This window comes from Girardinichthys multiradiatus, chromosome 14, assembly GCF_021462225.1.
Source record: "Girardinichthys multiradiatus isolate DD_20200921_A chromosome 14, DD_fGirMul_XY1, whole genome shotgun sequence".
Classification (NCBI taxonomy): domain Eukaryota; kingdom Metazoa; phylum Chordata; class Actinopteri; order Cyprinodontiformes; family Goodeidae; genus Girardinichthys; species Girardinichthys multiradiatus.
Window position 1 is genome coordinate 27,203,003 of NC_061807.1, and position 114,253 is coordinate 27,317,255.

General features: G+C 40.8%; 2 protein-coding genes and 1 non-coding gene across 6 annotated transcripts; 2 read left to right on the forward strand and 1 right to left on the reverse strand.

Moving 5' to 3' along the window:
• The first annotated feature begins 1,727 nt into the window (after window positions 1-1,727).
• agfg2 (ArfGAP with FG repeats 2) lies at window positions 1,728-25,978 on the forward strand. Of its 4 annotated transcripts, XM_047385418.1 has the most exons (15): window positions 3,436-3,548; window positions 3,810-3,870; window positions 6,324-6,417; window positions 10,631-10,746; window positions 12,058-12,202; window positions 12,551-12,671; window positions 12,747-12,851; window positions 14,770-14,802; window positions 18,565-18,819; window positions 22,355-22,427; window positions 22,536-22,579; window positions 22,811-22,903; window positions 23,380-23,499; window positions 24,786-24,856; window positions 24,972-25,978. In XM_047385418.1, exons 2-15 carry the CDS (start codon window positions 3,854-3,856, stop codon window positions 25,017-25,019), a joined length of 1,335 nt encoding a protein of 444 aa, XP_047241374.1. In that variant the 5' UTR covers window positions 3,436-3,548; window positions 3,810-3,853; the 3' UTR covers window positions 25,020-25,978. The 4 variants fall into 4 exon arrangements, with proteins under 4 accessions (XP_047241375.1, XP_047241372.1, XP_047241373.1 ...); XM_047385419.1 differs by lacking the exons at window positions 3,436-3,548; window positions 3,810-3,870 and adding an exon at window positions 1,728-1,753; XM_047385416.1 differs by lacking the exon at window positions 3,810-3,870 and having other exon boundaries at window positions 3,153-3,548.
• Window positions 25,979-29,442: 3,464 nt separating this feature from the next.
• Window positions 29,443-113,800, forward strand: si:ch73-335l21.1 (insulin receptor substrate 1-B). Its single transcript, XM_047385985.1, has 4 exons — window positions 29,443-30,225; window positions 70,950-71,251; window positions 74,039-77,204; window positions 108,567-113,800. The coding sequence occupies exons 1-4, from the start codon at window positions 29,877-29,879 to the stop codon at window positions 108,572-108,574; spliced, it is 3,825 nt and encodes a 1,274-aa protein (XP_047241941.1). The 5' UTR covers window positions 29,443-29,876; the 3' UTR covers window positions 108,575-113,800.
• Window positions 106,804-106,890, reverse strand: trnar-ucu. Its single transcript is given in 2 exon segments — window positions 106,804-106,839; window positions 106,854-106,890. It is a non-coding gene; the product is annotated as a tRNA-Arg (tRNA).
• Window positions 113,801-114,253: the final 453 nt, after the last annotated feature.

Sequence of the window (114,253 nt, forward strand, 5' to 3'; positions counted from 1 at the left end):
CTGTTGCCTATTGTCATGTCCAGTAAATGGAAAGTAGGCTGTGCTGTGAACAGTGAAACTCTGTAAGAAAATATGGTGGTGCATCTTAGGTGGCCAATGATGCTGGTATCTGCTTCAAGATTCCAATTTTTTTTAGGAAATCTGCCCTGCATTTCATTTCCAGCTCAAAATACAGATACTCCTGATCAGACCCTGAAATGGCTTATTCTAGAAATTCTCTGAAACCCAGTATGCAAATTATAAAACCATTGCTTAGTAAAAACACGAAAGTGCTTTTTTAAGCTTTTGCACAACCTCAGATTGAAAAAAGTGTGAAAACTATAACAGTTTAATATATAGAGGAATGTATTAATCATAAAATGTTCATTTGTGAAAACAAAAAGCTGGTATTCCTAATTTTCTCACAATTACAATTGAGATTCTTTTAGAATCTCCTTTCACTTTAGTATACATTATATATTCCTATATATAGCAAGGTACGGGGGCGCTTCAGCCTCATATGCTTCGCTAAAAAGGACTCTTGCTATCATTGGTATTTTCCAATGAGAGCCATAATACCCAGTGTGGCATTAGAAAGCTTTAAGAAAAATCTAATTTTCTCTTGCATTTAGGCGTGTTTAGTCAATGTGGAGCCAAGTCTTAAAGAGGGGTTCCCTGCTTGCTGCTGGAAATAGGAAGACTAGTTTTCAAGTTTTGTGCTGAACTGCATTGTATTTTATCCTTGCCCAGAACCTATGCTGATTTGCCGATCAAAATGGGGTGGGAGTAGAGGGGCAGAAGGAGACACACACGAAGGTGTCAGATCCAGCACTTGCTAGATCATCAAAGTAGACCACAGTGGAAATGTATCTCTGTTCTCTGACCTGCATTTATGCTTGAGAGCTACCAAGCTTGGTATCATTTAGCAGTGAACAAAGTCTCTGAAGCTAAAACATCTGGGATTTCCAAGGTACTGAGACTTAGGGCTGCAGGAGAGGGTGGGGGGATTTGGGGGACGTTATTGCTTCAAGATGAACGACAGGCTTACACCGGCCTGCAGAAGAAGTCTGAGGGATGTGGAAGGACACTCCCCAGGGCACTGGTCCTGCAGCCCACTCTTTGGACTATTGACACTGTGGAGGTCATCCACAAGCATAAATGCATGAAATCAAAGCCTTAAACCTGCTGTTGAGGCACAACAATCCCAACCAGGTTTATCTGGTCATTTACAGGTTGGCTTACAGATACTCACCGGATTACGTCCCTTAAAAATACACATATAATGTCCAAAATTAATAGATCATTCATTTTTTTCCTTCCACTGTACAGTTATGCACAATGTTGTGTTGGTGTATCACATAAAAAAAGTTTGTGATGTGACAAAATGTGGAGCAGTTCAAAGGACTGTCCCTACAGCATCTATCTCTTTTTGGTGTAGCTCCCCCTGCTGACCAGGGCCATATTTGCAGGACTCCACTCATTTGAAAAGAATGTAACTGGATGTTTTTCCTGCTTCAGGTCTTTTCTTGTTTCAGATTTGGTTGTGAGCTCGAAGTTTGTCCGTCGCAGATTAAAGTTTAGTGACGCCTTCACGGACCGCCTGAGTAATTAAACAGTTTCTATCACTTTCTGAGGAAAAAGATAAACAAGCTTTTGAAATCAGACGTCACGGAAAGGGGGTAGTGAGTTCTGCTGTTGCTAAGATATTTGTATAAACAAACAATTGAATACATAATTACATCACTTCATGGCCAATCTTTAATATGTGGAAAGTGTGAGTATATTATTCTATATTATATATTCATCATAACATTTCTTATTTCTTTTGTTTTTAACCAACAATGTTTGTTGGTCTTATGACCACCTAAATAATTTAATAATTTCAGTTCCTCAGATAAAACATCTGAACGAGCCAGCAGACTTTTGAAAGCGCGCAGCCGCGTCAACTGTAACGCTGCGAAAAATAATGTTTGGATGTGTGCGTGCGTAAATGACGCACTCAGAGCGCAAACACAAACAGCGCAATCAGCTGGGCCAAACGGTCTCTTTGCCCCCACAGATAAAGGGGTTGTTTTTCTATTCTTCAGTAAAACTTGGCTTCTCGACAGGTTCTTGTTTGCCTTTGACAGGAGATCCCCAAAGCGCCTGTCCAAGAACCAGGCTGGACAAAATGTGGTACTTCACATCCGGTAGGATTTTCAAATTAATAATAATACGTGTACCTGTACAGCGCTTTCAATCAAAGTGCTTTACAAAGAATGAAAACAATGGCAAAAGTACAAATAATTCAAAAGCAAAGACACTCAAATTGACGATAAATCCAACTAAAATAACAATAAAATAACAAAAAATAAAATCAAAGATTAGAGTAAAGATAAAAACATCAATCCATGTTACTTGCTTCTTTGTACAGGGAGCTGGTGAGTATCTCCACAGGTGTGAGACACCCTGGCCAGATCGCCAGTCCATCACAGGGCAACACAGACACTCAGGACAAACAACCATGCACACACCCGTTCAGACCTAAGAACAATTTAAAGAGAACAACCTAACATTCATGTTTTCAGACTATGGGAGGAAGTAGGACCTTATAATCTGCTTTAGCCTATTGGAAGCCAGAGTTTGCTGGTACCAGTCAAAGCCCTTGCGTACGGTGGCCGTGGGGTGCAAAACACTTTTACAAGTACCGAAACAAATTTCCACAGCCACTTGAAGGCCTCAAAGACTCTCCCTCGGTAGACCTGATAAAACAGCATTACGATAATCTAATCTTTAAGAGACAGAGACATGAATAAGCATCTCTGCATTCTTAGGTGAAAGGATTGATCTGACCTTTGTGGTACTCCTCAGATGGAAAAAGGCAGATTTAATGACTTCGTTTATGAGCAGGCCTAATGACAGACAGATATCAGCCCCTGCTGCGACCCAGCAAAGATAAGCAGGTTTACGCAATGGATGGATGGGAGAGATACCAAATTAATAAATAGAAATAGTAAAAAAAAGAAATAAGATTTAGTTGAACATTAAATGAAAATGGACAATATAATTACTGAGATCAAAAATGACTTGGAAAATATTTTGATCTACAATAAAAGACAGCGTTTATATTGGAACATAACTTCAAAGAGCAAAAATGACACTAAAAGCGCCACTTGTTGTGGGATTTTATTCTGAAGTACATCTGCAGTATTTCCTGCGTGTTTTCCTGCCCCTGCTGTCCAACTTGCCGCTTCTCTCCTGTGTGAGTAGCCTTGCTCCAGGGCGAAACGGCAGAAAAGCCTCTCCTATAATGCGGGGCGTGAGGCGCTCCGAGCAGTGATCCGAGGGGCTCCAGGGTGAGGAGGAGGAGGTGTTTTCATACCGCTCCCAGCCTGTCTCTGCTGGCACCGGCCAGATAGAACCATGTCGAACCGAAAGCACCGGGATAACCAGGAGATCTGCTCCCGCAAGGTTCGGGAGCTGGCCCAGTCTGGGGTAAACAAACACTGCTTCGAGTGCAACCAGCCCGGAGTGACATACACCGACATCACGGTGGGCACCTTCGTCTGCACGTCGTGCTCCGGAATGCTGTGAGTAACCGAGTCGTTTCTGCACATTCAGGACTAACAGATGCGGACAGAGCCGTGGAGTAAAACTAACCAGGCCTGAGATTGCACCGTGCACCGCCCAGACTCTTACGTGCAGAGTAGGGTATTATTTTATACCCCTCCACCCCAACATTAACAGGCGGGTGTTGGTGCAGCAGCCCTGGGTGATGATGATGATTGTGCGCGCACATTAATTTACGCAGTGTCTGCCTCTGTCTCTCTCTCTGCCTGTCCTCCCAGCAGCTTCATAAAACGACAGACCGCTAGTTGGTCATTTTCCAGCTTTTATGCCGTCATGGTGCAGGTTTGACACCCTCTTCTGTTTCTCCAGGACCCTCTTCAAATGTTGGCGTGAATGTGTGTGTTTACAGTTTGTTCTGCATGATCAGTCTCACCACTCCACAGGAAGACGGGGTTGTTAGATGTTGCGCAATCTTGCACAGCAGTGTCCCACTTTGTGTCCCCCAGCATGAAGAAAGTAGGAGGCTCTGGTTACCGTAAACATATGGTCCTCTCTCTCTCTTACACAGAGACACCTTTTGCCTAAATAAATCTGTTCCCACAGTCACGTGTCAAATAAATCCCCTCCCACCTGCTCCTCATCCACTTAGCACCGTAAGTCTTGGTAAATTAGAATATCTTTGACCAGTTCATTTGTTTCAGTGACTGAATAAAAAAAAAAAAAAAGCTCATATGTTATCTAGATAAATTAATTCCAAGCACATTAACGGAAAGTTTAGTGGAAGGAAAAAGTGGGGTAGAAGAAAGTTGCACAACCTTGAGGATTGTGAATTAAATCCCCTTTAAGGGTTTGAGGGAGAATCATGAGGTGTGCACTGTGGCTGGCAGTGCTTCCAGACCCGAAAAGGGCCAAATATGAAAAAGGACTGGACTGGTCCTGAGCACTCTTTCCATATTCATGTCATCCCTGTTGCTTGTGCCCTTTTCTCTACCACACTTTTCCCTTCCTTACTCAATTTCCTTTCATTTTCTTATCAAACATTTTATCATCATGAACACAGCACTCTGTAAATATATATATATATATATATATATATATATATATATATATATATATATATATATATATATATGTGTGTGTGTGTGTGTGTGTGTGTGTATATATACAGGGGTTGGACAATGAAACTGAAACACCTGGTTTTAGACCACAATAATTTATTAGTATGGTGTAGGACCTCCTTTTGCGGCCAATACAGCGTCACTTCGTCTTGGGAATGACATATACAAGTCAAGCACAGTGGTCAGAGGGATTTTAAGCCATTCTTCTTGAAGGATAGTAGCCAGGTCACTACGTGATACTGGTGGAGGAAAACGTTTCCTGACTCGCTCCTCCAAAACACCCCAAAGTGGCTCAATAATATTTAGATCTGGTGACTGTACAGGCCATGGGAGATGTTCAACTTCACTTTCATGTTCATCAAACCAATCTTTCACCAGTCTTGCTGTGTGTATTGGTGCATTGTCATCCTGATACACGGCACCGCCTTCAGGATACAATGTTTGAACCATTGGATGCACATGGTCCTCAAGAATGGTTCGGTAGTCCTTGGCAGTGACGCGCCCATCTAGCACAAGTATTGGGCCAAGGGAATGCCATGATATGGCAGCCCAAACCATCACTGATCCACCCCCATGCTTCACTCTGGGCATGCAACAGTCTGGGTGGTACGCTTCTTTGGGGCTTCTCCACACCGTAACTCTCTCGGATGTGGGGAAAACAGTAAAGGTGGACTCATCAGAGAACAATACATGTTTCACATTGTCCACAGCCCAAGATTTTCGCTCCTTGCACCATTGAAACCAATGTTTGGCATTGGCATGAGTGACCAAAGGTTTGGCTATAGCAGCCCGGCCGTGTATATTGACCCTGTGGAGCTCCCGACGGACAGTTCTGGTGGAAACAGGAGAGTTGAGGTGCACATTTAATTCTGCTGTGATTTGGGCAGCCGTGGTTTTATGTTTTTTGGATACAATCCGGGTTAGCACCAGAACATCCCTTTCAGACAGCTTCCTCTTGCGTCCACAGTTAATCCTGTTGGATGTGGTTCGTCCTTCTTGGTGGTATGCTGACATTACCCTGGATACCGTGGCTCTTGATACATCACAAAGACTTACTGTCTTGGTCACAGATGCGCCAGCAAGACATGCACCAACAATTTGTCCTCTTTTGAACTCTGGTATGTCACCCATAATGTTATATGCATTTCAATATTTTGAGCAAAACTGTGCTCTTACCCTGCTAATTGAACCTTCACACTCTGCTCTTACTGGTGCAATGTGCAATCAATGAAGACTGGCTACCAGGCTGGTCCAATTTAGCCTTGAAACCTCCCACACTAAAATGACAGGTGTTTCAGTTTCATTGTCCAACCCCTGTATATATATATATATATATATATATATATATATGTAATATTCAGATATTATGACAAATTAAATTATGTTTTTTTTTAATAGCTGTAAGCCATAATCATCAAAGTTAACAGAAAAAAACACTTCAATAATGTCTAGTGTCTAATAATTGATAAAAAAAAAAAAGGATTTTTACTTTTTGGATTGGATTGCTGAAAAAAATCTACTTTTTGACAGTCTACTAATTTATTAAGATGCACTTGTAAACTGTCCCAGACATGTATACTCACTTATACTCACCGTTTGCCTGGTTGATATATATATATATTTATATATATATATATATTGTTTTGTTACTTTTTCTATTTTTCCTCTGCATCCCAGGAGAGGCCTCAACCCTCCCCACAGAGTCAAATCCATCTCCATGACAACGTTCTCCCAACAGGAAGTGGAATTTCTGCAGAATCATGGCAATGAGGTAGGTGACGCTCCATCTTATCACCTCTTAATTGAGTTTCTTCCTGTTTTATTGCCAGATGGAGCCAGTAGGTTGGTCTTTTATTTTATTTCTTAGGATACCTCCTGGGTGCCTGTGTGTCCAGAAGGGAGCACACCCAGAACTCGCTGGAGAACCTATATATTACTTCTGTCCTTGGAATGCCTCCAGAATGAGCTGGAGAGTTTTTCTGGGGAAAGGGGTGTATGGGTTTCACTCCTGGACCTGTTGACCCTGTGTCCAGATCTTGGAATAGGGAAAGACAGTGGATGGCTGTTTTGTAAAACACTCTGAGCTCATGTTGCTTAAAGAGACAAAAGGACCAGTTTTTATATCCCACAGGACTCATGTAATTTAAGCACGTCTGATTTCACCCCTTTGGAAACTACGTCTTTTGTTTTAATTACAATGTAATGTTACATATTTTACATAATGAGGAATGTTGAAACAAAAACCAGTCAAACAGTTGTTTATGACAGCAATGTGAGGGAAAAACATGTTATTTTTACTGGCAATGCACTGACTGCTCACCAGCTGACTGGATTTTACTCCGTTTTAAAGCACGAAGGGCTTGAAGACTAGTAACCTACATTTAAAAGTCAAATGTCCACATTTACAGTAATCCTAAATCCGATCTAAATCCAACAATTCAAACAGCAAATCAAAGTCTTCTTTCTTCCTATTATTTTAAACACTTGCACAATTTATTATAAACTTCTGTGTTGTAGGAAAGAAATTGTGGACTTAAGGAACAAACTTTTATGAACACACTGATTTTCTTTGCAAGTAACTGAAACTGACCATTTTTTTAAACTAGACACACTAGGCAAAGACTGGTGACTCACAAATAAAACCTGACATATACATTTACAGCAACATTAATAAATAAATTCCAACAAATTGAACAATAAATCATAGTTTTCTTTCTCGCTGCTTTTCTTTAAACGGAGGTGTTAAAACTATTTTTAAAGCCTGATAGGTAACAGACACTGAAAAATTGACGTGTGCAATTACAATCAAGTTAGTAAATCATTTTACTTAGATCCTCAGCAAGTAACTGGAATCGGCAGATTGTTTTACTGGATGGGATTTTTTTTTTTTTTGTCTGGTCTTTGGATACTCCTTGCCAAAGCAGCTAAATCATGCTAATAGCAGACTTTCCTTGGTGTCATATTATTTAATAACTAAAGAATGCTTAGTTAGCTGCTGGTAAAATCTGTGTTGTGTCAGATTTTAGCCATCTAGCTGTTGGTTTAAGGTTTGTGGAGTTAGCCAAAGTCTGTATTTTTTGTCTTTGTCTAATGAGAAAATACTATTTGCAGGAAAGCAAACCCTCAGCATGATGCAACCACCACCACGCTTGACAGTTGCTTCACTGTTCTTAGCTTCAAATACATTTCTCGTCTTTCTGGGCAAATAGGTCAATCTGACCAATAAACCTTTCTCCAAAAGGCCTTTGGCTTCTCTGAGTGGGTACCTGCAAATTTCTATTGAGCTTAAAGGTATCTTTTTTGGATCAGGGGTGTTTAAAAGCCAACAAGGGTGCAACTTGATAAGAGACATTTATCTGAATAATTTGGTGTATACAGTTGAGGAATTTCAAACTTGTGTACCTAATCCTGTTTGGTGGTGTTGATTTTTCAATCACTGAAGTTTATCTTATGGTCATTCCATCTTAGGAAAAATAAATACTCAAACAAGTCATTGAAAGACAAGAAAGTTAAAGAGCTATAATTGTCCAATAAACAAAATACACCCTAAATACCTTTGTCCAAAAGCCTGAAGGATGTTATTTATAAAGACAAAAAGTTCTATAACCTGATACTGTTTTTTAGAAACTATAAATTTGTTTTTCATGTGAATGTTATACGATTAACATATGCAATTTTAATTGATTTGTGACTAGGACATAAGTAAGTTTATACTCTTTTAATTATTGTTAATTATAAAAAGTTAAATAAAATTGACCTCAATAGAAATCTGCGACTGAGAGCTTCAAAAACATTGTAAATCAGAGTTTGCCTCCAAGGCTGAAATTGGTGCTTTTTTTTTAAAAGTATAATCCATATTTTAGAGAGAGATTAATCTGTGTGGGTTTGTGTTTTCTCTACTGCCAGTACCAGTAAAATCAGAGCCATAATCCCTGGAACTCTGGTTATATTTTATTTGGCTATATCTTATTTATGTGTTATATATATTTTTTTAACGATCAAACATCTATGCACTATTGGGGGGGAAATAAGCTGGCTGAAGCAGTAGCCTCTGGATCTTCCTATAAGAACCTGGTGTTGGTGACATTTCAGGTGACTCATGGCAGTGTGTTTACAGATCTGCTCTGCTACGCATACAGTGTGACCCCAGAGGACTGGTATTGCACCACTGAACATCCGTTGAGATCTGTCAGTTTCTGCTTGATTGACAGGAAGCTTTAGAGTTACACAATCTTACTCTGTGGACAGCCACAACAACACTGTTTGCTCGCTGGTGGCCCAACATGGATAATAGTGAAGTCAGAGAAAACACCCCCACCACAAAAATCTGCCTAATGTTTTTGCCTGTCGATGTGTTCATCTTTTAATTTCAGAACGCTTTTCATTTAATTGGGCCAAAAAATGTATGGAAAATGTTTACACTCAAGGAAAACTTAATGACTTAATGATTTCTAAGTAATTCAGCCATTTATTTCAGAGATGACAATCAGCCAACTGGCCAGAGATCTGTATCGGCCAGGAAAAGCCTGATCGGTGTATCTGGAATTTATTTATTCTGTGTTTTCTGTTAATCAGCTATTGGAGTTATTGGCACAGTATTATAAAAGTGACTTAATATATTTATCAGCTCTAAAATTCAGTCTGTTGAGCTGCAGTTACATTGCTATGACAACTGGTACCCCTCAGCTGTCATAGTTTGTGTTACTGCTCTGACCCACAGGCAGAATAACACTCAGGACATAGATAGTAAGTTTAAAAGATTCATTTTCACGGGAAAGAATTGATTTTGAGATCCTGGACTGGTAAATCTCCAACTGCACAGAAGATGGGGAGAGGGTAAGACCAGAGGAAATAAACAGTTATTGTAAAGTCAGTTTGTCTCTATGCTTACTGGGGGGAAGAAGATGGACCGCCAGAAGGATGAGAGATGCGGGGTCTGAGAGCACAACACCGGAGCAGTTCTGTGAAGGTAGATCCTTAGGAGCTCTGATCCAGGACTGTGTAATGAGAGTGGATTGATGGTGTGGAGCACAGGTTGGAGGAACTTGCGTGAGAGTTGGTTGGAGGGTGGACAGGGTTCGCTTATGATTTGATTCGGATGGTCGAAGAGCCAGGAAGCTGCCAGCTTGAACTTGATCCAGAGGAAATAATTGGAGACTTGAATCCTTATCCAGAAGTCAGAAAACACTCTTTAAAAATAGTCTGGAAACCAGCTTGAACTCAACCACGTCTGGAAACAATCACTGGTGGCTAATACTCAGGCATCGAAGTGCTGGCAGCTTCCAGTCTAAATACATCTAATTAGTCAATGCGAAGCACCTGTCTCTTCTGCACCTGTGAACTCCAACACCCTCTAGTGACCAAGTGGAGTAAATTGCAGGCAAACACAAATACACAGTTAACTCACAGACCCCGACATTAGCTGATCTGCAGCTTATTTAACGAGTATATTAATAGGTCAGTTTACATAATCATTGTTTATCATTTTGTACATATGTTAAGTGGAATGTGATTAAATTATCATGTAAAAATGGAGGGAGAGTTTCTCACAGCATCAACTTTGGGAGCTACAAAGATAGGTTACATCACACAGATGATGAATGAAGTATGTCAGGCTTTCAGCATGACTGCGTACTGATCCGTTTGATGGTAACCCAGATCTGAGTGTGTTTCCGAGCCCAGCTTTATGTGCATTGAAGCAGAGGTGTGTAGGGTCAAGACTGCTTTTGACATCAGAGTGAACTAACCAGTCGTGACTCATGGGCAGTTCGGGCAATGTTGTTTGCCATGCTCTGACTCTTGCACCAGGTGAATCGCTGATGAGATAATCCCTTTTTTGTTTTTGTAAAAGATCTGTTTCATTCAGTATCTAAAATGAATAGGGGTTATGGTCTAATTTTAAAACAAAATCAACCATAACTCTTCAGTCAAGTCAACACTGCCCCTTTTGGTTTTGTTTACTTTTAAAATGTGTGTGTGTTCAGGTTGGTCGAAGAACCTGGCTGTGTGTATTTGACCCAAAGGCCGACGGCTGCCCCGACCTGAAGGATCCTCAGAAGTTTAAAGAGTTTCTTCAGGATAAATATGAGAAGAAAAAATGGTGAGAATCTTGCCCTACTATTGAAAATACAAGGTCGTTCAGAGGCACAGAGCTAGATAAAGCTGCTAACATTTGATTATTTTGATGACTTTGTGGTTAATCTAATTGTAAGTAATTATCCGACTGGAAAAAGTTTGACAGTTCTTCAAAATAGGTGGTTTTGTTAATGTTTTTATATAAAATGCAAAAAATGTTCACTTTTAAAGCAGGAAACACAGCTTCCCTTTCTGCTGATCAAATACAAACATGGCAGCAGCAGTCAAACGTTCTCGTCGTTATTTTGCTTAAACACAGAAAACAAACAGTGCTTCTAGAGCTAATTATCTGTAAAAGAGCATTTTCTTGTGTGATATGCTCACAAACAAAAGCTGTGGTAGTTTCAATGGTCTGGCTGTTGACTCCCTTCTTGAGCTATCTGTATTATCCGTGGGATAAAATGTGTTGTGTCCTCATCCCTCAGGTTTAGGTTGTTGCTTTGCTAAAATCCAAGATATCAGTTGATTCATATTCCCTAAAAAATGTCTCCAGCCGAGAGACTGTTTAAATACTATAGATGAGGAGACATCCTTGCTCCCTGCCTGTGTTTACTTTCACAGAGCTCACCCACATTTCCTGCATAGAAGGTAGCATATGTAGCATAGTTGCTTATTATTTCCTTTCTGTGTGTTGGCAATAGGTTGCCAACACCTCACAATCTTGTGCTGCGTCATTATCACTGTCCCATGCCCAACCAGATACTACATGGCCCAGCCACCTCCACCGCCAGAACACAAACGGCAAAAAGATGGAAATAATATCGGACCAATACAATATGTTAAAAAATTACTAACTTACCAATGTTAATGACGATATATCGTGCATCCCTAGTTTCATACATTCAAGATTTTCAGGTTTTCTGGCTCTTAAATATGACCATATTTGCTCTTTAGGGAATACTTCCAGCTTATCGTGAAGGTAAATTTGTTGAAAATATGGTTACCTGTAATAAACTGTGAACTTTAGGCTGATGCTGAATGAGCAGTTTTGAGAGCTGAGTTTTACATTCAATTTTGTGCTTCATAGTAAAATCAATAGCTGCTTTTGTTTTGTACTTTAATCACTATTTTTTCTAAATTTTAATATCAGGTTGTAACTAAGCTTTCTTCAAGACTAATAATACTAATAATAATACTTCATTTGTATAGCACCTTTTTAAACAACAGTTAAAAAGTGCTTTACATTCAAAAAATCAATTAAAGCATCATAAATGATATAACAATAAACACTCAAGCTAATACTGACAAACAAACTGTTTGTCCTGTCTTTTTACAGGCATTTTTCTAAAAGCAAGAACCGTAGGGACATGGAGGGTCCCTGGAGTCCCGGCATTCAAGCTGTGCCCTCTTCCCATGGTCCGTTATTGAGCCAGGGCCCCTCTCATAATTTGCCACCTAATGCCAGATCTACAAGGCCACTGGTAAGAAGCTAGAAATGCATTAAGTGGATGGAGATTGTTTTGGAGAATCAATAAAAGAAGGGAAAGAAAGGGAGAGCAGAAGTGAAAAATACATCAGAAAAGAGGAAATGAAAGGAGGCAAGTTATTCGGAGAGTACAAGAAAAGTGAAGAGAACAGCAGATGAAAAGATGACCTGAAATTATCTGTATCTGAGAGGCTGATAGATTGGGCAGCCGGAGGACCTGGTAGCCTTGACTTCAAAGGCTCCGCTTATGAATTATTGAGAAATGATGAAACAGACTCAGCCTGTCTGCCTTTTTCACTTCTCACTCTCTTTCTCTTTACCTCTTTTATCTCTTTTCCTCCAGTCTCAGTCCCAGCTGCCATCATGGGATCGAGCTCCTACCATCTCGCCCGCTGACATCCGGATAGACGCGTTCACAGCCAGACCTTCGCGCTCTCAGAGCTTTCGAGACCCCCCTCTAAAAGGTTAGTCCTTCATAGTCGGATTTAGTGTTTGTTGGATAAAGTTTTTTCACATGTTTTTGTTTTCCTGTGATCCAGATCCCACACTGTGCGGCATAGAAAGACAGCGACCAGGCTCCCTGTCGTCAGCAATGGGAGGTCAGAGCCACTGCCCCTCATTCCCCGCCCTCCCACGTCCATCAGGTGGGCTTTGGTTTCCCTCTTCTTTAGAAAAATGTAGATCTATGTAAGGCAGTTTAATTAAGTTTTGAAAGAGAAGGAGAACAACCCACGCTTTTATAAAAACTTATTCCCTCCCTGTGTTTTTTCATAGTAACTGGGTGGGGTGAACTGTGTGGAAAATATACATAAACTGTGCTTGAAGTGCTCACTCATTTACTATACAGTCCCTTACAAAAGTATTCCTACCTTTTTTAACTTTTGCACATTTAATGACACTAAACACACACAAAATCATAAAATCCTGTGAACTTTGATAGATTTTATGCGACAGACCAACATAGACTAGTGCAAAAATGTAAAGTGGATGGAAACTGACACACGATTTTCAATTGTATATTTTTATTTTACAAATTAAATGAGAAAAGTGTGGTGTGCATTTGTTTTCAGCCCCCCTTAAGCCAAAAACCTTTTAGAACCATCTTTCAGTGCAGTCGTCGCTGCAGGTGTTTGGGGTATATCTCTACCAACTTTGCACATCTGAAAATGTTTCCTATCTATTCTTTGGAAAATAGTTCAGGTCTTGCCACAGATTCTGAATTGGTTTAAGAGAGCTCAGTGCTTTAACTGAACAATTCTAACACAAAAATTAGCTTTAATCTAAACCATTGCATTGCAAGGTTAGGGTTAAGTATATTCTCTTTAGATAATATACTTCTACAGGTAATATACTTATTTCAGTTTCTGAAATTTGGTAACTCAAGCGTCATGCCCATGATTTATTGTTAGTGTTAATGTTGAGTTTTGCTAGTTGAGTGCCTTGTCTCTACATACTATAGATCCATAATAAAAATAGGTTTATATCTCTACATAGTATGTGTTTGAAAATCTAAACAAATATATTGTCTCTAAATAATATGCTTCTTTAAATTACCAAAACTTGGTCAACATTAGCCTGTCAGCTAATGCTAAAGTTACGCTAATGTTGCCAAAGTTTGAAACCTGAAATAAGTATTGACAAGCCTCGCATTAGCATGTAAGCTAATGGTAATATTAATGTTAAAGTTGCCATGTTGCAAACAATGAAATAAGTATATCTCTAGACAATAAACGTGTTTATATTTGGAAAAATTGGCAACATTAACATTAGCATGTCAGCTAACACTGCTGTTAGCATACTAATGCAAACACAACTCTAGGCTAAATACAGATTTTGTTTTTGAACTTTCTGAAAATATCCAAGCACACTAGTTCCCTCGACATGTTAAGCTGCTCATCAGAGTCAGAGGAGATTGTTTTCATAATAAGTACGTGCTGGAGCCAAATCTGTGACCTGAAGTCTCAAATTTAAACAGGTCAAAAATAGGTTGTAAATTATAACATAAAAACCAAGTTGCATTTCAACCAAACTCTTGCTTCTCTAAGAACTGTTCTGAAAAAACTAAAATTTTTAAGCTTCTTATGGCTAATTTTGAGATTTTTAAAAGTTGATAACTTCTATATTTGTGGTCTAATGGAAAAGTGTAAAGCGGAAAATTGTATTGTGATGACATTTCTGGTTAGTTACAAGGTGTTTTCAGCTAAAGTACTGAGTACTGTTTAAAATGTAAAACCAGCTGTCTAACCCATGCATTTCTCAGTCTCTAAAAATTGAACACAACATAGTAAACGAGTGAACATTTTGAACACAGCTATAGTGTCTGGGTCACACTCTGCATGTTCCTCAGAATGATCATTGTATATTCTCTTAGGCTTTTGTTGTGTCATCCTGTTGCCACACAAGGTTTGCTTTTCATGAATCTTAAAACACCAACAGGCTGCTCAGCTGTTAGCAGGAAGCAGCAGGAAACACAGTATGATCTGACATGAGTGACGTTTTTCTTTCTCTTTTCTCTCTCTGTGTCTATCTGATGTTTCCCTGCTTTTTCCTTCAATCTTATAGCCAGTAGCTCGTTCAAAAACCACTTCACTTTAGGTAAGACTCATTGCTCTTTGGGTTTGTGCTAAATGGCTGGAATCAATAAGTACTTCCTCTCTGTTTCATTTATAATAGATGGCCTATCTGTGAATGTGTCAGTGCTGGCTGAGCCTTACATGCATGTAAATTTACAGAGAACTGCAAAGTATTCAAACCTCTTGAGCCTTTTCACATTTTGTCACATTACAACTGCAAACTTTAATGTATTTTATTTCAAAGTAGTGGTTAATTGCAAAGCAAAAGTAAAATGACACATAGTTTTACCTGAGTCAATACTAAATCACCTTTTGCCGCAATTATAGCTGCAAATTGGATACAAGTGATTTTATTTAGGCATATCAGACTATAGGAGGCAGAATACAAACACAGCACACTATTCAGATTTTTATTAGTAATAAAGATTTCAAAATCATGTATCATTTTACTCCCAGTTCACAGTTGTTCACTACTTTGTGTTGGTTTATCAGATAAAATCCCAGTAGATTGCATCAAAGTTTGTGGTTGTACCGAAAAACTTTAGAAAAGTTCCAGTGCTATGGATGCTTTTATAAGACACTATATGTTACAGCAGATGAGCAAGATGTCTTCACTCCTTTTAGCTATCTAAGTCACTGCAGATGAGCGTCACCTACTGAAATTGGGGTCAGTAATTTTCTTCATCAGTCAGGTTTGCCACTTCAATTCTTAGGTCTGAGGGCTGGGAGGGTCAAGGAGACACGTTCAATCACAGTTCCCCCAGAGGGAACAGAGCAAGTTTAAAGTGGGGCTATTTTTGGGCCGCGCCTCCTGCTGCTGCAACCTTTGTCAGCACCAGGCGCTGATATTTTCGCACCACATTGACGTTGAAGCGCTTAAAAACTATATGGGGCGCAGCTGTAATCCCATTCCAAACAAGTATTCTTAGAAGTTCAGGTATGCTTGCAGAGATAGGGCCTAGCTGAAGCTTCACAAACACACTTTAAAGATGACATCGAAGCCCAGAAACATGCAGCATGAGTGTTGCATGCCTTATATCAGTGGATTATCTGAATCAGGTCAAGTCTGGTCTCTGTCTCTGGCTCGTCAGCTGACAGGGGAAGATGGATTCTCATTTTTGTCCGCAAGCAAGCAGCAGCTAATACAAGCATGCTTTGTGGCTAACTGCTGCTCGCTACATGGAGGCTATTCTTAGACTCTTAACAGTTGTTTTAAATATCATGTTGGCTTTCTGCTGCACTTTTTTTTAGTAAACTGAATGTATTCTGTATTTATCACACTCTAAGCTCTAAGCTAATACTTATCTTCACCGCATAAAAAATGTCAACTTAGTGTGAGATTATTTTCTTTTGCTTGAAGTTTATGTGCAATGAGCTGAGAGCAGAGCAGGGTAAAGAAAGATTTCAAAAATGAAGCCACAGGGTTTCATAAAATGACATTAAACTGCAATGAAAAAAGAGCCAAACTGATTTTTAGAAATCAACATTTTGCAATATATACTGTCCTAATTTTAAAAAAGTGTAGCAGTTTTTATAATCCATGCTTGCTTCGCTTGCCGAACCACCTTTAATAACTTGAAGTAGTAATTTTGATTCATATTGCTTTAGTTCATTGAGGTCCGAAGACATTAATTCATGTATGGAGGTAAATTTGTCTCAATATTATTCGAACAAAAAACTAATCTCAATAAAAAAAAACTAATCTCAATCAAAAAATATTAAGTTGTGATCAAAACTTTCAGAGTTGTAAAATATATTTTTTAATGGAATATTTTATTTTGTGGAGAAAAAAAAATAGTTTGAAAAAACTTTTTTTGATCAAAATGACTCATTTTTTCTCACGAAGAGAAAAAAGTTATTTGCAAAACATAAACTTTTATTTGCGCATGTCAAAAATCTTTGGTTACGACTCGCTCTTTTTCTGTTTTTGGTTGAACTCAAAGAATTTTGAGTTCTGGAAACATGAACATCCTGGGCGGGGTCTAAAGACGAACGCTGTAAGACGTTTCCCTATTGGTTAGCTGACTAAAGTGGCAGACTCTGATCCCCCACACCTCTGAACTTCTGCTCGAACTGCAGGGCTTGCAGCGTCGCTTCAGTGAGGAGACATCAACTGTACAGAAGAAAACTGCGGTTAAGTGAGCCGACAGTCAGAAATACGCGGTCACGTCAGACGACACTAGCTCTCTCTTAAAGATTAGCGTCGGGCACACAAGGTGCTTTACGGTAATGGAGCAGAAAGGACGCCGATCCTGGCAACGGTTGAGAAAATAAGAGGAAAACAGAAAAGTAACCTACAGAACATTTATATTACTTAAATTTTTACAACTTTTACATTCATGTTTGAAGTAAAATAATAAATATTTAATATTTTACTGTACAGTTTTGGAGAAATACACAACTCAATGTACCTCAAAATGCTTAACCAGCATTTGCTTTTGCCTAACTTTGAGGAATTTATTTCTCCAAAACCATGAGAGATGACAACACAATCTCTTCAGATTATATTAGAGGGTTATCTATATTATAACCAGAATTAATATTTCAGAATTTTACTGTAAAGGTTTGGAGAAATACACAACTACCCCAAGTGTAGTATAAAACGAGCCCATGTCGGGCAGACGGCATCCCATAATCCTGTGTGTTGTCCTCACAACCCGTGATACTTCCTCTCCTGTGCAGTTCCCTCACCACACTGTCATGCTGAGACAGAGTGCTTTCCACCGTGGCCCTGCAGACATCTGTAAGCAGCTGAGGAGATGAAAAAGAGCTGGATGCTCTTGCACTTTAAGCTGTCCAGACCACTTCCCACAGGATCTCATCGACCTCACCAAAAAGAAGCGTTTGTCGTACTTTGTTGGGGTAGTTGTGTATTTCTCCAGAAATCTACAGTGAAATTATGAAATACTAATTCTGGTTATAATATAGATGACCCTCTAATATAATATGAAGAGATTGTGTTGTCACCTCTCTTGGTTTTGGAGAAATAAATTCCTGAAAGTGGGACAAATGCATATAATGGTTGAGCATTTTGAGGTACTTTGACAAGATATTTCTTCAAAACTGTACAGTTAAATATTTATTATTTTACTTCAAACATGAATGTTAAAGTTGTAAAAATGTAATTAATATAAATGTTCTGTAGGTTACTTTTCTGTTTTCCTCTTATTTTCTCAACCGTTCTGCTCCATTACCGTAATGCACCTTGTATGCGCGACGCTAATCTTTAAGAGAGAGCTGGTGTCGGCTGACGTGACCGCCTATTTCTGACTGTCGGCTCACTTGACCGCAGTTTTCTTCTGTACAACAAGCCCTGCAGTTCGAGCGGCAGTGTTCTCAAATTTTACTCTAGAATACAGAGGACTTAATGGTTCACTCAATGACCGCAAGCTGCTCGGATCCTGTGGCTGCAAAACATTCACCCTTCCACCACCATGCTTGATGTGTGTGCTCCAAACATGGCTTTGTTCATTACAGCCAAATATCTCTACTTTGGTCTCACCGGTCCAAAGAACTTTCAACCAGATGTTTGCTTATCATCAATTAGCTGAGTGCTTTCCGTCTTATAAAAGCTGCAAGGGTGAACCTAGTTTTTCCAATGACAGTACTGACAATCATTATTTTTCCCATGACTGTGTATATATTGCTAACGTATAACTTTCTATACAAGTTATTTGTATATTTGTATATTTCACCAAAAAGTCAGAGTGTTGTTTGCGCAGCAGGTTTGAAAGCTCCAAACGTTATGGTTCACCATCTTTAGCGTTTGTTTCCTCATTCTCAGGTCGTACAGTTTCAGTCTCAGGGGTCACAGGACCCTTCAGAGCCTTCCCAAAGTCTCTAAGCGTGGATTTTGGAGGTCTAAACCATCCCCAACAACAATCCCTTCCCCAGTCTCTGTCCCAGCCACAGCAGCAGCAGCAGCAGCCAGTCAGTGTCAGCCAGACAACGCCACCAATCAGCATTTCCAGCAACCAGGACAAGTATGCTGCCGTGTTGCAGCTGGACAATGTCTTTTCAGAAACGACTTCAGCTGCAGGTTTGTCTCTCAATGCTTTGTAATCTTACAAAAAAGGAACAATTTATATTTGAACTTTGATTAAGAAGCCAAAGTCTAAAAAAAATGTTGTGTGACCCTCTAAAAAGTCTGGGGAGCTTTTGATCGAGACCACTTTAACAGACTATAAATATAAAGACCCCATGCTTATCTGACTCCAAGAAAAAGACAAATTTGTTTAACAAATAAAGTACTTTTTACAACTGGACTTGCTAATGTATTTGAGATGAATCTCCTAAATAATAATAAGTGCAGTTGAGCTTGAGGTCAGAAACTGATGGCAGCACATTCTCCTTCAGGATGTTTTGCTAGAGAGCAAAACTCTTTGTTCCATAAATTACATCAAGTCCTCCTGGTCCTGAAGCAGCAAAGCAACACCAGATCATCACACTACCACCACAATTGATTGTCAGTATGATGTTCTTATTGTGAAAAGCAGAAGTAGTTTCAGACAGATATAACAGGATGCACGTCTTCCAAAAACGTACACTTTTGTCTCATCAGTCCTCAGAATATTCACTCAAGTTTTAGAGATCATCGGGGTGCTTTTTGACAAATGTGAGACAAGCCTTTATGTTCGTTTTGGTCAGCAGTGGTTGAACTCTTCAGGATGCCTTTTTGTCCCAGTGTCTTTCTTATTGCTGAATTGTGAGCACTAACCTTAGCTGAGGCAAGTGAGACCTGCAGTGCTTTAGACGTTGTGCTGGGTTCTTTTGTGACCTTCTGGTTCAGTCGCTTATGTGTTCTTGAAGTAATTATGGTCGGCTGGCCTCTCCTGGGAAGATTCACCACTGTTCCATATTTTCTCAATTTGTGGATAATGACTGTCGTTCACTGGAGTCCTAAAGCCTTAGAAATTATTTAGTGAAACTTTACAGACTCCCCCCCTTGAACCGCCACCTTAACGTGGTGGAGGGGTTTGAGTGCTCGAATGATCCTAGAGGCTATGTTGTCTGGGGCTTAAATGCCCTTGGTGCCATGGAAGCAGTTCAAGACACCCTCATGAGGACCACACAATCGAGGGACGTGACGTCGCCCTGGACCCAGGCCTGGAGTTGGGACTCGTCGGAGAGCGCCTGGTGGCCGGGTGCTCCTTGTGTGACCCGGCCGGGCAGATCTCCGGATGCTTCGGCTGGCTCTAGGGACGTGGAATGTTACCTTGCGGGGGGGCTTGTGTGGGAAGTTGAGAGATATTGACTAGAAATAGTCCGGTTCACCTCCACGCACAGCGTGGGCTCTGGTACCCATCTCCTTGAGAAGGGCTGGACTCTCTTCTAATCTGGAAGAGAGTAGAAGGCCTACGGGCCGAGCTGTAGTGTGGAGTACCTGGCCTTCTTGGTGTCCCTGTCGGGGGTGACTTCAACGCCCACTTGGGAAATGACGATGACACCTGGAGAAATGGCCTCCCTGATCTGAATCCGAGCGGTGTTTCGTTATTGGACTTCTGTGCTAGTCACGGATGGTCCATAATGAACATCATGTTCAAGCATAAGGGTGTTCATCAGTGCACTTGGCACCAGAACACCTTAGGCAGGAGGTTGAGGATCGACTTTGTTGTAGTGTCTTCAGACCTTCGGCCACATGTTTTGGACACTCGGGTGAGGGGGGGTTGAGCTGTCGACTGATCACCACCTGGTGGTGAGTTGGATCTGCTGGAAGAGTAATAAGCCAGACAGACTTGGCAGGCCCAAGCCCATAGTGAGGGTCTGGTGGAGCCCTTGGTTAGGGATGTATTTAACTCCTATCACAGGGAGAGCTTTGACCAGATTCCGGGGGAGGTTGGAGACATAGAGTCTGAGTGGACCATGTTCTCCGCATCTATTGTCAATGCTGCTGCCCATAGCTGTGGCCATAAGGTCTGTGGTGCCTGTCGATGCCGCAATCCCTGAACCCGGTGGTGGACATTGGCAGTAAGGAATGCTATCAAGCTTAAGAAGGAGTCCTATTGGCTGTGGTTGGCTTGGCACTGGGGCTGTTTGTAGCCGAGTGTGAAGTGGCCGGGATGAAGATCAGCTTCTCCAAGTCCGAGGCCATGGTTCTCAACCGGAAAAGGGTGGCTTGTCCTCTTCAGGTTGGAGGGGAGTTCCTGCCTCAAGTGGAGGAGTTTAAGTACCTCGGGGTCTTGTTCACGAGTGAGGGAAGAATGGAGCGGGAGATCGACAGATGGAACGGTGCGGGCTGCCGCAGTAATGGGGATGCTGTGCCGGTCCATTGTGGTGAAGAGAGACCTGGGCCGAAAAGCAAAGCTCTCCATTTACCGGTCGGTCTATGTTCATACCCTCACCGATGGGCATGAACTTTGGGTCATGACTGAAAGAACGAGATCCCGGATACAAGCGGCTGAAATGAGCTTCCTCCATAGGGTTGCCGGGCACTCCCTTAGAGATAGGGTGAGGAGCTCTGCCATCAGGGAGGGGCTCGGAGTAGAGCTGCTACTCCTCCACATTGAGAGGAGCCAGTTGAGGTGGCTCGGGCATCTATACCAGATGCCTCCTGGACGCCTCCCAAGGGCGGTGTTTCAGACACGTCCCACCGGGAGGAGACCTAAGGGACAGCCCAGGACCCGCTGGAGGGACTATGTCTCTCGGCTGGCCTGGGAACGCCTTGGGCTCCCCCTGGAGGAGCTGGACGAGGTATCTGGAGAGAAAGACATCTGGGTGTCTCTACTGAGTCTGCTGCCCCCTCGACCCAGTCCTGGATGAAACGGAAGACGACGAGAATGAAGATGAGGACGTGAACTTTACAGAAAGATAGATTCAGTTCTTTAATTTTATTTAGATCAGACATGATGTGTTGCTTTTTGGGAACCTTCAGCCTACTTCATGATGTCAGAGAGGTTCTGTTTAGGTAATTTCTTGATTTATTTGTTCTCATAGTAAATCAGGCAGGGTGTGGCTGGTGAAACTACATCCTGTGGTAATGTCTTGGGTTTTGATCAGGACCTGAGAGTTTACGCTGACTCTAAAACAGAGGCAGTTTAAGAGTGTGTGTGATCCAGATTTTGATGGCCAAGTCAGTTCACTTGCATAACGCTGTTTCAGATGCCAAGACTTGTAGCAGCTCATTGTGTTTACTCCAGAACTTGCACTGGATTCAAAGGACCCTGTTGACTCATTTTAAAGTGATTGGCTGTGTTTATCTAAATACCAAGCTGGCTGCTTTAATGGATTCAATGCATGTGAGGAGCCCTGGAGCTTTCCACAAGAAGCCTTGTTGTTGTTTTCCAGCTTCATCACAGCCTCCTCTGTCAGGCAGGGAGAGGTTGTTATTGATTTTCTGCTCCAGCTGACTTTGATCCATATCAGGCCGAACGCAGAAATAATTTTTTTATTCAAGATTTAGATAACTCTTATTTTTCTTGATGACTCACACACTGCAAGACAACAGTTTGAGCCCTTTGTCAGAGCTTTACTCACATTTTAAGGTAATAATAACACTTGATCTTTTAAATTAGGGTCAATTACAGGCCTGAGGTCATGTTGTGATGTGTTTTTCTGTGTGAAATGCTTGCTTGCAGCTCCACCTAGTGGCCCTCCGCAGTACAGCTCTATCTTTGGCAGCAGGCTCTCGTCCAGCTCCACTCCAGCCAGGTATGAAAGAAAAACAGCTTTATGTTAACGTGATGTAACATTTGGTGCCCTTTAAAGGTCAGACTCTGATCAATTCATGTTTTTCTTTTCTGCAACCCCCTCCCCCAGCTCCCCTGGAGTCGATGCCGTTTCCAACTCCCAAACTTTTGGAAGTGAGTAAAGAGCACAAACTGCATCAATTCCTACCCGCCAGGCTGTGCTGCATTTACATTCAGCCCTTTAATCGTAAAGGGGATGTCCAACACCACTCATTGTGCTGAGACTTAGAGTGTAGTTAATCTGAATTGGCAGGAACTTGCCCTGTTAACCCAGCTCATGGTGAATTATCTCCCTATCTTCTTCTCCTCCCCCTTTCCTCCTCCTGTTCTTCTTGTGTGTCTCAGATTTCCCCAACCCATTCAGCTCCTGCTCCGGGTCGGCTTCCCAGCAGCCTGTTGCCCTCTCCCCCAGTAACCCCTTCAGTACCGCCTCAGGAGGTAAGCCTCATGTCAGTGCCTTGCAGAAGCATTAAACTATTTCACATTCCATCAGTAAAAAACAGTCAAAGTTGAAAACGGGTCTGGCCGCTTGGAAACAAATGGTAAAGAAACTAGTGCTGCTTTAAAACGTTTCAACTGTACTGTATGTTAGGTAGTCTACTCTACCTATAAAGCAGTTAAGATCCAGCTAATTCTAGGTTTATGGTATGAAACTTTAATTATGTTTTTAACTATTTTTGTTACAATTTAGTAGTAAAACAGAGAGGATAACCATGCACTTAGAAAAATGGTCAGCACCTAGTATGTATCTGAATAAAACCATAAAGCGAAATATTAGCGTCTCCACAGTGCTGTTACTTCTCTGTTCAACATAGGAATGAAAAGTGAGAGGAGCTCTCCGTCGTCTCCTCCTCACCTGATACCAGCTAATAACAATAGCTTGTGCATCTGATTTGGGTCGTTCTTCTCTCCAGGTGACTCCAGTGCGTTCGTCACTTCGCCCACATCCGTTTTCCCTCCATCCGCTTCCTTCCCGGCTCCCTCCACCCAGAATGCATTTCACCACGAGTCAGCCACCAATCAAGAAACCAACGGTGAGATTTGTTTTATTTGACCTAGTGCCACATCTTATGTGCTGTGGGGAGCATAAAATAAACTGTATTAATGCTGTTTTTATTATTCTTCTCAATAAGAAATGAAAACATCTTTCTTGGCATTACGGACCCTTCTTACATTTGCTGAGCAGTTTTTTTCATGTTTCTCCTGGGATTTTGAATATCTATCTTTGATGAAGAGCTTCAACTCTTTGAGGTTGGAAGGCCTCCTTGGCATTCCCTTAATTTTTAGCACCCTCCACAAATTCTCTTTCAGATTAATGTCAGGACTGTGGCTGGATTTTCTTTATTCACTTCTTCCATACTGGGTCACCGGGGAGCTGGTGCATTGGGCCGCTTTGAAACATCAATATTACTCCCAGTCAGATTCTTAAAACAACATACTTAATGGTTTTAATAATTGACAGGACTCTCTGAGTCAATACTTTGTTCTTTGAAAAACCGCTCTTTGCTTGACTTTACTTTAAGGGTATGTCTTCACCAGCTTTGCACATCTAGAGAATAAAGGTTTTGCCCATTCTTCTTTGCAAAACTTGCTAAAGCTCCATTTTCATCTCTTGCCACTGGTTCTCAGTTGTATTTAGGTCTGGACTTTGACTGGGCCATTCTCTTTTATCTTAACCATTGCATTGTAGCTCTGGCTGCATGTTTATGGTTGTTGCCCTGCTAGAAAACCTCTGCCTGAGTCTCAGGTCTTTGCAACATCTAACACAGGGGTCCTCAACCACTGGGCCTTGGACCAGTTTTGGACCATGATTGTATTGTTACTGGGCCATTGATTGGTCAAGAAATGTGTTTATTAATTTCGATGTAATTAGTGAGCGTAGCGTCTGAGAGCTTTTATTTTGAAAGGCTGGAAGCATCTGTGCTTTTGCCAGTGCGCTTGAGAAGGGAGCATGAAGACCAGCGTGGAGGATGGAGTGTCTGCTTCTGCCCAGGAGTATGTGGCAGCTGTTGTGGTTGTACTGGCATTAAATGAATGACAACTATGTCCTGCTTTGTGTTGGTCTGTTCCATAAAATCCTAATAAAATACATTCATGCTTGTGGTTATAACCTGAGTTCAAGGGAAGCACTGTAGACCAGACCCGAAAGCGTTTATCCTTGATCTGCTAAGTCTTTTGTCATTCACCAACCAGTAACCACTGGCCAGCAGTGCAGGAGCACCCACTGACACAACCAGTATCAAAATGCAGCTTCTGTAGGGGGTCTTGTTTCAGCACGCCGTAATTGCACCACCCAACATGTTTCCGTCTTCTGTTTCAGGTTTTGCCTCATTCCCCGAGCCTGACTCTCTGCCCAAAGTCCATCGGCCCATGTCTGTGAACCCTTTCACGGTGAGTTCGCTGCCCGGAGAGCGAGTGGGAAATACGGATCTCTGGTGCACATTGTGTGAGAACTTTAGGAGGTGGTGTTGCTGCCGTTTGTCATCCCATCTCTCTTGTTGTGCAGGGGAATGTGTACCCCAGTCGCGGGACGTCGAAAAATCCTTTCATCTGACCCCCCCGTCTCTTCTCCACCTCCTCCTTTGACGCATCTCCTCACTTCTCTGGGAACCAAGGGAGGAGTGAACTTGAGGAGCTGCTGCCACTTCAAAGCCTCTGGAGTATTTTCACCTTGTTAGGGAAGATTGGACCATCCTCTATCCCTCCCTCCCTGCCTCTTTTTCACCTCTGTGTCAGTGTTTACGTGTTTGTGGGGGAAAGAAAAATAACAGAAAAACGTCTGAATGTAGTAATGAAACTGTACGTGTGTGTGCAAATGTGTGTTTCATAGAGTGTTTTTCTGTCACAGTAGACGCCACCTCAGGGCTCTGTGGGAGTCACGAGTGAACAATGCCTCTATAATTTTGCCCACGAACTATATCAGACACACACATGTTGCTGCTGCTGCTGCTATTGTGCTTTCATCTCCTGCTTATAGGTGCAACAAAAAAATAAATAAATAAGGAAAGAAACACACACCATGCAAAAACAGCCCACCGGTAAGGACATCCTCTGCTTTAAAACCTCTTATGCTCAGCTGGTGAGACAGAGACTTGTCATCGCAAGTCCCTGAAAATAATTTTTAACAGCCTCCTGATGCATGTGAATTAGCGACTCAAGATAAGACGAGAGTGTGTGTGCGTGTGTGTGGAACATGTTTGCATTTATCACTGTTTTTTTTATTTTTGGTCAGATTATCGATCAGTGATGATCAGTGTTCTTCACTCTCAGGCTGCATGCGCTTATAGGGCTAAAAGGAGATGCTACTGAATGTAAAAGCAAATTTCAGAGACAAAAAAAGATATACAATATGTCTAAAAACTTCACAGCTTCATGTACTGGACCAAAATGCTTTTCTTTCTTTTTAATTGAGGCAAAGGTTATTTCTTTAATTTTGCCAAAAAGAAGAGTTTCATGTATTAACCTCTTTGTAATGACAAGTATTCATGTTCATAAAATCAACTTCTTAATATAGTGAGGCTCTTGCTGTGTGTCTCTGGTTATTTTTATTCACACATAATAGAAACATGTTTAGATGACTATTTCAAGCTGACTTAAAAGGGTTCACATGGAGAATACTGGAATTTTATCCGTTTATCCATCCGTCCATTTTTACTTCCATCAGTCCATCCACCATTAATTTTCCCACCAATTCATGCTGACACAAAAAATATGATGGTACCCAATAAAGAGTAGTTTCTCCCCCATGGTAGTAAATTAGCTAACCAGCAGGGGGCGCAAAACCGTAATTTTATGTTTGCCCTCCTTCACAAGGTTACTTTTGGATGCATATTGCATAACAGTATGCATACTGCATGAGCATGCAGCACGAAGATGGTACCCGTTTGGGGTATTTTAAAATATTTATTTCAATCTAGAAGAGTTTAATTCGGTTTTCCAGCTTTATTTTTCTGATATTTAATAGAAGAAAGGAGGACTAGAGGTTTCGCTGAGTAGCATGGCTGTAGAGGCGATTATCAACCGAGAAAACAGTTTTACGTCTGATTTTTCTATTTATAACAGCGTAAGAGAACTCCAAAAGATTTACAGAGTTCACCCTTGATGTCGTCATTGTCAGGAGAATTTCTGCTGTTTTAATCAATGTTCTTTGGAAAGAGTTGCTGAATCTGCAGAGTCTGTGTGTCAATATGTCCACGTTTCAACAGAGGACAGATAAGGATTTTTCTTTAACAATAAATAGATCAGGAAGGACCTCCTGGAAGCGCCAAGGCTCATATCTTACGCCACAATGGAGAGTGGAAGGGCTGCTGCCTTCACGTGCTGTGGGAATTTCCAGTTGTTCGCATAGAGTAGTCGATAAAGATGAAAGTTAACACAGCACAGCCTCGCACAGACGCAAACAAATTGGGATTGAGACTAGATAAGCAAAATGGGAAGGTGTTTGCTTTAATATTATTTATAAATATGTAATAAGAGTTTTGTTCGTGTTTCTGTCTAAAGTGAATATTATCACTAATTTAGAGTCCGGGGTTACTTTTTATTCCGTTTACTGTGAGGCTATAGGTCCAATTGACCAAAAAAACAAACAAAAAAAGAAACCTATGGAAACATGGCATTTTATCCGACACAGCAAAGCTGCCCTAAAATCACCACCTCGCCACACTGATAACTGAACCACATAGAAACCCAGTTTTGTGTTTATTTAAGCAGAATTCCTTACAAATTTGCTACAATTTTTATTTCTGAATTTTATCAAAATTATTAACTCAGTAAATAACCAACCATTGTATTCTAAAAATACATAAATGTAAGTTAAAAACACATAAAAGAGTCTGATCTGTTTTGCTCTGGTTTGTGTAAAACAACAAATAACCTAAAAAGGTTTTTCTTTCAACACTAGATTTTATTTTAATATACTGTCATCTTGTTTCAAATTATCTGTACCTGCACATACCTGTAACTGTTATATGTACCATTTACAAAGATAATTGGATAGAATACCTGCTACTACTAATAATAAGAAGAAAAAGAGGATGCAGAGGAAAATTACTGAACTGACCTTATATTAGCAGGAAAAGACAATAGAATGAAATGTGCGTTTATATTTTATCAACGTGGAAATTAGTATTGTTGCAGCAGCACTAGAGTCAACTGCATGCTAAAGAAAATTATGTATAAAATAGAATAAAATTAGCTAAAAGACTGATTACGGATCACCCTTCCATCCATCCATCCATCCATCCATCCATCTATCCATCCATCCATCCATCCATCCATCCATCCATCCATCCATACCCATTAGGCGAGATGCGGAGAACACCCTGGATATATCGTCAGTCCATCAATTGGACAATATTAGAAACTTCCATTTGTTTCTATCTTTCCTGAATTGTTTTTAGTAGTAGTTTGTATTTTCATTATTAGTTTTTTCCTTCCCAGCTTAGACTCTATAAGGATTAACATGTGGTGTAATTGGTAGTTAAGTTGTAAGAACTGTGATGAAGCCCCTGAACGCACCGTGTTCTAGAGTACTACGAGGTGAGGGTAGTGAAGGGAATTCCAGCTCTTTTTCGGGATCGGGACGATTTGGATCCAGTCTTCCAGCTCTCGAACGGTTCTTTACCTTACATCACCTCTAACTTTCATGTCAGGTCTTCATATTTATTTGGTATGTGTGCGCACCTGCATATGTAGAATACAAATAATGCTTTAAGCATTAATAATGTAATACACATTTTAAAATACCCATAATAAAGCAATGGTTAATAATACAAATTAAGGCCAATCAACCCCACTTGCTAGTGTTACCTCATTGGCAATTCATTCAAACTCATAAGAAGGCAATGTCAATATCAAATTTATTTATATTGCACATCCAAGAGAAAGGGTGTGGTAGTTCTTAAAATATTCCTGTGAAGCCCTTAAAAAGGCAAATGCATTACCTACTGTCACCAGTTCCTTGCCAACTAGCAAGATATCAATGTTCCTATATACATTATGTACATGCGTATCCAATTTACAACAGGCATCAACCTAGTTTTCCCCAAACTATTGTGTTTTGACACAATGCATCCCAACCCCTGCTTTGATTTATGACTTTCGCCAGTGTGAGCAGGTTCCAAGTGCCGTTTGAAAATAAAATAAGCATCTCTATACAGCTTGTCAGCAGAGGGAAGGATGAACTGCTCTAAGATGTCCTGGTAGACAGCGGCGCCGACAATGGACCAGCAGCAGCAGATGACACGGTTTCTCAAATCACCTGACTGTGGAACCTTAAAACTGAACCTCAAGCAACTTGGATTCTGCGCCTTTCGTCTCTTGCTTCAGACACTGGAATCTAGAGTTCTAAATGATTCCTTGAATCTGCAAAGAGGATTTGAGATTTTCTATCACAGTTTTTCCTTCCACTAAGCTTTGCGTTAACATGCTTAGATAGAGCCTTCTTTGAACAACCATCTTCTTTAGCAATGGCCTTTTTTGGTTTACCCGCTTTGCAGAGGGTGTCAATAATTGGACTGGACCGTCACGTCACCAGTCCATAAAGTGATTATGTAGATGACCATAGCATAACACTTCTGGGTTAAATTGGTCTTATTGTTGGCCTTTTGTACTATTATAACAGATTGAAAGGCTAAATTTTGGGTTTTCATTGGTTGTAAGCCATAACGAACAGAAATAAACGCTTGAACTATATCACTCTGTGTTAATTCATGTTAGTTTCAGCTTTTGAACCGAATTATTGAAATAAATCGACTTTTTGATGATATCCTAATTTATTAAGATGCACGTGGATGAACTCGGGTTGTAATGGGGTCTTTGAAGTTTCACGTCATTAGGAACGAGGTAGGACGTTCAGGTAAATGAGCCGGCATATTGAGGCGGCTCGGCCACGGACACCTCGCAAAGAGAGCGACTGTGCCGCTCCACGGTAGCAGTTCCGCTCCGCGCTTACAGCCTCCAGAGAGCCGAGCCGAGCCGAGTCGAGCTGAGCTGAGCAGGGCAGGGGTGGGGGGACAGACGCAGGGCTCCGTACTCTGTGATGTGCAGTAAATGGGATTAACCCGCTCAGACAGCTCTGGGAAACGCTAATAGTAGTAGTAGTAGAGGAAAGGGAAGAAGGGAGGGGGGGGTGGAAGCCCCGCGTAAAAGCTGCGCCGCATGTGCAAAACTTGCGCTCCGTAGGAGAGAAAACAAGCCCCCCCTTCCAAAATCAGACGCTAACAAACAGACCCGGGTCCAGACTTGCAACAGCCGTCCGGACCAAACTCTAGCTCTCCTCTCACACATGCCTGGGTTGATGTGGAGAAGAGGGAGGCAGCGGACCTGGGAGCATGCTTGAATCATCTCACTGAAAGTTGCAGGAAAAGAAAGACCCAATTGATCATCTTGCTTTTTGGTGGGAACCAAACCAATGGAGGGACAAGCGGGCGAGCTGCACGGCAGCGAGGACGTGCGCAAGAGCGGCTACCTCCGCAAGCAGAAGTCCATGCACCGGCGCTACTTCGTGCTGCGCGCCGCCTCGGAGCGCGGTCCGGCCCGCTTGGAGTACTACGAGAGTGAGAAGAAGTTCCGCGGTAAGGCCCCCATCCCGAAGAAGGCGGTGGCACTGGAGACGTGCTTCAACATCAATAAGCGGGCCGACTCCAAGAACAGGCACATGATCGTGCTCTACACCCGGGCGGAGAGCTTCGTCGTGGCCGCGGAGAACGAGGAGGACCAACACCAGTGGTTCCAGGCCATGGTGGAGCTGCAGTGCAAAAGTAAGCCGAAAACATGCTCACTGAAACCCCACGATCATGCACTGGGATGATGGATGAGGAGAAACGTGGCAGTGGCCGCAGAGCAGCTCTGCAGGGCAGTTTGGGACATGTTTCATTGGTGTTTTGGGGTAACATGAGGGGTTTATTTAAAAACAATTACAGCTTGACTAAACAAGTTAGTCTGCGTGGCGTGGATTTCCCAACCTCTGACCATTTAAAAATCTACTTTCAGAACACTGTTGAGCTCTCTTTTACAAACCCAGTACAGTTTAAAGAGTTGGCTGGCTAGTCTGAACACGTCCCCCGTGTATGGAAATCCAAAAGGGCCAAAATGGACACATAAAAATGAATGAAAGAATGAGTCATTCATTTCTAAAGCGACTTTCACAGGCAGGAGGTAGGATCCAAATATTAGCTGCCAATATGAGTGAGTGAAGCCCCATGTCTCAATAGCTTTTATTGCCATGCATACAAATAGATTAAGAAGACTACTGCTAATTAAACGATAGAGAAAAATGTATCAAACTTACCATGCTACAGAAAAGGAGGAGATGAATATTAGGCTGTTCAAGATAGCAGTGTCTACATTTTTTCAATACCAAAACCAAACATCTGCTGTAAAAACTTCCCTGTGAATTACTGAACTAATATTTGGTTCATTATAACCATTGTTTCTGAGAAACAGCGTCTGGCAGCTGTGTAAAGGTATTCCAGTCTGGAATGATTGGACTACATTCCAGAGTTCCTCTGGATTTCTTGGTTTTGCCTTAGAAACAGTTTGCTTGGTGTCACCTCAAAGGTTTCCTCATGGATTAGGGTCCAGGGATCGGGCAAGATTCTGACCACCTATTGGTCTGTTTTTCATGTTGGAACATCTGTCTCTTTTTCAGCAGAAGTCAACATAAGACCACTGAAATTGTTTTGATATATTCAAGTGGAACCATCTACGTATTATTGCATCTTAGCCACCATGGCTCACAGCGGGCTGGGTATGAATTCAGTGTTTGGGAGTCATCTTGCGAACTACCTAGATCCAGTAAGAACAATTTTAATTTCAACGGTTTCTGAAACGTTCAGAAACGTTCAGAAAACCTCTTCAGCGCATCATTTTTTACTTGAACAGGGACTTTGTAGGGGTTCTTGCCTATAGCTTACCTTTTAATAGTTCATGTTCTCTCTGGTACAGTAACTGTAGACCTTCTGTGGTCACCTTGGAGGGTCTTTGCCAGTTTGGCCGTTCTTTATTTTGAGAAATAAATGCACTATAACAAGTTGGAATGTTAAATAAGGGCCAGCTGTTTAACACCTGTTTTTTCACAGAATAAACTACCTCACTAATTGCACTTGAAGATGTTATTATAACGAACAACTCCTTTTTAATTAATGATTCAATTACACAGAATTAGCAGACTGTTAGTTCTGCTGGTTTTCTAGTACTGTACTATACCTACTGGAAACCTACTAGTCAATTATTTGCCACTTAGAAATATAATTTCTTACAACAGCAGTGATTGTTCTGGTTTGACTGCTAATGTTTGGAACACAATAAAGCACTGTGCAAGATGAGATTATATAAGTCATCAAAATTAAAATGACAGGAAATAAAAGCATAAAACATGAGTATAAAATCTATAAAAGAATAAAAAAAATATAAGAACATGCACAGGAAGTAAAAAATAATCCAGTTGAAATGTTAGTGTAAACCCTAAACAAATGCTTGTTGGATCTTTACTTGCTTTTATTAGGAGGACATCCATTTATAAGTACAGAGTTGAAATAAAATTACCCCTAAATTATGAGCACGGACCTTGGTGAATGTACAGAAACAACCAAGTGCTTGGTTAATGTGTGAGCACAATTCAGGTGGAATTAAGATTTACCTGCCAGCCAGCCCTTTATCAGAGTGAGGCAGTGTAACAATGTAGATAGCTTATCACACTGGTGTGGTTTAAAAGACTTGTACCACTGAATATCTTAGGCATAAAATTGGTAAACAATTTCATTCAAATACTGCATAGTGCCTGAAAGTGTAAGTATAAAAAATGAAAAGAACAGTGGACCAAGCATTGAACCTTGGGGAACCCCACAGGATAAAGAACCTTTACAGCCAAAGAACAGTGAAATATTAATGTTGATACTGAAATAATTACATATGCTTTAAACGTGTTATGACAGTACATTCTAATTTAAATATATGACCTTTTAACCTGTGTATTTAAAAAAAGTGACATTTAAATAATTTTGGATAAATGAATTTATTTTAAATTTCTCCTGCCTTTGTAACGCCGGTAAATAATGTAAGATTGTATTAGTAGATTATACATGTATTTCTAATGTTTTCAATAACATTACTGACATAGGTAAATAATTGTGGAGAAATTTAATTCCTGTTTTCCTGCAATTATATTGTGTACAAATTATATTCAATTCTATAGTTTTTTAGTAAAGTAGTGACATAATTAATTAAATGTGGATAATTTCCCCCTGCTTTACCACAATATGAAGAAATAATATAGGTTTTTACAAATTTATTTTGCATTTATCTATTCAATTATTTTTTTTTAACAATTAGAGACATATTAAACAAGTGTGAATACATTGGTTTCCTGTTTTGTTGCAATTATCAAATATTTCTATTAATTAAGAATTTATAAATTAAATTCTACTTTGCATTTATTTTTGTTTAGTGACATATTTAAATAGCTTGGGATAAATAAATGTCTTTATTTTTAGTTTTGTTACAACTATAACTTGCATAAATAATGAAATGTAACATTTCAGTTTTTTTGTTTAAATTATGATGTGTGTTAGTATTTATTTGATCACTTACATATTTATTAAATTCTGGGACTCTGTAGTTGCAGAGCAACGGGGGAATTTATTCCTCTTCACCCACAGCTTTTATCGTGCTTGTGTCACACTAGATATTTACTCTCAGGCTTCTTGTGTGTGTTTTTTCCCTCCTCTGTTGGACCTCAGCTGTGTGCAAGCTTTTTTTTTTTTTGCCTCTGTGTCCCAACAGCTCAAACACACCTGTCCTCATGTTTTCTGCTCCTCTTTTCCTGCTGATGTTGCAGGATCACACAGGGCATTGATCCAAAGTGGAGAATACATATTTCAAAAGTAGGCCGAGAAAAGCTGGTCACATTTTAACCAATCAGTGTAAAATGTGAATAGTTGTGAATGTGCAAATCGGGGGAAAAAAAAACACAAAAACACGTCATCCGTGAAGATATTTCTCAAATGGTGTCCATCAGCCGCTGTGTAAACACAGCTGCCCCAGATCACCTGTTGCCGGACCATAAGGGACACATGATGTAACCTCAGCAAATTGAAGATATGAGTTCAAGGTGTCTCTCATGATCTGCTGGTGCTGTGTTACATAAGGAGAGATAAGGAGCCTGATAAAAGCCATCGCGCCAGTTTTTTTTTACTTCAGAGCTGCACAAAAAGTCGAGTCAAGATTTTCTGGCTTCAGAAACTGGCAGGCCTGATAAATCGGTGGAAGATGCTGTGACATTGTCCACTAACCCTCGGGTTTTTGTGTTGAGCTCAAAGCCCCACTATCCTGCAGATCCTTAATCAGGGTTCTTGGTGAAAGATGTTTTAGAAAGACCTTAAGCAACCCTGGACAGCTTTTTCAAAATTACTCATTCTTCTTCATCCTTTTAACACTTTTGTTACTTTACAACCACAAACCTATTTCATTGGGATTTTGATCTGCTGGTGCTGACCAAAACAAGGTAGTGTATAATTATAAGTGTAAGGATTACGATGCATGTACATACACCTTTGCAAAATGTTGACAAAAAATAATCTGAAAGTGTGGCATGGATTGGTATTCAGCCTCCCTGATTCAATATTTTGTGGAAACATGTTTTGCAGTTACAGCTCCAAGTCTTTTGGGTTCTGCGTCTACCAGTTTTCACATGTAGAGACTAAAGCTAGGTTAATACTTGACGAATTGAACAGGGCGCGAGGGTACGCGCACCAACAGTAACGCAATCGCACCATCCACGTCCCTGCCCACACTGTCAGTTTGCCTTTTTGTGCACCTCCGAATATTTGTAACTTCGCGTGAACCACGCGCGCGGTGGTCCATTTAGAATGAATGAAGTTGAAGGTTTAAACATTTAACGGGCAAATAAATCACTTCTTCATGAACACAAGGAAGAGAGTATCATAAAACAACCAACAAAAACAGGCAAGAGAAATGCGAGTTACAAAGTTACATTGTATGCATTAACAAAACACCTGTAAACATCAATTTTCAAGTACTATCAGATTCTCATTTAGATTTAGGTCTAGACTTTGACTAGGCCATTCTTACACATGAACACACTTTGATCTAAACCATTCTGTTGCAGCTCCGGCTGTATGTTTATAGTCTCTGTCCTGCTGGAAGCTAGACGTTCACCCCAGTCTCAAGCCTTCTGCAGCCTCTAACAGGTTTTCTTCCAGCATTGCTCTGCATTTAGCTCCACCCATCTTCCCACCAACTCTGACCAGCTTTGCTGACTCTGCTGAAGAAAAGTATCCCCACAGCATGATGCTGCCACCACCATGGTTCACCATGATGATGAGTTCAGGATGTTAGTTTTCCGACATAAATACCGAACCATCTTATACATTGTGTTTATTGTATACATGTGGCAAAGTGCAAACATGATTTCTTATGCTTTTTCCTCATCAATGGAATTTTACCGTGACAGAAAAAGGCCGAATTTGAGCGTTGCATGTTCAATAGGTTTCCTGCTGACAGATTCTCCCACCTTAGCTGTGGTTCTCTGGAGCTTCTCCAGAGTTACCAGGAGCCTCCTGATTACGTCTCTGATTAATGCTGTCCTTGCCCAGCCTGTTGCTTTAGATGGACAGCCAATTTTTTTCACTGGCATAAAACATGTATTCAGAGTTTTGTACGGCTTTGTTTGCTTATAACATAAAATCTCAAAATAAAGTAAAATTTCTCATTTTAATTTGACAAAATATTAATGTGAAGAACTTTTGCACAGTTCTGTGGGTGGAAGCGCTTCACTCTTCCAACAAAAAAAACAAAAAAAACATCTACCAGCCTGCTTCAGATGTCGTACGGGCTGCCATGCTTTCCCTTTGAAACCACAGGTCCAGGGAGCAGTGCTGCCACCGCACTAACGGCTTCTTGTCTCCTCCTTTTTGTTGCTGAAAGTGTCGCCTTTCTTGTATAAATCAGCCTCTGGTTGTCAAAGACAAAGAGGCGGCGGCTGGCTGCTGTGTAAACTCGCACGCACGTGTGCAGTTTTGTTCTTGTGGTATGCATTGCACGGGTGGTGTTCGCGGGAGAACAAGGCCAACGGTTGTCTGTCACACAGACTCGCCTCGCTGGTGCAGAGATGTGGAGGAGACGCGGACGCTGCTGCAGGTTTAGGGCTGCCTGCTACTCAGACCTGTTTGAGTAAAACACACTGTCAGGATTCCTGTCTGTAATAACGCTCCTCTCAGAGATGATGGCACATAGTTTCCACAGGGACCACTCCCTCACATCCGATACCTGTGGAGCGGCTCAGATCAACTTCTGTTACATTTGTGCTCATGTTGGGTGAGGTTCTCTGAGTGTCTCCTAGCTTTGCTCCAGAGAAGTGCACCGAACGCAGCTTAGCCTCCCCTTATAGTCAAACACGAGCCAGAATCCCTGTTATTTATTCAGCTGAATCCTCTAAGACCCTTTCAGGCCACGAGTACAGTATAGGGCTTCAGGGTGGCTATTTCCTCAGCTATTAGGAGGCAGCGGAGTGTGTGTAAAGGTTTGACCTCTGTGAAGCGGGCCACCTCATGGCGAGGTGCAGTTTGACCTCCAGTGGAAACGAACGTGATAAAGTCAAAATCTGGGGGCCAGAGTGGCTCTAAATGAGAGCGAAACACTATCATGAGACACACCCACATGCCACACCAATGTGCCAAAATAAACAGCCTGAAAGCACTTGACACTACAGATTCACATACAGAAACATATTCAACACCACCTGAAACTTGAAAGAAACTAATTTATATTCTATAGCATTTAAACCAGGCTCCGCTATGACAGATTTTATTTTATGAAATAAATTTTTTCTGTTTTCTTTTTTTCTTTAACTACTTCTCTTCCTTTTGTTTGTTCACACCCCTGGTGAAGATGTGTAAAAAGCCTTAAAAGAAGTTCAGCATTTTATTGCAGCAGCACAATCCGACTCTGAAAAATGTCCAAAAATCCAGCATTTGTTTGAGTACATTTGTTCAGTGGAGACAAAAACCCTACAATACAAAATAACTGCTTTTTAGAAACAAAACCCAAAACAACAAAAGCAGTGGCAGGGTAATTGGCATCCCAAACAGTTTTTAGAAAATAACTGTATCTGAAGCGCTTTTGTAAAGTACCCTCTATTAAGGTTAAAACAGCGTTGAGTATCCTGAAGGAACCTGGAGGAACCTGGAGGAACCTGGATAAATGCAGCTCATGGGATGAAATGAGATTCTTGGGTTCTTTTCAGGGACCCGAGCTCGGGTATCGATGAGCGTGTTCTAGTCTGAAAACCACTGGTTCCTACTAATTATTTTGGTGCTAGCTACTCTGAGCGAAACAATCCAGTGACACTATTTCTAATTTCAATAGCCCCTGCTGTGATGACTGAAATATGAACCTATATGAACCTCTGGGAACTTCTTTCAAGACTCTTGGGAAAACTATTTCAGATGACCACCTCATGAAGCTCTTGGAGAGAATACCAAGAGAGCAAAGCTCTAATCAAAGCTAATTTGAAGAACCTAAAATATAAAAAGGATTAGAGTTATTTAATACTTTTTTGTTTACTACATAATTCCATGTGTGTTCATTCACAGTTTTGATGCCTTTGGTGAGAATCTACAATGTAAATAGTCATGAATATAAAGATACCTATTAAGTGAGAATGTGTATCTAAAACTTTTGACCGATAGTGTATATGTGTGGCAGCCATATTGGATATTGAGCTGCTCAAAGACCTCCAACCTGAGTTGTATTTCGCTCAGCTTCTGGCTCTCTTCCAGTGTAGTAACGTCTAGAGAGAGGTTTAAGTTAGAAAGTGTAGTGGATGAAAAGGTGGGCAGTAAGACTCCCTGTTTGGCAGGGCACTGGGGATCATTCCTGCCCTCAAGTATCGCACTATAACTGCTTCATAATGGTTTATAAAGGGTTTACAACCTCATTAATAACCGATGTCTTATTATTATACGTTCTTATAAGGGGAGCGTTATCATAAACTGGCACTCTAGAAAGGATCTCCAAAGATCACTGATAGAGAATTGAAGCAAATATGTATTTTTAATGCAAGATTATGCTATGGCAATTAGGGGCTGAATTTTTTTCAGGCTTTTTACATGTTTACCACGGGGGAATAGATATGTGGAGTTCGCTTTATGCTGTTTGTTTCGTTCGTCTTATATTTCCTTTTTCACATATTGCACATTTTAATAGACTCCTGGATAAAGTCCTAAACAGAGTCAATGATTTGATTTGATTATTTATTCTATATTATTGGAAATTAAGCAGATAAGTTTATCTTGATAAGTGCCTTGAGATGACATTTGTTCTGAGTTTGCATCCATAAAAATAAACTTTTGACTTGACTGCTCTGGTGTTCTGACTGCGGCTGGTTTCCTGTCTTGAGTAGAAGATTAGAAAAACATTTTAAATGCTGACAAAGTAGCATCTGTTGCACTTCCCCGTAAAACATATTTTTAGTTGTATAGTTTGTGACACATTTATGTAACAAACTCACATAAACTGTCATTCTGGGGTTCCTCAGGGAGTTTAACAAGGAGTTGTTTGTTTTTTTACTCAGCTGGCTTTGTTGGTGTTGATTTATTATTCTTAGTTTTTGTTATCCTGGAGTGTTTTTTGCCTGCTCAAGCCCATGAGATTTGGATCAGGCTGAGGAGACTGATGAAACGTTAAGCCCATACTTAAGCGCCTCTCATCTCCCTAATTAGGCTATAATTATTGTCTGGAGGGTCAGCCGGTGAAGGCTAATGAAGTCAGAGATCGGAGCGTTTTGTTGCAGGAACCTCAATGATTATCATAATCTGCAGGTTGGTCAGCTGGATGGGATCTGGAGAGTTGTATCTTCTCTGTGCTTTTGCTCACATTAACAACCTGTAAGTTCATGACAATGGGTTGGGGCAGCCAGGCTTCAATGCGCCCCAGCTCTTTGAAAAATCACAGCGTACATAAGTTCTACATGTCCCCGCGTTCCCTGCTTTGTCTCTGTTGCTGACTGTCAATTAAGTGCTCCGGTTTGATGGGCAGCAAAGGAAAGCCAGGGGCAGGATAATCACATTAGTCATTGAGTTGCCGATATGTTGAGTACACAGGGGCTTTTGGATGGATTGTAACCTTTTTACAGCAGGCTGCATCGATCGCTGTCAGTTAAAACGAGCCCATGAAAGTTGGAGTGGGATGTCAGGAAGTCCTCGGGTTATCTGCCCTTGTAGTGAATGGATCAGGAGTGGGGAGATTAGAGAAAAACTTCTGAAATGTACCTCTTAGATTTACCTTTTGCTGTTTAAAGAGGCGAGTTGCTGTAAATGAACACATCAACTGTATAACTGTTCCTCTTTATGTTATGAAATCCAGTCTTCTAAGCTAAACAGCAAAACTCAAAATTACTCACATCAGAGATCATGATGCTTTAAAGGGTCTCACCTCTAAGTTGTTTTGGATAAAATCGTCCCTTGGATCAATGTCAAGTTGCCCAGTAAGCAGCATATCACCTAGGGGAGTCGTATCTCTGTGTCGCAGCATCCTGAGACCTGCTGAGGTAATAAACAGCTGATGTCATCCACATTTAAAAGCCTCTGTGTGCAGTTGGAAGCGGAGCAGGAGAGGGGCCTACAGTCTGTGGCATGCAGTGTGAAGTGGTAAAGCCAGCAACACTTGTTAGAAAGGTTGATTGACCGGCCCTGATTTCATTTATGTTGAGAGATCGGTGATCGGCCAATACTTGCATGTGAATCCACCAATCTTATCTACTTGTCTAATCTTTGTGGAAGTTTTGTTTCTTGTTAAAATGTGAAAAATTAAAGACTAAAGGAACTGAAATGCTCTAAACTTTTGATTTATATTTGAGGTCACTGCCTCATGTGCACTTAAAACAAGTTTGTGTTGTTTCACAGATATTGTTCATTGTTAAAATAAGATTGGAACATTGAAGGTGTGTTGGGACCCTACAACACCTGACAGTAGCAGTTTAAAAAAAAATCCGTATCAGCCAAAATCAGAAGGTCAGGTTTTTTTTAAAGATCTGCAATTTGTGATCAGCCAGAAAACTGCCATTGGTGCATCCTTGGTGCTGCATCTTCCCTGACGGATGAAGCTTACATCTACAACTTTTTTCCTAACGTATTTGACGTTTTTCACAGCTTGTCAGTTTACAAACACAAACATTAGTTTATTTTATTGGCATTTTAAGTGATTAGACCCACAAAAAGTAGTGCATAATCACTTCAATTACAGCAGCAAGTTTTTTGGGTCACGTCTCCACCAGCTTTTCACATCTGGAAACTAAAATATTTGCTAATTCTTCTTTGCAAAATACCTCAAGCTTAGTCAAATTGAGTTGAGAGTATCTATGAAGAGATTTTTTGTTGTTGTCAAAGATTCTTAATTAATAATAATCATCTTTATTGGTCATTGCACATGTACATTACAATGAAATTTGTCCTCTGCATTTAACCTATCCCTTACAGGGAGCAGTGGGCTGCCATTGTGCCACACCCAGGGAGCATTCTGGGGCTAAGGGTCTTGCTCAGGGACCCAGAGTGGTAATCAGTGGGATACGAACCTGGCCCCTTGTGTCCCCTCTGGAACACAAACCTCCTGATCTAACCACTAGAGAGAATTTAAGTACACCCTTTCATCAAACTTTTTGACAGGTGGGTGGGACTTCCGGTGAGGGCGGGATTTCCGGTGGGGGCCATATGGGCGCCATGTGGTTGCCACGTGGGCAGGAGGTCACGTGGTCAAGCAGGTGGTGTGTCCAAGGGGGGCGTAACAGTGGATGCTGATTGGTTGTCGTCATTAGGGGCAATACCTTAAATGAGTCAATTAAAACACAGGGGTGTGTTTGTTATAAATAGAACAAGACAAATATGGTATTATCGGAAACTGTTTGGCATCAGCACCAATTAAAAATAGAGGGGGTGTGTTTGTAAGCATCGTTAAACCTTGAATAACCCAATGAAAACAATAGGGCGTGCCTTAGTGTTTACTTTAAATACAGAGATAAAACTCTGCACTTTACATGCAGCATTCGTTGGAAAAAAAAAGAACACCCGTTCAACAATGGCTAGAGTTAAGAGAGTTTATCGTCAAGCGGAGGAGAAACGCAACGCGTGCCAAGATGATGATGATGAACAAGCAACTGCATCATATGCTTCCTCAACGGAGATACCTATCGGAATTCCCGTCGTGACATACTCTACCGATGATGAGGATCCAAAATCAACTTCAACAACCATGGTTGAAAATCAGACCTCGGTTCGGCCAAGAGGTATGTCAGTTCTGTGCGAAACCCCAGTGACCGTCTACCAGTATTCATCCCGTGAATTGAATGCTCCTAAGAAATCAACATACTACATCTGCAGGGTACAAAGACCCCCGTTCAAGACTCTGCAGGAAGAATGGTCTTTGGAGCCATATGGCCTGGTTGGCAGCTGGGGTTATATTTTCATGTATGAAATAGGAGAGCTTTGCCTGTATCAATTGGATCAAGACGAGGTATTTAATGGATCACTGGCTCTGTGTACACTCACCCACAGCGACTGGGCTGTGTTAAAGCTTGCAATCCCGCACCTTAATGATAGCCCTGAAACAGTCTCAAGGCAGGAGAGGGAGAAAAAAGAAGAAGAAGAAAATGAACTGTCTCCTCGACCTGTAAAACGGGCGAGAATGTTTCATATACCATCCGATGTTGAAATAGCTGAGAGAGAACCTCTCTTTAGCGCAGTGTGGGGGTCAAAAACCACAGCAAATGGCCGCTGGTCTTTTCGGGCAAGCAGACGCAGGAACAACCGGACGAGTCCCTCAGATCTGTTTGTGTTGGAGGCTTTCAATCAGGACTGCGGCGTATTCAAGACAATGCTGGCTCTGCCGTTTGAAGCTTGGGCAGAGAAGATGAGTGAAATTGGACATCGTCTTTCCGACCTTTTCCAAAAGTCACGAAGTTGGATCGATGTCATGTCAGTGAAAAAAACGCTGACGTTTCCTGTTTTACGTTTAGAACGAACCCTCTTCTGAGGACACGCCCCTTCCTATGATATATATACGGGGGGATAACTGCAAGCTCACAGACACTGAGAATCGTATCATGAGAATGAGTGGACCGACACCATACAGGGATCTCTACAACCACCGAGCAGAGATCCACTTCTCTCCTGAGCACGATGAAAGCTTCAACATTGGACCATATCATCCGCCTTCCCCTGACCTCTTCTCACCATCCACCTCAACATCCTCATTCTCAGAAAACCACTACAGTCCTGCATCACCTACAGGATACAACATGAAATATCTACCGCTTTCTCCAGACCTCTGCTCACCATCACCGCTATTCATGGCTGAGTCTGTAGACGCGAATGTCCTGCCTGAAGACATGAAGGTGGTCGTGGAGGAGGAGGTAGCCACCGGCTACTCACCCTCTACCGAAGCCCCTACACAAACCCTGGAACCGATGGAGGACCCTCAGCCTTCAGCAGAGGATGAGAGTAACCAGGAGGACGAAATTGACGGTTGGTTCTCAACCACCCTCATCAATACGGTGAAAACAGCGATACTTCATTTATTCAACATAACCTCTTTGAACTATCTCAGAGAAACCTGCTATGGATGTATAACGAACCACCCAAGCCAGCGTCAACACCATTGCCTGGAGGTACTGGGGGAGGATTATTACCAAGTCAACTTTCAACGCATCGTATGACGACTCGTAACCCCCAAACTCATTCCTGCTATTCAGAATCTTCTGGTACTTCGAAGCATACAAGCGGATGACTTCAGAGTGAAGACGATTGCCAAGACGGTTTTATATGAACTGAAATCGGTACAAGGCATCCACAGTGCAATAGCGCACGTTTATGATCGCATGGTCGATGAGAAACATCTCAAACAACTTAACTCTGTTTCAGAGTGCTATGGACTGACAAACTGATCTCACATGTTTGATGACTTGTTGTTGTATCATTTTTTTTTTTTTTTTTTTAGTATTCCAGTACTTTAGTTAATCTGCATTATATGATTTTTCTTCTTTTTTCTTTTTTACTATTAAATACAATTAAAGTAGGAACATAGTAACCTTTCCCAAAAGTGTTGTTTAAAAAGCTAGTAGTGTTTGAATTCATCTGCATTTTATCTGATTTTGTTTTCTGGTTGTTTTTTTGTTTATATTAAATAAAAAAAATAAAATAAAATAAAAAATAAGGATAAATCTACCCTCCTGTGTGTTTTTTCTCATTATTTAACAAGTAATCGGCAGAGATGGCAGGAAGACGGCTGATGAAGAAAGTATATTATAGCCCTTCAAATCCGGGAAGTTTTGGGGGTGTAGATAGGCTGAGGAGGGTTATGCAAGATGAAACGGGAAAGAAGGTTGCGGTTGAAAAAGTTAAAGATTTTTTATCAGGAGAAGATACCTATACTCTACATAAACCTGCAAGAATAAAGTTCCCGAGAAACAGAGTTTTTGTCACCAGACCATTGAGGCAGTTCCAGGCTGATCTCTGTGACATGCAAGCTCTGGCCATGGAAAATGATGGTTATAATTATTTATTAACAGTCATTGACATCTTTTCAAAAAGGGCGTATGTACGAGTTTTGAAGAGAAAAACAGCCGCTGAGGTGGTAAAGGCATTTGAATCAGTTTTTACAGAAAGTCAGATCCCCAAAAAACTTCAGACTGATGCCGGTAAAGAATTTTTTAACAAGAAATTTAAAGTTTTAATGGAGAAACACGGTATTGAACATTTTGCCACAGCGAGTGAAGCAAAAGCTTCAGTGGTCGAGAGATTTAACCGCACATTAAAAACAAGGATGTGGAGATATTTTACAGCTAACAATACCCGGCGGTACGTCGATGTACTGCAAAACCTAGCTAGAAGCTACAACCATTCCTACCACTCCAGCATTAAAATGAGCCCTATGGAAGTGACCCCAGAAAATGCCTTTCAAGTGTTTCAGAATCTGTATGATGTCAAGTCCAACAGATATTGCAAGGACTCAGTGACAACGTTTAAACAAGGGGATCTTGTCAGAATATCCAAGGTCCGTGGAGTGTTTGACAAAAAATACGAACAGAGTTTTACGGATGAAGTGTTTACAGTCTATGACCGGATACCCCGTTCTCCTCCTGTATACAAACTCAAAGATTTGGATGGAGAACCTATCGAGGGTTCCTTTTACGCTGAGGAACTTCAAAAAGTAAAAATATTTAACGACAAGATGTATCAAGTGGAAAAAATATTAAAACGACGTACGGTCAAGGGAGTCAAACAGGTTTTTGTAAGCTGGAAAAACTGGCCTGAGAAATTCAACAGTTGGATCAAGTTTGATGAACTTCGAAACGTATAAAAAAGGTTTGCACTAAACCTCACAGTTGACACAGCATCATGAACCGTCAGGTAGAGGATGATGGCTTTTACGTTACTCTTCCATCTAATGCTAGCATGGAAGTGTTTAAAAATAATACCAGTTCAAGTTTCCGTGTAAATTTAGCTCAACATATTGATTTAGAAGGCCAATGGATGGTTGCATTAGCCGAGATTTCATACCCTCATACATGGCATAATTTACCGGATTATGATGCCTACTTTGAATGGAGGAAGGTTGGTGATGTGGAGATCAATACGCAAAGGATCAGAAGTGGCTACTATAACAACGTTGTTCAACTCGAGACAGAGATGGAAATGTTTTTCAAAAAATTGAAATCGGGTTTACGCATTAAATTCAGCAAAGTTCAAAAGAGATTTGCATTTCAAGCAAATAGTCCGTATGAAATACGCTTCTTCAGCACTCTAGCTTATATGATGGGCGTGAAACCAGGGGAATGGATTCATGTTTCTGAACCAAAACTGGCTCCTTTTCCGGCGGATATAAAGGCTGGTTTCTATCACCTATACTGTTACAGCGACGTGGTCAGCCCTCAAATAGTAGGCGACACTTTTGCACCTTTACTGCGGACCGTCAAAGTACAAGGCACATTCAGTGATATGATTACTCAGACGTTTAACCCCGCCCACTACCTTCCAGTCTCCAGAAGACATATTGAAAATATCAATATAGAAATTAAATCGGACCAAAACGTTCCTGTAAATTTCGTCTATGGAAAGACCGTCATAAGACTACACTTCAGACCGGTGATATCACAACGTAGCCTGAGATAAATTTTATTTGTATAAACTATTCCAGAGATATGTATATAACCTCTAAGATTGATTGGTTATCATTCATATTACGCTGGTCATTCAACACTGCATCAAGCAGGCAAGAGAGAACATGGCACATCTAAGTCTGAGACGTGATCCAAATCGCTTTGTAAATTACTATGTAAGTCAATCAGGCGGTAATCTGCCAGGGTTTTATGGGGCCCCGGTCATGTACGGACGCGGAATTGGATCATTATTTTCAAAATTATTCCGCTTCGTATCCCCTCTGGTTAAAAAAGGATTTGCAATTGCAAAACCCCATCTTAAAACGGCTGCATCAAATATCGCTTCGGATGTCATCGGTAGAGCCATGAGTAAAATGAGTGGTTCTACACACACCGACGGTCAAGAAGGTTCAGGAATTATGGTTTTATCCAAAAGACCCAGAACAAGACCCCCTGGTGATCGTTTAAGGACGGTTAAAAAACAACGACAAACGCGAAAAAGGAGATCAGTCGCAGCTGACAAACGAAGAGGAAGGAAGTCATCCGCAAGTTTTGATATATTTAAATAATGGCTCTTTTACATAACAAATCATCAGAGTGCACGCTGGCAGAGTTGGACTTATTTTCTGCCCCGATGACGCAGCTATCGATCGAAGATAAAATTTACACCGAGATCCAGCCTTTATCAGCAATCACCGATGGAGGGCCGATCGAGTTTTTCATTCCGGGAGACGGAGAAAAGTATCTGGATCTCAACGATACGCTGTTGCATCTCAGAGTGAAAATTACTAACGAGAATGGAACAAACCTGCCAGATGATGCACCTGTAGGGCTCATCAACTACCCGTTAAACACCATCTTCAGTCAGTGTGACGTCACTCTCGGAGATCGAATGATTTCACAATCCAGCGCTACACATCCATATAGAGCCATGATTGAGACATTGTTAAACTTTTCTGAGGATTCTTTAAAAACCCAGTTTAGCTCTGGTCTTTTTTATAAAGACACTGCAGGTGCTCTGAACTCTATTGTTACAACTAACGGCCCTAACCAAGGTCTTAACAGCAGAGCAGGCTTTACGGCAAATTCCAGGGAGGTACATCTCCTAGGCCCCCTGCATGCCGACATATTTTTCTGCGAGAGACTTCTTTTAAACTCTGTTGACCTTAAAATTAAACTTACAAGAGCCAACGATGCCTTTTGTCTCATGGCCGCAAGAGACTCCACTTACAAACTCAGGATATTAGGAGCATCTCTTTTTATCAAAAAAGTTACTGTCTCTCCAGCTGTACGACTGGGGCACGCTTCAGCTTTAATGAAAACAAATGCTCTGTATCCACTTTCACGTGTGAATGTAAAAACATATTCCATCCCTGAAAATTCAAGGGTATGCAACCAAGAGAATCTTTTCTTAGGCATCTTTCCCAAGTATGTGGTGATTGCGTTACTGGATCATGACGCTTTTACAGGAACACGCAATCTCAATCCGTTTGACTTTAATCATTTTGATATGGAATATTTAGCTTTGTGTAAGGATGGCAGACAAATTCCTGCTAAAGCCTTCCAGCCAAATTTTAACCAAGGTCATTCAGTGAGAGAGTATTACAACTTGTTTACAGCTACAGGACGACATCTAAAAGATCTTCCACTGAGTATATCACGTCAGGAATTTAATCAAGGATACTCTCTATTCACATTTAATCTTAACCCGGGTGAGGACACAGATGCTCTATCTCCAGCTTCCAGTGGGAATTTAAGATTGGAAATGCGCTTCAGAAACCCGTTGCCATATACCACCACGCTGATCATCTACGCTTGTTATGATTCTATTTTAGAGATTGATTCAAAGAGGCGTGTGCTGGTGGATTATTATTAATCTAATCAGGCATGAATAATCATGAAATTGAGAGCCTGATGCGTCATCTGCTGGGAGATTTGTTTTGCGGTGTGTGGCCGTGCGACCAGCTGCCGCTGCTAGCTGACAAATTCCCAGGGCCGGCCTACTTTATCGTGAATACACATCCTTCACACATGCCGGGGGAACACTGGCTAGCTCTGACATTGGATGAGAATGGTCAATCCAGCTTTTTTGACTCTTATGGATTCTCTCCGGATTTCGAGTTCTACCCGTCAAGCATCGTAACATTTTTAGAAGACAGATCCTCAAAAATATTGTATCATAATAATCAGCTTCAAAACACTCTGTCCACTGTGTGCGGTCACCATTGCATTTTTTATCTATGTCATAGAGCGTGCGGATTATCAATGCAGCAAGTGTTGTTGAAATACACCGGAGATGTGATTAAGAATGATTTAATGGTATCTAACTTTGTGAAAAAATATCAGAAATGTGTCATTAATCAAAGTTGTACATTTTATACTCACGGAACATGCTCTTTGGAGATGTTTCTGGATTGTTATGGAATTTAAAATGTCTTTTTTTTTTCATTGTTTGTTTTTTTTTTCTTCTTATGATTTAATATTTGTGTAATGATATCATATGTTAGTGTGTGAAGTAGAGAACGAAGTTAGACTTGAAAAATATAATCAATAAATATTTTATTGAATAAAAGAAATAGGCTACATGTTTCATTTTCTTATAACGGTTTATGGTGAAAATGTAATCCATCGGGGTGGTAGTGTCGTCTTACGAAGAGACTTTTTTGATCTCCCATCAGCATTTTTTGGATCTTCCAGCTCAGATCTCGACCAGTGGGGAGAATGAGTTATCTGCCTTCTTCTTCTCTTTCTTCTCTGCTTAACGCTGGGTGGTGTACCCCCATTTTCAATCGATGTACCCTCTGTTTTGAAACGTCTATATTCTTCACGAGCATAAGGGTTAATGACTGAAGATATAGGTATGTTTACCTCTGACAAGGTGTGTAGAAAGTCAGACCATCCTCGGGTTTGTGATGCTCCAGATTTTTTAAACGGAAGCATGAGATTTTTCAACAAATCAATCATGTGGGACCCCTTTATAATATTTCCGTTAAATACAAATTCACCTCGCGAAGTCCAACTCTCACTTCTTTCGGATAATTTCTTCAAAATGTACTCGGCATTTTTACGATTGTGTTTAGGAAGGCTTTTCAGTACTTCCGTAAGAACCTGATCCTTAGGGGCCTCGTCCTGCCCTGGGCCTTGTTTTTCTTGGGACCGCTCATGTTCAGGAACCTCTGTGTCACGCTGCAGCGTTAAACTGACCCGCTGTTTTTCTTCTTTGACACCTTGCTTAAGTAAAGTCAGATACCTCTGGAGAAGAGCATCGTATCTCTTGATTTTTTCATAAGAAGTCAAACCCGGCTCGTTTAATATCGCTCTCATTTCAGCATCCAAATTCTCCTCCGCCGTCTGTCTGATGGACGTGTCTGACTGGGTCAGACGCTTGAATTGATGAGGGGAAATGAGAAACATCTTCTGCGATGTTCTGAGAGACATTATCTCCTGATGATTCCACCCACTAGATCACCGATCAAGGTTGCAAGAGCCGTTAAGATGGGCAGAATAAAACCACCTCGTTGCTTTTTGAGAGCCAACTGTTTAGTTTTTATCCCGGTTCTTTTATCACCCAACAATCTGATGATATTTCTTTGTTTCTTCAATTGTCGGTGTTGAGAGGGTGATAGTTTAATGTTACCTTTTAGGATATTCAGTGCAATCTCGCACAGAGCCTGAATTAAGTCGGGAGAGCAGTGTGCGAGAATATCTTTACGTTTCTGTGGACAGGCCTGGTACAAAGCTCTGAATAATGGTAAATTCCTTTTTATACGCGCAGACATGATGACTTACTTTGTTCTGGGTACGTACACAGCAGGCCACTGCTGAGGAAGTATCCCCGTTCTCAGTCTGAAATGTTCTGGGCAGGTAGGCGTAAAATCGATGATTAAATATCCATGAGCTTCTCTCGTTGCGTCTTCAAAACTCTCCAAGAAGAGACCCTTTTGAGATGGAAACATTTGGCGGGCCAGTATGTTCAGCTGCAGCTTATCTCTCGGGTTCTTAAACAACACCATATAATTACAGTTCAAACTAATAGTGCGACTGAACTTTCCCTGATGAAATACATTCTGAGTCAACATCATAACACTCATATTACGATGGTGACGAAACTGGGTAAAGACTTTCATCACGTTTTCATCATCTGAGGCTTGAGCAATAACATCGTCTAGAATGATCAAATGATTCTGATCAGGAGGAAACAGGTTTTCATCTTCAAAAGAATGAGGCAATCCTTCCACAAAGGTAATATTTTTATTCATCTTCTGCAATTCAGCATACATGGGTTGAAAAGATGTGTAAATCCATACAATATTTTCTGGAACAATATCCATGACATGATTACAGTTTTGTAAAATACTTTTTACAAAGAACGTTTTCCCGCAGCCGCTGGGTCCAACTATCATACATGAGAAAGGGGCTCTAAATCTAGGATCAAAATCAATCTCCTGTAAATCCATGTGACTTTTTATTTTATTTCTTCTTCAACTCTAATAACCGAAAGGCAGAGTTGTCCCGTCAGAAAAAAGACGTCTCTTATCATACACCAGTCGAAACTTTTTAAGAAATGTCGCGTTTGTCAAACGGAATCTCTTTTTATCCCTCCTGATCGTGTGCTGAGGGATTTCAATGACACCCTCACTTGACCTCTGTAAGTAGCCCTCGACCAGCCCTTTGATGCTGTCAAAATTGACCCTCTCGCTGCATTCATGCGTCTGAGTGATGCCTTTAGCACGTATCATTACATTTTTACGGTTTTTGGTCTGGTATGCATAACTCTTGGGTCCTGTCGATGCAAACTCCGAAATGCTGTCACCATCTAACTCGTCAGTAAGATCACCCAGATAATTCCCCAATTCCAGAGGAGTTTCACCACTTTTTGTCACATAAATCAAACTGTCCGTGTCAATATAAATCAATCTGTCCTGTAACTTCTCCATGCTGCTGAGAAGTTTTAAACGTGCATAAGCGGTGGTGAATGCTGCTATAAACACATTATTTGTCTTACTTGGTGGATATATGACACGTTTGCTGTAGTTCCATTGCACTACACACATTTCAGGGTTGAAAAAATGAAAATAGTTAACCCTGTATTTACTCGAGAACATGAAGCTGAAAAAGTCTTCAGGGTTAGTGATGACTGTGAGAGAATTTAAGTACACCCTTTCATCAAACTTTTTGACAGGTGGGTGGGACTTCCGGTGAGGGCGGGATTTCCGGTGGGGGCCATATGGGCGCCATGTGGTTGCCACGTGGGCAGGAGGTCACGTGGTCAAGCAGGTGGTGTGTCCAAGGGGGGCGTAACAGTGGATGCTGATTGGTTGTCGTCATTAGGGGCAATACCTTAAATGAGTCAATTAAAACACAGGGGTGTGTTTGTTATAAATAGAACAAGACAAATATGGTATTATCGGAAACTGTTTGGCATCAGCACCAATTAAAAATAGAGGGGGTGTGTTTGTAAGCATCGTTAAACCTTGAATAACCCAATGAAAACAATAGGGCGTGCCTTAGTGTTTACTTTAAATACAGAGATAAAACTCTGCACTTTACATGCAGCATTCGTTGGAAAAAAAAAGAACACCCGTTCAACAATGGCTAGAGTTAAGAGAGTTTATCGTCAAGCGGAGGAGAAACGCAACGCGTGCCAAGATGATGATGATGAACAAGCAACTGCATCATATGCTTCCTCAACGGAGATACCTATCGGAATTCCCGTCGTGACATACTCTACCGATGATGAGGATCCAACATCAACTTCAACAACCATGGTTGAAAATCAGACCTCGGTTCGGCCAAGAGGTATGTCAGTTCTGTGCGAAACCCCAGTGACCGTCTACCAGTATTCATCCCGTGAATTGAATGCTCCTAAGAAATCAACATACTACATCTGCAGGGTACAAAGACCCCCGTTCAAGACTCTGCAGGAAGAATGGTCTTTGGAGCCATATGGCCTGGTTGGCAGCTGGGGTTATATTTTCATGTATGAAATAGGAGAGCTTTGCCTGTATCAATTGGATCAAGACGAGGTATTTAATGGATCACTGGCTCTGTGTACACTCACCCACAGCGACTGGGCTGTGTTAAAGCTTGCAATCCCGCACCTTAATGATAGCCCTGAAACAGTCTCAAGGCAGGAGAGGGAGAAAAAAGAAGAAGAAGAAGAAGAAAATGAACTGTCTCCTCGACCTGTAAAACGGGCGAGAATGTTTCATATACCATCCGATGTTGAAATAGCTGAGAGAGAACCTCTCTTTAGCGCAGTGTGGGGGTCAAAAACCACAGCAAATGGCCGCTGGTCTTTTCGGGCAAGCAGACGCAGGAACAACCGGACGAGTCCCTCAGATCTGTTTGTGTTGGAGGCTTTCAATCAGGACTGCGGCGTATTCAAGACAATGCTGGCTCTGCCGTTTGAAGCTTGGGCAGAGAAGATGAGTGAAATTGGACATCGTCTTTCCGACCTTTTCCAAAAGTCACGAAGTTGGATCGATGTCATGTCAGTGAAAAAAACGCTGACGTTTCCTGTTTTACGTTTAGAACGAACCCTCTTCTGAGGACACGCCCCTTCCTATGATATATATACGGGGGGATAACTGCAAGCTCACAGACACTGAGAATCGTATCATGAGAATGAGTGGACCGACACCATACAGGGATCTCTACAACCACCGAGCAGAGATCCACTTCTCTCCTGAGCACGATGAAAGCTTCAACATTGGACCATATCATCCGCCTTCCCCTGACCTCTTCTCACCATCCACCTCAACATCCTCATTCTCAGAAAACCACTACAGTCCTGCATCACCTACAGGATACAACATGAAATATCTACCGCTTTCTCCAGACCTCTGCTCACCATCACCGCTATTCATGGCTGAGTCTGTAGACGCGAATGTCCTGCCTGAAGACATGAAGGTGGTCGTGGAGGAGGAGGTAGCCACCGGCTACTCACCCTCTACCGAAGCCCCTACACAAACCCTGGAACCGATGGAGGACCCTCAGCCTTCAGCAGAGGATGAGAGTAACCAGGAGGACGAAATTGACGGTTGGTTCTCAACCACCCTCATCAATACGGTGAAAACAGCGATACTTCATTTATTCAACATAACCTCTTTGAACTATCTCAGAGAAACCTGCTATGGATGTATAACGAACCACCCAAGCCAGCGTCAACACCATTGCCTGGAGGTACTGGGGGAGGATTATTACCAAGTCAACTTTCAACGCATCGTATGACGACTCGTAACCCCCAAACTCATTCCTGCTATTCAGAATCTTCTGGTACTTCGAAGCATACAAGCGGATGACTTCAGAGTGAAGACGATTGCCAAGACGGTTTTATATGAACTGAAATCGGTACAAGGCATCCACAGTGCAATAGCGCACGTTTATGATCGCATGGTCGATGAGAAACATCTCAAACAACTTAACTCTGTTTCAGAGTGCTATGGACTGACAAACTGATCTCACATGTTTGATGACTTGTTGTTGTATCATTTTTTTTTTTTTTTTTAGTATTCCAGTACTTTAGTTAATCTGCATTATATGATTTTTCTTCTTTTTTCTTTTTTACTATTAAATACAATTAAAGTAGGAACATAGTAACCTTTCCCAAAAGTGTTGTTTAAAAAGCTAGTAGTGTTTGAATTCATCTGCATTTTATCTGATTTTGTTTTCTGGTTGTTTTTTGTTTATATTAAATAAAAAAAAATAAAATAAAATAAAAAATAAGGATAAATCTACCCTCCTGTGTGTTTTTTCTCATTATTTAACAAGTAATCGGCAGAGATGGCAGGAAGACGGCTGATGAAGAAAGTATATTATAGCCCTTCAAATCCGGGAAGTTTTGGGGGTGTAGATAGGCTGAGGAGGGTTATGCAAGATGAAACGGGAAAGAAGGTTGCGGTTGAAAAAGTTAAAGATTTTTTATCAGGAGAAGATACCTATACTCTACATAAACCTGCAAGAATAAAGTTCCCGAGAAACAGAGTTTTTGTCACCAGACCATTGAGGCAGTTCCAGGCTGATCTCTGTGACATGCAAGCTCTGGCCATGGAAAATGATGGTTATAATTATTTATTAACAGTCATTGACATCTTTTCAAAAAGGGCGTATGTACGAGTTTTGAAGAGAAAAACAGCCGCTGAGGTGGTAAAGGCATTTGAATCAGTTTTTACAGAAAGTCAGATCCCCAAAAAACTTCAGACTGATGCCGGTAAAGAATTTTTTAACAAGAAATTTAAAGTTTAATGGAGAAACACGGTATTGAACATTTTGCCACAGCGAGTGAAGCAAAAGCTTCAGTGGTCGAGAGATTTAACCGCACATTAAAAACAAGGATGTGGAGATATTTTACAGCTAACAATACCCGGCGGTACGTCGATGTACTGCAAAACCTAGCTAGAAGCTACAACCATTCCTACCACTCCAGCATTAAAATGAGCCCTATGGAAGTGACCCCAGAAAATGCCTTTCAAGTGTTTCAGAATCTGTATGATGTCAAGTCCAACAGATATTGCAAGGACTCAGTGACAACGTTTAAACAAGGGGATCTTGTCAGAATATCCAAGGTCCGTGGAGTGTTTGACAAAAAATACGAACAGAGTTTTACGGATGAAGTGTTTACAGTCTATGACCGGATACCCCGTTCTCCTCCTGTATACAAACTCAAAGATTTGGATGGAGAACCTATCGAGGGTTCCTTTTACGCTGAGGAACTTCAAAAAGTAAAAATATTTAACGACAAGATGTATCAAGTGGAAAAAATATTAAAACGACGTACGGTCAAGGGAGTCAAACAGGTTTTTGTAAGCTGGAAAAACTGGCCTGAGAAATTCAACAGTTGGATCAAGTTTGATGAACTTCGAAACGTATAAAAAAGGTTTGCACTAAACCTCACAGTTGACACAGCATCATGAACCGTCAGGTAGAGGATGATGGCTTTTACGTTACTCTTCCATCTAATGCTAGCATGGAAGTGTTTAAAAATAATACCAGTTCAAGTTTCCGTGTAAATTTAGCTCAACATATTGATTTAGAAGGCCAATGGATGGTTGCATTAGCCGAGATTTCATACCCTCATACATGGCATAATTTACCGGATTATGATGCCTACTTTGAATGGAGGAAGGTTGGTGATGTGGAGATCAATACGCAAAGGATCAGAAGTGGCTACTATAACAACGTTGTTCAACTCGAGACAGAGATGGAAATGTTTTTCAAAAAATTGAAATCGGGTTTACGCATTAAATTCAGCAAAGTTCAAAAGAGATTTGCATTTCAAGCAAATAGTCCGTATGAAATACGCTTCTTCAGCACTCTAGCTTATATGATGGGCGTGAAACCAGGGGAATGGATTTATGTATCTGAACCAAAACTGGCTCCTTTTCCGGCTGATATAAAGGCTGGTTTCTATCACCTATACTGTTACAGCGACGTGGTCACCCCACAAATAGTAGGCGACACTTTTGCACCTTTACTGCGGACCGTCAAAGTACAAGGCAAATTCAGTGATATGATTACTCAGACGTTTAACCCCGCCCACTACCTTCCAGTCTCCAGAAGACATTGAAAATATCAATATAGAAATTAAATCGGACCAAAACGTTCCTGTAAATTTCGTCTATGGAAAGACCGTCATAAAACTACACTTCAGACCAGTGATATCCCAACGTAGCCTGAGATAAATTTTATTTGTATAAACTATTCCAGAGATATGTATATAACCTCTAAGACTGATTGGTTATCATTCATATTACGCTGGTCATTCAACACTGCATCAAGCAGGCAAGAGAGAACATGGCACAGTCTGAGACGTGATCCAAATCGCTTTGTAAATTACTATGTAAGTCAATCAGGTGGTAATCTGCCAGCGTTTTATGGGGCCCCAGTCATGTACGGACGCGGAATTGGATCATTATTTTCAAAATTATTCCGCTTCGTATCCCCTCTGGTTAAAAAAGGATTTGCAATTGCAAAACCCCATCTTAAAACGGCTGCATCAAATATCGCTTCGGATGTCATCGGTAGAGCCATGAGTAAAATGAGTGGTTCTACACACACCGACGGTCAAGAAGGTTCAGGAATTATGGTTTTATCCAAAAGACCCAGAACAAGACCCCCTGGTGATCGTTTAAGGACGGTTAAAGCCGATCGAGTTTTTCATTCCGGGAGACAGAGAAAAGTATCTGGATCTCAACGATACGCTGTTGCATCTCAGAGTGAAAATTACTAACGAGAATGGAACAAACCAGCCAGATGATGCACCTGTAGGGCTCATCAACTACCCGTTAAACACCATCTTCAGTCAGTGTGACGTCACTCTCGGAGATCGAATGATTTCACAATCCAGCGCTACACATCCATATAGAGCCATGATTGAGACATTGTTAAACTTTTCTGAGGATTCTTTAAAAACCCAGTTTAGCTCTGGTCTTTTTTATAAAGACACTGCAGGTGCTCTGAACTCTATTGTTACAACTAACGGCCCTAACCAAGGTCTTAACAGCAGAGCAGGCTTTACGGCAAATTCCAGGGAGGTACATCTCCTAGGCCCCCTGCATGCCGACATATTTTCTGCGAGAGACTTCTTTTAAACTCTGTTGACCTTAAAATTAAACTTACAAGAGCCAACGATGCCTTTTGTCTCATGATTACAACTTGTTTACAGCTACAGGACGACATCTAAAAGATCTTCCACTGAGTATATCACGTCAGGAATTTAATCAAGGATACTCTCTATTCACATTTAATCTTAACCCGGGTGAGGACACAGATGCTCTATCTCCAGTTTCCAGTGGGAATTTAAGATTGGAAATGCGCTTCAGAAACCCGTTGCCATATACCACCACGCTGATCATCTACGCTTGTTATGATTCTATTTTAGAGATTGATTCAAAGAGGCGTGTGCTGGTGGATTATTATTAATCTAATCAGGCATGAATAATCATGAAATTGAGAGCCTGATGCGTCATCTGCTGGGAGATTTGTTTTGCGGTGTGTGGCCGTGCGACCAGCTGCCGCTGCTAGCTGACAAATTCCCAGGGCCGGCCTACTTTATCGTGAATACACATCCTTCACACATGCCGGGGGGAACACTGGCTAGCTCTGACATTGGATGAGAATGGTCAATCCAGCTTTTTTGACTCTTATGGATTCTCTCCGGATTTCGAGTTCTATCCGTCAAGCATCGTAACATTTTTAGAAGACAGATCCTCAAAAATATTGTATCATAATAATCAGCTTCAAAACACTCTGTCCACTGTGTGCGGTCACCATTGCATTTTTTATCTATGTCATAGAGCGTGCGGATTATCAATGCAGCAAGTGTTGTCGAAATACACCGGAGATGTGATTAAGAATGATTTAATGGTATCTAACTTTGTGAAAAAATATCAGAAATGTGTCATTAATCAAAGTTGTACATTTTATACTCACGGAACATGCTCTTTGGAGATGTTTCTGGATTGTTATGGAATTTAAAATGTCTTATTTTTTTTCATTGTTTGTTTTTTTTTTTTCTTATGATTTAATATTTGTGTAATGATATCATATGTTAGTGTGTGAAGTAGAGAACGAAGTTAGACTTGAAAAATATAATCAATAAATATTTTATTGAATAAAAGAAATAGGCTACATGTTTCATTTTCTTATAACGGTTTATGGTGAAAATGTAATCCATCGGGGTGGTAGTGTCGTCTTACGAAGAGACTTTTTTGATCTCCCATCAGCATTTTTTGGATCTTCCAGCTCAGATCTCGACCAGTGGGGAGAATGAGTTATCTGCCTTCTTCTTCTCTTTCTTCTCTGCTTAACGCTGGGTGGTGTACCCCCATTTTCAATCGATGTACCCTCTGTTTTGAAACGTCTATATTCTTCACGAGCATAAGGGTTAATGACTGAAGATATAGGGATGTTTACCTCTGACAAGGTGTGTAGAAAGTCAGACCATCCTCGGGTTTGTGATGCTCCAGATTTTTTAAACGGAAGCATGAGATTTTTCAACAAATCAATCATGTGGGACCCCTTTATAATATTTCCGTTAAATACAAATTCACCTCGCGAAGTCCAACTCTCACTTCTTTCGGATAATTTCTTCAAAATGTACTCGGCATTTTTACGATTGTGTTTAGGAAGGCTTTTCAGTACTTCCGTAAGAACCTGATCCTTAGGGGCCTCGTCCTGCCCTGGGCCTTGTTTTTCTTGGGACCGCTCATGTTCAGGAACCTCTGTGTCACGCTGCAGCGTTAAACTGACCCGCTGTTTTTCTTCTTTGACACCTTGCTTAAGTAAAGTCAGATACCTCTGGAGAAGAGCATCGTATCTCTTGATTTTTTCATAAGAAGTCAAACCCGGCTCGTTTAATATCGCTCTCATTTCAGCATCCAAATTCTCCTCCGCCGTCTGTCTGATGGACGTGTCTGACTGGGTCAGACGCTTGAATTGATGAGGGGAAATGAGAAACATCTTCTGCGATGTTCTGAGAGACATTATCTCCTGATGATTCCACCCACTAGATCACCGATCAAGGGTGCAAGAGCCGTTAAGATGGGCAGAATAAAACCACCTCGTTGCTTTTTGAGAGCCAACTGTTTAGTTTTTATCCCGGTTCTTTTATCACCCAACAATCTGATGATATTTCTTTGTTTCTTCAATTGTCGGTGTTGAGAGGGTGATAGTTTAATGTTACCTTTTAGGATATTCAGTGCAATCTCGCACAGAGCCTGAATAAAGTCGGGAGAGCAGTGTGCGAGAATATCTTTACGTTTCTGTGGACAGGCCTGGTACAAAGCTCTGAATAATGGTAAATTCCTTTTTATACGCGCTGACATGATGACTTACTTTGTTCTGGGTACGTACACAGCAGGCCACTGCTGAGGAAGTATCCCCGTTCTCAGTCTGAAATGTTCTGGGCAGGTAGGCGTAAAATCGATGATTAAATATCCATGAGCTTCTCTCGTTGCGTCTTCAAAACTCTCCAAGAAGAGACCCTTTTGAGATGGAAACATTTGGCGGGCCAGTATATTCAGCTGGAGTTTATCTCTCGGGTTCTTAAACAACACCATATAATTACAGTTCAAACTAATAGTGCGACTGAACTTTCCCTGATGAAATACATTCTGAGTCAACATCATAACACTCATATTACGATGGTGACGAAACTGGGTAAAGACCTTCATCACGTTTTCATCATCTGAGGCTTGAGCAATAACATCGTCTAGAATGATCAAATGATTCTGATCAGGAGGAAACAGGTTTTCATCTTCAAAAGAATGAGGCAATCCTTCCACAAAGGTAATATTTTTATTCATCTTCTGCAATTCAGCATACATGGGTTGAAAAGATGTGTAAATCCATACAATATTTTCTGGAACAATATCCATGACATGATTACAGTTTTGTAAAATACTTTTTACAAAGAAAGTTTTCCCGCAGCCGCTGGGTCCAAATATCATACATGAGAAAGGGACTCTAAATCTAGGATCAAAATCAATCTCCTGTAAATCCATGTGACTTTTTATTTTATTTCTTCTTCAACTCTAATAACCGAAAGGCAGAGTTGTCCCGTCAGAAAAAAGACGTCTCTTATCATACACCAGTCGAAACTTTTAAGAAATGTCGCGTTTGTCAAACGGAATCTCTTTTTATCCCTCCTGATCGTGTGCTGAGGGATTTCAATGACACCCTCACTTGACCCCTGTAAGTAGCCCTCGACCAGCCCTTTGATGCTGTCAAAATTGACCCTCTCGCTGCATTCATGCGTCTGAGTGATGCCTTTAGCACGTATCATTACATTTTTACGGTTTTTGGTCTGGTATGCATAACTCTTGGGTCCTGTCGATGCAAACTCCGAAATGCTGTCACCATCTAACTCGTCAGTAAGATCACCCAGATAATTCCCCAATTCCAGAGGAGTTTCACCACTTTTTGTCACATAAATCAAACTGTCCGTGTCAATATAAATCAATCTGTCCTGTAACTTCTCCATGCTGCTGAGAAGTTTTAAACGTGCATAAGCGGTGGTGAATGCTGCTATAAACACATTATTTGTCTTACTTGGTGGATATATGACACGTTTATTGAAATTCCACTGCACTACACACATTTCAGGGTTGAAAAAATGAAAATAGTTAACCCTGTATTTACTCGAGAACATGAAGCTGAAAAAGTCTTCAGGGTTAGTGATGACTGTGGTCTGAGACAGATCACTTCTTTGCGCAAATTTCCCCCAAAAACTGTTTAAACACAATTTTGCAACCTGCCTTTTGGCAGGATTCATCTCGATTTTCTCAGGGTCTAATTGGATGCCCTGATGCAGTTTGTAGTCGCTTATATACTTTGACTTACTCTCCTGATCCACTGCTTCAGACGGATAGCCTGAAGCCTCCTGCTTACCCTTTAAAAAGCAATGAATGTAACCTTTAAAGATTGTATCACTTCTCTTTTCAAAATGCCACACCTCTGTGATTTTAGCAAGACGATAACCACACTCCAAAGCTTTACAGAATTCTACAGTCACCCAAACTCCCGTCAGAGCTCTTTCTTGATCATTATGCATGCAGGGACCTGACTGGTTATTTAATTCAGCGCATGAGCGGCAGAGAGTGAACACAAGTTTACCTTGGGATGTTCTGTAAGGTAAAACAGGGAACAACAGGTTACGTGGTGGGTAGACCACAGCTTTGATTATACCGAAGTAGCTGCTGGGGTCATCAAAATCTTTGTAAATGATGGTGGGGTGTCCGAGGGGAAAAACGCAGTTGGCGTTTACATAAGGGTACAGAGATGTGTAATCCACATAGTGTACAGTTTCATCCGGTTCCGCTGTGTACCTCAACTTCATAGGACAGGTGCGTCCACCATACAGCGCATCCCGGGGGGATAGCGGTTCGGGTGCATTAACTTTCTCAAGAAAGCTGATCACCCCTGGTCTGATTTTTTCATTTCAATCCACTCATGCTCCCATATGACTTCGAGACGAAGGCCGTACACAGTTTGTAACACCTTGCTTCTCTCAACAGTGGCTGCATAAAACTGTTCAAATGCGACCCCTCTCAACGGACACTTGTCATGAGGCATGTAACACTTTTTACAGCCGTGGAAAAAACAGCCATAAAATTCAAACGCAACTTTGACACCGTTAATCTCTGCATACCCATCCACTGAATATGGACCGATTTTCTTTTCACCCCTATTTAATGCATGCTCGATAAATATGGCTCTGCTGTCTGCAATCCAGCCGAGCCATTGAATGGACGCGCTGGAGAACGTTTTACTGCTACGTCTGTAGTCCAGAGGTGATGGAATGGCTAAGGTTTGAGGAGGAAGGAAATTGGTTACAAAAACCTTCATGCAGGCTGATGCTATTGTGATACTTTTAAACGGATCCACACTTGTCTCCTTAAAGAACTCGTCTCTGAATTTTAAGCATCCTTGAAAAAGAATTTCATCGTCATTTTTACAATAACGAATTGCTTCTTTCTTAAAGTCAAAGACCTCTTTGCTCGCTTCTCTGTACCAGCTGCTAAACACCTGTTGTTCTTGAAGACTCATGCGTTCTACAGCGTAGCAGGATGGAGGAGGAAAAGCCCCTACATACTGGAGATGTTGTTCAGAGGAAAATAGGTGGGGAAAAAAACCCTTGCTTTGATCGGTAAAGCCTAACGCTTTCGGCATGGCACTAAGCTTCATGCACATGAAGGACAGGCTATCAATGTATTTTAACCTGTAATCAGGGTCGGTTAAACAGAGAACTTTACTCCCTACCATGACGATATGTGGTTTAATGCCTAACTGCAGCATTGCTGTGAGAATCAGGTAACCATCGTACCCCCGCGCATTGTGCGCTATTAAGGTGTAACCTTTGTACATTGGCCTCCTGAAATGCAGGAGAAATTTTTGGGTGCAATTCAGTCCATAAGCGTACCATTCATCACCTTTCAACGTTTTAGCACAGACCAGAAAGGGGGTATGCACGCCGCTCTCATTGACGAGGCATTCGAAATCATAAAAAATCAGTTTATCATCAAGCTGATTAATTGCACTGCAAGGCAGAATGTAACATTTATGATCATCGCATGTAATGTCTAGGCTGGGGGGTACATTTTCACCGCAAATACTGCATTTTACATTACACACGTGTGGTTTATTCGGTTTACTGATTGGAATAACGTATATCCGTTTGCATACTTTACACAGTTTTACCAACTCACAGTCACTGATAGGCCTTTCAGCACTATTTCTGATGCGCGGTTCCCTGTGTCTGCTGAAACATGAAGAATTACGACAGATTCTTTGACAGCCTGCACAGCTTACAGGATTGCTAATCTCTTGCATACATTTATATGTTCGACACACTGGACAATAACCTTCACAATGGTGTGTATTGGCATTCTGATAGCTGGCGTAACAGTAATTACAAATATATCTGCACCCCATAAAACCTTTGAGATTTTTTATCCCATAGTAATGACCTTGAAATAACAGCAAAAACAGAGGGTTTGAACGATCGGGGAAACTGGTCTCAAATTTACACAGAGCAGTAGAGCCCGTGGTTCTGTGAAACACTACAATTTTTCTCTTCAGAATGGTTTCAAATTTACCAATATCACTAAAAGTAACTGCTGTTTGCTCGTCAAGGCCTGCCTGATGCTGCCATCTCCTCCCCAGTTCTACAGCACGGTGATCCGTGAGCTCAGGATCAGAGACGTGTGCGAGGCTGATTGCAAAACATAACTGATTACCGGTATTGTTTATAATATACAAATGACGCATTTTCTTATTAAACAGTTCACAGTCTAACGTTCCTGCAGCTTTACGCTTAGAACCTCCTGCTGGGTCATTAACAACCTGAAGAACAAATTCCATGTTATTATCTACAGGTATATTTGCATTCGATTGTACTAAATCGTCGAGGAAGTTTTCGAAAGCAGGCAGGATCATATTTCCATCATCTGTAACAGTAAATGTGATGTGACGATTGAGATTTTCACCCACTAATTCCAGCTGCACAACGTCGTTACGTCTGGTTAACGATCTCGCAGCGTCGGCTAATTCAATTATAATACGCATGATGTCTGTATAGAATGCTGCTAAATCTGGAACGTTACTTGGACAGGGCGGCGGTATGGTAAAAGGTCTCCTTATTTCATGGTTATTAAAATGTTCACGTTCAACCACAGCTGGAGGATCTCGCTCTATTTGATCAGAACTAACCGCTACTCCCGTATTGAAATTACCCCCGTGATGATCTGCGGAGTGTGACGTAGAAGGATTCTGATGAGTGTCAGGTGGATCATGCTGTTCAAATCGGAAAGAGCCTGATTGATTACGTTTAAAACGTCACCGTGCTGATGTCATTATTAAATTTTCACTGTATCAGGAGATGCATTAACGGGGATTTCGTTAAGTTCATTAACTAAATTTCTTATTTCATCCAGGGCAAGTCTGATTACTTGATCAGAACTAACCGCTACTCCCGTATTGAAATGACCCCCGTGATGATCTGCGGAGTGTGTCGTAGAGGGGTTATGATGAGTGTCAGGTGGATCATTTTGCTCAATGCTGTGTGGAGACGGTGTGCTATTTTCTTCTGCATTAACGGGAATTTCGTTAAGTTCATTAACTAAATTTCTTATTTCATCCAGGGCAAGTCTGATTCGGTTATCCATTTTCTATGAACATAAGAAACGAAAAAAAAAAAAAAAACTAACCTACAGAAAAAACAAAAAACAAAAAAAAAAAAAAAAAACACAGTGATCAGTTCAGTTTAAAATCACCTTGATGTCACCAAAATGCTTCTTTAACAGAATCTGACATGCAGCCAGAAGCGTTAACGATGAGGCCTTATTACGAAGATTCCGTGAGGCTGTAGAGACTGTCTTCCTGCGTTGTCCGTTTCTGTGACCAATCTGTCCTACCATCAACGTTACCTCTGTAAGGAGAATGAACAAAAAATAAATAAATAGATAATAAATATATATATATATATATATATATTGAAATAATCACATTAAAGCTAAAAAAAAAAAAAAGAAAAAAAAAAAAAGGGGAATTAAAATTAATTCAGTATGTATGTATGAATTAAAACGTACCGTTCATTAAACCACTCACTAGCGTTGCTCTGGTTTGTAGCGCAAAGAGTCGCTGTCTTTTGGCCGGGGTTAAATATTCTGTAAAAACAGAAGACAATAAAAAGTTATCTTACGCTGCGCAGCACAGCGTTCATAAATAAAACGAAAATAGTTTTTAAAATACACAAGTTTTTTTTTAATCTTACTCCGATTCTTTGCGGTAAAACCTCCAGATTTCACTTCTTGTTGGACTGAAACTGTGCCGTTCTGCTGAAAGCTGTCTTGATCTTTGAAAAGCGACCTTCTGGTGGGCGGATTTAATGTGGCATCTTTGGATGTATCTGTAAACAGGTTTATATGACATTTTTATTGAACTATGCTTAAAATACATATATATATATATTGTTTTTATTTAATTTTTATTTCCTTACCTTGCTCCTGCTCGACAACTATGTCTTCCACAGAGCTCTCAGTCGAATCTGTAAACAGTTTTATCTGAGGTTTAAAACAAAAGTCTCTAATAACACATAAATAAAATACATTCACTCTCAAAGAAAAACAGTTAGTTCTTAGGACTTACTTTCTGGAGGTGCCGGTAACTTATCCGGTGTGTCTTCAGGGGAAATGATGATAATTGGCGGAGGAGTATTCAAAGAATCTGTCGTAATTTCTGTGTTAGAAGAAAGTTCAGATGTAGTTGGGAGTTTTTCTTGTTTGGAAATAATTCGCCTTCTTAATTTGGAGTGTGGATTCCAGCCGCTGAACCCTCCAACTTGATCATTCGGGTTTACCTCTCTCATCAAATCTATAAATTGAAACATTGTCAAGGGTTAACTATAATATATATATATATATATATATATATATTTATTGCATTTAACATTTACTTACCATAATCTGATTGTGTCAAGATGAAATCATCAAGGTCATCAGCGGTGGGTTCTATGACAAAGAAACAAATATATATATATATATATATATATATATATATATATATATATATAAACAATATATATAAACAAAATTTGAGAACATTCACATGCATTTAATGATACTTACTTACTTACTTACGTTTTAAGATGTCATTGTGCTTTTGTGAATTATCAGAAGAAGAAGCCACAATTTCCGGGTTTCCTGAAATATTTACCGACATTTTTTCTTGTCAGTACTGGTATTTTTTCAATGTAACAAGTGTTATGGTTCAAAGACATTCAGCATTTGAAGACCCTGACACTGAGGTTAACCAATGAAACAGAGCCCCAACATTTACACACAGTATTTATACCAGAACATGACAGTGTTATCTCAACTGCAAAGACTATGTTTTTAAGACCAAAACCCTTCTTGAGTTCAAAGGTGATATGTTATCTAAGAAACAGACGTAACTGCCCCTTCCTGACATCGCCCCTAACAGTTGGATATAGAATAACTGTAACCCTGTAACTCTAAGATGAAAAAGTAAAATGTTTTAGAAAAGCTACAGGTAACTAAAATTATCATTCCTTTTTCCTAAAATGGAGTCTCTCATGATTCAAAAACAAACACATCATTGCTAGTCAATTTGTAACTTGGAAACAGTATACTGATGTTCTTTTTTTTTTTTCTGTTAATCTGATATTCGTCTTACCTATTTCAGCTGCCTATGTTTTTAAGACCAAAACCCTTCTTGAGTTCAAAGGTGATATGTTATCTAAGAAACAGACGTAACTGCCCCTTCCTGACATTGCCCCTAACAGTTGTAACCCCCTGTAACTCTAAGATGAAAAAGTAAAATGTTTTTTAGAAAAGCTACAGGTAACTAAAATTATCATTCCTTTTTCCTAAAATGGAGTCTCTCATGATTAAAAAACAAACACATCATTGCTAGTCAATTTGTAACTTGGAAACAGTATACTGATGTTCTTTTTTTTTTTTTCTGTTAATCTGATATTCGTCTTACCTATTTTCAGCTGCTTTTCCAGTATGTTGACGCAGAAGCTGAAGGTTTTTCCTCGTTCCATCGATGTAGTGAAGCACAATTTTTTATTTACTTTTTTAGGTCTTTTCTATTTTGAACGGATTTAGACTGGCTCATATATTCAACAATAGGTCCTGCTAAGCAAGACTTTTTTAGGTCTTTTCTATTTTGAACGGATTTAGACTGGCTCATATATTCAACAAATAGGTCCTGCTGTAAAGCAAAATTAACTTACAATTCTGTCAGGTTACACAGTTCCTTTATTAGGATTTCATGTGATAGGTCAACATTAAGTTGATTATACCTTTAAAATATAAAAGGATGCATCTCTTTTTTTTTTGTTTTTTAGATGTATTAACGCCTGAAAAAACATACAGATTATTAATAACACCCTTAAACACACCCCTGTGTGTTTTAATTGACTCATTTAAGGTATCGCCCCTAATGACGACAACCAATCAACATCCACTGATACGCCCCTTGGACACACCCCCTGCTTGACCACGTGACCTCCTGCCCACATGGCAACCACATGGCGCCCACATGGCCCCCACCGGAAGTCCCGCCCTCACCGGAAGTCCCGCCCACCTGTCAAAAAGTTTGATGAAAGGGTGCACTTAAATTCTCTCACTAGGCCACCACTCCCCAATAAATAAATAAATTGTTAGGTTCAGACCTAAATTAAATTTAGGTCTGAACTTTGACTTGGCCAGTCTAACACATGAACGTGCTTTGAGTTAAACCATCACATTATAGCCCTGGCTGTTTGTTTGGGGTGATTGTACTGCTGGAAGGAAAACCTCTGCTCCAGATCTCAAGCTTTCTGCTGCCCCCAACAGGTTTTCTTATTGTCAGTATTGCCCTACATTTAGCTCCACCCATCAGCTATGACCAGCTTCCCTGTTCCTGCTGAAGAAAAGCATTACCACAGCATGATGCTGCCACCACCGTGTTTTGCTGTTCGGGGGATGGTCAGTTCAGGGTAATGTGCAACGTTAGTTTTCCACCACACACAACCATGGGCTTCTTGGCTGCTTCTCTAATTAATGCTTTCCTTGCCTGGCCTGTCAGTTTAGGTGGATGGCCATGTCCTGGTAGGGTTGAAGTTGTGCTACACTCTTTTCCATTTTCAGATGATGGATTGGAAAGTGCTCTGTAAGATATCAAAAGCTTAGTATACTTTTTTAAAATCTAGCCCTGCTTCAAACTTCTCCACAACTTTCTCCCTGACCTGTTTGCTGTGTTCCTTGGTCTTCATGATGCCATTTGTTCACTAATGGCCTCTATCAACCCTCTGAGGCCTTCACAGAACAGCTGGATTTGGGGGTGGAAGTTGACCCACTGCATTTGGGCCTCTGAGTCATCAACTGAAGAATGATCTTTCATATCCAATTTGTAAGCAGGCAGGATTGTCGAGACGAAGCTGACCAACTGGTGTGTTCTGAAACACCAGAGGAAGCCCAAAGGGAGTTGGTTTTTGCATCTTTGCTACTTTATTTTGGAATTTGATCTTAGATCTTCACGTTCTCCGTGACTTTGCTTCCTTGTTTAGTATCAATTTTACTAATTCAGCACCAGACCAGCCTTTAACTTTTATGTGGAGGCTGATGAAACGACAAACCTCATCTCGTCTGCGCCACTGATCATTTCATGTGCTGAATGTTGGTTGCACTTCACGACCAACAGGGACCACAGGTGAGATCGCACAAAGGCAGATGGTGATGTTGAGGAGAGGTTGTGTGCTGAGGTTTTGGCTCAGATCAGGAGCTGAAGATGGATGAATAGCGCACCGAAGTAGATGAGTTTTTGAGGAAAGGGTTAAATGGTCAGGCACAGATTAAACAAATTTCACTGCCTGGTAAGCTCCCCGCTCTCCCACAGTTAGCAGCAGGCTCTGCTGGGGCGTTGGCTCTGCAGTGTTAATGGGGGAACAGTAGCTCAGAGGGGGGTCAAGAACGACGGTTTAGGACTCGGATGTTTCAGCACTGTTTTGTTGTGGCCTTATAGCACAGCTCTGCATGTTGGAGCAGTGAGGTCAGAAACATGAAACAGAGCCTAGTAAGTGCCAGAGTAGTTTTCCTTCATTTACAGGCAGCATTAACCAACTAAAAAGAAGTGTTCCCATAAAAATGGAAGCATTTAAATGTGTTCTCTTGCAAATCTTAACTGTTCTTTTTATAGAAATGCAAAACTTAATGATTTAGGGTAGTGGTGCAAAGACGGCTTAAAAAAAGACTTCCTGATTCCTGTCAAGAGACTTCAGGAGACCAACTTCCTGAGGATTTGCATGATAACCTCAACAGTAATTAGCCTGTCACTCCGAGACACGCTGACGGTGTCTTAGCAGGCTTTTTGTCAGCCTCAGGGGTAAGTACAGCACCCCTAATATTCCCTTAACAGTCCCATTCATCTCTCTAATGACTTAAATCCAACCAGAGTAGTGCACACTGCCAAAGCCGAACTTAGTTTTAAAGGAAGAGGTAGAGATCTGCACCAACATTGAAAGTCATTTTCCCTTGCGTCTGCCTCCAGGATTTACGAAGGTCAGCAAAGAAATTGTTGCACAATTGATTTTTCTGATCCCTGAGTTACTTATTTAACCCTTTTTCTCATGGCGGTTTAAATTTTTATTTTTATTGTATGTATTACTATACTGGTCATCTTTGAATATGGAATCTGCAGAAACCCACTCAGGTGGATGGATTAACAGACACAAATGTAGCTGTATGGATCTACTGATGGATGGATGGATGGATGATTTTACTATGATCGCAGGACCAATAAAGTCTGTACAAAACATATTTCTGTCCATCTTAAAGCTTTTGGCCCTGATCATATAAACTCAGCTGGGCTAACCAGTTGAGATCACGGGTTCTTTATCCACAGTCCACAGTTTTAAGGGACCCGGCTCAAGCATGGCATATAAATGACCATGAATAGACGCCAGTGTTGGCCCAGTGGGAGGCCACTTGCAAGCCGCACGTACATCTACAAAATTCATGCTGAAATAAAAGTAAACATCTGGTGCGTGAAAGAGCCAGTGTGGGTTGTTTTTAGCTTATTAAAGGAGGAGGAGGAACGCGATGTTAAATCTCAAGGCTTCCTCAAGGTTACATCAAAGTTGGCTGAAAGTTCTTGCCCTTATACAACCGGCAAGGCCTTATCATCAGATCCTCCATCGACCTGCAGGTGTGTTTAGTTTTCGTACGCTTCCGGCATCTGTCATTACCTCAATCTCTGTTTTCTGAGGGCTCGTTGTGTTTTATAGGGGTGGTGTCGTTCTGCACGGAGGTTGACCTGCTGATAACGTGAATGTAAAATTCAAATGGGCTCGTTTCTCTACTGACTTCTGCTGGTTGGTGAAAAATAAAAAAAAACAGCCCTAAAGTCAGGAGGGGGCAATGTATAATTTATGCTGCTGTATGTTGGAGCAATACCAGTGTTATGTAACCATGAGCAAATGGTTGTGATGTTTGGCAGAGGTGCATCAGTCACTGAAAGAGCCTTGAAAGACCTCTTAAAGTTCCTCAAGGGACCTGACTCTGGATAAACTACATTGACTTTGCAAAACTGAAATTTACTTCTAAAGCAATATTATGCATCAAATTCTGAAAGAGCAGTTGGGTAGAAAATTACATTTTCTGATTAAATCTTTTCTAGAGCCACAGCTGCTCCCCCTTGTTCTTCTAATATCTCTTTGCAGTCTCCTAGAATCTCTTATTTCCACACTAAAGGGTCCTCAAGTATCCTCTTCCTGTTGTAAATCTCATGTCAAGGAAGCAAAACAGAGCGACAAGCAGCACATGAAACTGCCATGCATGGCCTTGAGTGAGTCATCCGTTGCAGGGGGGAGTGCCTCCGCACGCACACACGCACACACACACACACACACACACACAAAGCTACCAACCCACAGCTCTGGCTCTCAACAAAACATCTATTCTTGGCCTATTTCAAGTTCGATGTGCAGTCTCCCATTTTTGGGGGAGCGAACTGAAAGAAGACGCAGCGGGACACTTCAGACCTGTCACTTTTATTGTTGCAAGTTTTTTTGGGGTGTGGATCGGGGTTTTGGGAAAATGTTTGTCGTGACAGAAGCTCGTCTTGCATGGCGACCACAGTGTATGCGGAGCTTCTAGTTTGCATACGGCTTTCATTGCAAGATTTGCAGCAGTAAGTAGAAGCAAACGCATTCAGACACAGAAGCTTGGATTTGTAATGGTGTGATTAAGCTACTCTCTGATTAACATTAGTTATTACTCCATTGCTACATTGTTACATCCTCTTTTAATTACAGGGTTTAATTATGTGGTCTTTAGCAGGTTCTAAACCTCCTGTCCACAAAAGCACACCAGATTCCACATTAGCATTATGTTTTACACCAAAAAGTGTAAAAAAGTGTGAAAAACTAAGCACACCCTTGCTGCTTCCATTGGATTTATACCTCTATAAAAGCTTTGCTGCTCTGGAGCATAGTGGTGTGTGTTAATGGCATGCCAAGGTGCGAAAACATCAGCAATGATCTTAGAGAAGCAACTGTGGCTGCCAAATAATCTGGGAAGAGTAATAAGGCCATTTCTAAACAACCTGAAGTCCAACTTACTACAGTGAGAAAGATTATTCACAAGTCCAAAATACCTCTGAGTTGCCAGTCTTACCAGGAGTAAACGTCCTAGCAAATTTATGTAACGGTCAGACTGTGTGCAAAAATCCCGACCCAACCCATAACCCCCAATAGAGCTATAAGCTAGAAGAAAGATGTCCATGAAAGTCCAATTTGTGGAGGGAGGAGCTGCATCTCAGAACCTGCAGGCCTAAGTTAGTATTTTAAACTTCAAGACAGAACAATTAGAGAAAAAATTAAAAAGGATGGCTTGTTTGAATGGGTTACCAAAATGATAGCACGACTCATGTTTGCACAGATTTCACCTGGTTTGTATGCTGTGTTTGGAGAAAACCCAACAGCATACAACCTGTCAAGCAAGGTGGTGGACGGGCAATGATTTGGGCTTGTTTCCCAGCAACTGGACCTTTGAAGCACGGTGGACCCAAAATTGATACAACAGAAGACCACTGCTGAGAGTTATGTGCTGACATTAAAACAAGGGTGTACTTTCTTTACACCATAATTCTAAATGAATCTTTACTGATTTAACGGTCAAGAAAACACTTTTCCCATCAAGGTTTTAATTTGCCAGATGTGCTAGACTAAAAAGACATGTTCAGCATGAGTAAACCAAGAACATCCTCTTCTAGTGAAGTAAGCAGGTGAGCATTTTTCAGGAGGTTTTTCTCTTGAGGTCTTGACGTTGATTTATGCTGTAGGATGATATCATGCTCAGACATATTATGTCGAGGAACATAAACCAGGAATTGGGGGACACTGAAGAATAGCGGTCATGTTCAGAGATATTTTATTAGGGAGTTACCTAATCCATCTAAAACATGAGTCACATAATTTTTTTTTGTTGTTGTTTATTGCTAAAATGCTTTCTGGTAGACAGATGTTTTCTTCTTTTGTGGGTGGAAGTAATTGAGCTTAAACATAAACCTGTGCTACATGAGTCCTGTGGCATGACAAGAGTGAAGGTACTTTCTGGGGATAAAAACCACATGCCTCAAAAATCTGAACAACACAGTGACTTTAAACACAAAATATGCATTAAAATAATAAATACGCTGTCTGAAAAGTCCCCAGCATTTGTTAAATAAACAGTTTGAACAAAGCAAACGGAGCTTGGACTCTCTGTACTGCTGCAGCTGTTTGCAAAGCTGTTTGCAAAGACATTGCTTCAGCTGCAAATGGAGCTTCATAGAGGAAATTTTGTTTGAGCGCATCATCAGTTTGCATTGTTTACTTTAGTTTCAAAGAAGATTTACTTAAGAGGCATTTTTCCATGATGGTTTGCTGAAGTTTTTCCCTTAATTGCTGCTTTTCTCTATCAGCCATCGTTTTTCTGCAAAGCTTCAATTGTCGACTGTTTAGTTTTTCCACACTGGCTCTGGGTGTGAGGGTGTTGGGATGCCAGTGTTCCTGACAAATGGGATCTCAGATATGAGCCCTGCAGGCACAAGCTGATACATGCTGGTTTTGTGCTCAAATCTGATTTAAATTGTATTCAAAAGCATAATAAAAGCCTCTTGCCTTCCACAAGCAGGTTAATAGTGGTGGCTAGATCTTGTAAATTATAATACCCACATGGAGGTCAAACTGATTCTTTGAGTTCCTTCTGTGCTGTGTCTTACTTTTCACTCCTAAAAGCTTTTCATGTATCTGTTCTGTCTTTAAAGGTAAAAATCCCAATGACTGCGCGGCTTCAGAGGACTACGGAGCGCCAAATCCGGGACCTGCGTTCAAAGAAGTTTGGCAGGTGAAGGTGTGGCCCAAAGGCCTGGGTCAGGCCAAGAACCTGGTGGGCATCTATCGCCTTTGCCTTACCGACAAGACGGTCAACTTTGTGAAGTTGAACTCCGACGCGGCCGCTGTGGTGCTTCAGCTGATGAACGTCAGGCGCTGCGGACATTCAGAAAACTTTTTCTTCATCGAGGTGGGACGGTCTGCTGTGACGGGCCCTGGCGAGTTTTGGATGCAGGTGAGCGTGTAATTTAGAGTTGTGTGTGTTAGGTTTCAACATTCTCCAGTTGCACAACCCTATAGAAGCGATGAACAACAAAAGAAGAAACAGTATTCAAGCTCAAACACTCTGCACTGTAAATCAAGCTTATTTATCGATTTTTTTAATTGACATTTTTAATTAAGTGAATTATATAAATTGCAAATTTTTTTTATGATTTCAGTTTAGTTTTTGTTTAGGGCTTCGAGGCGTTAATTTTGACTAATTAATTGCAGGGGAAAATCGCGTTAAAGAAATAAATGTATTTTTGCACTGTGCAATGTTAACCCATTTGCTATATGAACTAGTTTTTAAATGAGTAAATATTAGATGTCCCAGTGCAACTGATTGCTTCGGGATAATGATCTATGAGCTACGTAGTGCACCCTCTCCCTAGTGGGAGACTAAGGACTTGCACACTGAAAATGGTATTTCAAGTTTGACCTGAGCGCAGCTAACTCCACTCCAAGGTGGGTTTCGCCCTTAACTTGGACTTTACTCACTTTGCAAAGACAATGCTGAACCCAACATTTAAAATCTATAGCCAGAGAATATCTGTTCACCGACAAGGTTAACATGTGTTGCTATGGCGACATGCTTTAAATCCAAACAGTTTTTCTGTTTTGGTTCAGAATGAAGGTGAGGTGTTAGGAAAAATACTCTGTAGGTAGAGGATTTAGAAATTACATTTCCATTCAAAAGCAGTGACTGTAAAGAGTGAAACAGAGAAAGCATGAACTCATCTGAATATAAAACTATTAGTTAGAAACCCCGTGCCATGAAATAAATAGAAGTATGTAACTTTTTCCCAACATAGGTGCATAATTTAGAAGAGTTTAAATTGTAAAGCTGCTGTTTTAATAGACATAAGACATCTTGAATGTAGCTTTTGTCTGGATCTGTATGATTGGATAAAAAACAATGCATGAAAGCAAAACCACAATTTTCTAGTTCTTATAAATCAAGGAAGAAATTGCTTGGCCAACATTTGTTTGAATTCAAAAACTTTGCTTATTGTTTCAAATATTTGTGTATGATAACATAATTATTAAGCTTCTGGGTAATTAGACACATTTTTTTATGGTGTACAACCACTAAAACATTTGCACCTTAAATAGGGATGCACTGATATCATAATTCAGGTAGATAGATATCTGATATTAACATGGCTGTTATGGCCGATAACCAATATTTACTGATATTATATATCATATATATCTCACTACCCTTTCAACATCGTAAAAAAATGACACATGCCCAAAAAATGCCACATGGGCAACCCCCTCCCCTCTGGAAACACATGCACAAACAGCAACAAGATGGTAATAAATATTGGTTATTAAAACTGGCCCAGTTTTACTTATTGGACCGATACCGATATGTAAAAAAAAAAAAAAGACAAAAATCGGCCGATAGTGATGTCAACGCCGATATATCATCATCCCTAACTTTAAGAATGAATTACATGTAAAATGGCACCTCCAGTAAAGTCAAAATAAAAAAAGTGAAGCTCTTAAGATTTATGCATTTACAAATAAAACAGCAGCGTTCCTAATATCAAATATGGGGATATTGAAATAGAAATAAACACAAACTAGTCCCAGTTCAGCCATTACTGCAACTACATTGGTAAAGGAACCCATTGGACCTTTTATTTAAACTGTAATGATGGGCAACTGTAGCATTTCCACATCATTTTTAAATGACTTCCTTTTATTGAATGTGCATATTATAATTTTTTTCTGGTTTAAATTTGATCTGTTTAGATGCTACCACCTACACAATTAAATGTGTCTTAAGACTCATGTCTTAAAATTAAGACTCACGTATGACTGAATAAACAGTGGATTCAGCAACTTATGGTGGCTTTATCATTTCTGCCTTCACTTCATTAACCACTGAGTGTGGTTAATGAAGTGGTTAATGGATAATGGGTGTGATTAATGAAGTTGTTAATGGGTGCTCATTATACATGAAGCCGGTGCTGCTGTGGTGACACAATGAAACCTTAGAGTGTTAAGATTCTCTGTTCGTCACCTAACTTTCTTTCAACTACTTCCGCCTTTAAGGAGCTTTAAAATACTTTAATAAACCGGCTCATTAGACAGTGAAGCAGACACTTAATCCAGCATATTTGTGTTGAAACTGTAGCTCAAAAGGAGCCGACCAATGACGAATGTAAGCATGAACACTGATAGACACATGGAAGTTACTTCTGACTGTGGCCAGGAATCTCTCCTCAAACTCAGGAAATTTTGAGGAAAGTGAGAGAATATCAAAAAGATGTTTACAAAAAACCAATGTGTTAAAAACTAGTCATGCCAAGCCGTAATCATGATCTTACTCTGACTCAAAATATTGGCTCAAAATGTAATGCTTCCCTGTTTCTCAGGATGGGGGATTGCTGCAAAGTCAGCACTCAAGTACATTAAACTGGGCTGCCTTAAACATAGTGGGATAACTTTTTATCAAATTAGATTTTATGATCTTCTGACTTTGAATGTTCTGTAATTAAGATTAAATTAGATTGTATGGATTGTAATCTGACTGTATAATTGCACTGTGTTGGAATAATTTGGATTAATTGTAAAATTTGGTCCAATGAGGATTCTAATTACAAGTTTGCCTTGTAACATGGTTTGAGGTAAGATTTGTTGTAATTTGGTTCTATGTAACTAAACTGAAAACTGAATTCAACTTGCAACAAACTGACAAAAACATCTGTTGCTGTTATGATTTGACTGCAGTATTTGTGTCGTGTTCTAGGTGGAGGATTCTGTGGTGGCCCAGAACATGCATGAAACCTTGCTAGAAGCCATGAAAGCCTTGAGCGAGGAGTTCCGCCAGCGCAGCAAGTCTCAGTCAAGCTCTGGTCCTGGAGGAGGTGCCACAGCTTCCAACCCCATCAGCGTTCCTTCGCGCCGCCACCACCCCAACCCCCCTCCCAGCCAGGTGGGCTTTCTCCGCCGTCCCCGAACTGAGCCTTCCTTAGGCGCTAATGTTGGAGCAGTGGTGGGCAGTTCCAGTGCCTCTCCCACACCTCGACACAGCTTCCCAAGGTCACGTACTGCCAGTGATGGTGGGAAATGTGAGGAAGGGATTGCAGGTTCCACTCTGCTCCACAGTGTTAACTCCAATCCTTCTACCAACGGCTCCTGCTCTACCACCCCAATCCTCAGGTCAAAGTCAGCCCGCTCAGTCCCGACCACAGCTGCTAAAACACCTTTTGGGTTGATGCGCTCCATCTCAACCCCAGCCCCATCCCCATCACCAGCCCAAAGTCTTTCGTCCAGCTCTGGGCTCGGATCGGAGATTGGAGGAATCACATCTGTTGGGACTGTTCCAGGGTCTGCTACTTATACTCATGTACCCTCTCATCATACCTCAGTCTCGTGCTCACCCAGTGATTACGGCTCCTCAGATGAGTATGATTCCAGTCCTGGGGATCACACGGTTCTTGCCTCTCCGAGCCTGCCAAGAAACTCTGTTGGCAGCACTGGCAACCAGTCCCTTGGCGAGGATGGAGCAAACTACATCCTAATGGACCAACGCAGTGGGAGCAGCGTTGGCGTCAGCAACAGCAATAAAGGCAACATGACATCCAGCTCCCAGCTTGTGCCAGGAAAACCAACTAATGGCTCACTGCCCCAGACTAGGAGGGTGCTGCGTCGTTCATCTAGCCGTGAATGTGAAGCTGAACGTAGGCTTCTGAGCAAACGTGCCTCTTTGCCTCCTATGGCGCTGGAAAGACTGGCTCCAAATCAGCGCAGAGCTGAGGAACCTGCAGATGAAGATTCAGCTGATTATGCTATTATGTCGAGGAGCACCAGTCGGGAATCCTTTGCATCTAGTTGCTCATCTACTCAAAAGGAATCAACCATGGGCTCTTCTGTAGGGGGAGGAGGGTACTTGGATGTAGCAGGAGAGTTAAAAACTGTTGGTGGTCCAGGAGCGGTTGCTGGTGTGGACAATGGGTATATGTCCATGCTACCAGGAGTCACCCAGCCTCCTGTTTCCTCGTGTCAAACAGTGACCTTTTCTGTTCCAGAATCAGATTCCAAACCTGTTGATGACTATATGGCCATGACCCCCAACAACAGCGTGTCTCCACCGCAGCAGATTCATCCCCTGCCGATGTCTGACGGCTATATGATAATGTCACCCAACAGCAGCTGCTCCCCTGACCAGCGTGGAAGCCTCTCTGAGGGGGCTTGGGTTGGCAGCGCCGACAGCAGGGTCGGCAGTGACTACATGAACATGTCTCCAATTAGTGCACCTTCTGTAAATGGCAGCCCCCCATCCAGTGAGCACACCTGCCATTTGGAGACCAGTTTGCAACACCAGCCCCCAAAGATGGTGTATTCTTACTACTCCCTTCCGAGGTCATACAAACATAACCCCACTTCTGGGCTTTTTGATGACGGGCCCGGACGAGGTAGACGTCCCAATGGGAGGTGTAGCAGGGGAGGGGGCGATGGTAGAAACTCGGGGGTGCATCAAGAGCAGGCAACTGGCAGTTCAGGGGCTGGACAGCATCAGTCACTGTCTTCGTCCTCATACTCCTCCAGCTCAGCTAGCAATGAGAGTCTTGGAGAGAGTGATGATAGGATTAACCAGGCGTTGGGTAATGTGACAAGTGGATCTCAATCCAAAGATGGCAGCAAGATTGCTCACAGGCGGGGCTCTGGTGGGTTAACAAAGCAAGGTAGCCACTTTAGAAGCAGACCAGTAAGCCTGTTTGTAGACGTATCTAAGGCTAACACTCTTCCTAGGGTTCGTGAGAACCCTCAGCTCCCAGAACCTAAGAGCCCTGGAGAATATGTAAGCATTGAATTCAAGGGGGAGCAGTGCAGCCGCACTGGGGTTGGAGCTGGGCGAGGCAGAGGACTAAGACATGGATCCTTCTTGAATCATGGCTTAAGTTACCAGCATCCTCAAAACAGACCAAGTTTTTCTGTAGAAAACTTTATCCCCCTCTCTCATAGTCCCTCCACCCCCGTCTCTCCAGCCACTGCCTCAGAGTACGTCAACATGGACCTTGGCCCTTCACCATCCCCTTCACCCCATTCCAACACCCAGTTGGTTTTCCCACCTTTCCACACCCCTCCCACACCTCCAGCTGTTGCTCACACCCCTAAAACCTGTAAGGAAGGTACTGCTGGTCCATGTGAAGGAGCTGTTGAAGCTGCTGAGCCTCCTCTTAGGAAAAGCAGAGAAAGTGTTCTCTCAGTAACTGAGTCAGAATCTCCTACATCCTGTGGGGACTACACAGAAATGGCCTTCAGCTTGAACAACAACACTGCCCCTCAGTCATCTCCAAGCGTCTCCCCCAAAGTCCCCATAAGAACAGATCCTTCTGTTTCAGTGCTCTCTCGGGGTCTAGACTTTCCTTTAGGTAAATCAGGACTGAACCCAGATCAGGGTGCTAAAGTAATTCGTGCTGACCCTCAAGGACGCAGGCGGCACTGCTCAGAAACCTTCGTGGCCACACCCTCCTTGTCAACCTCTGCTTCTACGTCTTCTTCAACTGCCTCCCTCTTTCCAGAGCACACCCAAGCTGTGGCACGGCGCCTCGGGTTCGAGAGCCTGCTGTGGGCGAACGGTGCCATCGCCGATCCTCCAACTCAACTTCCACTCCCTGCACAGCAGTCACTTCCTACAAACAATCAGACATTATCCACAGAGCAAGGTCTGAACTACATAGACTTGGACTTGGTCAACAAAGAGAGTCCCCACGCTAGTCTGGAAGGTGCCACAGGAAGCCAGCCCCAATCTCGGCTGTATTCTGTTCTTGGTCCAGGATCTGGGGTTGGGGTAACGGGGGCAGCGGCTGGTGGGAGCAGCAGTTCAAGCCTCAACACGTACGCCAGCATCGACTTCTACAAATCCGAGGAGCTACGGACACATCAGAATGGGAACAAAGAGGAAACAGGTAGGAGTTTTAACACTTATTGATATAGTTTTCTCATAATTTCTCCTTTTAATCGTAACCCTTTGTGGCTGTCTTTCCTGCTAATAAGATTTAAAGTGAAAAGAATATGCATAGAAGATAATCCCGTGTCTCTGATTGATGCCTGTAATTAAACCCTAACTGGCACCTAATTAAAATATACACAGCTTAATCAAATGACTGTCCATATACATGCATAGATTTGGCTCCTCCAGCATTGATTCCCTTGTCTGGGCCTTAATCTATCTTGTGTTTGTACAGAATTTGATTAGGATAGGTGTTTAAGGCAAAATATTCCAGCCAGAAAAACAATGAAAAAAATCAATATTCTGGAAATCCTCCTCATTTTTTCCCTCCATTGTTGTGTAAAAATGGATTGTGACATCTTTCCAAGTTTTCCTGTTAGTGTTCATATTAAATCTTCATTTGCTGAGTATATATGAGAGGTAAATATTCTGCTCCGGTTGAGCCATTGTGTCTTTTACAGAGAAGAAACGGTAATACACATCTCCCATACATGCAACTGGTCACAAAGGGAACCATTGAAGCATTGTACTTCTAGGTTCAGTTGAGCTGACCCCCACCGTGAGGCTAGACCACAGCATCAGACGAGACAAATAATGCTCTTTGAGAATCAGATTTTTATGATAAAACAGTGTCAGCAGAAAAAGTATTCACTTTCTCAGAAAAGCTTTATCAGAGAAATCAGAAAAGCTTTATTGTCAAGTACGTTTTTGGACATACAAGGAATTTGTTTTGGTGTAGTCGGTGCAATACAATACAAAAGTGGGAATTAACTCCTCTGGTGTAGTAGCCCTGATGTTCATGAGTTCTTCTCTGGTGAGAGAGCTCCGGGTGCCATCACAGAAGACCGTTTTAAAGCAAAAAACAAAACAAAACAATGCGCACCAACACGCCGAGGCGACCATCTGCGGTGCCAAGATATTCATGTTTCTGTTCATTCAACTAAATTGTAAAGCACTTTGGTCAGTTTTTGTTGTTTTTAAGGTGCTTTATAAATAAATTGACTGTTGCTTCTCTTCGTTTGAGCTATAGACAGTACCCATTAATAACAAGGTAATTTGTTTTTCAGAAAGATATGCATAGTTTTGATTGCCAAAAACCTGTTAATAAGGTAAGGTAAGCTTAATGTTTTAGTGTAGCTCTCCTGGGAGCAATCACATCGTCAGGTCTTCTTGGGCTTGTCTCTTACCAGCTTGGCACACCCGCTTTTGGTTGTCTACAGTTTTCATCTGCAAACCCTCTCAGTCTCCGGCAGGTTGGATGGGTATCGATGGTGGCCAACCATTTTTAGATCTTTCCTTAGATGTTTAATTGGGTTTAGGTCTAGACTCTGGCTGGGCCACTTTCACATACTCCTTCTAAAGCCATTTCTTTCTTATCTTGGCTGTGTGCTTCGGGTCGTCTAAAGGTAAATTGCTGCCTTAGTGTAACGTCTAGTACCCTGTGTACGAGGTTTTCCTGAAGATTCCTATATTTGACTGCTGTCATCTCACCCTGCAAAACAACACCCCCAAAGCATGATGCTACCACCACCACGCTTCATATATGATGCATGGAAACATGTTTTCATTTTGTCAATGTTTACATATTTACTATGTAAAAAAACATTTTTTAAAGGAAGCCAGTCAAATCAGTTTCAGAATAAGTCTGTAAGACAAAAATGTAGAAAAAGTGAAGACTTTCTGATGGGACAGATTTTTTTTAAGAAATGTGGAATAAACAAAGGAAGCATGTACAATGTGTATCGTTCCTGCACTAAGCGATGACGTTTATGTTTTTGTTTCATATATCTACATCTGCTTTATTTACTTTTGTTCTATTTACATTCATTCTCAATGTAAGGCCTACTCTTCTATCCTTTACAGGACCACCCTAGCTAAACAATGACTAAGCTGAGTCTCCGCGAGACGTTTCGTCATAGGAGAAACATTCTCTTTGAACCACCGTCTGCACCAAATGATGGGTCCTTTCTAAGAAATAAATGCTTGCAGTTAAAGCAGATAGAACAGACTGAAAATGGAGCTGTGGATTTATACGCGTCAGTGAAACACTTGGTGACCTCTCACACTGGGGCTCCTGCCTTGTTTAAGTGGCTCCGCTTGCTTTCTCATGATTTGTAGTGGAACTTGTGTTGGGATCAAACCTCTCAGTAGTTTTGTGGTAAACATTTCATAGCTCTGCTCCACAGATGGATTTAATGAGGAATTTAAGGCATTAGCAAGACATTCATATGGGGGGTTGTTGCGGTTTGTGTGTGTGAGCAGGGACGCTGAACTCAGTGGTTGGTTTTTATAGATTTCTCTGATTGAAATAAACAATCAGTCCGCTTCCAAGCATCAGCATGTGCGATTTATTGTGAGCTGATAGCTACATTGGTGAAAGCATGGGGTGTTTTAGAAGAAAAATGGTAGCAGGGTCCCACAGTGGGGCCATATGGCGGCTGAGAATGTCATTGGGTGGGGGGTGTTACACATTGGCTGTGAATGTTGAGATGGGGCCAGTGTTTCTCTCACACTGCTCTCAAATGCCTCTTTACAGTGTTCCCCCTGCTTTCATCCTTTGCGTCCTGCCTCCCCCTTTTTCCTCCTCCAATAAATGATCCTTTTGTTTGCGTGTGTTTGCTGGCAGTCCTCAACAGGGACAAGTCCCAAGAACAGTGGACTCTCCTGGGGCATTTCTCCTCTGCATCCTATAATTTTCCCCTTTCAAATTTTGTTGTTTTGATTCTTTTCCTGTGTCCATCTTCATTTTGGTTTTTTGGGTCTTTACTGGTTGCCTTTGTTCGTTCATCACCCTGTTTGTCCTTGTGTGACATCTCGGCTGATGGATTTTTGGAATTCCTTCCCTCCCTTGTTTTTGACACCCGCTCCATTCATTGTTTTTTTTTTTTTTTAGCCATTATAAATCTCAACCTCCTCTGCTTCCACATATCATTTCCAACCATCCTATAAATGCACTTTTACAACTCTCTCAAATTAAGCAGTTATCCTTTAGTAATCAGGGAAAAAAAAATATCAAGACACCGTTTCTATTTCCAACAATGTACTGTATGTGAGTGTTATGATCGCCTGTAATTAAAGGGGGATTGTTTTTCCTCCAGCAGCCATAAGCCTGTATAGGTAATGACTGTGTGTGCGTCTCAGGGCTGAAAACTGAGGGCCAAAGGCTAAAATTAAACATGAGTTGTGGGTCGTGTGCCAGGAACAGTCCTATTAGACGCTGGTTATGTAATGTGTAAACGCAACCTCATGGTTAAGATAAAGACGAGAAGCACACTGAACTGTTTCACCCTAAACGAAAGATATTTAACTTTAAGGCAACCATTTTAAGCCAGGAATATTTACTACCAGCCAGAGGAAACACTTAGACGATTAACTATGGGGAAACCCCCTAAAACAGCATTGAGTTTTATTTTAAGGCAAATATTGTATTTTCTAGGGGTATCTAGAGCAGGATGTTTTTTGTCCTGGAAACTGATCTGCATTATTTGAGAATAGTCCCAATCATTCATTATCACTTTATTAAAATTAACGCCATTTATGTGGTGAAAAACTCCATTAGGAGTGCAGTAAAATAACACATTATTGCATGGTCTACACTGATATTGTGATATTTTTTTCTAAAGTTGACCCAATACCACCAGCTGCAGTTTTCAATTAACTCTCATCTCTCCCTGGCGGCCAAGGCTTTCCTGCGGTGCGGTTGGCCAAAATGCTAGATATGCTAGTATGTTTACTCTCTGTTTTGAGATGTTTCAGTGATGGTTTGACTCATGTTTCAATGAAGTTAATGATGTGTGAACAAAGCCTAGAGAAAAAGTTCTCCTGCCTCAATAATTTAGCACTTTTCTCTGAACGTCCTAATTTTTAGCAACTAGTGTTTTGGCTGCTTTCCCGGACACTAGGGGATATCTGAGTCTCTTTTTCACGCAGCCAACCTATAATACAGCGATGCACATGAAAACGGGTGTTGGTTTAAAAGAGCTGGCGTTGCGAATTTTGGCCCTGCAGTTCACTGGGGAGTGTGCAAAAAATTTACAGACGACACACCAACAAGCAGTTTTAAGACATGAATGGTCAGGTACTCCGATACGGATCATTTAAAGAAGGCCTAGATTTGGACCCATTTGCTACTTTTGTTTTATTCTTGACTTCTTATGAACACATTTTTTAATCAAATCTACTGCTTATTTTCATGAACTTTTTGTTAATTTAATCTGAGAGCCTCACCGGTTCAGAGCAGTTGAATGCTGTTAAATCTGCCATAGAAAAAATCCATTTATTTATATTATACCAAGCAGAACATATTTATCTGCAGGGAAACTGTTCTGGTAAATCTGTGTGATGGCTGAAGTGTCTTGTTGATTCGAACTAAACCGTATATTATTAGACAGGATTCCTACACAATCTTGAAAAAGTTTGAATTTAGGTTTTAGTGTTTTTTCAAGTTCAGATGGATCATTACGTCTTAATGTAGCCACTTACGGTTAAAGAATAATCAGCGGAACAAGCTTTTGTGGCGCAACTCCATGACAAACAACCCATTAAGTGCACTCGTTCCTCTGCAGAAAACAGTTTGCCTGTGTGCGACAGGCTCGTCTGTCAGACCGTGTAATCCACGTCGATGCTAGTTTAGACTGACAGCCCTAGTTGTGTTACGTAAAACACACGCTCAAGGATTGGATGTGACCCCCTCCTCCCTGCGAGGAGGGTTAGACTTAGGGCACTGTATATATATCTACACACACATATATATGCATGCATGTATGCATGTTTATGTGTACATGTGGCTGTTTATCTGCTGAGACGTTTTGCTTTGTGCTGAGGGCAGAATGCCTCTCTCAGCACAGTGACTCAGAGCCGCTCACATTAATGCAGAGTGTAAGTGCATACAGATGTGAAGTGGGAACAGCAGGACTGAACACGTGGTGGCTAAATCCAGGGCTGATGTAAGTCTCAATCCTACAAGTTAATTTAGATGCTGTGTTTTTAGATAAACAATTTATTTAGCATGACCTTACCTAACAATGCATTTAATTTGAGAAATTACACAAATAGCAGAATTTATCCATCTTCTTGTGTTTGGCTATTGTATAATTGACTATAAAGTCTGGGTGGTACAGCTGACCATCGTATTATTATATAATTCATCTTAAAATGGAAATCTGCTGCAAACTCTACTTTCCCTCATTAGCCTAATTACAGTATTACACAATGGGATTTACCCACAAAGAAGGAAGCAAAAATAAAGCCATGTGTGTGCATGAGAAAAAGCTTCCAGGCCCAACAAACTCCATATTTCTCTGTTTATCTTGTTTTATTCCTCACACATTTATTTAGATGTCTGTGGATAACTTCTCAGAGCGTATCCGCCAAGGATCCATCTGAGGGAGCTGGAGCGTGTTTTTGTTGAAATCAAGGATGTGTCCTTCTCTGAAGTCCAGTCTTGGTTTGTTTGGGTGGTCTGCTCAAGGAGGTGACGTACTAACTTCCACGCTCGGAACAACTCCCCGCTGTTTTGGTTTTTGGGGAAGCCTCGAAGGTTGTCTGTCTGTCCCTACTGCATGCCAGGGAGCTTGAAGGCTTTCACCACGGAGCCTTTGATCAGATCATATGCCTGCGTCGCCTCATCGTGGCCCTCTGACTCTGTCTGATTAGGTAAATCCAAGAGCTGGAAGGGTAATCTGGTCTGAGTCCTGAAAATCCCACACTTACATCTGTGAAGATGATCAAGTTGCTGCAGAGTACTGTTCTCAGTATGCAAAGATCAGAATGACATGGTGAAAACCAGCAATATTCAGCAGCCAGCTTTTAACTGGTAAATATGTTTGGCTGTCCGCTCTGATGGAGCCTGCAGTCAGCTACTAAGCAAACATGCTTATCTAGCTTACCAACTGCAGTTTTAAAGCTGTGGCTTCCTAAGAAGAGTGATCAGTTGTTCTTAAGTTTTCACACCATGACTGTGTTTTTTGTGACCATAAATATCTCAAAAAAGCCGAAATTGAATTTTTTTTTTTTTTTTTTTACTGAGCGATGGTTGAAACACTGGCAGGGTGCAGCAATAGAATAATGCTGCACTGTTTCTGAGGCAGACAAAAAACCAGGAGTGTTTGGCTCTGCTTGATGAATAGAAACTGAACCTGCAGTGTGTCAGATGAGTCTGTAGGTTGCCATGCATGCAGCATGTGTGTGTGTGTGTGTGTGCACCTGCTGAACCTTCATGCACCTTTCAGCTCACTATGACACATCCTGCTGATTGGAAGAGGATCACTTTGAAGGAAAATGAACTTGGTTTGCGTCACTTGTACGATGACCCTTATTTAGTTGTTTCACATAAAAAATGGAAATATAGAGGGTAAAAAATACTATCTGGAGCCACTCTTTGGTGAAAAGAAAATATTTGGCACCACAGTAAACTGTTTGACGCTAGTCTTTGTTGGCTCAGTGAACACCAGTGATAAGAACGTGTTTTTTTTTTCCCTCCAACGCCAACAGATCATCAACTGTCTTTGCTTTCGGTTACTTTTCTTCCCAAGACCTTAACCCGGTCGGGTTACTCACCTCCCACCAGACACCAGTTTTTAGAGTACACAGATTTCCACCAGCTGGATCCTACTCGCTGTCAAGTCAAAGACAGAGAGGGAAAATGTTGTTTATGATATTAATAAGTTAGTATTTTCAGACCTGAGGAGCTTCATTCATGAGATCAGGAAGACAGATCTCCTGGTGGAACGAAAATGTGCACACCAATTCGTCGCACTAATGCACGGATATCTCTTCATTTTCACATGCATGTACACAACTCCTCATCTGCTAATTTATAGCTACTTGTTGTCATTCCCCATAAAGGTGAAGCACAGATGTGCAAACTCCCTCTGAAGACACGGATCAAAGATCAGATGTTTGTACTGACAGTGTTTGATGATGCAGTTTGATGATGCAGTTTGATGATGCAGTTTGATGATGCAGTTTGATGCAGTTTGATGATGCAGTGCAAAGGAAGTTATTAGTGCTTCTTTTGTATCTGTTGTAGAAATAGATTAATCTTCTAGTTTATTTTAGTTCTTAATTAGCCAGACAAAGCTGTCCCTCATTAAATACTTTAACTTGAAAAATAAATTCAGAAACCTGTTTATTTGCTGTCAATGAGACACTAGTGTAACATGCTGTGATCAGCTTGTCAACTGTCGTTTTCCAACATCATTCCCTTAATAGGAGTGGTAGGTAGCCTTCTTTCAATCTTGACTAGTAACCGGTAGGGGAATGGCAGCATTATAACTCCACTCACTACAGCACTTTTTCTGTTAGAGCAAAAAAGAATAAGTACTTGGAAATTTGTGTGTTTTTGAAAAGAATGTGGACTTTAACATGTCTAATAAACTTCTTTGTTAATAAAAACGTAGCTGCACCAACACATTTTTACATCTCCATTTATTAGTCAAACAGTCCAGTAACACTGTTTATAATGTGGAGGTCATCTTGCCCCTTCGCCATTTTGTACCTTTGCAGTCTTGGACAGTTCGTACCTCTGCTGATTCGGGTACTAAAAGGAGCCGTCTGCCACTGGACATTTCATGCCGACCTTTCATCACCTCCTACCCACTAGGTGGAATGATTTTCATCCCACTTTCACAAACTTAAACTCATTTTGTTTAATCTGCTGTAAGGAAATGTGGTTCTGGGACTCAGATAATTAACATCCACCTGTAGAAGGTTTCTTATAATGTCATTTTCCATCAAAGTCAACTAGACGCAGTGGGGATCAGAACCAAACTAAATGGAAAAGTGGCTTTAATGCAGAGTGTTTAAGTAAATTATAATTAATATTTCAACATTAAGTAAAATTAACTGTTATAAAATGGTTTGGCACATGGGTAGGAAGTGGTTTTGTCACAGGTATAAAATGGAAGTAGTAACGGCCAAAATGGGTGGCAAAAAGGGATGAATCCACCCGGGTCATTTTCCTTTTCATAACAAGAAAATCCCTTGTCAGATTTTGCGTACCTGTGTTTAATGTGTTTTAGCATTTGATCATTGGAAAGTGACTTCTTCCCTCCTTTGGCCTTAAATAGCTCTTAGCAAATAAATCAGAACCGGCACAGCTAATTTTCACTAATTCTTCTAATTTCCCTCATCTGGCAAAAAAAAAAAAAAAAAAGGCTTTCTTTCAGTTCAGCTGCCAGCTAAAGGTTTCTTTCACAGGAAGTCGACTGCGGCCTTTTTTGTTTTTGTGTTTTGCTGGTGAGCTGCCAGGCCAACCAAATGGTAATTAGGTAGTAAAACCTCGACTAATGGCTCAGTACTCCAGTCATGTTTTGACTGACTAGTGCCTTATTCACATGCAATTGGCACACATGAATACAAGAACCAAGAGGCATGGAGTGAATTGTGTTGGCAGCTTGGCCAGTCCAAGAGGCGCCGCCGGACGGACTGAAGTGTGAGTGTTTGTGAGATCTAGCTTTGAACTTGACATTGGATTTGACTGAGGAGCATTTTTGATATCCGCACCTGTGCACGCTCTCTTTCTTTCTTTTAAAACTTCAAAGCTCTTTAGTTTTAACAAAAAATCTTGGGTTTGTTTGGTTTACACACTTGCATGACAACACACATAAATCACAGACTCGTAGGTCTTTGGTGGGAAAAAGAAACTCGGGAAGAGGGAATCGCCTGAAGCGTTTCAGCTAATGCGTAAATTTTACCTCCCTACCTCGGTTTCTCTCCCTCTCTCACACACACACCTACTTTCTCTTTTGTAAAAACTGTTTCGCTCATTCCGTCTTCAACAAAACCCATCTTCCTCTCCATTACCCCTTCATTTCTCTGCTCTTCCTGTCCATTCATTTCTCCTCCAGTAGACTTTTTGTTTGCTCTCTTCTTTTATTCTAAAACCCAGACTTTCCCCTTTTTTCCCTCCCTTACAATCATATTCCAAGGATGTTTCACTTAAGTAAAAACACATCTATTAATACCTGATGGTGTCCATCAGGGATGACTAATAGGGCCAGATTTAATTATTTAGATCAGAAGAAACAGTGCAACAAATCTTGATTATATTTTGGATTTGAACATTTTGATTTTTTTGTGAACCTGTGTAGCGTGGTATTCAAACAGATCAGGCTTTTAAAGTAAACAAATTTATCTTTTTCATTCAATTAAATGTTTGGCTATTATAGTCTGTCTTACAGGTGTGCTTTTTCTTTAGCTTCTTCACAATATGACATATTAATACCAAAAACTTCAATGGATTTTATTAGGATTTTATGAGAGAGGCCAAAAAAAGCTGTGAAGTGCGAGGATAATGATATGCGGTCTTTGCTGCAGTTTGGGCTGGAAATCTTGTGAAATATGGTTTGATCTAAACCATTCCACTGTAGCCCTGGCTGGATATTTAGGGTCATTGTCTTGCTAGAAAGGGAACTTCTGCCCCATTCTCTAGTCGTTCAGCCTCTAGGGTTTTTCTCCCAATATATAGCCTCAAGTAGTCTCTATAAACTCTCACCAGCTTCCTTGACCCAGCAAAATCAAGTCATTTCCACAGCCTACTGCCTCCACCATCTGCAGTGTTAGTTTTTCAGTGCTTCTAGCATTTTGTATCTAGGCCTCATAACAGGACATGTTTGATGGGCTTTTGGCAAACTCCAAACAGAACATTTTCCCAGCTTTCTTGTCGCAGCGTCTTTCTTCTTACCATTCTTCCATAAAGATCAGATTTGTGGAGTGCATGACTAACAGTTGCTCCGTTAAAGTATCCTCCAATCTAAACTGTGCCTCTCTGCAGCTCCTCCAGAGTTACCATGGGCCTCATGGCTGCTTCTCTGATTAATACTCTTGTACAGCTAATTAATTTAGCTGGACGGTCAAGTCTTGGCCAGTTTGCAGTTGTTCAGTAATACTTTCATTTTCAGTTGATGGATTGAAGAGCGCTCTGTAAGCTGTTCTAAGGTTAGATGGTCTAGATAGACCAATCCAAACGCGACTTTAAAATTTCCCTTATAACTATCTATTTCCTGTCTAGTGTGTTCCTTGGTCTTTACACCAGAGGCTGGAATTATTGATTATTTTGGTAGTAAACTAATCTATCAATTGTTTTCCAAAGCAGTGGACTGCTTGGCAAATATTTTTCATTTGCCGTAATGCAGTGCAGTTTTTTACGTTATTATATAAATTAAAGATACTTTTATTTATTTATTCATTTCTCAGCTCTCATTGAAAATTTAAAAGGCTTAAGTCAAACCTGAACTGGATTAATTTTTTTACTAATACTGTTATTTGTGGAAAAAAAATCAGTGTAGCCCTACTGTTCACTTATTTTTCATAAACCTTATAAATTACACACATGGGTGCAATATTTACTAATTAGCTGACTGTTTTATTTAGGGATGTCGGAGTAAAGGGTGGGAATACAAATGCATGAAATACTTTCACATTGAATCCTAATGAAATAAAATAAAAATGTTTAATGGGTAGGAACAGTTTTCCAGTGCACTGTATCATTATAACTTAAACTGTTTTGAGTTGAATAGCTTTATGAGAAAAAGAAGCAAATTGACGCATTAAATCTGCTATGTTTGAGGTGTATCTTCGGAGTGTGTATGTGCATCCACGTGCATCTCTGTGTTTTCCGGGCGACGTTCCAGTTCTGTGTGTGAGAGTAATCCTGGCTACAGAGCTGCGATTGTGCGCTGTGGTATGGGATGTATGCTGGGCTCCGAGTGAGTTGGGCGCTGCCTTAAAGAACGGAGTTGCCACCCACCGACCCATCGGGGTTACTGAGTGCACAGGGGGGAAAAGGAGGAGGAGGAAGAGAAGGAGGGAGTGTTTTCCTCTTTTCACACACACTCATTCTTATTTGTGCAGAGCATTTTCTTGCTTCTTCTCATCCTAAACGCCTTTTCCACTCATCAGACACCTTTCTTTGCTGCCTCAGGTGCTTCTCCCGTTGCTGTCACCACCTCCGTGCTTCCTCCCATGCCGCAGGCATGATCTGTGTGTGTTCCCAGACCTGGCATTAATCAAACTCTACCTCTCTAACTGGGTTTGTCGGTAAAGAGCTTAGTGCCGGTGGGCGTTTGGGGAGCATTAAGCTGATTACAGTCCACTAACGAGCCACTTCTCACATGGAGATCTCGTACCAGGCCGGCCGGGCTAAAATACTGCTCATCTGCGAGGTTGCGTGTGGCGATGCCGCATATTCTCGTTGCCAGAGCTGCAGTGAGGCCACGAGGAGGTCAGAGTAGATCTTGGGGCCGCCTGAAGTGCTGACGATGACAGCACAGGAAGAACTTGGACTCACACTGACAGGGTCAGATTATTCTCATGTGGGGCCACCTTGAAATCCTTCTTTTCCACCTGCTTGGGCTTCACCATTAAACTTTCAGTCTGGTTAGACTGTTTGAATTGGGTTCAGTTAAGCCAATTTAAACTGGATGACCCTTTGAGTACCTGCTGAGCTCTGCTGCAGAAATGACAGATGGTCACACACTGACAGTGCAGTACATGCAAACTCAATGCGTTGCACCATTAAGGATGTTCCCTAATTTTTTTTAATAATTTGTATTTAAATTTGTTTCCCATGCATGACTTAAGAGGGGTCTAGATAGATAACTTTTAGTAATTGTAACTCACATGTACGTACAGTAAAGTATAAAACCTTGCATCGACCTTATTCATGGCATGGTTCGCAGTATTTAAGTATGCAAAGATGTTAGAGTTTGTGTAGCGAAGGACCCCGGAATGCAGACAAGCAGGCAGCATGACGGTAAGTGAAATGATTTAATTAACAAAACTTACTACAGAAGTTGACGTCAAAAACAGACATGGGCAGGCTGGTAAGACAGGCTTGGCATGATCAACAGGACACAGGTGACATGAACTGAAAATGTTTCCGCGAGGAATAAACAGAACGGAGGTGTATATACAGGTCCTTCTCAAAATATTAGCATATTGTGATAAAGTTCATTATTTTCCATAATGTCATGATGAAAATTTAACATTCATATATTTTAGATTCATTGCACACTAACTGAAATATTTCAGGTCTTTTATTGTCTTAATACGGATGATTTTGGCATACAGCTCATGAAAACCCAAAATTCCTATCTCACAAAATTAGCATATCATTAAAAGGGTCTCTAAACGAGCTATGAACCTAATCATCTGAATCAACGAGTTAACTCTAAACACCTGCAAAAGATTCCTGAGGCCTTTAAAACTCCCAGCCTGGTTCATCACTCAAAACCCCAATCATGGGTAAGACTGCCGACCTGACTGCTGTCCAGAAGGCCACTATTGACACCCTCAAGCAAGAGGGTAAGACACAGAAAGAAATTTCTGAACGAATAGGCTGTTCCCAGAGTGCTGTATCAAGGCACCTCAGTTAGAAGTCTGTGGGAAGGAAAAAGTGTGGCAGAAAACGCTGCACAACGAGAAGAGGTGACCGGACCCTGAGGAAGATTGTGGAGAAGGGCCGATTCCAGACCTTGGGGGACCTGCGGAAGCAGTGGACTGAGTCTGGAGTAGAAACATCCAGAGCCACCGTGCACAGGCATGTGCAGGAAATGGGCTACAGGTGTCGCATTCCCCAGGTCAAGCCACTTTTGAACCAGAAAGAGCGGCAGAAGCGCCTGACGTGGGCTACAGAGAAGCAGCACTGGACTGTTGCTCAGTGGTCCAAAGTACTTTTTTCGGATGAAAGCAAATTCTGCATGTCATTCGGAAATCAAGGTGCCAGAGTCTGGAGGAAGACTGGGGAGAAGGAAATGCCAAAATGCCAGAAGTCCAGTGTCAAGTACCCACAGTCAGTGATGGTCTGGGGTGCCGTGTCAGCTGCTGGTGTTGGTCCACTGTGTTTTATCAAGGGCAGGGTCAATGCAGCTAGCTATCAGGAGATTTTGGAGCACTTCATGCTTCCATCTGCTGAAAAGCTTTATGGAGATGAAGATTTCATTTTTCAGCACGACCTGGCACCTGCTCACAGTGCCAAAACCACTGGTAAATGGTTTACTGACCATGGTATCACTGTGCTCAATTAGCCTGCCAACTCCCCTGACCTGAACCCCATAGAGAATCTGTGGGATATTGTGAAGAGAACGTTGAGAGACTCATGACCCAACACTCTGGATGAGCTAAAGGCCGCTATCGAAGCATCCTGGGCCTCCATAAGACCTCAGCAGTGCCACAGGCTGATTGCCTCCATGCCACGCCGCATTGAAGCAGTCATTTCTGCAAAAGGATTCCCGACCAAGTATTAAGTGCATAACTGTACATGATTATTTGAAGGTTGACGTTTTTTGTATTAAAAACACTTTTCTTTTATTGGTTGGATGAAATATGCTAATTTTGTGAGATAGGAATTTTGGGTTTTCATGAGCTGTATGCCAAAATCATCCGTATTAAGACAATAAAAGACCTGAAATATTTCAGTTAGTGTGCAATGAATCTAAAATATATGAATGTTAAATTTTCATCATGACATTATGGAAAATAATGAACTTTATCACAATATGCTAATATTTTGAGAAGGACCTGTATGGAGCGTGAACCAGGTGAAGCGAGGAGACAGATTTGCTCAGTGCAGGTGAACCGAATAAAGTTGATTAACAGACAGGAGAGAACAAAACGTGACTGGAGCACAACAGAGACTCTTGAATACAAACTAATAGAAAATAGAAAAACATGAAACTAAAGTATAACCAGATCCAAAAACCAAACTTGACAAAGCATGAACTAGAACACAAAAACTAAAGCATGACCAGGAAAATAATAAACAGAAGCATGATTCAAAAACTGTGAGAAACATCTAAGAAAAAACCAGAAACCAAACAAATCATAACACAAAGATATTAAAAAAAATAAAAACTGTTAAAACCTTCCGTCATACCGTTCCTACGTTTTGAAGTGGTTTCAGTGATATTCTGGAGAAAATACCAGAGTTTTGTTCAATTGTATGGTGCTTCTAACCCACCTGTTGCAGGGCACTGCCGATCAGCTGGCCAAAACAAGCCTGCTAGACCTTTCCCTTGCTTACAAGAAAGAAATATTTCCAGACAGACAGTCATACTGTGGAAATTGCAGGATCTACATCCATCACTCTTATTCGGGTCACAGTTTTAAAACAACATTGGGTTAGCTACAAGCAGCATAAGCAGGCCCTCTCATTAATGTTTCCTTAGAAGCTGATGTTAGGAAGTGTTTTACAATTTGGAGAAGCTCAACGTTTGTTCTATAAAAGGAAGAGAAGACTTCATTTGGATTGCTCAACTCTGGTGGCCTGCAGAGAAAGCTATAGGGGGAACGTAGACTTACAGACCTTCTTCGGTTGTGTAACCCTGACACAATGTTCAGCCATCTGCAGTGAAATCAGGAAGTCAACCAGGATCTTAAAGAAACAAGCGTCTTGGCTGACAGTTTACAGGGTAAACGCACACGAAGCTTTGTACGTGGGTATAAGTCTACATTATAACCAATCCACACATCTCTATGACAAGTTCACGTTAATGCTCTCGAAGGTCACTGAGAGAGGGAACACAGGGCACCTGAAAGCTGCCTTATCTAACTCACATCAGCACACTGGACAAAGCAGCAGAGGTGTTTGCTCACTGCTGCCATTACTGGCCGGAGAACGGTCGTTAACCTTTAGAGCGCTCCCTCACCTCCGCGTCTCCTCAGCGTCAGCGCAACAGCTGGGCCTTGCCGTAACAGCTTCCTCTGATTTTATAGGGGGTTTTTAGCAGACTCCGTGTGTGTGTCAGGGTTCTTCTGCAGTCTGGATATTTTCAATGACTGGATAATTATGGAAAGACAAAAGAAAACGTATGGAAAATGGCCGGTTTTATCCATTCATCTATCCAGATAATGTATCTGGATAGATGAATATTAGTCTTTAAGGGGTAAAAAAAAACTTTTGGTGTTGGTCCATCCCCCAATATTATTGTCGGACTGGGTGAAGATTTACAAAGTTTGGACAAATCTGCCCTTTGAGCACATCTATTCACCTGCTTTAGAAATAAGTGGTACTGCAAAGATTGGCAACCATGTGATCAGAATGTTTAAGAACTTTTAATTACAGAGGGGCCTATTTCTTTTAGCCACTCTTAAAAATGGGAAAGATAAGAGAACATTCTATTCAAGTAAGGGAGGCGTGTTTTGATCTTTATTGGTCAGGAAAGGGCTACAAGAAAGAAATTCAGTGAAACGAAATAGTAGTATTTATGCTATTAGCTGCAGCCGTACTCCTTGTAAAAAGTGAGCACCCTTTGCACTTTTTGAAACACCTGGTAAACCTGTGTAAAAGGACTATTGGCACCCCTGAAAATCAACTGGGCAAACATTAGTGGCAAGCACCAAGTATGCATCCATGCAGCCCTTCACAGTTGTGATAATGCACACAGGGATATTGTGATGACCCATGAGAATTTAGGGTGGACGAGGACAAAAGTTCAATTTTGAAGCTGTTCAGGTTGGTGTGTCCAAGCATTATAATAGAAAGTTGAGTGGAAGAAAAAAGTGTGCTAGAAACGGGGGCACAAATAGTTTTTCGATAAGGTTCTAATTTATTAAGATGTGTCTGTAAGCCTGTATGTCTTCTAGCTCCGTATATCTGCTTGGAAACAAAAGCACTTCTCATGTAATGAGCCTCTTTATATGTTTGGGAAATGTGCTGTCAGTTTTCTCAGAGAACACAGAGGACCTCCTCCTCCTCACACACTCACCTCCCCACGCCCGTCAACACAATGTTCTTCTCCACTGCAGGCGTCAAAGCCCTCTAAGTGGAGCATTACCAGCATCAAATTGGCAGCGGAGAGGAAATGAAATGCGTTTAACTCGTTTACTCATTTAGTCATACCTGTTCAAGAACAAACAAGCCAAAGTTGCATATTGAGGAGATGGGTCGGCAGAGGGAAGAGAATAAAGGATTTAGTGATTGAGAGGAAGGTGTCAGCCCTGTTTACTCCAATTTCTTTTATAGTTTCATCTGCCATTAATGAAACCGTTTATGTTTATGTTGAGTTTTCCTACAGGTCATGCAGAATATCAGATCAGAAACCAAGGATTTTAAGCAAGGCACTGAAATTTACATCAACACTCCCACGTAGGAAGAAACATTGTCAGGGTTTCACGCTTTGAGAGGCCAGCTTAGAGTGTTTTTAAGGAGGGGAACTGCTTTTGTCCTCCTCACTTGCCACGTGCCTAAATGAGTCGGGGACAGGGTGTTAAAGCGAGCAGGCTTTTTTGGAGGATCAGCAGAATCTGAATATGAATCATCACGTCCTGTAGGGAACAGAACGGTGATTTCATCACCGTGCGATTAGTTTACATGAAACGGGACGTTTGTCACCCAGCAGCCTCCATTAAACTGTAACAGATTCTCAGTGAGAAAAAAACGTCTGATGATAGAAAATAATTAATTTTACAGAGTCACCAGTGCTGGATTTATTGGTACCCCTGTTGTGAATACCTTGCACACAGCTTGATCTTCTCTCTTCAGCTCACCCCTTTCTACAGGACTTAAGCCTGAGGACTGGGATGGCCATTTAAAAGGCTCATTTTATGTTTGGTGAACTGTTTCTGTGTTCATTTGTTTTGGATAAAATTTCCTCCTGAAAGACCCACGTCAACCCATTTTCAGTTCACTGGCAGAAGCCACCATATTTGTACTTAAAATTTCCTGGTATTTCAAAGACTACTTGATGCAATGAACCCTAACAAGGTCTTTAGGACCGTGGAAGAGAAACAGGCCCTAAGCATCACAGGTCCTCCACCATGCTTAATAGTAGGGCTCAAATAGTGTATAGTACAGTCTTAAATGTGTAGGAAGCTGATGTGGCATCATGTCTTTCAACACCCTTGAAACCAAAGACTCGTACACAATAGTATAATGGTGGTATAACTGTTGAACTTTTGATATGTTCTCCCTCCCGTAACCATCCCCTTTATTAAGCACGGTGAAAGGTGAACTTGGATCCTCGTCAACTCTTGTTAATCAATGTAAGACTTGTTTTAAATTTTTCTCTGACTCTAGATGGCAAGTTCAGGCAAGTAGCCTTTTCCTGACTTCTAGCTTACTTCACTGGCATGTTCTCTTGTCTTTCCCCCTGTGAAGAGTGGCTAAGAGAAATGGGCCTCTGTGTCGCACCATATTCATACTCCCCTGATTAAAAGTTCCTGTCAACTTAAAACAAGGTATAAATTAAAAAAAAAGGATTCAGTAACAATTATTTCATGGGAATTAAATTAAAGGTTTGATACCGAAACTGTTTTCAGTGTGAGTTTAAGCTGCTGTGATAAAAGATACAATTTATTTTAAGGGTTTTTCCACATCTTTACTGAGTGTAAATACATGTGGAGGGTTCTGTATTTTGTTAGAGAAGTATGGCTACAGTTAATGTTATAAATGCTGCTATTTGTTTCGTTGGAAACACTTTGATGGGTTTTTAGAACTGTAAATTGCAGAACATCCAAGATGGTGGCAGTTCTATAGGAAAGTGCTTTGTTTCGATTTTTATTTATACGTTTTGGTGTTTTCAGTACAAAAATAAACATATGCACGAAGCAATCTTAAGGCACAACTATCATCGAGGTCATCCCTCATTTACCTTGTGGTTCTACTCCACGTTGCCAATGGTACATACATTACAATTACCACTGTAGCAGCTTCCCAGCCAGTCTCGACGGGTGATTTTAGCATTTTATTTTCCCTCAGTCACCTCAGTCCTTCAATCACCGTGAAAACTAAAACATATACAAATATTAGAATACAAACATAAACTTACAATACAAACAACAAAACAAAAACGTACCTCGCTGCTTTCACTGGGGAACACAGAGTGTTCATTCATTTCCTTGTGCCAAGCATCTCGTCAGTTCAAGTCATTCATTGGCACAATGATTCTACAAGCCTTTATAGGGCCTGCCGTCATTAACTACAGTGAGGTACATAAAAAAAACAAAAAACCCAAAACATTATAAAATATAAACCAACAATGCTAATCAAAACGGACAAACATCCATACACAATCTGCGACGTTCTTAATTTAGAAAATTCACTTCGAACAATTTAATTTAAATAGTATACAAAATAAATTATTTAGGCAATTTATTTTAAATAGATCACAATCCATTACAACCACTATGACTTGTCTGTAAACAACCGGTCGCCATTTGAGTCCTTTTTACTCTGTTCTTTCTTCTCATCTTGTGTTCTAGTTTGAAACAGCCTCCATCTCTGTCCAATCATTCAAACATAATAAACTCCTTGGACAGCTTCACCAGTCAGCGGTTTTGTATGTTTTGGTGTTTTACAGCAAATCCCATATTCTTTACATGACAGCAACGGGTTTGTTGCAAACCATGCAAATGTGATGACAGTCAGCTTTATTAGGCCAGAGTGGCGTTTTCTTTCATTTGTGTTTACAGTGTAAGCCTGCAGATAGAATCTGAAACGGAGTGACGTTATGGGATTTTGTTGCATGGATCCTGTTGTGGTGTTTTCCACCCCCTCTCTGTGTGCTTTGAGTTTTGCTACTTTATAGCTGAATAAATTCAAAACTAGCTGTCTACTACGCTGGCCTGACATTCAGTCACATTTACTTTAAGCATACAGTTGCTGTGTCTTCTGAATGTAGCAATAAGCAACCTGATTATCATTTTGCGGCCGATTATGCGTATTTCTTCCCCACTATTTCATGGGTCTCCTGTACATTTTTATGTTAAAATTCCGCTTTTCCAGACTCAAATTTGAAGTTGCTATACATTATAGTCAACTTTAATAGGATCAGAGCTGCAGCTAGCGATTATTTTGCTAATTGATTAATATGTGGACTATGTTTTCGATTAATAACCGGATAGCAAAAGGTGCTAAATAGGAGATTTGTAGCAGGCGAAGCTCAATCTATGCAGCTTGAGGAGTTCTGGATAGAACATATTTACAGACAAAGAAAGTTTTTTATCTTAAATACAAAATGTATATATTCTTTGTACAATATTTGCCAAGATATTGCTCTGAGTGGGTTGTTGTTTTAGCAAATGGCATGTTTTAGAGTATGTGTACTCCAGTTAACGATTATTTGATTACTAAATTAGTTGACGATTAATTCAATAATCAATTAATCACGATTAATCCGATTAATTGTTTCAGCCATAAAAGGTATAAATGCAAAACTTTCCTATGAGTTAGTGGAAGATTGTTTTTACAGGTTTAAGGCTTTATATAGGGATGGATGGATGGATGAATGGATGGTACGGTGGTTTAAAATTACATTATTTGTCAACACCGTTTTTTTTTCTACTTATCCAGCAACAAAGTAACACTAATTGTACTGAAACTTTAGGAGTGAGAAAGAGCAAAGTCGAGATCTTCTCTAGGGGACTGAAGAAGAGGAGCTGACAAATATTTGCTGTGCATGTTGACCAAGTCTCCGGTCTGCACACAGTCCGACAAACAACCCACACACTCACTGCTGCATGCCAACACAGTCAGCATTCATATCTGTGCACACATACACAGATCTGCTGCACTGTAATTGGAAAGCAACATGCTGCCAAACCCTGCTCAACGAGAATTATTGAGATTCTCTGTAATAACGAGGTCCATTCAAGAGCACAGAGCTAAATATGATGAAGAAAGTAGCTAAAGCCTTTCTATTAATAATTACATATTCATCATCAGACCGGAGCAGAGGCCAGAGGGAAGTCACGTGAAAAACACGGAGTGAGCTACGGTGAAGTGGCTTCCGAACACATGTGACGGGATCTCTAAACGCAACCCAGATACTGCTCCGTCAGCCCCCTCATGGTCGTTTAGAAGATCAAACAGCAGCTTTAAAAGTTGTCTGCTCAGTCTGATGCTGCACCAGACTCCCTCTCACTGAGTCATTTCAGGTCAGCAGGCGAGGGAGGAGCAAATCTGTTACTTAAGATCATCCAAGGAGGAGACGGGAGCTTTTAGCTGGTTTCATGAAAGATTTTCCACCTCTGCTGTGAGGAGATGCAGACATCTGTTTCAGAGCCGTAACAGGCAGATAACTCAGATTCGACAGTAATTGTTTGTGAGGAGAGATGAGTTTAGGAGGCAGAATGCAATGGTCATTTTTGTGTTAATCTTTTTTCAAACATGCCTGATTAGATCTTAAAGCATTACAGCTGCAAGTAAAAATGTGCTAAAAGAGGCTATAATTGCTCAACAGAAGGCATTTCAGTTTACAGGGCGGTATTAATACGTGTGCTTCTCTCCATTTGGCTCAGAAGTTGGGTATCTGGGAATGATGTCACACTTGAATCCCAGCTTAAGTGGGAAAACCAGTAGGATTTGCTAATGGATGGACTTAGTGACAAAACTAACAAATTGTAGCAATACATTTAGATAATATATTCTTAGCTTTCACACTTAAGAATACCTGCTACACTTCACTGACTCGTTCAATACTTCAGCTTTTTTTAAATATAAATAAGCAGAGCCCATGGTGGATTTTTCAGGTGTATGTTGGTGGCAAGTCTCTGATTTTTTATTTTTTTTTTATTTTTGTGGCGCTAGTAGCCATTTTTCACAGTAATCAGATAGGAAATGGGGAGAAAAAGAAGAGTGGAAGTCATGCAGCGCAGGTCCTGAGGTCAAGAATCAAACCCCTGAACGGCTGCGTTGAGGTCAACCGCTTTGAAAGCCTGATTAAAGGCCCTGACAGACTGTACCTCTCTGTGTATGCTAGTTACTTGTACCTCATGGACTATTTTTACCTCAGCTGAAAAATCACTCAGAGATAAACAGTTTTTGCTAAAAACTCATAAAGGTCGATTGTGCATCTGTTCATAACCCGTCTAGTCAGAAGAGGAGAAGAAGAAGAAGTGAAAAGAAATAATAAAATAATTTATCACCAGAATATCAGGTTTCCTGAGAGATTATATTTCCTTAAAAAAACATCCTTCATTTTTATTCTGCTGGTTCTCATCTGACCCTTTTATTTTCTCTATCAGCTGGGTGTTTGTTGGGTATCTGAGGGTACTGTTTAATTGTGTTAAATAGCACCCTCTCAGTGTAAAAAAAACTTGGTCCTTTACCGCCTCCTTGTGGTAGTGTTAGTGGTGCGTTACTGCCAGGTGCTGTGGAAAAAGTACTTTCTAACGTATGAATACGTCTATTAACTTTTTAGGATTGTGCCACATTACAACTACCAAACCTCAGTGTATTTTATTGGTATTTCTATGAAATAAACCAACAGAAAGTGGTGCATAATTGTGAAATCGACAAAAAATCATCGAGTTCTGTTTAATCCATCATCTGAAAATGCTAAGAATATGGAACGACAAATTATAACATTCCAATCTCTGTGTTTGGTGGAAAACTAGCTCTGCACATCACCCTCAACACACCATCCCCAGGGTAAAACATAGTGGTGGCAGCATCATACTGTGGGGATGTATTTCTTTAGCAAGCTCAATATCTAGAGCAGTTTTTCTCAAACCTGGTCCTCAGGGCCACTCATGTTTTAGGTGTGGATGTGTCTCTGCTTCGGCACATACGATTCAAATGGTTTCATTCCCTCCTGCATGCCTGCAAGCTTTTGCCGTCAGGTGCTGCAAAGGTCTGTTTATCACCCATTTATTAAAGTAAGGTGTGTAGCAGCAGTGAAACACCTAAAACATGCAGGACTGTGGGCCATGAGGACCGGGTTGAGATCTAGTGAGGCTTTGCAAAGAAGAATGGGAAAAAAAATTCAGTCAGATGTTCAAAGCTGCTATAGACTTACCCCAAAAGACATGCATCTGTAATTGAATCAAAAGGGGGTTTTATTAAGTATTGATTGAAGGAAAGCCGAATACAAAGGCATGCTACACTTTTCTGATGTTTGCCTGTAAATTTCATTCATCAGGAATTACCCTTTAACACAAAGTAGTTTGATCTGTTACTTTTGGTTGAATAGTTTCTGACACACATTGAAGTTGTGGGTTTCAGGTCACACAGCATATAATTCAAAGTTTTCACAGTAAATGATCACAAACTGTTTTTTTACCTAGAAAAAAAAAACCTGACGGTGCACCCCAAGTTTCTTTTCCAACACATGAAAGGCACACTTTTATACAATAAAATGAAGTGAACAAAACATCAACTCTCTAGCTGTAAAGGTCTGCCTTCCTGCTTACAGGTTTGAGCGTGCATGCAAGCCAAAAGAATCCTGCTTGTGGTTGAATCTGGCTGCTTTGAAGCTTACAAATCAAGCAAATGTTTCAGGCGCAGCAGCTCTGCCCTTCTCCAAGATGGAGCAAGAGCTTCTTGTGTTTCGTGTCACCGTCCGGATCGCCCCGGATCTCCCCTTCTGGGAGAGGCCTTGCTCAGAAGTGAAGACCCCACCTGCTTATCCCATCAGTCCATATATCACCTCTCTCCACATGACACCTTAGTGTGTGTGTGTGTGTGTTTGGAGTGTTTTAGTGGCTGAACTGGTGGAGCAACACCAACACGGACAAATCATCACAGATTGGAATCAGCAGACAAAGAGACATGTGAGTGTGTTGGTGGTATGTGAATGAGAGAGATCACATTTCCAAAAAAATACTTCAGTCCCATCCAGGAACACGCTGTGCCGTGACAGCTTTCAATACAGTAGCTACCAACTTTATATAGATCTTCTTCCTCTTGACTTTTGAAACCGTGTCGGACTGGAAGAAAATCCGCTTTGCAGCTTGGAGAGATAAATGGAAATCTTTATTGGCAATGGTAGAACTATTGCACTCTTATCTTTGGTATTTTGGTCAAAGGTTAAGATACAGCTTGTTCAGGCACTGGCTCAGGAGTTTGGGACAGTGGAGTCTTCTTTTACTCCCATGTAAACAGTGACATGCAAACCTTTTCACATTTTATCACATTAAAACCACTAAATTTAAGGTTGGTTTTGACATCAAGAGGCTGAAATTTTTGCCCATTTCTCTTTGAATAATAACTCTAGTCAGGCTGGATGGAGAGTGTCTGAGAACATAAATCTTCAAGTGTTGCCATATATTTTTGAATAAATTTAGGTCTGAACTTTAAACTGGGCCATTTTAACACATTAATGCGCTTTGATCTAAACTTGTTGCTTTACATTTCAGTCCTCTGGGACCCGTCGCCTGCTAGTTGTAGATGCCTCCCTGGTTCAACACGCCTGAATCCAACAGCTGAATCACCTAATCAGAATGCAGTCAGGTTCTACAGAGTCCTGCTGTTGACCCAGTTATTTGATTCAGTGTGTTAAGGCAGATACACCTCTAAGAGTTGCAGGACTCTGGTCCTTCTGGACTTCTGGTCTGAACTATTTTATTGTATCTCTGGCTGTATGTTTAAGGTTGTTGTCCTGCTTGAAGATGGACCTCCACCACTCCAAATCTGTTGCAACCTCTAACAGGTTTTCTTCCAGGTTCCATCTTTCCGTCAACGGATTAAATCCAGTCCTGGAACAAACAGAGGTTAAATTACACAATGGCGGACTCTGTTTAATATTTAGGTGTCTTCTAAAGAAAGTGGATTTAGTTTTGGGGTAATGGAGTAAAGGGGGCTGAACACAGCTGCAATCTAGACTTTTCAGAGTCTTGTGTGGATTTTTTAAGATTTGCTTTACCTTCTGTTTTACAATCATGCACTGGTTGTGTTGGAAGAGATCCAGAGATATGTAAAGTTTTTCATGCGGCCCGACCGGTATGTCCAGCTGATTAAAGAAGTGATTGTTCAGAAGCGGTCCAAAGGATCACTGCTATAACTATACTCGTTTGTGAAGCCGATCTTTGGAACACTGGATGTAGTTTTCCTACAAATCTGCCCTTTCTCCCCCTCTCCCACCCCTGTCTATCCCTCTTCCTGACCCCACACATTCCTGCTCCTCTGTGTGCCGTAACCCCCTCTCAGGCTTTCCCACTGTTATCTTTGCTTCATGATGACAACTATCTGAAGCCTCTGGTGTTTTATGTTTTCACCTGATACTTTGGTCTAATAAAAGATGGAGATGGAAACTACAAAGACATCACCACCTTATTGCCACCTCCCTCCATTTAAGCTATTTCTAATGATCCATCTGATGGAATATATTATATGTCAATGCACATTCATACTTTCCTGGTTTAAAAGCTTGCTGCATGGCTGCAGTAGGTGCTGCGAGCCTGATTGACAGCAGCAGAGTTAGAGACAGGACAGAGTGGGTGTGATCGCGTACTAGGAGCACATACCAGTTGTCTTTCAACACCCACCAATCTGGTTTTCACTGCAGCTGGCGCGCTGCGATGTATAGAAACATACTGTAGAATATAATGTGACAGGATGTAGAGCATGTGCTGCATTTACCAGCTTCCACATAGACTTTAGTTGTTGCCAAAAGCCAGCAAGTTTTTAAACCGCTGTGTTGATTCCCTGCTCCTAAATTTGGACTCCTGTTCTTTCTATGGAGGTGTGCAGCTCCGGTGACGGCTGATGCTCCTTTTGTGTCCTTTCCAAACAAACCGTTTCTGTTGGTTCTGCAAACATCGAAGGCCTATTGTTGTCCGGTTCTGTTTAGCTCAGCACTCAGTTTTCATTACCTACTAAAAATACAGGTCAACTGAGCGCAAGCATAAAGGATCAAATGGATTTCTACCACACACTTGCTGTTTCATTGGGGTGAATTAATAAACCTGACACCTGTTTGTGATGTTGAACCTTTGTCTGGACTAAAAAGCTTTAGAGTAGAGCATGATATACTCTCTGGGTGCTTCTGGTTTTTCTAAACTCAGAAATCTTCTTTCAAGGGGTCCGACTGTTGCTGCAAAGATCCAGTTTCTCTCAGTTTTCCTTGTAGATATATTGTGACCTTAGCAACGAGCTTTATTGCTAAACATTAGGACTTAAATTAAAAGTAATGATGTAGTATGGTTGGATATTCAACACTTGAACAGTTCAAATAAAAATGTGAACATAAAGAGCAACAAGTTTTATATTTTGTGCTTGGGAACAAAAAGGTTATTCTGTCTTTCACTGTAGATCTGGGTGAGTTCAGGTGGGTAGCTATTCTGTAGCCGTTTTATAAGTTCTGACTTGAATTATATGTTCTCTTCTTCTTCCCGTTTTGGAGAGTGACTAAGAGAAAGATGCGTCTGTGTCATGTTTATACCACAGGGCAACAGAAAATCTCGAACTACATATTAAAGGTTCCTAGATGATCAATCTACGAAAGCGAAACATGAATTACCAAAAAGATTAACTTAGATTTATTTTATTGGAATCATTATGGGCGCAGGATTCCTAAACAGTATGGGAGATATGGAATTTGATTGACATCTGAATAAGGATAAGAAAATAAAATAACATGCAAAAATATGTTTCCAAATTTTATTCCCTATTCCTTTTATCTATTTTTTTCCTTCCTTCTTTCCTTCCCTACATTTTGCCTTGTGATCCTTCCTTCATTCCTTCCATTCATCCATCCTTACCGCTTGTTTCTATTCTTTCCCAAATTGTGTCCTTCCTTCCTTCCTTCCTTCCTTCCTTCCTTCCACCCACCCACCCATACACCCATCCATCCATCCATCCATCTCCATCTTCCTTCCATGCTTTCTTGTTTCCTGCCTCCATTTCTTCCTTTGTCCAACTTGCCTTTCAAAATTGTGGCCTTCCTTCCTTATGTCGCTCCTTCTTTGTCTCATTCCTTCCTTTCTTTCCTTGTGTACTGCTTCCCTTCCTAATTTGAGGCTTCAGCAGGTTTCCAGAATTTGAGCGTTTTACACTTTAGTCTTTTGACGAGTTCACAAAAATACTAATTATTTTGTTGTAAACAAACATGGTCTTACCTTGAGCAGACAACTGGCTGTTGGTATTTGGGAATGAGACATAATGTGGGAAAAATACACAGTTTGAGCTGAGATGTGACTCTAAGAAGAGGATGATGAGCTTTTTATTTGCGCCAAGGATTAAAAAAACTGATCCACCTCTGGCTGTGACTGCATGCAATGTGAAACCATCAGCTGATGCAGCTGACGCCCTCCGTGAAGAAGCAATTTTCAAACTCCCTCTACCTCTGAGAGACCTTTGGGGCGGAGTGTCATTTTACCCAAGTTGTCACCCTCAAATGTGCCAGATTCACGACTAAGCAGTGAGTACGGTGAAGTCAGACGCTGCGGTTGGAGTGCAACAAAACACATCTTCATAACTGACAGACTTCCCGGCGTCTCTGGAAGAAATGAAATGAGGTGACACGGGTTGCCAGTTTCCTCCCTGCAGCTGTCTTAATGCTGGATTCCAGCTCATGTTGCACCTCTTGCCCACTCACAGGGTAGATGATTTAATGAAGTCAAGTATACCGTGCTTTGCAGAAGTATATCTCTTTGGCTTTTTCCACATTGTGTCATGTTTCAGTCACAAATTGCAATGTATTTTGTTGGGATCTACTGTGATAGACAAACACAAAGTGGATTCTGAGTTAGATTTACGTCTGGATTTTATGAGAGCCATTCTAACACATGGATGTACATTGATCTAAACCATGCCAGTGTAGCTGTATGTTTTAGAGTTGTTTTTCAACCTCTAACAGGTTTTCATCCCAGATTGTCCTGTATTTAACTCCATCCTTCTTCAATCCAACTCTGACTGGCTTTCTTGTCCCTGCTGAAGAAAAGCATCCCCACAGCATGATGTTGCCGCCACCATGGGAATGATGTGTTCAGGATGATGTGCAGTTTTAATTTTGGTCTCACTTGACCTACTTCCAGAAATTGGTCCCACACATGGTTTGTGGTTCAAAATGATGCCCTATTTTGCATTGGTTTATGTCATAAAATCCCAGTAAAAATAATTTGAAGTTTGTGGTTGTAATGGAACAAAATGTGAGAAAGTTTAGGTGGTATTGGTACTTTTGCAAAGCTCTGTAATAACTTCGCTGCAGGATTTCAGGGGCTAAAGTCGCTGGCTAGAAAATGATTGCCGGTGTGGAAAAATACTTGCTGATGGGAGAGATTTCATTTCATCCCTAATCCTATGATAATTCTGAAATCCTTCAGTGGGGATCACAGGTCATGGCTGTCTTATTCTGGAGTTTGAGCGAATCTGTATTTTGCACAAAGAGGTCTCAGATTGCAGGTTGGAACCACACAATTTTATGCCTGAATGAGAAGCACAAATGAACTCAGAGGTAAATTGCATCATTTTCCATGTGAGGTTCATAAAACTAGCCTTCATTCCCTCACAAATGGCTAGCTTGCAGTAATTCCCCACATCGCTGGTGTTTACTTCTGTTTCCAATGATGGAGTGCCGTCCCTCCAGTTTGGGTCTGCTCCTGTTTCACATACAATATAATTTTACCCAATCAAAGTGGCCAGTGGACTCGGTGACTCACCTCATGTTGCTCAGGGCAGCACACAGTCTTGTGTGGAGCTGCAGCGGCAGGAAAATGACAGACCGACACGCTCGATTTACGGCCAAAGAACAGGGTGGCTTTCAATTTTTAAGGCAGTCGTTCTCTGGGACGTCTCACTCACACACACCCAGCCCAGACTCCCCTGATTATACACACACACACGAAGCCAGAGAGCAGTAAAAGTGGCTAGACATGGACTGCAGAGACAGATAGTCTTGTCAAAACCTCTTGATTTAAACAGTCTAGCTGCAAGGGTAAGGGTAAGAGAAGCACGCGGTCATTATTATATTGATTTGTCCGCAGATGGTGAAACGATTCAAGGAAATGAAGGAGATCGATGTGCAAAGCGCCAAGGGAGAAAATAAGAAGCCGATATGTGATTAGTGGGGCCAGGGGAGGAAACATTTAATTGTAGCATGTGAGACAGTCAGCAGTTTTTATTTTTTTAATACGTTTGTATGAAGTCTTTCTTGGAGAAAGGTTGTTATTATGCACATATCATCCACATGATTATAATGTGATGTGAAAAAGGGTTTTCCCTTCCTGAGTAAATACAGCAAGCACTTTTCAAACTATTTATTAAAGGAAAGAAGCTATCCAAACCAGCCTGGTCCTATGTGGAAAAGAGATTGTTCTCCTTGTTTAGTTTCCCAAAAAACATTCAAGTCTGATTACTGCCTGGTCTGTAAAATCAAGAAATAATTTCAATAGAAGCTGTCGGACAACAAGTTGGCTAAAAGATTTCAAACGGTAGGGCATTATATCACAATCAAAGGAAATTCAAGAAGAGATGAGAAATAAAGTCTGGAAATGGTTACTAAGCTATTTCTAAGGCTTTAGGACTCTGGTGAACCACAATAAGAGCCAGTATCTAGAAATCTACAAATTACTCCAAGAGCACATTGACAATTCCAGGAGATCACAGAAAAACCGAGACATTGAGGAAAATATTCTGTGCACTGATGAGACAAAAGTGCTGTGGCCAAGGATGGCATAAAGCAATTGTAAGTTTAGGGCATTTACTTTTTCACACTGGACCAGGTGGGTTTGGATAGCTTTTTTACCTGAACAAAGTCATCATTTAGTATTTACTCAAATTATCTTAAAATCTGTTTGATTAAAAACATTTAAACTAACAAAAGAGGAAAAGAAGAAGAAATTTGTGAGGGTAAATGCTTTTTCGTGTCACTTGGGATCAATCAGTCTCATGGCTTGTTGTTGTTTCTGCTGAAATAAGGGAGGCGCTCTCTTCCGCCTCACTCTGCCGGGGATTGGCTGGCGGCCACCGTCTGCGCCTAGGGTGGAGGGACTAAATATAGCACACTGCAGGAAACTTGGGAGAGAAGGAGGGGTATAAATATAGAGTATCCTGGTGCAATTAGAGAGTCGAGCACTGCTGAGAAATTTTAGGGAACTCTCCCTGAGATGGGTCTCTATAGCAACTTTGTGATGTTGTTTAGATTGGCCAAAAACAGATGGAGTTCCTTCACTGTGAGTCATCGTGTTTTGCAGAATGTAGCCCAGTTTAGCTTTTACTAACCCATCTTGATATTGCTTTTAATGCAATCCAAACTAAAATAGCAGCCGCTCGCTGACTCTGAAATTGATCATTTTAAAACAGAAGGCCTTCACAGAAGAGCTAACACAGTCACTTTTACATGCAGTAATTACACTCAACAACACCTCAATTTGAACATCAACATGATGTTTAGTAGCTTGTCACTCTTTTGTAATATCTGTGTCAGACAGTATGATAACAGTTATAAGGCATGTTGTAAGACCAACAATGGCAGCATCAGATAAGGGAGCGGTTCTGTTAACCACGACAATTAATAATAATAACTTAGACTTTATTGATCTCACAATGGAGAAATTATCCTGTGCATTTAACCCATCCCTTAGGGGGCAGTGGGCTGCCATAGTGTGTTCAAGGGTCATGCTCAGGGAGCCAGAGTGGCAGGCTGTGGGATTTGAACCAGAGTACTAATAGGACAGAAATGCCTTGTTCTCTAACCACTGGGCCACCACTCCCTCCACACAAAGACAGCACAGGAACCTCACATTGGATCCTGATGGTAGGATAACCTCAAGTGAAAAATCTATTGTAATAAAAAGTTAAAACAAAAATGTAAACAAAAATGTAAACAAATCACTGAAAAATATATAGAATAGATTTACCTTTTATTGTCCCTTAGTGGCGTAAGTCAAGTAAAATGTGACTCCGGTGGGACTCAAACCCACAACCTTTGAATCACTTTGCTTAGCCTAGAAGTCCAACACGCTATCCATTGCGCCACGAAGCCACCTCTGCATAGGAATGATGACTAGTAATGCTGCTACAATAATCATATAATTCTTGTTGCATTTTTTTGCTCTTATTTCAGATTTATTTCAGATCATTTTTGATGCACCAATCAATTTTCCCAGTTTTTCCTCTTTCTAACTGGTAATCAGCAGGTTGAATACTGAACCATCGATTTTTCCCATTCATTAAATGTGCCAAAACAAAAAAAATACAGCCCACTTATTTATAGCCCAAGAACAAATTAACAAACTGGATTTTTCTTTATACTTTGTGTTAAGTTTAGGGAGCCATGCTTTGATGTATGAATGAAGATGAAGTTGTAACTCCTTCATTTTCTGGGGAATTTAAAACTGCTACCTGAATTAAGTAACCAGCAACACGTTTTTGTTTATTTTATGGTCTCGGTTCATTGTACATCATCATTTAAGCTAGAAACGAGTTTACACAAAGAATTTTATGTGTTAAAGATCATCAGAAATGGCTAAAGTTGGAAATTGTGGATTATGTCAAAGACAAGAAGTGTTGTTTTTAAGTAGGGAAGAAAAGTTCAGCAGTTTTGCCTTTTATTTGGCCATCTTACACAGCTGACTGACAATTTTTAGTCGCAACATGGAGAAGGGCAGTCATGCTTTATACTTGAAACTCATTATGGCCTCTAAAATTTCCATGCTGTGAATGTCACTACTTGAAGACACCATGTATATATATTGCACAAATATGCCACTGCTACAAAACATTATGCAAATACTTTGCAAATATCTTAGCAATGACCTGGTAATGTTGGTTTTTCTTATGATAATCTGTGCAGCCACTTTGACTTCAGTGATGACGGTTACCTTAACTCAGCATGCTGAAAGCTAGAAGAGGCTAGCACATTATAAACACAAAATACTTAATGTATGATAGGATGTTTCACAAAACATGTTTCATTTTTTTTCTCATTTAAAATCCATTTTTAGATGCACCAAAATCTTGTTCCACATTATTTCACTATGCAGTGCTTTGAAACCTTGAATATATTTTTACGTTTTTACATTGCTTTCAACAATTAGCAGTGTTGGAAGCATGCAGGCACTAACAGAGTCTGATCCTCAAACATTATTCAGTGCTTCAAGGATCTGACCAGAGCATTTTCAGATGGCTTATTGTTTGTGAGACTAACAGATGGCTTCGTGACACCTTGTGATTGTGTTTTAACCCTCTAAGTCGGAGCTCTAACCCCATCAACGCTGCTGGGGACAAATGGGGACAACTTTAAATTCTTGCTGCAGGTGACAATTTTGTGCATACCTGTGTGCTCTTATGTCCTGCGCCATGTAGTCACATAGTCACATGTCCTGAAAAATGCATTATTGGATGTCTGTTCCCCGCTGTGCTACAGTGAAAAGTTCACATTCGTGTGAGTGCCTGTAGCAGTAGGTGTCCTCGATGTCTTGGTATCTACTGTCCCCTTTAATCTCTCTTCCTGTCTGAATCTGTGAGCCTGTTTGACCATACTGTAAATATTTGTCTGTTTCTAGGTCACTCTGTGCCAGAACCCTTAAGCAGACACTCATATCAAACATGTGTTACATATTGTAGTGTACCTGATCAATTTTATCTATTTTCCTTTGTATACCTGCTTTATTGTTTATTCCACATCTAACCAGCTTGTTTCTTTTATTTCCCCCTCAGAGTGCTGATGTCAGTGATTCATCCTTGGAGAGACAATCTGGTACCACTCAAAGCGCTTCAATGCTCCACCTTTTCCTCCTGTGACAGCCAATCGCATGGAGAGAGCTGCTGGATTGGACGCAACTCTGAAGCACTTTGATATAAACTGATGGAAAACTTTTTTTTTTTCTCCTCGCTTTCATCCGGTTGGTTGAGCAAACCAACAGGGATGTGTGCCAAATGATTATATATATATATATATATATATATATTCTTATAAAGCTATTTGCTGCTCTCATTTACTGAACTGAAAGCCAATTGGAGGACGGTACAGAATGGAGACTAGTGTGTGGATCTTTTTTGTTTGTTTGTTTCTTTTTATTCTAAACCTCTAATCACAAAAGCATACAAATGTGGCTAACTGGTATGTAAAAAAAGAAAAAAAAAAAAAAAGAAAATATATCGAAATACACAGCTGCTCAAAAAGTGCCTCATTTTTAGATTGTTGCCATTTTAAATGCTAAAGCTTTGGGTTATGTTGTTTCATTCTTGAGTTGAGGTAATTACAGTATAATTACAGCAGAAGGTGCCAATAAAGATCAGAAGGATTTTATTTAATCACCAATGCGTTCATGTCATATAGGATCAATGTAAGAGGTTGGAAAGTTCTGTGGCTGTGTAGATTACTGAGGATTACTTGAGCGTTAACAACAGATCTAATAGACAAAATATTTATGGTCTCTATAATTAGAAACAGCCCTGTTTTCAGCAAATACGCCATGTAAAATCCCACACATAGACAGCAGTACATCTGCTCTGGTTTAGTGAAATGAATATACAAATCACAAATGAATGTATTCATATATATATATATATATATATATATATATATATATATATATATGACCGCTTCAATACAGCAAACCGTTGATTCCAAATATTTATAGAATATAATATGTATAATATAATAACTTTTCCGACCTATATGTTACATAACTGATGTAAAAATTGTCCTATATTATGCAAACTAAATACTTGTTTAGGAGCAGTGGATAAACAGACTTTTAGAAAGTATATTTTCTTAACTGTATGTCATATAATCTTCTTAACCCTCCTGCAGTCCTGGCTAAGTGCTAGTACAGAGCAAGGCATATGTCACAAGAGGCGCCAGAAACAACTGCACGCGGGGTTGCTCTGACCCCCGCAGGACCCAAAATTTAGGGCAGTGGTTGGAAATGTGATGTGGAGGGCTCCCTGTAGCCCAGCATGTAGGAAAACCACAAAAGAGAGAGGGGAAAACTTGAGTAGCGCACCCCTCCAGGACTGCAGGAGGGTTAGACATTTCTAAGTAAAATGTGCTTAGGTCAGAGCATTTTATGAAATAAATCACATCTATTTCTTAAAGAATATAATTCAAGTACATACTAACGATGATAACTAATCACCTTTAATTAAGAAACTCAGGGCTTTATTTAATTTTTATTGAGATATTAATGGTTTTAGGTGAGAAAAAGATTCTGGAATGACGCATCAAGGCACGACGGCTGACGTACCAACTGGCCCCTTAAAAATGGCAAGCCATGCGCAAATGACACTTTTACAACCCGTATAGAGGAAAATGATGTAGACATCTCAGTTTAAAGCTGACAAAAATCCTGCCAGAACACCATAAGATATGTCAGCACCTCCTTCTGAGCACTGCTTCATCTAGTCAACATTGGTTTTACATCACATAGATATACAATGAATACCAGTTTATGAGGGGTGTCAGTAGTGGCCATCAATGAATAGAAAGAAGGGCCTTTTTCCACATAATCTCACAATACCAATTTTTAGCACTGTTGGGTTGCCATACTTTCCCACGCATTGGACAAGCAGCGAAGTGCACCAAGATGACAAAAATTACAAGAGTTTACTGATAGTTGTAATAGCTGAAATGAGGAGTGGCCAGACCCTGCTGTGAGGGAAATTAAGAGGTGCATTGCTTGGCACACACACATGCGGCCAATGTGATTTGTCTGCCCAAGTCCTTGAAACTGAACTTCTTAGAGTTCTTTATAACTTTATAACTTGGAATTTATCAATAAACCCTATTATTTTGGTTAGGTGTGTGAACATGAAGATGTTTTTTTAAGTCACAATTCAACAAAGTAAGAAAGTTTCCACAACAGCTCCAATATGACATGAACGCAGAGTCCTTTTGTAAAAAAAAGAAACGAAAAAAAAGTGTTGAAAAAGATATTTTTTTAAAGATGTAAACAGTACTAGCAACCTGCTAGCCTTCTTTCCTACTGTGAGAAATAGTGGCAAAGCTGCCATTAGCTCTGCTAATTGACGTGTTGCATTGAAATGTTTTTTCTTTTTCTCCTAACTTCTATTTTTTATTTGTTTACTTTCATTTTTGCTGTTCAGTGAGCCATAAACAAAAGTGTTCAAATCCACAGGCTTGAAAGAAAATGGTACTTGTAGCAGGGAGTAGAGCAGCTTGTTTGCTAGCTTAAAAGCTAGCTGGCTCAGATTAGCATATTAGGCGCCCAGGACGTAAATTCTCTGTTCTGCTGACCACAGCCAGGGTTAGACCCCCTGATATAGAGCCACACAATCCCATTAGTGCTGTTAGCTTCGGACACTTAATCCCGTTCGTCTCAGGATGCTAAATAACAAACAGTACACAGAGCCGAGGACAGTGTTGCTATCAATAGCCATGATTATGGTAGATTTGTATGGTCAGCAAATATTGATTTTAGCACCTGTAAATGGACAAGTTCTCATTTTGCTTTCACATATATCAGACAGCTAATTTGTTCTCAGTTGTTAGTGTACAGCACCAAACTTTTAGGACGTTTCATTTCTTGGTTTGTCTTTTTAACTGATCAAAGTGAAAGTTCTTTAGCCTCTAAATCCTCCTTAACGACTCTTTGTTTCTATCGCCTTCCTTTCCTGTCTTTGGCTCTTTAATCTTCACTGTGCATAAGCACTTAAGTGCCTGTCCTATTTCTTTATCTGTCTGTCTTTTTCTGTCTCTCTGCCCCATTTTAGCACATAGCACTAACACGTGTCATAGCATAATATAACATGTCTATTTTTGTGTCTATTTCTTGGCTGTACAGTTTTGGCAGTGTAACTCGCTTCAGTTTGTTTGTTGTAAAAGTCATCTATCAGCAGTCATGGTCTTGATCTCAGGACCTGAGGACTTGATTATCACATTGTCATCAGTGCCAAAACACAGCAGCAACAAAACTGTGCTCTCTGACACCACCTCAAGAAACGACTTTTAGCTCTCAAGGCCGGAACATTTTGCTTTGTTTTATGATTGAGATGTAATTTTTGTTTTTGCATTCTCTCGCTGTTTTGATGGGAGGCCACTCTGGCATATCTCTCCTCACAGTCAACTTATGATACTCTCTGAGATAAAGGTCATTGTGGAAGACTTGTGTACGCTTTAACCTTGAATTTGCCTTTGATTTCAACTGGTGGCTGTTTAAACAATGTATGGAGAGAAGGAAATGGCCACCATGGAGAGCTACGACATAAGTCAGAATACAGATGTTTAGCTGTTTAGCATTAAGAAATATACACTGCCTTTCTAAATTATTCATACCAATTGAGGTTTTTTAGATATTTTGTTTTTGTCATAACTACTAACTTCCATGTATTTCAAAGGGAATTTATGTGACAGACCAATGCAAAATAATGCATAACTGTGAAGTTAAAGAAAAAATATAGTTTAAAAGTTTTTTTTCGCAAATGAATTTTGAGAAGCATAAATGTGTTTTCAGCCCTGTAAGGGAAAGCTTAGAGCAGTCTTTTGGATCAGCCAGCTTTGCACGTCTCGAGACTAAACTTTTTGCCCATTCTTCTTTGCAAAATAACTCAACTTTAGTCAGATTGGATGGAGAAATTCTATGTGCATACGTTTTCAAGTGTTGCCACAGATTCTCCATTGGATTACATAAAATACATGGATATGCTTTAATTTTAACTGTTGTAGCTCTGGCTGTATGTTTATGGTCGTTTTCCTGCTTGAAGGTAAACCTCCACCTCCGTCCCAAGTCTTGCTACATATGACATGTTTTCTTCCAGCGTTGTCCTGTATTTAACTCAGTCTTCAAATCAGTTCAAATCAGCTTCACTGTCCCTGCTAAAGAAAAGCATCCCCACAGCATGATGCTTCCACCACTATGTTCCACAATGCTCTGTCGCAGTGTTTGTTTCTACCACACTCTGATATGAAATTACACACAATGCCTTTATTTACAATTCAGTGACTTCTAAAGACAGTTAGCTTCACTGGATTTGATTTATGGGTATTGGAGTAAAGATATATGAATATAAATGCATCATTTCACTTGTTAATAACATGCTACTTTGTGTTGGTCTACCACATGGAATCCAAGTTAAACACATTGAAGTTTGCAGTTGTAATATGAAATGTAAAAAAATGAAGGGGTGTGAATAGTTTTTCAAGGCACTGTAGCTCATTTGTTTGTCTGCCTAGTTTGGGAAGTTCATGGACCTTCTCAGTCTAGTCACGTGATTTTTCAGGCTCTGCAGATTAACAATGCAGCTTTATTATGAGCTGATTGGGATCTGTGGTTGGAAATTGCTCGTAATAATTCAGGAGTGGAAATAAACAGTTGGGTCTTGAAGTCAGACGCAACAAATTATTCCAGAAAGTCGGCTTTCCAGCAAACCTACAGGCAAACAGATGAGCCTAAACTGTAATGTATTTTGGAGATGTTCTCATAGTGTGACGCTGCAATTTCAGCCAAATGTTTCAATGTGTTTTTTTAGCTTGGAGAAAAAGTAAACAGATTGGCTTTCAAACCAGACAATTAGGCTTAATAATGCTGCCCTTCAGAGAGCCGTTCATGGCTTAAGCTGTTTTCAACTGCTTCTACTTTGTCAAACTGCCTGCATTTCCTGGCAGCTGCCTGTGGCAAAGTTCTCAACGGTAGCACGGTTCATGTCATGAATTATGGCAGAGCTCCGGCAGAGGAAGAGGTGTGGGTGGTCAGTTTAAGTGGCTGTATGATTTCACTCATTGCATTGTTAGCATATTTTTTTTATTTTTGTTAGATATTCTGATGTGCAGAAAAATGGTGTTGCTTGGTCTAAAATGTTTTATCTGCTCCTGCTGCAACCCCTGAGGGATGGTACTGAATGGAAATGTTGTTAAAATTTACCATTGATGTAGAGTGTTTTACTTTTGTTGCTTGAGGGAAAAAATTACTTAAAAGAGAAACAAAAAGTCATTCAACAAAAGTTGTTGTGGTTATTTATTTTGCAGTTCTACTCTTCATAAAGTAACAATGGGGGTATGAAGTAGTGCAGAGAAGTATTTACCCCCTTACATATTTCTTCAGGGTTTTTGTCCTTACTCTTGAATGCTTAGGATCATAGAACCAGTTTTAGTATTACTTAACCAAAGTGAACACAAAATACAGTTTTGAAATTAAGTTTTCATTTTTAAGGGAGAAAAGTTATTCAAACCAGCCTAACCCTATGTGAAAAAGTAAACTTCGCCTTGTTAAATCATGACTTGATTTAACAGAATCATGACTTGATTTAACAAGAACCTGTCTTACAGTATGCAGCAGGTGAAAATATCTCATAAAAAGCAAAACACCATGACCTATTTTAAACTAAGACGAAAACAGATCTGAAACTAAACTATTGACATCTATCAGTTTGTAAAGGGTCACAAA

What these genes read in the sequence shown, in the direction of transcription:
- si:ch73-335l21.1 (XM_047385985.1), top strand. Translation starts at nt 29,877, where the DNA reads ATGGAGGGACAAGCGGGCGAGCTGCACGGCAGCGAGGACGTGCGCAAG. An exon ending in GGTGGAGCTGCAGTGCAAAA is followed by an intron (nt 30,226 to 70,949) that starts GTAAGCCGAAAA and finishes CTGTCTTTAAAG; the next exon opens with GTAAAAATCCCAATGACTGC. An exon ending in CTGGCGAGTTTTGGATGCAG is followed by an intron (nt 71,252 to 74,038) that starts GTGAGCGTGTAA and finishes GTCGTGTTCTAG; the next exon opens with GTGGAGGATTCTGTGGTGGC.
- agfg2 (XM_047385416.1), top strand. Translation starts at nt 3,382, where the DNA reads ATGTCGAACCGAAAGCACCGGGATAACCAGGAGATCTGCTCCCGCAAG. An exon ending in TCGAGACCCCCCTCTAAAAG is followed by an intron (nt 12,672 to 12,746) that starts GTTAGTCCTTCA and finishes CCTGTGATCCAG; the next exon opens with ATCCCACACTGTGCGGCATA. An exon ending in CAAAAACCACTTCACTTTAG is followed by an intron (nt 14,803 to 18,564) that starts GTAAGACTCATT and finishes CCTCATTCTCAG; the next exon opens with GTCGTACAGTTTCAGTCTCA.